The sequence below is a fragment of the Marmota flaviventris genome, chromosome 15 (genome assembly GCF_047511675.1).
Source record: "Marmota flaviventris isolate mMarFla1 chromosome 15, mMarFla1.hap1, whole genome shotgun sequence".
NCBI classification, from domain to species: Eukaryota; Metazoa; Chordata; class Mammalia; order Rodentia; family Sciuridae; genus Marmota; species Marmota flaviventris.
This window is the reverse complement of record NC_092512.1, coordinates 77,845,427-77,980,190: the sequence shown is the minus strand read 5'-3', so window position 1 is coordinate 77,980,190 and position 134,764 is coordinate 77,845,427. Positions and strand designations below refer to the sequence as shown.

At 36.5% G+C, this 134,764-nt stretch overlaps 1 protein-coding gene, 2 long non-coding RNA genes and 2 pseudogenes across 7 annotated transcripts in view; 3 read left to right on the top strand and 2 right to left on the bottom strand.

Moving 5' to 3' along the window:
- The first annotated feature begins 17,113 nt into the window (after positions 1–17,113).
- On the top strand, positions 17,114–18,532 carry LOC114090668 (26S proteasome regulatory subunit 4 pseudogene; annotated as a pseudogene).
- A 26,890-nt stretch (positions 18,533–45,422) lies between these two features.
- On the bottom strand, positions 45,423–118,759 carry Rb1cc1 (RB1 inducible coiled-coil 1). 5 transcript variants are annotated; one of them, XM_071602368.1, is made up of 24 exons: positions 118,616–118,759; positions 92,228–92,339; positions 90,905–91,026; positions 88,433–88,559; positions 88,104–88,274; positions 83,761–83,963; positions 81,737–82,163; positions 76,392–76,562; positions 73,151–73,335; positions 72,742–72,928; positions 72,580–72,661; positions 72,239–72,300; positions 70,321–70,424; positions 69,751–69,877; positions 67,767–69,667; positions 56,858–57,023; positions 55,320–55,428; positions 54,990–55,230; positions 53,532–53,586; positions 52,577–52,624; positions 52,169–52,227; positions 49,914–50,050; positions 47,263–47,333; positions 45,423–46,802 (listed from the first exon to the last, which is right to left on the bottom strand). In XM_071602368.1, exons 3-24 carry the CDS (start codon positions 90,973–90,975, stop codon positions 46,725–46,727), a joined length of 4,782 nt encoding a protein of 1,593 aa, XP_071458469.1. In that variant the 5' UTR covers positions 90,976–91,026; positions 92,228–92,339; positions 118,616–118,759; the 3' UTR covers positions 45,423–46,724. The 5 variants fall into 5 exon arrangements, with proteins under 5 accessions (XP_071458469.1, XP_027788581.2, XP_027788582.2 ...); XM_027932780.2 differs by lacking the exon at positions 118,616–118,759 and adding an exon at positions 117,821–118,155; XM_027932781.2 differs by lacking the exon at positions 118,616–118,759 and adding an exon at positions 117,821–118,155 and having other exon boundaries at positions 49,923–50,050.
- On the top strand, positions 118,281–123,866 carry LOC139702095 (uncharacterized). Its single transcript, XR_011704694.1, has 2 exons — positions 118,281–118,410; positions 123,571–123,866. It is a non-coding gene; the product is annotated as an uncharacterized lncRNA (long non-coding RNA).
- A 9,621-nt stretch (positions 123,867–133,487) lies between these two features.
- Positions 133,488–134,764, bottom strand: part of LOC139702096 (uncharacterized) — an 8,462-nt gene continuing 7,185 nt past the window's right edge. Inside the window, exon 2 of the long non-coding RNA XR_011704695.1 lies at positions 133,488–133,877. This is a non-coding gene — a long non-coding RNA (uncharacterized lncRNA). The remainder of the gene's footprint in view (positions 133,878–134,764) is intronic.
- The window catches only part of LOC114090554 (large ribosomal subunit protein eL34-like), a 1,299-nt pseudogene continuing 847 nt past the window's right edge, over positions 134,313–134,764 (top strand).

The following is a 134,764-nucleotide window of genomic DNA, read 5'->3' as shown; positions in this document are numbered from 1 at the left end:
CTGTCTGGCGAGAGTGAAGCTGAGAAACCAGATCTGAGACTCTGCTGGAAGGACCACAGAGGCTTAGTTCGCTTGGCCTCCCTGGGGTTCTTCCCCTGAGTCATCCGTTTAGCGCTTCTGCAGGTGAAATGGCCAAGATTGATCATGTAGCCCAACAATGCAGACGGCTGGGTTTTTTTTTTTTTTTGAGAATTTTTTTTAATATTTATTTTTTATTTTTCAGCGGACACAACATCTTTGTTTGTATGTGGTGCTGAGGATCAAACCCCGGCCGCACGCATGCCAGGCGAGCGCGCTACCGCTTGAGCCACATCCCCAGCCCCATTATTTTATTTTATTTTTATTTTTTGAAGTCATGGAACTCTTTTCCGAAAGTTTTGCTGGTGCTGACAATTTTTAAAAAATGAGATTAAGCCCATTCGTTCTGACCAAAGTGAGCATTTCTGATAGAACTGTGCTATGAAAACCATGTGGTCTACTCACTTCATGCTACTTTACTGCTTTAGGTTAAATATATTGGAATATGTTGAAATTGCTTGTCAATCAATTAGTGATCATATTGTTTTTTTATTTATTTTAATTTATTTTTTATTTATTTCTTACATACATGACAATAGTGGAGTGCATTACATTCATAATTATCCATTCACAGTTACATTTTTTGTAACTCTGTATATAGAGTATGTTCACGTCAAATTATGCCATACAAAATGGCAAATATGTGAACTATAGACAGAAGGAAATGTCCAAAGGTAGCCGAGGTTCCACCGTGCATCGCAACAACGTCATATTTATTTATTCCTTTCTTCTTATTTATTTATATATTTATTTATGGTACTGGAAATTGAACCCTGCACACTTTACCACTGAGTTAAACCCTGGGTTCGATCGATCGATCGATCTATCTATCGATGGATCTATCTATCTATCTATCCATCTATCTATCTATGTTTACTTTTTATTTTGAGACTAAGTTGCTCAGGCTGGCCTGGAATGCATAATCCTCCTGTCCCAGCCTCCAGAGTTGCTGGGATTACAGTTGTCACACTGTGTCCTATTCAACCTTAAATTTCTCCAATGTCAAATTTCTCTACAAAGTGATCTTGTCTTTCACGAACTGAAAAATAAGCCTAACTCATTCGTATAGTTTGTCTGCTTAGCATTTTCAGCAGGCTCAGGAAATTGGAGAAGCAAAGCAAGCTTTACCGGAGCCCTATCACATCATGCCTTTTAATGAAACTCCTGAGGACGCTGGCCTACAAGTGAAGATGTCCTCTTCCCACCACTTTACTATTATAGTAGCATAAGATTCTGGTATTTCCTAAGGGAACACAATGGCATATGAAAATGGATTCCACTTAGGAAACAAGGAAGAGCTTAGGAGCAAAAAAGATGAAGTAAGTCTGAAGGTCCTAGTTAGGTGGAATAAACTTTTCCTCCACCATGTGAAGTAAGAAAACATTAGAAGTTCATGGACACTGACAAAAATTCTAAAAGTTAGGTTTTTTTTTTTTTTTAATTAGAAATATAAGCTGGGGACTGCTCTGAAAACATGCCATCTGAAATGCTGCTGAGAGGAGCCATACAGAAATGGACCCCAAGCCACCCATCAGGGGAAACAACCTGGAAGCTGGATTGTTTTCCATACATTGAAAGCTAAAGAAAGTAAACAAACCAGTGAACTTTTCAGAGATTGGCAATTTAGACTCTACTTTTTGGTGTAATCCATGGGAACCTGAACAAGACATGTAGCCTGAATTTTCTCTCTGGCAAAGTGAAGAGACTTCAGGGGTCCTCTGACTTTAACAGAGAGGCTTATGACAGAGATGGTGTGCAAGGAATTCAAATTCCAGAACTGAGTATATTGGCACATGTCTAGTTCCAGCTAACAGCACAGGAGTTCAGGGCCAAAGACAACTTCCATGAAAAAAAAACAAAATCACAGTCTCCACATTCCTAGGGATCCTGTTCCATAGGAGGTGCCCATGAATCTGTAATCTAGGTAGTTCTGAAATTCAATTTTATTTAGTCAACAAAATTATTTAAAGGTAACTGGGCATGGTGGCATATGCCTGTAATCCCAGGCACTCAGAAGGCTGAGTCAGGAGGATTGCAAGAGGCCAGTACCAGACTTGCAAGTACCTGTCTTTTCTTTCTTTCTTTCCTTTTTCTTTCTTTTCTTTTCTTTCTTTCTTTCTTTTTTTTTTTTTTTTTTGTACCAGGGATTGGATCCACAGGTACTTTACCATTAAGTACATCCCCAGTCCTATTTATTTTAAGGCAGGGCCTTACTAAATTGATTAGGATTTTGCTAAATTGCTACATTTGGTCTTCAACTTGCTATCCTCCTGACTCAGTCTCCTGAGCCACTGGGATTACAGGCATGCATCACAGTGCCCTGCAAGACCCTGGCATAAAAATTAAATTAATTAATTAATTAAAAGGGCTGTGGATGTAGCTCAGTGGTAGAGCACCCCTGGGTTCAATCCCCAGTAATTAAAAAAAAAAAAATTTTTTTTTTTTGAAGGCAAATTACAAGCCAGACACAGAGGAAAACTACAAACCTACAGTAGTGGATAAAATAGACAAAATCCTTGCCTTTGTGAAGCATTGGCTTCAGGGATCTAGTTATCCAAAACAATGATTTTCTCATAAATAAACAGGTTGCCTATAGCTAAGTTACTCTTTGCTTCCGATCTGTGTTTTGTTCTTTGTCCTTCTTATCGTCTCCCCTTCATGCTACTTGCCTCAGCTCCTTCTAGCTAGTTCCAGGGAAACAATGTTTTTATGTTTGTGTAGATACCTACTCAGTAATACTTGCTGCTGGCTTATTATTTAATGTATAAACAAGGGATTAACTATATGGAAAAGGGTACTTAGTAACTAACATTTTAAATAATTCAATTTTTTTAAAAAAGTGTACAAGCTAAAAGCTATTTTTTAAGCCTTGATATTCAAGGTACTTTTTTTTTTCTTTATAAATTCTCTAATAAATTGAACAAATGAAGTGTCCCTAAATATTTACCACCCGTGCTCTCTGGACTCAGTCTTAGTTTGCACCAAAAAGATTGGAATCATCCATATAAGTATGGAAACCATTCTGGTGCCTCCCTCTGGAAAACGGTGATGAAAATTGAAATTGGCCAGCACACCAAGTCCACTTTCTCTTTCTATGGCAAAACCAAAATGAAGAGTCGAGCTGTAGAAGATTTGGCACCGTTGTTTCTAAATGAAAGCTGCAGCTAGTGGCACCTGGACCCATGACACACTTCCACATCAAGGTCAGGTCTACCATCAGAAGACTGATGGAATCTAAAGACCAGTAGGAACTGGCATTTAAGACACCTCTGCCCTATAGTAAATGGGGGAGTTTATGTAACCACCAATACTGATAATAATAGCAACAACAATAATGCAATGCAACCCATCCTATTGAACATTTCAAATTGCAAACACAAACTTAATGTAGTTGATTGTCAGATTGGATCTGGAATGTCCCCCAAAGGCTCATAGACTCAGGGCTTGGTCCACAGCTGGTGGCACTATTGGGAGGTGGTAGAAACTTTCAAAGGTAGGGCCTAGTTGGAAGAAGTAGATCCCTGGTGGTGTGACCCGGAAGGGGCTATCTTGTCCCCTTCTCTTCTCTTTCCCCCATCTGTCTCTTAACTTTTCCTCTCCTTCTCCCTCCCGGCCAACAGGAAGTGAGTAGCTTTGTTCTGCCATTATGTTCTGCCTCACCACAAGCCCACAGTGATGGGCCTTGTGACCCTAGACTGAAGCCTCTGAAACCATGAGCCCAAAGAAATCTTTCCTCCTTGTAAATTGTTTATGTCAGGAATTTTGTCAGGGAAACAGAAAGCTTATTAACACATTAATTCTCTTCAACATTTCAGAAAGCATACAGAGTTTGAAAAGGCACAATTATTTTGAAAATTCCATTGTTACTTCTACCCCAATTAAAAAAAAAAAAGTTTAGATTCTCATTTATAGTTTGCAGTGCTCAGGAAAAAACCAGGACTTCTTGTATAAGCATTTTACTACTGAGCCACAGCCCTCAGTCCCACCTTAAATTGTTAATAATATTAACTTAATTTTTTAAAACATCATTATATATGTCTATGCATACTTTGCACATTCTTGAATAGCAAGGTTAACTTTCTAAAAAAAAAAGACTAGAAGTATTATTATTTCAGGTCAGTCTACATTATTAATTTAGGTCTATTGGTTATAAATGCTGGACCATGATTCCGTTATGAATGTGAAAAACAGAACAATAACACAAAAACCTGGGAGACCTTCCAAGATTATTGAGCCATGTTGTGGAGTCTATGGAACCAGGCCCCATCTTATGGTAATAAAAACCATATACCTGAATCTTTCCTAGGACTTACTGTTACATTATGCTCTGACTTTTTTTAAAATTGTTGTTGTTAACTACAATCTCTTTATTTATTACTTTATTTTTTATTGTGGTACTGGGGATGGAACCCAGGGGTGCTTAACTAATGAACCACATCGTGCCATTTTTATTTTTTTTATTTTGAGACAAGGTCTCCCTAAGTTGCTGAGGCTGGCTCTGAACCTGTGATCCTGCCTAAGCTGCTGGGGTTACAAGTGTGCACCACCACGCCCAGCTTTTACAACTTTTAAAGTAATTTCTTTCACAGCTCTTTTACTGTCTGTATTCATGGAGTTCTGCACATGCACGCGCACACACACGATTGTTACTTATTATTTTATGTTCCGATTTGTCCTAAACCTCATACTATAGACCAAATAGAGTGAATTGAGCAATCTATGGCATTTCCAATAAATAGGATTTTGAAATCACATATATTTTCCTTTATTGTATCACATAATTTCCTCCTCTTGAGAATCATTAAGAATTCATAGTAATCTTCACAAAACTGTTTATTCCTTTTTGTTGTTCAAACACATTTTGACCATTCAGAATCCTACAGGGGTCTCCCTTTCTCTTTGGCAGTCCACAACATGGGTGAGGACAGGCTCCCCTCTGCACAGTATCAAAGGTGTGCAGGCACATCTAGACTGAACTGGCCACTCTCCAGGAGATTTTAGTGGAGGTGAACATCAGATTGTTCCACAAGAAGAAACATGAAAGAGTATCAAAGGTCTAAGTTTTAAAAGTAACAAAGCCATATGGTTTTATTAAGTCCTTTCTTAAAATTATTTTTTCAAACATATTTTGAATTTTCTCTTCTTTTAAAATATTCTTTTTTAGCTATCAGCTCCTCAGATAAATGTATTATATATTTGATATATTGCAATTTGTCTAGTAGAATAAAGAAAGGAAAAGAGAATTTGAGTAAGATCATATGGAATTAAATAAGCATACTTACGAACTCACTTGTTTACTATAACAAATTAGTGTTGTTATAGCATGCAATTTTTTACAGGTAACTTGAAACTTTGTGTTTAGTATGCTAAGTGATGATTATTCTGCATTATTTTTATAATTTTAGAAAACATCTATAGTGCAGCACCCAACTGAAGAAAGTATGTTTAGGTCCAGAGAGATTAGTAGATTGCTTTCTCTCTATATAATACTCCTTGTCCATATTTCACTTTTAATCAAGTCCAAGCGAGAAGAGATTTTACAGTATATTAATTCTACATGTGTCTCTTTAGGTGATTCCCTGCTGATAATCTCTGCCAAAAGAAGCAGTAGAATGGACTTCATAGAAAAGTTGCTTTGGATATTACTGTATCATGGATAATTGCTCCCACCCTACCCCTCTACCTCCCACCCCTGCCAAAAAGTCTATATGTAAAAATGTGATCCCAAGAGTGCCAATATTGGGAGGTGCCGTGGACTTTTAAGGGAAGAGGCCTAGTGTGAGATCCTTAGGCCACTGTGGGTGTAATCTTGGAAGGGACTGTGGGACCCCACCACCCTCTATCTCTATATCATCTATCTCTATCTCTCTGCTTCCTGGCTCTAGAAGTGAGCACTTGGTCCAACGTGTGCTCCTGCCATGATGTGCCATCTTTATCAGAAGCCCAAACTATGGGGCCACCTGATCTTGGACTGGATCCTCCAGAAGCATGTACTGAAATAAACCTCTATTGATCTCATACATAATCCATCTAGGGTATGTCACTGTGGTAACATAAAGCTGACTAACACTGTTACATATACACACAGATGATAGCACCATAAAAAGTGGCTGCTCTGGATGCTTGGGAGGATTTTCAAGATGCTATTAAATTATGTCAGAATTATAAAAAGCTCAATTTATAAATGTTTGTGCACTTCCTCTCTTACATGTTCAGACTCAGATGCCTTTACATCACTTCTGATTCTGAATTGGCTAAGAGGCATACTTCCCTGAAGTGGGAAGAAAAAGATAATATTTATAATTCTACAGCAAGTACATCACAGTGCATTCTATTCATATTTTTGAGCTGAGGTATTCATATACAAAGTCTAAAAAGACGCAAATAGCTTTAGTCTTAGACAAATGTTGGAATCATCACAAACTTTAAAGAGTTTTTGCTACACTGAGTACAACATAAACCTTCAAGTGATAGGAAATAATTTTTTTAAAAAGCACAAGGTTGGAATTCAATTAAAAATATGATAAACTTTTATATGTAAAATGCTATTCAGGACAAAATTAAATTATAAGATATCACCCTAATAAGGAAGGGGAGACATGACAGCATATGATGAATGATCAAAAGGTGACACAATGACAATAAAAACTTAAGAGATAATAGAAAAGAGAATAAGGGGACTATTTCAATAATTCATGTCTTCAAGTGACAGAGATATTGAATAGTACATTATTAAAGTGATGAATAAGATAATATTTATGCTTTTAATATGTCTGATTACCTTAAAATAGATCATTGACAATACTCTTGAATGTTTTAACAATTGCTGGGCTGTGCTTAAAATAATACGAATTAATCATAATACATGGCACCAGGAACTTAGTGATGTTATATATTTTTCAGCTGCTGTTAGACCACGTTAGAATAAAACACAAGAAGCAGAAGAATGTGGAAGTTCTGAAAACAGGCCCTGAAATGAGTCTACTGGATTCAAATCCCTTCTCTACCAACACAGCAGCTGTGTGATCATAAGGGAATCTTCAACTCATCTCCAAGTCTCCATTTCCTCCATAGTAATCCACCCTTTTTGGGTGATTTTCACTCTCCATGTTAGAGGTCATTCAAAGTTCATTTAAAATAAACCCCAAGGCAGAAGTTTCAGGGAAACCAGAGAGCAGCTGCCATTTGACTCCTACTGCATTGTGGCTTGCACAAATAACTCCTCAGGGTTGGCAGTCCTCTGCTAGTTGTGAGAATAACATTTTCATTTTTTGGATAGATCTGGATCTTCCACTTGGAATAGGTGGCCAAGAAGGGCTGTTGCCTGCAGAAAGTATTTGCTTTCAAAGAGGAAAAAAAAAATTTTTTTTATCACCTCCATGATATCTCTTACATCTCAACAAAGTACAGCTAGCCTAAAGTTGACATCAGTTTTTTGTTTTGTAATTTTGGTTTTGTTTTGTTTTAACCACTACAGGCAGAGGTCTAAAGTTCTCTTAGCTATATTGGACCTGTGGACTTCCTTTTTAGACACAGTCAAAACTTGCCTCTGGAGTCCTCTTTCTGGATGGGTCACACACACCACTACAGTTTCAGCCAGTGACAAGTAAAATTAATCCCTTCAAAATCTAGTGTGAGGTCAGCCTGGGCAACTTAGAGAAACTCCATCTCAAAATAAAAATAAAAAACAAAAGGAGTGGGGATATAGTTCAATGGTAAAGAGCCATGGGTTCAATTCTTAGTACCAGAAAAAAAAAGAATTTCTCCTTGTAACCTCACATTGCATTTAAACAGAGATATCAGGTAACATATGCTACCTCTCAAACCATACCTTAAGCTTTCCTTGCCTGCAGACCAGGCACTGAACTTTTCTTTCCCTCTTTATGTTGAACAGACCTCAATATGTATTTCGAGACAGGCTGGGTAAGAGACAGCAACACCATTCTTTCCAACACACCGCTGTCCCCGTTATCTATGATTTTGCTCTTACTGGTTCATGTTAGCTATGGTCAATAGCAGTCTGAAAATATTAAGTGGAATAAATCCAAAAATAAACAATTCCTGGGTTTTTTGTTTTGTTTTGTTTTGTTTTGTTTTTGGTACTTGGAATTGAACCCAGAGGTGCTTAACCATTGTGACACATTCCCAGCACTTTCATTTTTAATTTTGAGACAGCTCTCACTAAGTTGCATAAGACCTCACTAGGTCACTTAGGCTGACCTCAAACTTGAAATCTTTCTGTCTCAGTCTCCAGAGCCACTGAGATTACCAGTGCATACCACCTCACCCTGCCCACAATTTGCATTTTAAATTAAGTACCATTCTGAATAGCATGATGAAATCTCAAGTCATTCTGATTGGTCCTGCCCGGGATGTAAACTGTCTCTTGGCCCAATACATCCACTCCTTATACACAAGTGATCTTAGTAGCCATCGAAATGCTCAGACTGATATTTGCAACATCTTAGTGCTTATATTCAAATACCCCTATTTAACTTTATAAAAAAAAAAAAGATCACAAAGTGCAAGAACAGTGAACTTGGCAATTTGTGTATGGCAAAGAGAAGCCATAAAGTGCTTCCTATAAGTGGAAAGGTGAAAACTCAATAAAGGGGAAAAATCATATACTGACGTTGCTAAGATCCACAGTGAGAATGAATCTTCTATCAATGAAATTGTGAAGAAGAAAGAAGAAATCCATGCTAGTTTTGCTGTCCTAATTAAGACTGCAACAGTTACAGCCACTGTGTGTGAAAAATGCATAGTTAGGATGAAAAACACATTAAATTCGTAGGAGGAAGACATGAATATCTTAATCAAAGCATTGAGTCTCGCTTCATCTCATTGTTCAGGAATTTTATCATCTCACATCACAAGAAGAAGGGTGAGTATAGTACAATAAGATATTTTGAGAGAGATATCACATCCACATAAATTTTGTTGCAGTATATTGTGATTGAAAAACCAGCCCCTACCTCAGAGCAAAGCCTGTCCAAGGAAGGGGGCGTGACCTTGCCCTTGGAAAGACCCACTCCTAGGCAAATACCCACCCTGCTGAGTTGTTTATCTACAAATAACAGGAGAGATCTATGGAGCCAGGTGTTCCTGACTCAGTCAGGCTAGGTGGGGACCCATAGCAACCCCCTAGCAGCCACCAATCAGCATGAGACAGGGAAATACCTGGGATGCCAGATGACCCTCCCAGTAGTTTATGGTGGTTGATAACATGTTGGGAAACCATGTAGCTCAGCAGTACTCCCCTCATGGCTTAAACCAATTAGTTCAAATGAATACCCCTTTTGTACTGACCAATCACCCTTACCCAGCTTGTTCCCGCCAGAGAATGTGCTAATCATGTTTTAGAGTTGTTGTTTGATTTTCCCGCGGTGTGTGATGATTTGCTAGGAGATGCTATGATGTATGTGGGGGTCCCTGCCTTCTCCAAAGAGTGTATAAAACTGCTGCAAACCCTGCAAACCCCCAGCATCACCAGTTGCTGTGTGTGTGCACAGAGCACAGAGCTAGCTCGCAATAAACACCTCTTTGCTGCTTACATCGATCTTGGTCTCTGGTGGTCTTTTGGGGGTCCTGAATTTGAGCATAACATTATAATTGTTCTATTATATTATCATTGTTACTCTCTTATTGTGTCAAATTTATAGACTAAACTTTATCATAGGTATGTATGTAAAGGAAAAAGCATAGTATAAGTAGGATTCAGTATTATTTGTGGTTTCAGGCTTCCATTGGGAGTTTTGGAATGTATCTCCATAGATAAGTTGGGATGTGTCTCCTGTAAAATGTTCTCTTCCCTTGTGAGGCTGTATTAAATTGGGAAACTAATTTACCAATAGGTGGCAGCAGTGACTTAATTTCTGGACAGATATTTTAGAACCAAAAAGTACTAAATTAAATGCCTTATTTCATTTTGTATTCCTGTAATACGTTTTCTATCCACCTCCAATTCCCTTGCCACCTCCGCCCAGTTATGTCCTTCTCTTAGAGAGGAGGACCGCCCAACCTTTGCCCTCCAGTTTTATTGGGGGTCCCAGAGAGGTTTCCAGAGAGTCTGCCCAGGTCCACCTCTTGACTTTTGACTGACAGCTGGATTGCATCTTTGAAGACCTCACAGCACATGGTTGTACCCCATGGAGGGGAGATTTGACATGTTAAAGATCCGAAGCAACTCTGGGTCGTTTTGGCCACAATGGCTGGCTCTAATGATCATATCTCCCTGAATTCTGGAAACTAGTCTGTGTAAAGGAAAGTCCCCCGCCCTCTTCAGGTAACTTGTGCTCTTCCAAGGGGAGGGAGGAGCCTTTAGGGCCTACATTTCCCTGTTTGCTTAGGAATGTAGCATATGCTGTTGACTTACACCAGACAGGCTGCAGGTAAATTGCTTTTTAAAAGAAAGCATGTGAGGTCAGCACAATGGGCATGGTTTTTAGAATTATCCCCCTAAAAGCATGTTTCCACTGCTCATATCTGTTTGTTACCTATCATTAGACCTAAATATAAAATGTAAAACTGTAACTTGTAGACAAAAACGTGGGTTTTGTGATGAAATTTTAGACGCATCAACAAAGGTATAATCCATGAAAACACAATGATAAATTGGACTTTATTAAAATGTAAAACTATGGCTTTCTGATAATTACGAGAATGAAGAGAAAGAAAAGAGTGCAATATTGGTACACTAGGAGATAATATTCATAAAGCATATATATATTTGGTGTACAAAATATAAAAAGAACACTTCAAACTCAACATAAGAAAACAACCCAATTTAAATTAAAAATAGACAAAAGATCCAAATAGATATCTCACTGAAGGAAATTATCAAATGGCAAGTAACCATAAGAAAAGTGGCGAAACAGCTGGGCATAGTGGCACAGGCATGTAATCCCAGTGACATGAGAGGCTAAGGCAGGAGGATCATAGTTCAAGGCCAGCCTCAACAACTAAGCGAGGCCCTAAGCAACTTAGGGAGGCCCTGTCTCAAAATAAAAAAGGTCTGGGTGGTAAAGCACCCCTGGGTTCAATCCCTGATACCAGAAAAGCTTCAAAACATTATTTGTAACGAGAAAATTACAAATTAAAACAACAATGAACACTAACACAAACCTATTCAAACAATTAAAATCCAAAAGGTTGACTTACCAATTGCTACAGCAACAGGAATTCTCATTCTCTGCTGGTTGGAATACAAAATGATCCAGCCACTTTGAAGGACAGTTTGGTAGTTTCTTACAAAACTAAACATAGTCTTAACATGCAGTTCAGCAATCGTAACACCTGATCATTTATCCGAAACTGATTTGAAAGATTGTGCCACCACATTTGCATGTAAATGCTTACAGGAGCTTTATTCATAATTGTCCCAAACTGGAAGCAGTTTAAGATGCCCTTCAGTGGGTCAATAAATAAGTAAAATGCGGTCACCCAAACTATGGAGTATTATTAAGTGATAAAAATCAAATGAGCTATTAAGATGCAGAAAGACTGGAGGGAAAGGAAATGCATGTTACCTACCTACTGGATGATTTCAATTATACGACAGTATGAAAACTGTCGTGATAATAAAAAGATCAAAGATTTCCAGTGGTTAGTGATGTGTGGGGAGGTGTCACATAGGTGAAGCACAGGGGGTCTTTTAGGACAGTGTATTCAAACTTTCAAAAATCACTTTGAAGGTTGTGACTCCAGATGGAAATCTAGAATGTAAACAATCTAATTGTCTCACAAATGTATGACACAACATTTCCCAAGGCAGAGGTGGAGTGGGGGCTGGGTGGATGTGCCAACCCAAGTATCTCTGGAAATGACTGAAGTCTGTAAGACTAAAAGCAAAAGAAACTGTCCATAAACACTCTAATTGAGAACGTTGCTTCTCATGAGGTTATGGGTAGGAATTTGACTTGACTTCATTCCAAGGAGTACAGTAGGGAGATAGAGGAAATGACTCATTTCACAGGGGAGAAACATATGAAAATGACCTTAGCTGAAAATGACCTTAGCCGGTGATCAAGGTCAACATCAACCGTGATGTCATGTTGATAAAATGTGCCCTTGATATGATATAATCAAATTTAAATCTGTGGTCTTCCTCCCTAAAATCTGTGATCTCAGTCTAAAACAGAAGAAAAACACCAGACATCCCAATTGAGAGATATACTACAAAATACCCCAGCAAAACTGCTGAAGTCATCACAAACAAGGAACGTTTGAGAAACTCTCACAACCAAGGGGTGCCTAAGGAGACACGATGACTAAATCTGGAATTCTGGATGGGATACTGGAGCAGAAAAGGGACATTCGATAAAGACCAAGGAAATGTGAATAAAGTATGCTTCCACAAATAACAGTTTTTCAATATTGGTGTATTTATTGCAACAAATTGCCATACTAGTGTATGATGTTAAAAATATACATATACACTGGATGCAGGGTATATGAGTACTCTTTCTACCACCTTCACAGTTTTTGTGTAAATCTAAGGTTTTTTAAAAATCAAAATTTTAATTTTTGAAAGGCCTGGATTATATATAATTCGAATTATTTCTGTAGGGGATGTACTCCCTGGATAAGAAATGGGTAAGAATCTGAAGCATTATTCTTGACTTTATAATTGTGTTCCCCAAAACTCACAATAACTGCTAATGTTGTCTGCCATAGCATTTTTTATTGGTTCTTCTCAGTTATGCATGACCTAGAATTCATTTTGATACAAGCATGAAATATGTCTTATTCTAATTAGAACCCCATTCTTGTGGGTGAACACAATGGTGGAATTCACTTAGGCATTTTCATATGTGTACATAGGAAAATTATGTTAGATTTATTCTACTGTCTTTCCTATTCCTATACCCCCTCCCTTTCCTTCATTCCCCTTTGTCTAATCCACTGAACTTGTCTTCCTCCCCTCCCCTCCTTTATTGTGGTTTAGCTTCCACATATCAGTGAAAACATTTGACCTCTGGGTTTGGGGATTGGTTTATTTCACATAGCATCATAGTGTCCAGATCCATCCATTTACTGGAAAATGTCATAAAGTCATTCTTCATTATGGTTGAGTAATATTCCATTGTGTATATATACCACAATTTCTTTATCTAGTAATCTGTTGATGGGCATCTAGGTTTGTTCCATAGCTTAGCTATTGGGAATTGAACTACTTTAAACATTGATGTGGCTCATCACTGTAGCATGCTGATTTTGAATCCTTGGGTATATGCTGAGGAGTGGGACAACTGGGTCAAATGGTGGTTCCATTCCTAGATTTTTGAGGAATCTCCAAACTGCTTTCCAAAGTGGTTGTACCAATCTTCAGCCCCTCCAATAATGTATGACCATTCCCTTTCCCCCACATCCTTACCAACATTTGTTATTATTTGAATTCTTTTTTTAAAAAATTGATTCTTCTTAGTTATAAATGACAGTAAAATCCATTTTTATTCTTGATAGTTGCCATTCTGACGGGAGTGAGATGAAATCTCAGTGTAGTTTTAATTTGCATTTCTCTAATTGCTAGAGATTTTGAACATTTTAAAATATATTTGTTGACCATTCATATTTCTTCTTCTGTGAAGTGTCTGTTCAGTTTCTTTGCCCATTTATTGATTGGATTATTTGTTTTTCTGGTGTTGAGTTTTTTGAGTTCTTTATATATCCTGGAGATTAATGCTCTATTTGAGGTGCAGGTGGCAAAGAATTTCTCCAATTCTGTAGAATCTCTTTTCATACTCTTGATTATTTCCTTTGCTGGGAAGAAGCTTTTTGGTTTTATGCCATCCGTTTGTTGATTTTTTAATTTTATTTCTTGTTGCTTTAGGAGTCTTTTTAAAGAAGTCAGTTCCTGAGCCAATATGTTCAAATGTTGGTCCTACATTTCCTTTGAGTAAGTACAGGGTTTCTGGTATAATTCCTAGGTCTTTGATTCACTTTGAGTTGAGTTTTGAGCAGGGTGAGAGATAGGGATTAAATTTCATTCTGTTGCCTGTGGATTCTCAGTTTTCCCAGCATCATTTGTAGAAGAGGCTACCCCTTCTCCAGTGTGTGTTTTTGGTGCCTTTGTTGACTATCAGGTCACTGTATTTACTTGTCTGTCTCTGTGTCTTCTATTATGCTCCATTGGTCTTCTTGCTTATTTTGGTGGTGATACTATGTTGTTTTTGTCACTATATTTAAAGCCTGGTGTTGTGATGTCTTCTGCTTCATTTTTCTTGCTAAAGATTACTTTAGCTATTCTGGGCCTCTTATTTTTCCAAATGCATTTCATGACATATTTTTCTATTTCTATGAAGAACATCATTGAAATTTTGATGCGAATTGTACTAAATCTGTATAGTGCTTTTTGTAGGACAGTATGGATATTTTGACAATGTTGATTCTGCCTATCTAAGAACATGGGAGGCCTTTCCATTTTCTAAGTCCTCCCTCAATTTCTTTCTTTAGTGTTCCATAGTTTTCATTGTTGAGCTCATTCACCTTTTTAGTTAGATGTATTCCTAAGTATTTTTTTTAGGCTACTATGAATAGGGTGGTTTTCCTAATTTCTCTTTCAGCTAATACATTGTTATATGGGTGTTAATTTCATATCCTGCTACATTGCTGAATTTATTTATGAGGTCCAGAAGTTTTCTGGTGGAGTTTTTTGGGGGGTGGTCTTCTAAATATAAAAATCATGTCATCCACAAATAGGGATGTTTGAGCTCTCTTTTCCTATTCGTATCCCTTTAATTTTTTTCTTTTGCTTAATTGCTCTGGCTAAAGTTTCAAGAACCATGTTGAATAAGTGGTGAAAGTAAAAGTGGGATTCCTTGTCTTGTTCCTATTTTTAGATGGAATAATTTCAGTTTTTCTCTATTTAGAAAGATGTTGGCCTTGGGTTTGTCAAATATATCTTTTACAGTGTTGAGGTATGTTCCTTCTATCCCTAGTTTTTCCAATGTTCTAAAGAAGAATAGATACTGTGTTTTGTCAAATGCTTTTTCTGCATCTTATTGAGATAATCCTGTGGTTCTTGACTTTAAGTCTATTATGTGATATATTACATTTATTGATTTTTTGTATGTTGAAGAGAATCCCTGAGGTGAAACCCATTTGATCATGGTGTACTATCTATCTTTTTAATGTGTTTTTATATGCAATTTGCCAGTAGCATTTTGATATACTTTTGGTAGTTCTCAAATGAGGGTCATACTCTCCCGGTCCCCAGGGGACACTAGAACTGTTTGAGAGTGAGTTGGATTGACATGTTGCACAGGAATTATTACTGACATTTAATGGATATTAAAAACTCTGCAAATCAAAAGTCAGTCTCATGGTATAAATAATTTTCCCACCTCAAATGCCAATAGACATTTCATTAAGAAACACTTGAGTTGGGATTGTACTATTCTCATTTTCCAGGTACATGAATAATCATATCATGGACTAAATTTTACTCTTACATATTTCTACCATCTTGGTTTGGTTCTGCTTTTTGCATATTTTTTAATAACTTTTTACATTTTTTTAATAACATATTTTTTAAAAACTTTAATTTTTTATGTGGTGCTGAGGGTTGAATCCATTGCTTCACACGTGCTAGGCAAGTGCTCTACCACTGAGCCACAACCCCAGCCTGCTTTTTACATATTGTGATTACTCTAATATTATCCTTTTCTTCAATTAAGTTCTATGAAGAAGCTTCAAATCACCTCCATGTTACAAATTGGTAACTAGAAAAACACAGAAGTTTGTGTCACCTCATGAGTCAAAAGACAATTCTAGGGGTTGGGGCTGTAGCTTAGTGGTAGAGCACTTGCCTAGCATGCGTAAGGCACTGGTTCGATTCTCAGCACCATATGTAAATGAATAAACAAAATAAAGTTTCATGGACAGCTAAAAGACAATTCTATCCCAACCTTCTGTTTGTCTTTTGTATGTGTGAATACAAATGAATCTATGTTTCTTCATTTAGAGAATGATCTGCAGTAAGAAACTGGGTCTCCAGCTATCCCTCTTCTCAGACTATACCCAAAGGACTTAAAAACAGCATACTACAGGGACACAGCCACATCAATGTTTATAGCAGCACAATTCACAAGAGCTAAACTGTGGAGCAAACCTAGATGCCCTTCAGTGGATGAATGGATAAAAAAAAATGTGGCATATATACACAATGGAATTTTACTCAGCCATAAAAGAGAATAAAATCATGGCATTTGCAGGTAAATGGATGGCGTTGGAGAAGATAATGCTAAGTGAAGTTAGCCAATCCCCAAAAAACAAATACCGAAATGTCTTCTCTGAGATAGGGAGGCTGGCTCATAGTGGGGTAAGGAGGGGGAGCATGGGAGGAATAGATGAATTCTAGATGGGGAAGAGGGGTGGGAGGGAAAGAGAGGGGGCAGGGGATTAGCAAGGGCGGTGGAATGTGATGGACATCATTATCCAAAGTACATGTATGAAGACTCAAATTGGGTGTCAATCTATTTTATATACAAACAGAGATATGAAGAATTGTGGTATATATGTGTAATAAGTATTGTAATGCAAAAAAAAACATACATGTGTTTAAAAAAAAAGAAACTGGATCTCACAATGATGACTCCTTCTAGTCCGCACTCAAATGGAAAAGAAGCTTCACACTCGTCATTTATATAAATTATCTCATTCTTCCTCTTGCTTACTGAAAAGAATATGCAGATTTGTTGTCAAAAAAGCAGATTTGCATTTATTTAAAGTTAACCAAGGGGATTCCATCTCTTGGGTCCCCTTCTTCCTCCGGAGAAGTCTTTTCTGCTGTCCTTTAATAAAGCCTCTACTTTCCACTCTGACCTTGCCTCGGCGTGCTTCTCTGGTGTTATACTTCAACACTGGGGAAGCAAGGACTCCTCACCGGTACACAGCAGTAACAAACACGTGTGCGAGGTACTTCGTTAGCATAACCCACCAGCACTTGCTCTTTGGGCGCAACTTTATTCGCAGGATGTTTGGCCTCCATCGGCTTCCGTAAATTCTCCCAGCAACTTCTGCTCCTGAGTGGTGAATGCACTTCCGGCAGCAGCAGCCGGAGCAGCCCAGGCAAGATGGGTCAAAGTCAGAGTGGTGGTCATGGTCCTGGAGGTGGCAAGAAGGATGACAATGATAAGAAAAAAAAAATATGAACCTCCTGTACCAACCAGAGTGGGGAAAAAGAAGAAGAAAACAAAGGGACCAGATGCTGCCAGCAAACTCCCACTGGTGACACCTCACACTCAGTGCCGCTTGAAATTACTGAAGTTAGAAAGCATTAAAGAGTATCTTCTCATGGAAGAAGAATTCATTAGAAATCAAGAACAAATGAAACCATTAGAAGAAAAGCAAGAGGAGGAAAGATCAAAGGTGGATGATCTGAGGGGGACCCCAATGTCAGTAGGAACCTTGGAAGAGATCGTTGATGACAATCACGCCATCATGTCCACTATGTCAGCATCCTTTCATTTGTGGACAAGGATCTGTTGGAACCAGGCTGCTCAGTTCTACTCAACCACAAAGTGCATGCCGTGATAGGAGTGCTGATGGATGACACAGACCCCTTGGTCACAGTGATGAAGGTGGAAAAGGCCCCCCAGGAGACCTATGCAGATATTGGGGGGTTGGACAACCAAATCCAGGGAATTAAGGAATCTGTGGAGCTTCCTCTCACCCACCCTGAATATTATGAAGAGATGGGTATAAAGCCCCCAAAGGGGGTCATTCTCTGTGCTCCACCTGGCACAGGTAAAACCTTGTTAGCCAAAGCCATAGCAAACCAAACCTCGGCCACTTTCTTAAGAGTAGTTGGCTCTGAACTTATTCAGAAGTACCTAGGTGACGGTCCCAAACTCATGTGGGAATTGTTTCGAGTTGCTGAAGAACATGCACCATCCATTGTGTTCATTGATGAAATTGATGCCATTGGGACCAAAAGATACGATTCAAATTCTGGAGGCGAAAGAGAGATTCAGCGGACAGTGTTGGAATTGTTGAACCAGTTGGATGGATTTGATTCAAGAGGAGACGTGAAAGTTATCATGGTCACAAACCGAATACAAACTCTGGATCCAGCACTTAATCAGACCAGGTCGCATCGACAGAAAGATTGAGTTCCCCCTGCCTGATGAAAAGACTAAGAAGCGCATCTTTCAGATTCACACAAGCCGGACAACACTGGCCGATGACATAACCCTGGACGATTTAATTATGGCAAAGGACGACCTCTCTGGTGCTGACATCAAGGCAATCTGTACAGAATCTGGTCAGATGGCCTTGAGGGAACGTAGAATGAAAGTAACAAATGAAGACTTCAAAAAAATCTAAAGAAAATGTTCTTTATAAAAAACAAGAAGGCACCCCTGAGGGCCTCTATCTCTAGTGAACCATAGTTGCCTTCAGGAGTTATCTTGACCCCTGAGAGGGTTGAGTTTGGAGAAGTTGCCCAGAAGAATCCATGTTCCTGTTGGTTTTTATTAGCAAAACATCCTGTGTATCTTCTGGAATACGACGTATAGGATGCCCATTGGGCACCTTCTGTTGGTCACTGTGCTGCTCTCTGCTTCCGAATAAAGCGTGCTCTTTCACAGAAAAAAATAAATAAATAAAATAAAGTTAACCAAGGGCTGGAGATGTGGCTCAGAGAAATAGTTACTTGCCTAGCACGTTGGAGGCTTTGGGTTCAATTCCCCAGCATAGTAAGGAAGGAAGAAAGTTAGTTAATCACATTCTGAGGGAAGATGTAATTATGTAGTTCATCTTCCTTTGTCATTAATTCTTACATCCTATAGTATATTCTTTCTCCATTAGTTGCAGTCTTTTGTGGACTATCCCTCCGGTTGGGTATTCTGATTCCTCTTTGTGATTATATTTTGTTCGTGAATTTTGGCAAGAACACCACAAAAGTGCAAGTGCATCCATCTCAGAGCATCTTATAGGGAAGCATAATAGGTACTTCCTTACGGCTGTTATATTCTATCACTTGGTTAAAGTGGCTTCGGCCAAGTACCTCCTCATTCAAGTTATTGATTCTTTCTTTGTAACTTGTAGGTGTTCTTTGGGAAGAGACTTCTTGACCAGTTATTTTGTTTCTTCTTATTATTACTATTCTTCAACCCACTAATTTTAGCATCCATAGATGATCGATGATTACTGTGTGCCTACTAACTTGTGAGTTTCCATCATTATCAATATTTTTACATTTATTAATTGGAACTTTGCTATAAGGCAGAACCACACCTTCTTCCTCATTTATGTATTTATTCACTTATTTATGTTTACTCAAATCCTTGTTTATATTTGAGAAGCTCTGTTCTCCTCTCGTTGACCAATTACTCTTTGCTGCAGCTCTTGGACAGTTGAGTAAAAAAATTCTTTGCTCTCAAGAGCATTCTAGTTTGTTATTCAGACTCAGGTGAGTCAGATTAACAGAATTTATTTTCCTGAAGGCTGCTTTATCAGGTTGAGTTGATCATAAAACTTCTGATGTTGTTGATTAGGAGCTCTCAAATTCTAGCAAACATACAAATCACTCAGGAAGCTTGAGAAACATGCAGAGACTGGCCCAGCAGAACCGGAGGGTGCCGCAGTCTGGCTGGGCACAAAATCACGAGCCACTCACAGCCTTGTAGGTTCAAACAGCAATTCTTTATTCCCGAACTCACACTGGCACTCTACACACGTTCTGGCAAATCCACGTTCTGGGCAAAATCCAACACTCCACTGGGCTCTGAATCCCGTGAGAACTCAACGGGAACTCAAGGAGCAGGTGCGCCTGAGGCAACAGGATACGCCCTATTCCCAGCAGGGTACACCTTAAACCTGGAACCGCCCTAAACCCGGATTGTCCTAAACCGGGAACGCCCTAAACCCCAATCCGCCCTGGTCCTTGAGCAAGGTCACCTTACATGCAATGTCACTGCAAATGACCTGGGTCATGCCATGCGTCATTCTTACTTAGCAATGGTCCTCAGCAAGAGGGAGACTTGGGCAGCTGCATTTATTCATTTATTGTTGTGGCTCCTCAATGATGAAGATCCAAGTGGTCAAGAACCACACTTGAGAAACTTTACTCTGGATGTGGAAGCTCTGATTGAAACTTTATTTTTTTTTCTTTTTTCTTTTTGGTAGTGGGGATTGATCCCAGGGGTCTTCAACCACTGAGCAACATCTCCAGCCCTTTTTTATTTTGAGACAGAGTCTCAATAAGTTGCTCAGGCTGGCTTTGAACTTGCCTCAGCCTCCTCAGGTAGCTGGGATTGCAGGGGTGCTCTCGTGCACCCAGCTGAAAAATCTTATTCTGGCTGACAGTTTTGGAGATCTGTCTCTGTCGATGGGCCTGTGGCAGCACAGTCCATCATGGCAAAAATGTGAGGTAGAAGAGGACCTCGTGGCAGCCAGTCACTTAATGTCCTTCCACTAGGTCCCACCATCTTCGAGGAGTGCCACTCTGAGGACCAAGCCTTTAACACATAGGCCTTTGATGGAGACACCCCAGATCCAAACCATGGTATGTACATATGTACAATTTTGACTTTTTTTCTAAGAAGGAGCTGAAATTCAGTGGAATCAGAAAAGGAGTCTGTTGGACGTCTTGTAATCACAGAGACCAGGATTTTGAAGCAACTTCTCTAGTACCGAGCATGTGAATTGGGGCAAATCACTTAACAAGTTCTGTCTTAGCTTCCTCTTCAGTAAAACAGGGTAGTGCTCAAGCTCACGAGGCATAGATGAGGTTCAGCGAGATCATGACTCAGAAAGCTTTTGTTATTTCAACTAGAATAACTCACATCAATGTTTTTGTTATCGTGAGGCATGAATGGACTTAGTTGATTGCCATTCTTAGAAATAGAGAATCCCCCTCCTTGCTTAGGGTTCTCTGAAGAAAATAGCCCATTCTACTTAGATTATAAAAATATTCAAATATGACTCGAATCATGGCAGAAACATCTTTTCCCCACATCCATGGATTATCAACTGACCTGCTATTTCTTGTTTTTATTTTATCTGTTCAACAACAAAAGGAATGTTCATGTATAATAGGCTTTGAGAAGCATAACTTGAGCTTTATAGATAGGACTGTTATTTATTGCTTTAAATAAACCATTGATGTGATGGTTCGTTTCTCATGAATGGACCCTGTGCCACAAGTTAAATTAATGAATTTGTTCTGAGTGAGATCAATGGTGCGGCTGCAAAAAAAAATCGTCAGGGAGAAAGGTCTCCAGCTCTCCTGGTTCTGCAGAGCGTGTTAAGCCTACGGTGAAGTTTGTTTAAATTTCTCTCTTCTGTCTTCTTAAACAGTCTTAAATATAAAACCAATTCACACCCTTTAAGGGAAAAAGGTACCTTATGCATCTGCTGAGCTCCTTGTAAATCTGCCGAGAGTAATTAATATGATTACTTAAACCCAACTGTCCAGAGGGGATTTCTGGCAGTTTTATGAGGGAATTAGTTATTTTCTATTTTATGGCTGGTCTTTTTCCTCTGTGCTATTGAGCACTGGTCCAGGGCTTCTCCCAGCTGTCCTTGGCAGACCCAGGCCAGGCCAGAGCTGGTGGGTGCCTCCACATCTGCTGCCCTGTCTCAGCCTTACCTCTTCCACAGTGAAATCCCCAAGTCAAGTCAGCTCACCCGCGGTGGCTTTCTTCCACACTCCCCTTTTTCACCTGAAATTTCTCCTCAAGGTGATTGAAAGTAGATATAGTGATTGTGAAAGTATATAGAGAGAACGTGTTCTGTTTCTTTAGCAAATTATAGCTAAATAGACCTCCTCATTCATTACACTCAACAAGTGTTTCTGTGCCACCCATTACCTGCCAATACTTCCTTGTGAGAGCCAAAGTTTTTAGTTTGAGACCTCTGTTTCTTTGATCTGCTTAGACAGTACTTTTACTGTAAAGATTTGTATTATTCGCAACTCTTGACTTTTTGCCCATTTGTTCAGATGTGTTTGTTTTTAATTTTTTATTCCCCCTAACTCTGTGCCCTGTATTATAGCCTTCTTTTAAGAGTCAGGAAAGCTGGTTGCAGTGGTGCAGGCCTGTAATGCCAGCAACTGGGGAGGCTGAGGTAGGAGGATTGCAAGTTTGAGGCCAGCCTACGGCAATTTAGGGAGACACTATCCCAAAATACTGGAGATGTAGCTCACTGGTAAAAATCACGATTGTAAATACCTGTCATTTTATATGTATTGGATTCTCCCACCAATTTGCCTTCAATGGCTTACTTTTTAGTCCTCAGTTGATTCTGAAATTGTATCCAGAGTTTCAATTACATTCAGTGGGAGACCTAGGCAACAAAGATTTACTCCCTCCTGGTTACCACCAGAAATCAGTTTGGAGTAACCTTTAATTTATTAATTAAATTAACTTGCAGATTTCACTGGGCGTTGAAAAGGAGTACATAGAAGTCCCACATACCATTAACCCCCTCTGTCCAGTGGTTATATAACTATACTTTACATACTTATACCTAATTTTATATAGATAAAGTACTCTATTGAAACTGACATGGGTACTAGGTATGTGGATTTAGTTTTATGGCATTTTATTCATGTGTAGGATCATGGAACACCACAGGATCAAGATGCAAAACTATCCATAACTACAAAGGTCTTCATGATACTCCTTTATTGCCATACCCAACCCCTCCTTAACTCCACCTCTGGAAGCCATTCATGTGTTATCCATCATTAAAAATTTTTTTTTTTCAGAAATGTTACATAAATGTAATAATCAAAAAAGAGATCAGTAGAGGAAAAGAAGGACCAAGAGGGTGGGAGATGGGGAAGTAGGGGGAAATGCTGGGGACTGATATTGGCCAAATTCTATTGTTATATTGTGTATTGTGTGTATGTATAAGTAACAGCAAATCTCATCAGTATGTACTGATAAAAAATGTAGGAAAATGTTATGTAAATGGAATCATACAGTAGGTGATCTTGAGTGTTTGTCTTCTCAATCAGCATAAATCCTTAGGATCTATCCAGATTATGTTCTTTTTTATTGTTGAATATGAATGTACCAGTTTCTTTAACCATCATCTTATTAAAGACATTTGCAAAACTTTTTATTTTTCCCAGTACTGGAAATTGAAGCCACTGAACTTCACTCCCAGTTCTTTTTTATTTTTTGAGACAGGGTCTTGTGAAGCTGCCCAGGCTGGCCTGGAACTTGCAATCTTCCTGCCTCAGCCTCCGGAGTCACTGGGATTAACAGGTAGGCCCCACTTACAAAAGAATCTTCTGTGAACATTCATGTGCAGATTTTTGTTTGAATTTAAACTTTCATTTCTCTGGGATAAATGCCCAGGAGTGTGATGGCTGGGGCATATGGGTAAGTACGTGTTGCTTTATAAGAAACTGTCAAACTGTTTTCAGAGTGCCATTTTACATGTTTATCAGCAATGCATAAGTGATCCAGTTTCTCTGTACTCTTCCCAGCATTTGGGTTTTGTCACTTTTTTTTTTTTTTTTTTTTTTGGTTTTGTCACTTTTACAAAAAAAAATTTTAACCATCTTGGTAGGTGTATAATGATATCACATCATAGTCTTAATTCCATTTCCCCAATGGCCAACAGTATTGAACCGTTTTTCCATGTGTTTATTTGCCATCTGCATATCCTCTTTGATGAAATGTCTGCTTATGTTCTCAGCCCATTTTATAATTGGATTGTTTACTGGTTCATTGCTGAGATTTCAGAGTTCCGTATGTAATCTAGAGATAAGTCTTTTGTTCGCTATGTGGTTGAATATATTTTCTAGAATAGTTAATGTAATTTTAGAAAATATTTGATATTAAATATTCTAGAAAATAGTTAATCACATTAACTAGTTTATTTACCTTTCTGTATAAATTCTAGAATAGAATAATTCATAGATAAATCCTAGAATAGAATTCAGTTGTAGAACAGAATTTCTTTTCATCCTCCTAAACAGTTTTTCACACTAAAAATGTTTTTAATTTTGATAAATTCACATTTGTCTTTTTATTCCATATGGATGATGCCTCTGGTATTATAGCTGAGAACTCTTCATAAGCATTGTCTCAAAGATTTTGTTTTCCTATGAAAGTTTTATATTTTTATATTTGTACTTAAATTTACGTCCAAGTTTGCATAAACTGTGAAGCTTGGTAAAGATTCTTCCTCTCCTTCTTCTTCTTTTTTCCTTCAGTGTGTGGATATCCAGTTATTCCAGCACTGTTTAACAGACTGTTTTTCTACCATGGAGTTATAATTACAATTACAATTTTATAATTGTACATGACAACGCATTTTTGTACCTTTAACAAAATCAATTGATTATACTTGTGTGAGGTCCTTTCTGAAATCTTTGTTTCATTCCATGAATCTATGAATCTGCCCTGCAGCCAGAACATCACAGTTTTACTAGCTACCTAGGAAGTCTTAAAACTAGGTAGACTGAGACCTAACTTTTTTTTTCTTTTTCAAAATTGCATTAACTATTCTAGCTTATTTACCTTTCTGTATAAATTCTAGAATAGAATCCTACTGTAGAATTTATATCTCCAGAATTTTGTAGTTTTCAGCTTTCAAGTTTTGTACTTTTCTTTTTTGAAGCTTTACCTCTAAGAATTTATTTATTTTGTAATTGTAAATGGCAATGTATTTTTAATTTTGCTTTCAGATGTTGTTAATCTGTAAAAATATAGTTGGATTTTTAAAAAATTATTTTATTTTATTTATTCTAATTTATTATATATGATAGCAGAATGCAATTCAATTTATATTATACTAATGGAGAATAATTTTTCATTTCTCTGGTTGTACACAAAGTAGAGTCACACCATTCATGTTTTCATACATGTACTTAATGTAAAGATGTCCATCTCATTCCACCATTTTCCTACCCCCATCTCCTTCCCTTCCCTTCGCTCCCCTTTGCCCTATGTAAAGTTCCTCCATTCCTCCCATCTCCATTATGAATCAGCATCCTTATATCAGAGAAGACATTCTGCATTTGGTTTTTTGGGATTGGCTTACTTAGCATTGTATTCTCCAATTCCGTCCATTTACCTGCAAATGCCATGATTTTATTCTCTTTTAATGCTGAGTAATATTCTATTGTGTAATGTTCCATTATACTACATTTTCTTTATCCATTCATCTACTGAAGGGTTGGTTCCACAGTTTAGCTATTGTGAATTGTGCTGCTATAGACATTGATGTGGCTGTGTCCCTGTAGTATGATGTTTTTAAGTTCTTTGGGTATAAACCAAGGAGTGGAATAGCTGGGTCAAATGGTGGTTCCATTCCAAGCTTTCCAAGGAATCTCCATACTGCTTTCCAGATTGGTTGCACCAATTTGCAGTCCCACCAGCAATGTATGAGTGTACCTTTTTCCCCACATCCTCTCCAGCACTTATTGTTGTTTGTCTTCCTAATAGCTGCCATTCTGACTAGAGTGAGATGAAATTTTAAAGAGTAGTTTTGATTTGCATTTCTCTAATTGCTAGAGATGATGAACATTTTTTCATATATTTGTTGATTGATTATCATCTTCTGAGAAGTGTCTTTTCAGGTCCTTGGCCCATTTATTGATTGGATTATTTGTCTTTTTGGTATTAAGATTTTGAATTCATTATATATCCTAGAGATTAGTGCTCTGTCTGATGTTCGTGTGGTAAAAATTTGCTCCCATTCTTTAGGCTCTCTATTTACTTCACTGATTGTTTCTTTTGCTGAGGAGAAGCTTTTTGAGTTTGAATCCATCTCATTTATTGATTCTTGATTTGCATTCTTGCACCATAGGAGTCTTATTAAGGAAGTTGGGGCCTAATCTGATATGATGGAAATTTGGGCCTATTTTTTCTTCTATTAGGTGCAGGGATAATTGGATTTTATATGTATATATTGTACATTAACTTTATTTTTTTTTTTATTCCTTAGGATTTTTACATATAGACAGTTGTGTCATCTGCAGGTAGAAATGGTTGGATTTTTTTTTTCTTTTGACCTGTATGCTTTGTATGTCTTTTTCTTATTTTAGTAGTGTTCTAATTTCCTGGCTGTTTTATCATGAATGGGTGTTGAGTTTTATCAAATGCCTTTTCTGAATTGATTGGAAATATTATGTGATTGATTGGGAAGATTATGTGATTGTTCTTATTTAGGCTGTTGATATGATGAATTACATTGATAGTTTCTGAGAATCAATCAGCCTTGCATCCTGCAATAAGCCCCACTTGGTGGTGGTACTGAGTTCTTTATATGCATTACTGAATTCTGTTTGCTAATAATTTGCTATGAATTTTGGTGTCTCTGGTTTTGGTAGATAAAGGTGTGTAGTTTTCCTTTCTTTCCTTCTTCTTCTTGTTTTTACCATCTTTGCCTGGTTGTAGATTCAAAAGAAGATTGGCCTTCTGAATTAGAAAGTGTTTCCTATTCTTTTATTTCTGAAAGAAATTGTATGGAATTTATGTAAATTCTTCTTAACTATTTTTTTTTTCTTTCAGAGCTTGAGATCAAACCCAAGGGCTTGTGCCTTGTAAGTGGTAGGCAGCACTCACTGAGCTACATCTCCAGCTAGTGAGAGTTCTTTAAATATTTGGTAGGATTTTGTAGTTGAAACCACCAGGGCTTAGAGATTTCCTTTTTGGGAGTTTTTATATTGTGTACTCAATTGCTTTTGTAAAGTTATATGGTTATTTCATATTAGTAATTTTGTGGTAGTTTATGTTTTTAAATGAATTATTCTATTTCATCTTAGTTGTTAAATTTTATGTGTGCAGATTTGTTCATAGTATGCCTTATCATTCTTTTGATGCCTGAGGGATCTCTAGTGATATTCCTGAGTTCTTTTTATTGATATTAGAATTTCTGTCTCTCTCTCTCTCCTCTGACATGATGTTCTGCCTCACCTCAAGCCCTGAGCAATGGAGCCTTCTGTCTATGGACTGAGGCCTCTGGAACTGTGAGTCCCCCAAATCAACTTTTCCTTTCTAAAATTGTTCTGGTCAGGTCTTTTAGTCACAGAAGTGAAAAAGCTGACTAAAATAGAGACCCTTGGTAATTTAGCTAGAATCTATCTTTAAATTTAAAAATATAAGTGTTGGGGATGTAACTCAGTGGTAAAGTACCCATGGATTCAATTCCTAGCACACACACACACACACACACACACAAATCTGCTTTCTTTCTGTTGTTCAGTTTCATTATTTTTGACTGTTCTATTTTTTAGCTTTCAAGTTCACTGATTTGCTTTTATTTTGTATCTATTCTTTCTTTATTTTTTTTAGTTATCTTTATTTTACATTTATGTGGTGCTGTGGATTGAACTCAGTGCCTCAAGCATGCTAGGTGAGCACTCTACCTCTGAGCCATAATCCCAGCCCTATTATTTTGTATCTATTCTGACATTGATCCCATCTAGTAAGCTTCCAATTTTGATTATTATATTCTTCATGATTTTTAAATTTCTCTTTAGCTGTTTTTGACACCTGTTTCTTGGCCGAGACTACTTGCTCATTTGTTTCAAGCATGATTGTAATTACTTGTTGAGCATTTTCATATTTAAAGTCTTTGATAATTCTAATATCTGCATCATTTTTGTATTGGTGTCTGCTGACTTTCCTTTGTTGTCCCAGTGGTTATTTGCCTTGTGTTTTTTATGAGTTATTTTCATATGTTTCCTGGGCATTTGGGCTATTGTGTTAGGATAATCTGAATCATATTTAAATTTTCTGCTTTAACAGATCTCATCTGATACCATTCTAGCGCAGAAAGTAGGCCTTACCTGAGCACTGTGAGCTGGGGTGGAAAGAAACATTTTCCTCTCAAATTCTGCTGACATCCTAAGGGATACCGCACCTTATTCCTCCTAAGTGGAGTTTAGTCTCCCCACAGATCCTCTGAAGACTATACCCTGACTAAATGGGAGAGGAGTAGTTGGTAGTGACATCCTGTGTCCTCCCCTCATACTGCTAGGTACCTCTTCCTGTTGTACGAGAATGGACAGCCTGGCTCCCCACTCTATGTTCCAGTCCTGGAAAGGGATGCCCCATGACGTGCAGGCAGGAGTGGGCATGTAGGCTAACTACTTCACTGTTACTGATGGGGATGTGGTTTTTTCCATTGTGTTTGATTTAGGGGTATTAATTATTGTCTGTCTTCTTAGGCTTCCCCTTTTTGGTTTCCTCACTCAACAGAGCAAATTTTGAGCACCCGGGCTGAGAAGTATGAGGCAAAAAGAAAACTCAGGGAACTTAACCGTGTTCTGTGGCACCTACCTGGTCTGCTTCGCTCCACTCTGCACAGGCTTCTTATACATAATGTTCAGGCTTTCTAGCCGTACTTCAGGTGGGAAAGAAATGTGTCTACTCCATGTTATTCTAGAGCTGTACGTATATGTGGTACAAGTTCAATCCTCCTCCTGTCTCAAGTATTTTTTCATAGGGTTTCTCATCAAAAGATGCAATTTCATAATTAAATATCAAACAAGACAAAACTCTTTTGTTCCAAATTTCTGAAAATTTTTCCACTTTTGATGTTAATTAACAATACACAGTCATTCATTGTGTCATCTTCTCCTGATGTAATTCTGGTAAATTTCATTCAGAGCCCAGGCATCCTGGGAATCCATATTTTTTTCCAGGTATTTCTTAAATTTAATTTAAAAAATGCACAAAGATTAGTTTTTTTTTTTTTTTTTTTTTTTGGCACCAGGGACTGAACACAGGGTGCTTAACCACCGACCTACATTCCCAGCCCTTTTTATATTTTATTATGAGACATGTTCTCTCTAAGCTGCTTAAGGCCTCAATAAATCGCTGAGGCTGGCTTTGAACTTTCAATTCTCCTGTCTCAGCCTCCAAAGCCACTGGGATTACAGGCATGTGCCATGGCTCCTGGCCAAAGATTAGTTTTTAAATATATGTTTCCAAAACACCTCACATGTAATTTTTGTGTTGTATTTTAATGATTTCAGAATGACTAATATGCATTTTTTTCTAATTTTCTTCAATCTAGGAATTTAAGTCTTAGAAGTTATTTATCCAAAATAATGATAGAGTGCTGAAGCCTAAGATAATTGCTGCCCATATTTAAGAGCTCTCTCTATGGAAGATGAATCAGAATTGTCCTGTGTGCCTTCAAAAAGACCAGAGAGTTGGTGATACAGGGAGAATATTTTAAGAATCAGAGAATTTGCAAAGATGAAATGAATTGTCCTGGGTGGTTAATATTTTTCATCTTTAGAGGAATTTAAACATAAATTAGATATATTGAAGATAAAATTTAAGCATCCTTTTGGTTATTGATAATGATGCTTAAATTAACAAGGTTAATTTAATTATAGTCTCTGATATTTTATGATTTTATATAATGGTGTGAATGACTTATAATACATTTGAACTTTAGAATACTTGGGCTGAAGCTATGTAGAGTGGTACATACCTGTAATTCCAGCAATTCAGGAGGCTGTGGCAGGAGGATCACAAGTTCAAAGCCAGCTTGGGCAAATTAGTGAGATCCTGTCTTAGAAAATAAAGAGGGCTGGGGAGGGAGCTCAGTGGTAGAGCACCCCTGGGTCAGCCCCTAGCACCAAACAGGACAAAACAAAGCAAAACAACAACAGAATAGAATACTGGGACTGAGGCAAACGTCTGAATTCATGCTTTGTATAAAGGTTACAATTAAAAAGACCATTTACCATTCAAATCATCTCTTAAACTGTTTTTTTTTTCCTGATAAATTGTCTCCTAATTAAGAGAATACATTTCAAGTCACTAATTGCAAGAATCCATCAAATATTTATTGTATGAATAAAATATATATAGTTGAAAAAATCATAAGTTCATATTAAATTATGTGTGGGGAAGTGAGGTGGTTCAAACCAGGGCCTCTCATACATAAGGCAAGTGCTGTATCTCTGAGCTACACCTCCACCCTCTCAAAATTAGATTTTGTTTCATTATTCCTCAATTCAAAGAGAGAGTCGAGGTAGGTATATGATAAAGAGGTTTGCCAAACTGTACATGAATATTAGCCAATTCCAAGACACGAGGTTAATTTCGTAAGCTCTTTTGGTGCCCTAATTATTAAAGCAATTGTTGCTTTTATAACCAGTTTTCATAAACATCAAATTGAAGAGAGAAAATAAGAGTATCATAAACTTGATTACCAATAATTGAAACACACCACACTTACTTTAGCAAGATGATTATTGTGGTCTTCAGCGGGACCATACTCTGACAATTGTGAGATGTTGCCTAGACTCACCTTCTGCTACTAGGAAACACATCCAGGCATATTTGAGAGGAGCAGATGGGCAGTAATGAAGCATGTTTCCTAAGTGTATCACCCCAAATCTAAATGCTCTTTCACTTATATATATTTTCTTATTATCCTATTAGAGGAGCAGACAACATAAGATATCCATATCTATACAGATTCCCTACATTTGAGGTCTCTCTCATCACAGGGCATTTCAGATGCTACAACCTCAACCATTTTTATTGATACTGTGAGCAAATTGGCATGGAGGCCTTTGTTAAGGTCCTCTGCAACATACTTTGGGATGTGTATTTAAGGCCTTTTTGTAAATTGGTTCTCCAGACTTTCATGAGAAATTAGAATGAAGCCTTTTTGTTTCCTTGACAGTTCTGGGGATTGAACCCAGGGGCACTCTACCACTGAGCTACATTGCCAGCCTCAGTGTGTGTGTGTGTGTGTGTGTGTGTGTGTATACACACATATACATATTTATTATTTTTGTACTGGGAATTGAACCCAAGGGTGCTATGTACTGAGCTATACCACACCCCATTTTATTCTGAGACAGGGTCACACTAAATTCCTCAGGCTTTTGATCCTCAAGCCTCAGCCTCTCTAGTAGCTGGGATTAGAAATGTGTACCATCATACCTAGATGAATGAAAACCTCTTAGAACTAAATGTTGCCTTATTGTATGAAAATAGCTTTCATGTGTGATTTATATCTTTAAAAATATATTGTGTCTTTACTATTGATGAAATAATTTTAAGTATCATCTCTAAATTAAAGGAACACTGTAATAAGCCATGTGAGACTATGTCTAATTATGTCACTGGCTTATGACTTGTGTTTTAGAGCATTTTTAACATCATCAAGTGTAAAATTTTAATAAGTAAATGGTTTTGTTTAGATAATTCTTAATACAAATGAAAAGAATGTTGTCAATATTGAGTTTGATGAGACAAAACTAATAGTATCTAGGCCTTTTTTGGTGCTGGGGATTGAACCCAGGGGTACTGCACCACAGGGCTATATCCCCAGCCCTTTCTATATTTTATCTAGAGACAGAATCTTGCTAAATTGCCTAGGCTGGCCTCAGACTTGCAATCCTTCTATCTCAGCCTCCAAGTAGCTGGGAGTACAGGTGTGCACCATTGTGCCTGACTCTAAACCTAATTTTGATTGGTTCTGAGTCATACTTTCCTATGCTCTTAAAATAACTTAATATTTACCAGTAAAAAATAATTTTAACAAATTATTCTGAGGATTGTCACCAATGCTATGTAAGCATACAGAATAATTTTTCTGAACTATATCTTAATTTAATCCTTCTGTTAGTATGAATGGATTTGGGGTAACATGTCAATTATAAGAAAGTGTGCTGAAATGTGTACCCTGTGCTTACATGAAGGGCAACACCCTGGCAACAGCTCTCCAGCCAACACAGAGACCCAGCCAGCATCATTCCAAACACTTTACATATGAACCACTCACATCCTCACAGCTGCCCTCTGAGATACGAATATTGTTGTTGCCATTTTCACTCCACAATTGAAGAAACTGAATCAGGGAGCAGGTCACTGGTTCAAGGTCAGAGCTGGTAAGGGTCCAGAGTCAGAATTTTCTCCTGATAGTCTGTTCTAGAGTTCATGTTCTTAACTCCTAACTGGTAACTTGTTAGCTTCCTTGCTCTGCTTTGATCGATTCACCAAATCAACAAAACCCACTTTCACCAGTTTTGCATGTCAGGTGGCTCTATTTATTTTTCTGACCTATCGAAGGTGCATACTTAAGAGGTTTTTATTAATTTTGGCTTTCCTTGTTCACAGACAGTACATTTGCATCTCTGCAAAATTAGCAATTAGTTCCATGGCTTGATTGCAAACATTTGCACATAACTGCTAAGATAATAAACAACTCCTACTTTTCAGCAAGCAGAGTTATCTTTTAGAACCACAGAAGGGCCTACATTTCAAATGGTCAGTGATCGTCTAAGAAGCAGTACTTTACAATACCACTCCACACATTCTCATGGACACTCTGGGTCATTGTGGTCTGGTCCTCTGTGCCAACCAGGGGACACTCGAGTCCCTTTTATTCAGTCACATATTTGCCAGGTTGGTTGGTGATAATAAGCACACTAGACTCTAAATCGCTTAGTGTGTAGCTTCCATTACATTTGTACCTACCTGCCCTGAGATATGTACAAGGTCACATGTATTTAGGAAATGATTTATAAACATAAGGCAATTAAAAATTGTGTCCTAAATATAGGCTAATTTTATAATTGTCCACAAACTATATAGGACACATATAAAACAAACATTTCTTCTGATATTTTCATTATTTCCAATTTCACAGGCATTGGCTTTACTGGCATTGAATCTGAAGCCTCCCTTGGGCTTTTTTAGACACATTTCTGGGTCATGGCCAATGGCCACAGCAAGCTGGAATGAGCAAGTGATGGATAGCAGACCAACTTTATTTTCCAGATCTTCTGGGAGGTGGCAGTGAGTTTAGAATGTGAATTCAATATGGCAAGCTGGGAGGAGGGTTAGGGTGAAATTTCCATAGATAGAAAGTGAAGGACACTGACTCGGGAGAGCCTCCCTCACTCATGCTTCTCTGCCCACTGCCTGACACAGGAATGTAAATCACTTGAGTTGGGTGGAAAGGCCAGTAAGTGCAGGTACTCGAAAGTTTTGAAGAACTTGGGGCTTGTTAAGAGGTAGTTCTCCAAACTCTTCAATGGTATGAACTAGCAATTTGTACAGCCAAGTTTGATGAGATGGTCAAAATATTCTTAAATTTATTATGATGTTTAATGTTATTTTTTTGTTATCCAAATGAATGTTTGGAATGATGTGATTTTCCACAAGTGGTAGCACATAATGTAACTGTGGTGTTTGTTTACCAGGTAACTCAAAAACAGTATAAGGCTGGGCACAACTGTGCGTTATTCCCAGTGACTTGGGAGAATGAGGCAGGAGGATCCCAAGTTCAAGGCCAGGCTGGACAATTTAATGAAACCCTGTCCCAAAATAAAAATTAAAAAGGGCTGGGCCATTCCTGGGTTCAATCCCCACTATTGCAAAAACAAAAACCCACTACCACCAACAAAAACTCCAACCTGAATCCTCCAAAACACTATAAGCACAAAGCAGAGATGCAAAGATTGTAGGGAGAAAATAAGATATTAAATAATGAAGGTGAAGGGCAAGCTTGAATCTGTACGTAGTAATGATTATCAAACATTTCAAAATCACAAGCAGAATGAAGATGAAACATTGTAATGTAACAGTTTTAATACTATTTAAAGTTGAAGTTTCTACCTGAAGAAAAATGCAAATCCATCAAGATGTAGGTAGGATGAAATTATTAAACCTTTAATAATTTAGATCATCGAACACGAAAATTTTGGTTTCAACTTTTAATACCTTCTCTTCTATTAAATAAAATACATTTTGATTTGTTTGGAGACTTTCTTGGCATCTTTTATTTTATATATTTAGGTACTGGGGATTGAACTACCACAGGCACTTTATTACTGACCTATATCCCCAGCATTTTAATTTTTTTAAATTTTGAGACAGGGCCTCATTAAGTTGCCCATCCTGGCCTCCAGCTTGCAATTCTCCTGCCTCAGTCTTCTGAGTCCCTAACATTACAGGTATGCACCACCACACCTATTTCTTAGGACCTTTTAAAATAATTTGACCTCCTTGTCCACTGATCTTAGTGATTTTCCTGTTCATTTGAATTTAACTGTATTAGTAGTAAACCTCTGTCATCTTTGTAGGTAATATTTTGTGTATTACTGGCCATTTCATTTCCAATATTTAGTGAAGACTATCTTTCATGTGCATGTATACAAATCCACCTGTTTTTAAGTGTTTAATTCTATGAATTCTATAACTGTTCTTTTTTTTTTTTTTTTAATAATGCCTACAAATCCTATTTTTAGTTCATCTGGATGTTTTTTGGGGGTATGGATGGGCCAAGGAGCTAAGTTGATTTTTTTTGTTTGTTTTTAGAAACAGTACAACTGTCTTCCCTAAACTGATAAACTGGGTTGATTTGGCTAAACTCATCTCTTTCCTCTGGTGCTTTGTGAAAGGGACTCAGTGGAGTCAGGTTCCTCCCTTTGATATTGCTGCAGGCTTAATAGATGGTCCTAGCCCCAGGGGAGAGAGAACTAACTTCTGGGGTTCCTGTAGCCAAGAGCTGGGAGGATGCCGGAGTTGGAGTTGATTGCCTAAGTGGTGTTTCAAGAGTGCTACCAAGAAGATAGAACAGGAGCTAGTTTTTAAAAACACAGAATAAATCATCCTATTTATCACACTTTGACCAATAAAGACACGAAACTGCCCTTTTCTGTTTCATGCAAATATCTCACATGCTGCAAGTGTCATCATTTAACTTGAACTTTTAAAAATAGTACATGAGGCAGGAGGATCCCAAGAGCATTGCCACTCTTCTAGGGGTGTGGTTGACCATCACAGCAATGCACACCTTTAAAAGTGCCACCCTCCTGGGTCCCCTTTCCCCCATTTTCTTTTTCTGAATTCCCCTTTTCTATCATACTTATCCAGTGAGCAGACATGGACAAAGGATTCTATTGTCTGCAGCTTATCAGGATGAATTTAGACTAGACATAAAGAACTTCAGAATAAAATAAATGTGGTTTGAGAGTCTCTGCCAGCCCTGGTTCCTGTCTGTGCAACTCTAAGCCTAACGAGACAGGCAGAAAGGATAATAAATGCCAGATAAACATATGCAAATGCTAATGATAAATAAAAAGTATAAGACAGTTTGGGGTTTATTGAGTACTTGAAAATAGTGGTCCAATTTAATGCTTATAAAGTTTGAATTTGGAGACTATATATGAGAAGGCAGCAGGCACATTAGAATTAAGAGTCAGACTCCTCTGAGGATAGACTACTGCAACCACACTCTCCCAACTACAGACCCTCCACCCTGATGTGCACATAGTAGGGGATGGATGGAGCTGAAGAATGGATGGGGCTTAAGAAAACAGATTTCAAGTCGAGGTCACAGGGAATATTATACAGTCTGCAGTAGAAAATGGGAAGAGCGAGCTAGGATGAGATGAGGGCATTTGTATTTGCCTCTATTAGAATTGCTGAATAATGAATAGAATTCTTGGTTCTTATCCTGGGCTAGGGTATTTATCTGTTTACATTTCACTGTCCTTACAAGTAAAAACACAGGGATTTTGTTTCCAGGTTGAAAAAAATGATGAACCTGAATCTTTATTCAGCTTAGACCTTGAAATTTTAGAAAAGAGATAGGTGGTTGAGATAATTTGGAATTAATGCTCTGAAAGCTAGGTATGGTGGCACACGCCTATGGTCTCAGAGGTTCAGGAGGGTGAGGCAGGAGGATCCAAGTTTGAGGCCAGCTTCAGCAACTGAGTGAGGCCCTAAGCAACTTACAAGACCCTGTCTCAAAATAAAAAATAAATGGGCTGGGGATGTGGCTCAGTGGTTAAGCAACCCTGGGTTGAATCCTGGGTACCAAAACATACAACCATCGAACAAAAACAAAACAAAGCAAAATAAAACAAAAGAATTCTGAAAAATATTAATATGAACAATGTCATAAGAAACCAAAGGGATGTGTAAGCTTAAGACTTTAGGGGCAAGTATGGATAGAAATAAATACAGCCAGACATTTATGGGGAAATGAACTATATAAATGATATAAATGGGTCTCAATAAACTAGACATAGCTACTAGAAGACTATATATATATATATATATTATATATATATATATATAATTTTTTTGGGGGGGGTACTGAGAATTGAACCCAGGACTGCTTAACCACTGAGCCACATCCCCATCCCTTTTTCTTATTTTGAGACAGGGTCTCACTAAGTTGCTTAAAACCTTGTTAAATTGCTGAGTCTGGCTTTGAACCTGTAATTCTCCTGTCTCTAACTCCCATGTCACTGGGAAGAAAGATTTTTTAATAGTATATAACATTTTTTTCCCCCGTATTGCTTTACCAATGAGCAAAATCAGCCCCAACTGCATCCTTATTATTATTATTATTATTATTTATTTTTTTTTAGAGAGAGAGAGAATTTTAATATTTATTTATTTTTTTCTTAGTTTTCGGCGGACACAACATCTTTGTATGTGGTGCTGAGGATCGAACCCGGGCTGTACGCATGCCAGGCAAGCGCGCTACCGCTTGAGCCACATCCCCAGCCCATTATTATTATTTTTAATTTCAAGACAGGGTCTTGCTAAGTTTCTGAGGCTGGCCTTAAAATTGTGGTCCTCTTTCCTCAATCTCCCAAGTTGCTGGAATTACAGGTGCCCAGCTAAAGTATACAACTTTTATATAAATAGAAATAAACCAGTGATTCAGGAGGCTGAGGAAGGAGGATTGCGAGTAAAAAGTGAGGCACTAAGCAACTCAGTGAGATCCTGTCTCTAAATAAAATACAAAATAGGTCTGGGGATATGGCTCAGTGGTCGAGTGCCCCTAAATTCAATCCCTGGTGTACCACCCCCCCACACACACACAAGAGGAAGCAGGATAAAATTTTGCCAATATCAGGTGAGAGGATTAAGGCAAAATAACAATATTTATAGTAAATTCTTTAGAAGCATTCATCAATATAATTTCTACAAAGACAGTTAAAAGTCAGAGAAGGTAAAAATGGAGAAATCAAAAAAGCTATGCCAGGCAAATATAAACTGAAAGAAAGCAAGTATAGCAATTAAATATTAAATAATATATTTAAACACTTAAAGCAAAATATATTTTTAAACTCAAAAATATCTTACAAAGTGGAATGTTGAATAGATTAAAGGGCAAATGTATCAAGAATATGTACAAATCATGAACACGGATTCATCTAATAATGTCTAAAAATACATAGAGCAATGTTAGGCAGAATTGTAACGAGATATGTGTAAATCATTTTCATGAACTTAGGTGCATCAATCTTCTATATTAATTGACTTTTTACTGTCTAGCTTTAAGAATCTTTGCTTTTTCCAGGAAAAAAAAAATGTTTTCTTCTAAAAGTTTTCTTTTGCCTTTCATTTTTAGTCCTATGGTCCATTTCATATACATTTGTATGTTATTCAAATAAATTTTGTGGATATTTAAAGTGCCTAGGTTCTTTTATTTTCTATCCAATACCTTCTTATTAAAAAGAACATCCTTTTCCTACTGAACTGCAGTTTCTTTTGCAGTAAATCAGGTGACCATACATACATGGATCTATTTGTAGACTGTTTTCCATTTTACCTTGTAAGCACAAACCAGGATTGGATTTGAAAGTCCAGAGACGGTAATTTCCTAAGATGCTATTTTTAGGTTGCCACAAGAATTGTTTTGTCTTAATAGAGTTCTTTTGATTCTTTTCCCTGACTTAACTTTCCATCTCTTTATTAGGACAAAGATGGCCATGAGCTTGAGGACAGGCACTGGCAGTGGCATGGGGAATGACTACTGATGTTTCCTTTTTGTGTGACAAAAATGTTCAGGAATTGTGCTGATGGTTGTGCACCTCGGTGAACATACTAAGAACTATTGGATTATGTGCTTTTATAAATGGGTGAATCATGTGATATGTAATCTCAATAAAGCTATTTAAAAATATTCAAAGTTACCATTTAATTAGGAAAGTACATTTTTAACTCTTGCTTGTGAAGGAAAACAGCTACAAGAAGAAATATTTACGTACACTTAGTGCGGTTCTCTTGAACCAAACGAATTGAGAAAAAAAATAAATTTCATTTAAATATTAAGTCCCAGCTTCTCTGAAGCATTCAGTGGAACTATTACATCTAATTCAATTCTCTACAAGTAGCTGGTCACTGAACATTTAATACCTTCTGAAAATTCCAAGGCCCATCTCAGAATACACCTGGTTCACATAAAGACAAACACATCAAGCAGTGTATGCAGCCACAGAAGTGAACTTAGGGTTTGCTCTTCACTTCTTCCAGGATTCACTCTTGTATTCTCAAAATGTCAGGACCCCTTCTAATTTAACAAACATGATGAATGATAGCTGATAAAATGACAACTGTTTGATTCAGGTAAGAAAGTTTCTGTTAAGAAAACAGAGTAAGTGAACATTGTTCTACAGAAGCCAATTTGGGCTAATTATAACTCTGGAAAAATCTATGATTTGTTTACATTGATTATATATGCAAGGTAAAGACCAAAAAGTCTTTAAAGTGCCCCTGGTTGGGTTCAATCCTCAGTACTGAAGGAGGCAAGGGGAAAGACTGGAAATTGAAATGTTTTATTTGTAAATACTTATCTTTGAAAAATGAACACAATCTTAATCCCAAGGAAAAACACAGGGAAGAGAGTGGAGATGCTTTTGAGTGCCTCTTTGTATCCTTAAGTACATGCATGTCATCTGTCACACATATCTGAAGGTGCTATGATTCAACTTTTGTAGAGTTAGGTGGTGGGGTAAGGTATACTGTTCCTGAAACTATTTTTAAACTGAATAAGAACAATATTGATCAGGAAGCCTAGGAAGAATACCCTGTAACTTCAATTAGTGTTTTAGAAGCATATAGAAACTTTTAGGAATCTTTTCAGAGATATGTAAAGATTCCACCCCCTCGCCCCCCCGGCAATACTGGGGATCTAACCCAAGGCCTCATGAATACTAGACAAGCACTTTACCACTGGCTACTTCCCCAGCTTCACTTTTTAATATGCATACCATTTTTACTTACTTTTTCTCACTGTGATCATCAAGGATTATTTCTGGAAGAAAGAAAACTCAGGCTAAAAAAGCTACATAGGTTAACCAGTCATTCCCTTTGTAGTCCATATTTCAACCTAGTTCTAGAAACTAAATATTCTGTTCTCTGTCAGAATGTTACATTTATCATACCTACATTTGTAGGTAGCAAGAGCTACATAAAACCTTGAGATTTTCCAGAGGAAATAAGTTCTGAATATACCTAAACTTTTAAAAAGAGAATTACCAAACAAGTTATGATAGCTATGTTCAACTCAAGTATTTTTAAGATTTATTATGGATATTGATGATGTGAGGCTATTGATAAACTTGGATGAGGAGATCTACTGAAATCCTCTCAAGGACAGAAAAACTGCAAGTGTGGGCCACAGACAGCTCCAATGCTGTCCTCAGAGTGCACAGCCAACTGATTTTCTAAGCTTCAAGTAATGCTGTGGCTTACTTCTGGTTAACTGGTTACTTTTGGTTCCCTTGTTTCCTCAAGTGCAAGTATTTCCTTAGAGTAAAAGGTTTATTTCTTACAAGTACACAGACTAGATTCAGATACAATGACAAAGATCATCAATGCAAACTCAGTTTCTTGGGTATTATCTTTAAAAATGTAGAGTATTTTTCATAGAAGTGACCTAGAAAGCAGAACAGAGGAGGTAGGATGTGATAGTGCATGAGCAGCACCGAGAAGTGTCAACACATCAGGTGATATACTGCAGTTGGACCACTACCTAATTCTTGCTCTGATTGCCAGCTAAGGCAACTTTTTGGTAATTCTGCTTTCCAACAAAAAGAATTCACTTATATCTCTTGGCAACTATATTATTTGCCACAAATGAATATCTCAGGGGCTTGTTCCAGAAACATACCCTCTGTGATGTGGTCTGCATTTATGCAACACCATGGGAAAGTGAGTGATTCTAATTCATTAAACATATTTTAGGGAACAGTTGAAGATATTTAGAAACCATAGTAGCACTGATATAAAAAAGGGAAGTGAACAGTATTTTCAAATAATGAAAATTTACATGTGCTCAGAAAGCAGAGACATTTTTCCTTTTGGCATGCCAATAATATCCACAAGCCTCTATGATTTCAAGTAGGAATTGTTAGTTCATGGTGTGAGATTTCTGCTACTTCAATTTGTAACAGTAAATGGTCAGGTTGGTAATAAAACTTCAAATTCTACTGTTTGAAAAGCTCCTCTGTGGGTTTTTTTTTTTTTTTTTTGGTGCTAGAAATCAAACCCAGGGCCTTGTACATGCAAGATAAGCACTCTACCAACTGACCTATATCCCCAGCCCACCTTCCCCATAAGTTTTAAGCATAAGTGCTCTTGGTCACCAATTAATGTGGAAGCCCACTGAGAAATATGAGATTCCAAAGTTATAAAGTTATTGCTGTCTGCTAGACCCTCCCCACAGGATTATCGAGGCAGGGATGATACTCCTATAGAGTACCTTTTCTTTTCTTTTGGGGACTGAACTCAGAAGTGTTCTACCATCTCCAGGCCCTTGTTAAATTTATTTTGAATGCACATTTCATACACCAATTTTTAGAAATGGGGAAAATATATCAAAAAAACATGGTCTTGCTAATTTGCAGAGGATATTCTTAACTTGTGATATTCCTGCTTCAGGCTCCCAATTAAATGGAATCACAGGCATGAACCAGTGTTCCTAGTATCATTTTTGACTGCTCTTATTATTTAACAGATGATATTATTTGTAAGGCATCTCATATTTTAAATTATGCACAATTGCTTTTAGTGCTGATTATTTAGTAAGAGCTTTCTGTGAGGATTCTTTGACATTGTCGGTTGCTTGCCAAGGCTTCCTTGTATACTTTGACCTTACAGGCTAAATTTAAAGAATATTTATGAAAATGTATTGCTTTTACAAAGGATCTAATTATGTGGATGGTGACATGAAGACAGAAAGAAAAATGTAATAGGTTTCTGTGAGCAAATGAACAGCCTGCTTTAAAGGTTATGACACCTCCAGATGCCATACTTCTCAAACAGGTTGGGTGCAGACATAACTTCTAATATATGATGGCAGAAACTGCTGAGAATGTAGACATGGCTTATGCCTATAAGACTTTACACTTTTGGGGGAGTGAAGTTTAAGAACCCCTTTAAGAAACTAAGCATTCATGTTAGAAGCCTGAACTGGTTAAGGAAACACTGGCAGAACAGAATTCCAGAGAGATTACAAGTGACACCTACATTAACTTCTCACTGAGTAATATTGCTACTATGAATGTTCAAGGAATTAAAAATTATGACATTTCTAAAGCAGTGTAAAGGGAATTACAACATCAAGTTGGAATTACACTATCAGAATTATCTTTGCCACTAGGTTCCACAAACCTAAACAAATAATTCTAAAACTGAACGTTTGTAAAAATAGCTAAAAGTGTTGGGAATTCCTAAAACTATCAACACTAAATGTTAGTTTAATAAAGTTGGAAGGATTCCTGTTTCTGACAGGCCTAGCACCCAACCCTGAACGAAAAGAAAAGGTCGACATCCATTAAAATGGTTTAAGAGCCGGGTGTGGTGGTGCACATCTGTAATCCCAGTGGCTCGGAGGCTGAGGCAGGATGATTCCAAGTTCAAAGCCAGTTTTAGCAACTTAATGAGACCTCTCTGAATATAAAAAATAAAAAGGGCTAGGGCTGGGATGTGCTCCATAGTTAAGCACCTCTCGGTTTAATCCCTGGTTTTTTTTTTTAAAAATAGTAGTATTTCATCATCCTAGGCAGACCTAGGGTGTATTCCTTTAAACAAACAAACAAACAAACAAACAGAATACTAGGTTTCATTGTGGCATACTAGTACATGCAAGTAACATATTTAGATCATACTGAATCTCATTTCTCCCCCTTATGTTCCCCTCCCTCTTCTCCAATAGTCTTCCTAGTATTCTTACACGTCTATTATTGCTTCTATTAAAGGAGTACATGGAACACTAAACTTGCATTTTATCTTGAGGGTTGCTAATCTTTCCTTCTAACATTAGAACTGGTATTGCCTCTAAGCTTTATTTTAAATTGGGAATGAAACAAACAGGTAGAGCTTACTCAAATGGTTTCCAAGTCTGAGACACCTAAAAAGTATGTAAACCAAATAGCTTAAAGCTTACCATTCAGTCTCATTACCACTGTTAGGATTGTTTGAAAAAATTTCCATCTTACCCATAAAGATTATAAATTATACACATTTTTTTAAAAAATTTTGACTAAGGGCAACTTGTTTATGTCCTAAGAGTATGACACAAGAGCTATCAATTAGTGGACTGAAGCAATTTTAACTGCTTCCTAGTAATCACTAATAACTATCAAGATAAATTTGTGAAAATTTGATTTTCATTACCAACTTTGGTTGACATTAGACATCCTTACACCAAATACTTTTTTCTTTTAATCCCTGAGAACATCTATAAACCTGTATTTAAATCTTAAAGGATAATAGTTATTTTAGACCTTCATAAAGAAATGTGATGAATTTGAATCTGGCTTTTCTCTGTGATTTATTTTCACCAAAGCAAGGTAGAAGTGCTATGATTCCCAACCCCCTGATTTCTGTTGTCACTTTTTAGAATGCCCTTGCCATTGCATAAGAATTTTTTGGTGGCACTAGAGATTAAGCCCAGGGGTGTTTTACCACTGAGCCACAATTTAGCAAAAATATGGGAGTCGAGACTGGTTGGTTGGATTGGGTCTCTCCATCAAACATATGGAATTGAATCGGGGCCCCTAAAACAAAAACAACCTTGGAAAAGAACAAAGATGGAGGACTGTTACTCCCAGATTGATCATTATGAACAGATTTTAAAATTTATTACTAAACTCTAGTAATTAGGCACTGTAGTACTGTCTTCAGGTGGCACTGGAATTACTGAATATTTGCATGCAAAAGAATATGGACCTGTACCTCAAACCATATTAAAAAGAATTTACTCAAAAGGAACAAGCTGAATGTGTGCATATCACCCTGGTACATTCCTGTAATCACAGCTACTTGGAGGGCAAGGGAGAAAGATCACAAGCTCAGTGCTAGACTACCTAGTATGACCCCATCTCTCAAAACAAAAGTTTGCAGAAACTCCCAGAAAGACTGCAATACCAATTAAATAAAAAATAGGAGATAACACAAGAAATGAAATTCTAAAAGCCTGCACTTTTAACAGAATTCTGAGTTTAAGAACAACAACAAAAGAAAACATGAAATAAAAATAAATTCCCTTTGTTTTACAGGGTATGCATCCCTGGATAAAAAGGTTTCACTGATCACCTAGAAGGTATGATTAGGGTTGGGAACTACAGTGCGCTATCATGCACTTTCCTAGTACAGGGACTAAAAAGAAACTCCTAAAAATTGCTGGGGAGAAAAGAGGAGGGGTAGAAAACAGTATGTCAAAGCATACAAATGGAATGGCATCAGATTTCTCAATAACCTGGATGACAGAAGACAATGGAGTGACAACGGAGAAATGCCTGCAAAAAAACTGTCCTGCTAATCAACCAATCAAATAAAAGCCTATTGTAATTACAGATTCAGAAAATTCTTTTTACTGATTCTTTCCTAAGAGAAGAGAGAGACCCCATGAAATTGTGTCTAACAAAAAATTTTAAGAAGGTCCTAAAATATAGGAAGCTACAGTGTTGGAAGTAGAACTAGTATTTTTCTAAAATGAAGTTCTTAAGAGAAAAATGTGAGTTGATAAAATATGAGAAAGCATTTGAAAGTATTAAAGTTACAATAATTATAACAGCACAAGAAGGAAAAAGCAGAAAAACTTCAAATAAAATTCATAAGCTGTACAAGAAAGGAAATGTATTCATAGTTTGGTATTTTGCAGAGAATATTCATCATAATGTCATTCTTAGTAAACTAACTAGAAAAATAACACACCATATAGGAAAGATAAAAGTGCAGAGGATTGAGGCTATGAAAGAATTAAATTCTCATTATCATGTAAGAGAGTAAATTAAAATATAAACTGTCTTATAGTAGTATAGCCATGTAATTTAGCATACCACATAAAAGTGGTCCCCCCAAGTAAAATTACACTTTGGAAGCAAAACCAAGAAATAGAGGTTTTTTTCTGGTATATACATATGTAATATGTATGTTTATATGTATACATATATATGTATATAGTTATATATGCATGTTTTTACATGTAGATTTTATACCTTGACAATTTTTTCACATCAATAATATAAGTCTATATGCTTTTTGTCCACTATATTTAGAATCCAATCTATATAATATACATACGCTTGAAAGTTTATTTGAAGTCAATGTGATTTAACATCAGTCATTTAATAAAGCTACACTTGGTGTATTAAGAATTATAATGCAAAAAAATAAATTAAAAAAATATATAACCTCCCCCCAAAAAAACACACACAAAAAATAAAGCTACACTTGTATTTGAGACCAATTAGTGACTGTATTGTATAAATAGCCTACATGTACTGAGTGCTTAGTATATGCCTGAAACTGATAAAATTATTTAACATTTATAATTCTCATTGAATATGCAAAATGAACTCATGAAGTAGGTCCAATTATTACCTCCTTTTAAACATGAGACAAATGAGATTACAAAATTTATGCAACTCAGATTACACTACAATGCCTGTAATCCTAGTGACTTGAGAGGCTGAGGCAGGAGGATAGGAAGTTCAAGGCCAACACAGGTGACTCAGTGGGATGAATAAATAAAATTACATTTGAAACTCAAAGCCAGGCATTTGGATGTCAAAGCTCAAGGGGTTGCTTTTAATTTCCCAAAACTAACAACTCAATTCATGAATTAGATTCCTGTCTTACTCTTTTTAAACTAGTAAAATCATTTCAGCTTTTTTTTTTTTTTTTTTTTGCAGGGGGGTATATATAAACATTGATATTATGTAAAACAGGACATTAGAAAAACAAGTAACAACATCCAACATTAATGGTACTGGAGGTTGAACCCAGAGGAGCTTAACAACTGAACCACATCTCCAGTCCTTTTTCAGGATCTAGATGAGGTGCTTAGGGCCTCACTAAGTTGCTGAGACTGGCTTTGAACTCATGATCCTCCTGCCTCAACCTCCCAAGCTGCTGGGATAACAGCTATGCACCATGGCACCTGGCAAGAGTATTGCAATGACCTATTTTTACAGCATACCACAATGCTGCAGCACAATGGCGCACGTAAAAGAGGCCTACCTAGCAGATTCATTTAGATCCAACCAAACCTGCTTAACAAAAACCACTGTATACAAAGTAAATTTATTGCTTTAGTATTCTTTGCATAAAGATGTCATGGAAGGACTGAATAGAAACATATGAAATCATTTGTTCATTTATTCATTAATATGTTGTCAAATTCAGTTTTCTATACACTATGATGTTTATTCCATTTTTTGTACTATTAGATATACATACTTAAAAAAATATTTAACTTAAAAATTAAATATTTTCTGAAAAAGAATCATTTTGTTACTGTTCTCTAGCAACAAACCTGAAACAACTCTCATTCAACTCAACTAACTCATTTAAATACCTTTACTCAATGGCAACTCCTCTGAAGGTCTAGTTTACACAGTTCTAGTCTACATAACACTGTTTTACCCTGTTACACAGTAAAGAACATTTTCATAATAAACATGTTTCTCTTTGATATAATACATAACAATTTTTCACACTTCCCAACAATCACTCAAATATATTAAAAATGTATCCTTCTTTAAAAGGCACACACATTTACAGGTTCAAATCTTTATTGTTTTAAAATTGTACAGGTCTTTTACAATATGATATTTTGTTATTTAAATGACCTCTAAATGGTTAATGTACAATGAATATCTTTTTCTGAAACTCAACCATGAATTACGATTTCATCAATATGATTATTCCAAACAGTCCAAGACGTTGGGAAGGTTTGAGTGCTGCATTCAAAAATGTCAACGGCGCAGACCCCTCCCTTTAGAACCCAGATGACCTATCTGTTGAAAGTGCTTTTGAAGATTGCTGATTATTTACGGCTGATCTTAAAATCAGTCGAAATACAAAGTTCCTTTTTTGTTTTTGAAACATCAAAGGGCATTTAAAAAAATAAATGAAAGAATTTGCTTTAGTAATCTACTGAGGCAAACTCAAAATTATGATTATCTGCATGCAATAACACCCCTCTTTAAATAGTTTTTTAGAATTTATACATTTTATAAAGAATGTGTTAAAGAGTGCAAGTATTCTGATATTGATTTCACAAAAGGACAAATGCTGGTAATAATAACTAACATTTAACATCTAAGTTCAAGCTAATGTATATTTAACAGGCAATTAATATGGCTAATCATAAGCCACAATGCACAGGGTATGCCCTTTGAGAAAATGAACAGTTTGGTCCGCATTTCTAGAGTTATCCGGGTAAAAAACAAAAACCAAAACCATTTTAATTCAGCCAAGGGTTTTGATGAATTTATTGTTCCTAAAATGTAGCCAGTTAAAAAGTAAATGATGCACACCAATGAAGTATACTGTCATTATGACTTTTGTATCAAAAGATGACCTGCTGTTTCTGGAGTGATTAATGAGCACTGTAGGACAAATTAGAAATGACACAGAACGAAGTATTTCTTCCATAAGCTATACTTTCTTATTCCATGACACAGCTTTCACTCTGTAAAATTTTGTCCCCAAAGGAACTTTAAATCTGTTTTGTGCCTGAAAAGAAAAAAGGAAATCACTTGAATAATTAAACCAAATTACACAAGTACCCCAACATGCCTAGCCATAGATCTATTTTTAAGCCACCAAATACTTTACACTAGCTTTCCTCAATGGGAGTAGGGCATGAAAATAACTGAACATCAACTCCTATGTACAAACATAATTCATGGTTGTCAACAGTTATACAATGTGTAGAAGTAATATAGTGTAGAAGTAACATTAGTAATTTAATAGACACTATAGTAGTTTTCCTTTATAGGTTGGTAAGATTGTTGGTGGATCTACCTTTACCTAAAGACCAATAATATAAATACTTCTAAAATTGTTGTCTTAAGCTAAATCTAATTAAATTCAAGCTCTACTTGAAGTAAGTTAAAAGGTCAAGAACAGCACCATCAATAAATTTCTATATAAATAAAATTCCTAGTTTTATATTATAGAATATAGTTTTTACCTTTTTGGCTTGACAGTATTCCTTTTCCATTACTTTTCCAAGTACCCAGGGTCTTCTAGATGCACCTGAAGCTAATGAATCAAATTGTTATTCTCTTTTTGAAAGTACAGTTATAAGTATTCATGAAAACAGAAATGCCAGAAACAAAAGCCTAATGAAGTTTGCATGACTAAAAGAATATGTAAGGTTTGAAAAGTACTGAAATCACTAAATGGTTAATAATTGATAAAACTGAATTCATGTTTCTTTTCAACCAATGACACATAGCTTTTTAAACTCATTTCCTAAATGAACATTCATGGCACATCAAATCACATAACTCACATAGTTTAGGGAACTGATAAATCTTAAGTATGAATAACGAACAAATAAATCTAAAAACTCTAGGCTAACTCAACACTGCCACCTATCAAAAGAACAAAGATGATCTGGATCTTTGATCTTCCTAAGATCAAAGCAAAGAACTGCTTTTGAGGAGTACTAATTTTAATAGCATTGGCAGAAAGGGCAGAATCTACACCTTTCTCACACCTATAGTCACAATGTCTGACACAGCAGTGTGACTATAGTTTTTGCTCAATAAATAACTGTTAAAAAACAAACTGAGTCTAGAAGGATAGTTCTTGTATAAGGGGATAAGTCTAGAAGGGTAGTTCTCATGTAAGGGGAGACTGAAAATGGTGACGGGATGAGAAAGGTATTCCTCATTTAGATAAAGCCAGAGAATCTAATTAATTTAATTCATTTCAAAAGTAGCTGTCACAGTAAAGTTGACATTAAAGGTATTCAGACAATAAAATATTTTATTTATGTTAAAGTCCTGTAATCCCCATCAGAGGACATAACTGTTACTTATTCCACGAAAATAATTTGGCAAGATATGCCTGAAAGATATCCTAAATAAATCATGAGAAATTGAACTATAAAAGGGTTCTATCACATGATAAGATGATAAAGTATCTGGAGAGCTGAATATGGAAAATATTTTGAAGAGTAAAATAGTGCTTCACATCTAATTCATAGTGTCATAGAAAAGAATCATCTAAAACTAAATCCCTTTGTGCCAGAAGAGTAATGAGTGCCACTACCACAGACGCAAAAATACTCTGGTAATCCATGCTCCCCTTCCACTCTTTTGCCAACCACACAGAGATAGTATGACACCAATTGGCATTCTCTGTCATGTATTTCTCAAAGGAAAAAGGTAGGGGGGCTGGGAATATAGTTTAGTTGGTAGAGGGCTTGCCTTCCAGCACAAGGCCCTGGGTTCAATCCCCAGTACCACAAAAGAATGTGGGAGGGGTGGGCTCATTATGACTTAATGTTGTTAAATTGTTTTCTGAAAGCCTTGTGAGAGTCTTTATAATATGGTAGTGTAAATTTTAAAAAAATGTAGTGTTTCCTAAATTTAAACACAGAAATGTTTAATGGCAAAGAACCATCATGTAGCAATGTATGGTTCTGGGAATGAAACAAATGCATGTACACATTTTTGTGTATTTGCTTATTTGTATATTTAGAAATACATACATACAATGCAAATGGAGCAAAAATGTTAATATGTGAAATCTGGACAAATGCATACATGTTTGGCTATAACAAATTTTAGCAAATTTAAAATCACTTTCAAATACGAAGTTTAAACAAATGAAAAACAAAAGAATAACAACCAAAAAAACCACACACACATAAAGAAAAATCAACAAAATCATTATTTCAAAGTGAAAAAATAGAAAAATTGTAAGGTTATCTTCTCATTTTTCACGGTACATGACTATTTTAAGAGTGTACTATCAATAGCCATGATGGAGATGTCGATATTGGCTTAGTCCAGTGACTCAATTCACAGGTCTCTCCAAAGAGAAATACCAATTTACATGGGTACATTTTTGTTTTCTTTTCTAAATAATGCTTCTTTGACTAAGTGTACCAAGTTATCTATTTTCTTCTTTTTGAGTTCTTTTTTTTTTTTTTTGAGAGAGAGAGAGAGAGAAATTTTTAATATTTATATTTTTAGTTTTTGGCAGACACAACATCATTGTGTGTGGTGCTGAGGATCGAACCCGGGCCGCACGCATGCCAGGCGAGCGCGCTACCGCTTGAGCCACATCCCCAGCCCCTTTTTGAGTTCTTTAAAGATCAAATAGATGATGGACATTGTTGTTTAGAATATCTTAACAAAGCTTAATGCCCTCTCCCCTTTCAAAAGTATTAACTAGTATAATAAAAAACAAGATAGGAAAAAATCAAATGTAGCAAAAATGTTAATATGTGAAATCTGGACAAATATATATATATATATATTGACTATAACAAATTTTTACAAAAAATTCAAGACAGAAAAGATAACTTATAAATTTAAGTAATATTTTTTTTGCCAAAAATTGGTAATGTCTTTGTAAACAAATGAACATGCATCAGCAATATAATTCTGCAATCACTAGGCTATGAAATGTGTGAATCCTCATATATTCTGATACTCCACAAGCTATATTGTAAAAATCTGGATACAGCAATTTTATAAAAAAACAAATGAGGTAGAGGTTCCTCTAAGTGACAATTTTTATATGATTATACAATAGGGGAAAAATCTTTTAAAATTTATTTCCTCTACTATATACTATTATTTCAGTCATGGATGTGACACTTACCACCCTCACCTGGTTTGAGATCCAGGGCAGGCAAAGACTCTGAATGCAGAAAATATAAAGTAGGACTAACAGTAAATAATACATAATTGTCATGACGTTCATCTAGGATGATGAGTACCAAATCTCCCACCTGAAAACTAAATAAAGGAAAGTAATTTTACTGTCCCAAAGAGAGAGTTACCATCAAGCCTCTTATTTTGAATATTTCAGTATATACAATTAGACCTCTGCAATTGGGGGATTTTACATCCTCTGCAAATTCAACCAACCATGAACCAAAAATATTTGGTGAAAAAACTGCACATCTATTCAACATATAGACTTTTTTCCTTTTCATTATTCCATAAACATTACAGTACATTTTTTTTTTACAAAGTATTTACATTGTATTAAGTATCATAAGCAATCTACAGATGACATTTACACATTCTTTTGTATTTTGCTCAGCTCCAAAAGGGAGGGTTGGTCATATACAGATGTTCAAACCATGATGCCAGCAACTATCAAAGACAAAAAATTTCCTTAATAAGATTTCTGTGATATGTTTATAGAAAGGAAAAACAACAACAACAACAACGCTCGGACAGGAGTACAAAAACACCCTCACAGTTTATCCACTCATAGAAGGATTTTCCCCCTAATTATTTATTATATACCAAAAAACAAATTCAAAGAGAGAGATCTGTTATAGTCAGTGTCAAAGAACTGATCCAATTTCCAAGTGTAGTAGTCTCAATTTCAAAAAAAAAGAAATTGAGCTAAGCCCAGGTACTGCTTACTTCAGTCAAAATAAGTCAAGGGATATTACTGGCTTGAGATATAGTCTGAAGAAATGGAACAAGGTAACAACAAAAAAGTAAGTACAACTGCCTATGTGCTTATTATGTGTCTGTCCCTTTAAAGCTTTTATAGATTTGCTGTTCAAAAACATCAATGTATTTTTTTTTCTTAATTATTTTTGGAACCAGGGAATGAATCCAGGGGTGCTTAATCACTGAGCAATATTGCCAGACCTTTTTTTATTTAGTTTTACTTTTTGGGTACCGGGAATTGAACTTAGGGGCACTCCACCACTGAGCCTCATCTCCATCCCTATTTTGTATTTTATTTAGAGACAGGGTCTCATTGAGTTGCTTAGCACCTCGCTTTTGCTGAGGCTGGCTTTCAACTCGCAATCCTCCTGCACCGGCCTCCTGAGCAGCTGGGATTACAGTTTTACACCAGCACACCGGGCTTAGTTCTTTTTATTTTTATAACTAAGGCTTCACTAAATTCCTTAGGGTCTCCCTAAGTTGTTGAGGCTGACCTCAAACTTGCTATCCTTCTGTCTCAGCCTCCCAAACCACTGGGATTATAGGTATATACTACCACATCCGGTATAACAGGTTTTTTGTACAGCTCATCTCTCTAATCTTCAAAAGACCATAAATAAACAATCCATTGATTTGATAAATAGTGAATAAAGTCAGTTACCATTCTGCTGTTTCAAATCACATGAAAAAAAACAAAAAACCTCAAATGAGACATGAAATGTCAGAAACACAAATATCTGACAACCAAAAATTTAGTAAACAGTTTAAATAAAGGGTCTTTAAAAATATTTAATTAAGTAATTTCTGCATTTATCCCATCAGCTATAAAAGACAGATCATTATACATGTGTTGCTACCAATGCACAGCTCCTTTCATATAGCTCAAGTAAAAGAACAATTATTGGGCTGGGCTCAGTGGCAGAGTGCTTGCCTAGCATGTGTGAGGCACTGGGTTCAATCCTCAGCATCATATAAAAATGAATAAATCAAATAAAGGTGCTGTGTCCATAAACTATTTCTCTGACTTATCTAGGAAAATTGTTACATTATTCAACTGAAATATTTTATAGTGTATTATGAATTTGTGGCATATCAATAAAAATAAAAATGAGGAAAATCAAGTCTTTCCAATATAAAATTAAAAGGACATATAGGAGATTTAAGAAGTGTAACCAGCTGAACTGCTAACTATAGCCAAACAGGCTTCAAGAATATCTGTGTGATTGAGGATACCATAATAGCAATAATTTGGGAAGTAATTCTAATGGTTCCAGGATAACAATTTAGAAAAACCTCGCTTTCTAATTTTCTTTTACTACCTTCAAGTACAAAGCATTTGGCTCAAAGAGCATGGACTGGAGTGACCATTAGGACTAAAATAAAATATAATTTTTTTTCACAGAAAAAAAAAAAAAAACCATGAAATAAAAATAAAATACTTACTCTCTAATTGCTATCTTTTCAGAGTGCCGTGAAGATACTGAAGACATGCTCTGCGACATCTAAAAAAAAAATAGTTTATGAACCCTTTATATTTACAGCATCAAATGTGTTCATTGCAAAAATGTTTTCAACATTAATCATATTTAAGTCTGTATCCCAGTTCACTTGGTCAGTTCTAATCTTAATTTTCACCAATACATATTTGTCTTTACGCCATGAAAAAGTATGAATCCACAGTTACAACTCTGACCTGACTTTATTACTCTAATCAATAGTAATCACTGACCAACATGGTTCATCAAATACTAATAGTAAAGTATATATTCTTCACATGGTATGTTTTTTTAATGAAATATAATGGAAATAATTTTAAAATGTTAAGATCAAATCTTCTAAGAAAAAACTTACCAATCTTTGATTTAATCGCTTATTTTCTTCTTCCTTCAACTGCAGTGTCTACAGGTGGAAAAAAAAGAGACCTGTGGTTTACCCTTATACCTATTTAAATATAAACAGAATGACTGTCAAAAATCTCTTATATTCAAACAAATGTATGGTCCTGGTACAAAAAGTTAATGGGGATGTTATTTTTCATGAACTCTTTCCAACTGTTTTAATTTTATTTAGCACTTTAATGCAAATGAGAACAATTTTAGATACATTTACATAAGCCAAACACTATTCAACTTTATATATATTAGGCATGGAGTCTGGAAATAGGTAGTAATTGAGACCTATTCTCCAAAGAACTTGCTTAAGGTCTCATGTAAGTGGAGGATCTTGCATTTATATTACGTCTTTAATAACAAAAGCATAAAAGCTGTATTTGAACAAAGTTGTACGATTTTGACAATGGATTTTTACCAAACAAGCTTGTTGTAAGCAAAAGATATTGTTGAAGATCTTAAAGGATTGGCCAAATGTGTTCAATTTTGTATACAACTGGAGGAAACCCCTATTGCCAATTTTCTCCTGTTCACTTCAATTAATCTTTATTGAAAACATATTTCATTATCTTTCTTTATATTTTTGCAGATTTACAAACATTATTTTTGAAATAAATGTGTATAACTCATATTTATGTTATTTTGCTGAATTCTGCACTGATGAGTAAAACCGTTATTTCATATATTTATTTTATTAAAACTACCTACCTTTTTCTTTTATACAGAAAAAATTCTTTGGAAAACTATGACAATGAAAGGCCTGAAATACTGACAATTTTTAGCCAGTAGGATCACAAATGACAAGACTTCTAAAAAAGAGGTAGTCTATAACCTATATTTCAAAATAAAGTTATTTAAATGCTTTCCCAAAGTGGACACATTCAACATGGTATTTCATGAAGAGAATTTTTACTTACTCGTTCTAAGAGCATTATCCTCTGTTTTTCTTCAGACAGCATAGGGACATTTTCTCTGTAAGTAAAAGAATAATTTGTTATTAGTTGTAGCCTTCTGAAATTTTGAACTTCACATTCTTCAATAAGGTTTTGGAAATGTAAATATAAATGCAGACCACATTTCAATATTGTCTATTCAGTATATTAGACCTAGATCTATAAATTTTTTGAAATTATAAGCAAAACTTGTTATATATATTTAGGGGCAATGTCTTCAAATTTCTATTTTCCCCAGATAATAAGAACTGCTCTTTCTCCTACAAGAGTGAATTCATTTTTGAAATAAATGTACTTGAGGCTATATATTTTTCCCACACCATCACTTGTCACATTTATGTTTTTGACACTTTAGTTTGGAATAATTCAATACTAAAAAGAAATATCCATGTCTAGCCATTAGGTATTCAAATTTCCAAACATAAAGACTTTTACCTTATTGTTTCTTGTGAGAGAAGTACCCTAAACTGTCAATTTTGAAAGTTCACATTCTATTTTTAAAGTATTTTTGGCTTGTAGAAGTTTATCAAAGACACATTTAATGGCAGGTGTGGTGGAGCACACCTATAACCCAGCGGCTTGGGAGGCTGAGACAGGAGAGTTCAAAGCCAGTCTCAGCAACAGCGAGGCGCTAAGCAACTCAGTGAGACCCTGTCTCTAAATAAAATACAAAATAGGGCTGGGGATGTGGCTCAGTGGTTGAGTGACCCAAGTTCAATCCCTGGTACTGAAAAGGAAAAAAAAAAAAAAACAACTTTTAATTAACAACTAACCACATTTTAGTGAAACCTAGTCTTTAAAATCTCGTCCTTAGTTGCATGGGGGCAGGAAAAATGGTGGGATGAGATGGACATCATGTATGACTGCACATATGGTATGACGCTACATTGTGTACAACCATAGAAATGTAAAGTTGTGCTGCAGTTGTGTACAATCAATCAAAATAATTCTGCTGTTATATATACCTAATTAAAATAAGTAAATTTTTAAAAAAGTATAGTAGTAATCAGCTACCCAGTTATTCAACAGGAAATAATAAAATCTCTTCCTTAGCTTTTTAAAGCTTTGTTTTTAAATTCTAAAATTTGTTTCGTTATCACTTTTTTCGATATTTTTCTATCACAATATACTCACCTTCTTTGCATCATTTTGCTTTAGCTGCCTCTCTTACACACAGAATGTAGCTATCTTATATTTTTGCCCTGAGAGGTTTTTTTAATACGATTTATTTCTGTCATTCATATAGTCTATTACAAGTTCTCCCGACATGTTTATGCTTTGCATTTTTGAATTACACTTTATATGGATTGTGAGCCATCAGTAAAGTTAAAAATACTCCCTTTCCAAGTTTTATAACTTACAAAATGGCACTACAAACTTAAAAAGCCTTAAAATAATACTGTATAAGACTGACATACTTACTGAACAGACATCATGCTTGTCTCCATTGCTGAATCCACTCTTCCTTCATCTGTTGTTTCCATGGCTGACCTTTCAGTTTCACCTGGGAGTTCAGGGGCACAAGCTCCATAAAGTTCTGGGGCTGTTGTTACATACGCTGAAGGAACAAAACTGCTACTACGCAACTTACTGACTTCTTCTTCAAGCTTTTTCTTTTCCTCAAGCAAACGAGCTCGATCTTCAGAAAGTGACTCTATCAAATCTGAAAGACCCCCAAATTGAAATAAGCATTGAGAAAATACTTCACGTGAATTTTCATTAAAAAAACTCATATTACAAAACAGTACTGACCTTTATCCCGTTCTTGTTGCTGCATTGTAGTTTTTAACTTATCACTAAGATCATTTATTATGTTTTCTTTTCTCAATTTTTCTCTTGTTAAAACAGTATTAAAGTTGGTCTGAAATAATGAAATAATAGCTATTTAAATTATCTGAATACACTTAGCAACTACAGCTAAGAAACTAAACTTGCAAATATTTTTTCTATAACATCTGTGTATGAAAAAGATCACGTGATTCACTAATGTATATTTAAAAATAAAAATACAATGTAATCTGGTAAAAAAATATATTTTCTTGGCCACAATTTAATAACTTGAAAGTGAATTCAATTTTTTCATTATTGTCCATATATTTACAATTAGAGGAAAAGCACTAGCAAATTATTTTTATATTTTGGAGAAAGAAGTAAAATGATCTATAATAAGAGTGTTGTTACACACAATTTTTTTTTTTGCTTTGAGTAATCTTCCTGCCTCTGAATCTTCCTTTTGTTTTTAGCTAAGTCTTGATTATTATACAAACCTTTGAGAGCTAACTTTATTCGGTTTTTCTTAGTTGGATATTTGTAATAAGCATGGGATCTGTTTATTGGCTAGATTAATCACTACCCAACACTTTCACACTTTCTTACTACAACATTCATATATCCAAGTACTTTGGTGGATCACATAGGTGGCAATTTAAACTGCAGAATTTCTTCTAAAAGGACTGAATTTATTAAGAATTTCATCTAAAAAATTTCAAATGTTCTTGAAGCACAACAGAAATAGATGACTGATGAAATGATCTAAAATAATTCTTTTCATCTGCCTAGCCTTTCCAGTTTCAAAAATCTAAGAGCTTTTTGTTTCTTGAATCAACAAATAATGACAATAATGTTGGCAGCAATAGGAAAACTTAACAGGAAAATAACTTGGTATTTTTAGATGAAGACCTAGTATAAACTCATTAATTAATTTATAATCAGTAAGCACACATGAGCTGTCAGAAAGGAATACTTATAAAACAGCTTTGTATGAAACCATTTATGTTTTTATTATTTACATATAGAAAAGTAGTATACATTTATAAAAGCAGTTAAATGATTTTATTTTATGCACTTTCAAAAGAATATCATTAGGTACCTTAGAAGTCATCTCTCAATGCTATTTCATAAATATTTAAAGAAGTTTTAAAATATGAAGAAGTCAATTAGATGGCTGTCAATTTTATACTTCTGATTTTAATCAGTTAATTCATTTAATTCATTTTAGAAGTCCAAAATTGTATATGTACTCACAAAACAACTTGGAGAATGCAAGAGAAAGCTCAATTGCATTTACAATGAATCATAAAAGAATCTATAAAGAATAAATTCTTAAAAACAGGAGTTGTCACTCAAGTAATAATTCTTACATAGAACTACTGGTTACTCATCTCCCTGAATACTTACTTTCCTTGGCTTGTCATGGGACATATTACTGTTTAAAATTATTAAATACAAGCCCTTTTCATAACATTTATCTTTATATTTCATATAAATGTAATGAAGACAGGGGCACATACTTGTTGTTCAGCAATCAAAGATGTTCGAACATTTTGCATTTCTTCATTTTTTCTTTTTTCTTGCTCTTCAAGTTGTTCTAGAAACTTAGCTTTTTCAACCTGAAGCTTTTCTTGAAGTTCAGCAACTAAGCTTGAAGAATCCTCTCTGGTAGAATCAATAGCAGGACTTAAAAATTGAATACAGTATTAATTTTAAAAAACTATGCAATCATAAATATAACAAATATCATATTGAGGCTATTATTGACCATAAATGAATATAGCAAGAAAGATATCTGTATGAACTCTCTGCCTTTATGACTAAAAAGTTAATAGAAACTAGCAAGAGTTTAATACTGTCTGCCAGTAACATGGCTGATTATATCAGATAAATTCAGCATGCTCTATAGCTTTTATTGGAATATGAGAAATTCTATGAATTTCAAGGTCATCTTCAAATTTTAGTAGTCCTACAACTCTAATTTATGTGACAACTGAAGAAAAATTAAACACACACCTCAAGATTTCTTTTGTTGAAAAGCTCTAATATCTATTATGTAGATTTTAGTTAATTTTTCTAGGTGATGAATACTACAAAAATAAAATGGAACTTATGTGTTTTCACAAAGCAAGCCTACACATTATTGAACTCATTCATGTTTGTCAGAATCTCTTAGCAGTTGCCAAGATTCAGAGAAAAGGGAAAAAAAACACATTTTAATGATTATTTTCTGGTATATGTTAATTATTATTATTTACTTTTAACCTAATAATCCTTTTCATAAAAAAAAAATCTGTCTAAGAAATAACAAATCAAAAGTGTTAAAATATGCTATATCAAAACAAAGGTGCTGCTGTGTTGTTAATTCCCTAGCTACTTTCATTACTAGTAACTTATTGTTTTCAATGTGCATTCACTTGGTTTTAAATGGTATTTTAATATTTTCAGAATCATGGTACATTTTATGATCAATGTATTTAAAATGTTTGTTTTTCCCCATGTAATCTCCTATCTAGTTACACAACAGAAATGTACAATCAGTAATGTTAACAACTGATAATCACATTGAAAATGGAGATTCTTTTATCCGTAGTTCCAAATTTTCTGACCAAATCTACTAACTTGAATAAACTTGATACTCAAATTTTGATCCTGAGGGACAGATTTAAATGGCCAAAGACAGAATATGTAATTTGAAATGATACCCATTTTCAAAGTATGAGACTTCTGAATGACAAACAGGCTGGAACAGAAAATCCCAATTCCATAACACAATTAAAAGGACAAGGTAAAAGATTTGTTTTCAAAGTTTCTCCTTTGGGGTATAGGAGAGGGAAATATCCAAGTTAAAAATCTATGGCAGGGGGAGGGGAGGGGGGATAGTAGAGGATAGGAAAGGCAGCAGAACACAACAGACACTAGTATGGCAATATGTAAATCAATGGATGTGTAACTGATGTGATTCTGCAATCTGTATATGGGGTAAAAATGGGAGCTCATAACCCACTTGAATCAAAGTATGAAATATGATATATCAAGAACTATGTAATGTTTTGAACAGCCAACAATAAAAAATTTAAAAAAAAAATCTATGGCAGGGCTAAAACATTGGCACGCTACATAAATGGAAATGTTAATGAGAAATTAGAATTTCAAAAAGGACTAGTACTACTAATACTTAAGTGTTCCAGGTTAGAGTAGGCTTAAAAAATCCTGTTCAGCTAATGTCTTCCTTGAAGAATTATCCCTACAGGTAGAAAGTAAACTGGAAGTGTTGTAAGCACAAGGCAATAACAAAAGCTGAGCACTGTAAGAAATCAGACTGCAGAATTAGCAGGAAGACAGACCACAGTAAACGTTTGGAATTTTATTGTAAATGCAATGTAAAGGCATTAAATATTTTCATCTAGAAAGAATGAGTGTGAATTTAAATTTTTATTTGGGAGAGGGAGCAGGGATTGAATCCGGAGGTGTTTAACCATTGAGCCGCAGCCTCAGCCTTTTTTTTTCCTTTTCTTTTTAAAATATATTATTTAGAGACAGGACCTCGATAAGTTGCTGAAGCTGGCTCTGAACTCAAGATCCATTAGGCTCCCAAGCTGCCGAGAGGACAGGCGTGCATCACTGTGCCCAGTGAATTAGGTTTTGAAAAGATTATACTATAAAGATGGATACTGGTAAGAAATCAGAGCAAAGCAAACAAGGCTGAAGGAGAGAAGGATGATATTAGGTTTATATTACAATGAAATGGTTTCGTTCAAATTGTGGGGGTATATGAATGGGGAGATGTAACAAGATGAGCACTCTATAATTTCTAGGAGTCTTGCATCTTTGAATTGCCTAGTGCATGCACGCACTCTATTCCAGGGTCAATGCTGTGCTGGGATGACATAGGTAGAAGAAACGGCTCCATGCACAGAAACAATTGTCTTCTTTGAAGACACCATATCAATCCTACTCCAACAAGAATAAGCCACACTAAATGATTAACATAAGGTATATTATATGATTATTGGTAAGACAGCAAACTTTTGATTGTAAGAAATGCAAAGAAGGAGGGCTTAACGTGGAAAATCAGTAATCATCCACTGCTGGGGCCTGGAATTTCTTATTGGTTCTTCAGTCTGGCAAAAAGTATATCTCAGGGAATACTGCTTCAAGCCCTCATTAGAAAATGTTCAAAATGACTGTCAGCTAAGAATTCTTCCTTATTTTACATTACGCTAGGACCTAAAATGGCCTGGCTTCAGGAAGAATTAACTCTAGCAATGAACAGCTAAAAATTGTGGTCTTTACTAGCACCATGGCCTAGCTGTCTTTGGGGATCTAAGGAGGTGTATTTTGGGGCCAAGAAAGGCATGAAGAAAAGATTATATTACAATTTAGTTGTAAAAATATTTTGATTCAAATACCACAGAAATCTAAGAAATTTATCTTAAAAGTTGCACCACCATCCTATCAATATTCACATAATTCTTTTTTAATACATATATCCCCTAAACAAACCTTGAAATTAAAATCAAGGAAGAATAAACATTTGTTATCAGTTAGTAAGTGTAATACCGTTACACAGAACTTGACAGTGGGTTAGATAGTCCCGCCCACTATCACTAATTAAATTCTAGCAAAAACTTCTGTTGTTGTATGCAAATATTTCTAGTAAGCAGAAAATGTGCATTGAATATGAAGTAGTCTAGATGTTTGAACACTCTCTCAACATGGATTACTGATTATATTAAATTCGGGCCTAATAAATTTATGTAATATTATTTACTGGGTTTCTAAAAACCTTTGAGATTAAACAATGAAATTAAGACAAATTAAAATGCTCCCACCCATACTCACTGATATCCACATCACTATTTCCTGGAAGCAAGATAAGCTTCCAGACATAGCAAATTAACCTCACATGCATACTGCACTAATTTCTTTTTCCATAGGTATGTGAAAGCCCTTTCTCTTATAGTCTCAAAAACAATGTAAACTATTGATTTAATATTGCCCAATCTGATTTTAACTTTATACTTCCTCAATCCCAAGTAGACTGGACAGCTACTCCCTTACTGATCATTTGATATTTCCTCTTCAGACTACCTATTTATGTCCTCTGGCCATTTTTCTCATGAACTATATGTACCCTTTTCTTATTGACTTGTAGAAGATCTTTGACATAACAGGTAAAAAATACCCTTATTTATTTCTTGCAAATGTTTCTCCATGGAGGTTAGTTACTCTGTGTTGTTTCTGGCATATCTAGTAATCAAGTAGCAGAAGGCTTGGGAGAGGCGCTGGATCATGTGTCTTCACATTAGCATCATTCTACTTTTCAAAGGATATTAATGTAAAGGTTATGAAAAATAAATCCAAAATGCAAAAAAAAAAAAATCCACTGAGAGTTTCATATTCCACAAAAACTAACGCTTAAGGAATTACCACTTATAGAATTTTAATTTAGTAATAAAGAATATCCACAATTTTATGAAACAGCTATTTAAATATTCATCTTTTCTCAATTATACATCACTGTAAAGTTGGATTATTTTTTCCCTTATATTTCAATCAAAGAATGCTGTAATGGAGCAGATGCGGAGGCAAACAGGAAAACCCATAAGTCAAACACCAAAGTGATTTGCAAATATGTAAAATGTCACTCTTCTCACTAACTTTCATTTTAGAAAATAGTTCAAAAATCTTAATTTATGTTAACATGCTACTATACTACCTTTTAAATTTGTTTCGACTTTTAGTACAGAAAATACTGACAGATACAACCCATATAAATAAGATCACTTTTGAGTTCTCAATTCTATGACAGTAAAAGGACTCTAAGACCAAAGTTAAGAGAACTAATGCTTTTGGTTTTCGAATATTCGGTTGAGGCAGGATGATTACCAAGTTCCAGGTCACCCGGGGAAACTTATTAAAACCTTGTATCAAAAACAAAATGGGGGGGTGGAGGTATATATTCAAACAAAAGTAACACACAGAATATAACTGAGAGTGCATATGTCCTGCAAATTGTAAAATACCACCAGGTCCTTAAGAAAACAAGTTTTCCAACCCCTGATCAAAAGGCAGGCATCTAAAGGCTGGAATGGTGGAAAGGATATATCATATGCACCTTGAAAGTCCAGAATATATTCCTTCACCAATATTTTGAGAAAAACAAGTATAAATGGCTCTACAATGGTGCTCTACAGGACAGGGATAAAATCTGACATTCAATGAATGTAATGGGAATGACAGGATTGTACTATGGCAGAGGCCAATGGGTGACATAAAACCATCATAAACATGATGAAGCTCCACCATTGTAGGCAGGAGAGCCAGAGCAGTAAGCAGAAAATCTGTCCCATAAAAATCTTCCCAAGTGGTTTTGTCCCTTAGGCTTTAATAAAATGGGCTGTTTAAAGGCTCATTAAGATCGTAAAAAAAAAAAAAACAAAAACAAAAACAACAACAACAACAAAAAAAACCCACAACTGACTCTAGTATTCAAAAAATGCTAACATAAGAGAATCTTCTAGCTCACTCTCCAAGGTCTGTGCCAGTAATCAACTATCTGTGAGAGGGATCTGTGGCCTTTTCCAGATGACTACTTTGGCTCATCCTAAAGCCACTCAGACCACCAGGAGAAGGACAATATTAATACTCAGGTATGAAGAGTCTGGGCCCTGTGGGTCTCTACAGGTATACCATTATGTCTGGAATCTGTAGTGCAATAAAAATAAAAGCAATCTGGCATAATCCCTACATTGGGAACATAAAGAAACCCTTTACTGAAGGAACCTCAAGTAATGAGGACTACTACTGGTATAAAAGTTCAAGTAAAATCTCTAAATTTCATAAGAGAAAGGGGAGATTTCTATCAAATTCTCACTTAACCTACACAGGTCCTAGCCAGAAGATAAATGGAGACTAGTAATGGATCATCATAAATTTAATCAGGGACTGACTCCAATTAGACTATTGTTTCAAATATGATCTCTTTGCTTGATCCAAACAAGGCCCCCACTACCTGAGACACCTAGCTATTAACTTGGTAACCTACACCTCTACTGTAGGTCAAAATCCTATCATTATAGGAACAGGTGTCAACATTTTGTTTTAATGAGGCAGACAATGAAAATAGTACCCGAATGATCTCTAGTATAATTACTCAAGTATCAACAAAGGCAAACACAGGCAGCAGATAATCAATAGACATGGCTTATAGTCTAATAAAACTGTGCCACATTCCTCCCCCCTTATCTGTGGGAAATTTCAAAACTTCTTGGTATATGCCTGAAACCAATACATACATACTCACCCATGACAAAGTTAAATGTATAAATTAGGCACAGTAAAGGGAACAATAAGATAATTAAAACAATAAAAAGGGATGTGAGTGGGGTCTCAAAATATCCTACTGTAGTATACTCACCCTTCTTGTGATGAGCGATGATAATGTCTACGTGATGAGATGATGTGAGGTAAATGTAGTAGCCACTGTAATATAGCACCAAGCTACTAGTGACTTTGTGATGAAACATCAGAAGGTGAATCACAGAGCCTTAACAATGCTGGCTGACTACAGGTTAACAGGTTAAGTAAAGTCATGGATAAGGGGAGGGAATGGGACTACTACATTTACAAATTGTCTTTACATATTAAGGATGGCCTTGTAAGGTAGTTAGCAGTTTAGACATAAGTCTGATTGACATGAACAAATTCAATGCTTATACCTATTTATCTTGGAATATCACTAAAATGAATGTGAGAAAGATATTCATATTTATTAAAATATAATTCTTCTGGGGGAAAAAACTGATGTTGTGAATCCTCAGGTCATCATATTGACCTAACACATTTGATAGTGATGTGCTGCTCAGAACTAGTACAAAGGAACTAGTGAATACCTGAACTATGGGGCTACACGCATGCCAAGTGGGCAATGAAGCCCATGAAAATTCAGTCAGGAAACACATTAAAATTTCTAAGTGTCCAGTGGTCCAGAGCATGTGATATAACCTCTAACATGAAGGAACAAGACACTGCTGGGTGATACTCTCTGAATCAGCATACAGCACATTTGTGCATGCTATTCTAAGCCACTTACCAATAACTTATAATACTGCCTATCTGTGTAGGACCCAGAATCAAGATGCCCTGAAACAGGCCCAGATAAACATGTTAGCTTCTCTAATATCACAATTCCTAGTAGATGTTTAATGTGTTTGTAGCAGAAATGGATGGTATATAGATTCTTTTAACAGTTATAGGACAAATCACAATTTAAGACCCCTAGGATTTTGGCGCAGATAACTATTTTTCTTTCATAAAATAGCTTTAGGCTTGCTACTGGGTCCTTGTAGATACTGGAAAACAATGGGCTAAGTTACCATGAGACATTAGCTGCCCAATACAAAGTACTGTATCTACCCTATCAAGCCATGAAGATAGATATGCATAGCAGCACTGCTTTAGTAAGTAGATATGACATATATAAAACCTAGGTCAAACAAGTTGTGAAAGCTATAAGGAAGGTACAGGAGCTTCAGTGTCCTGCTACATTGCCTCTTTTATATATAACTATGGCACTCACTCTGAAGGGGAAAAAATGGCAGGCATAACTCCTGATGATTCTGCACAATGCTGAAATTCGTCAAAAGTGCAGGACAAGCCTTGGTGCCACACTGATGGGTACGCCCTGAAGAACAGGACCGAAGGGAAATCTTCCCAGGAGAACAGTGATAATATATATATGAAATTGCCATAAAGAGAAATGGCCAGGGGTACAGATCTACAATGATTCACAGAGACTAGGTAAAAGGCTTACTTGGGCACTGCAGAAATGAAAAGAAAGTGAACTGAACTATTTAGTGAAGAAATTTGTGGAAAAGGAATATGGATGGACCTCTTAAAATGGGAATAAAATGTGAAGATCTTTGAGTCCTCTGATAACATCATATCCACTACAAGAAACCCATGTTACTAATCACATGATGAGGACGAATGTTTCAGTGGCTACCAATTAACTTCTTCCTCTACTCACATCTCTTGCACAGACCAATGAAAAATGTCCACAGAAGCAAACATGAGTTTATGCATGGACTCAGTACCATGGGATTGCCCACATCAAACAACAAAACAAACTCCTCGTATGCCAATATTCCCTAGGGAGACAGTCAGCCAGCCACTTGACAGCAGGCTGATTATATAGGACCGCAGGCTGTTTTCAAAAGATTAGTTTCTCTCTATGGAATGAAATGCCATGCTTCTAATATTTATGTCAAAACTATAATTCCAGAACTTAATGATTCAGTTACTAGAATTGCTTCTGAATAAGGTAGTTTACCATAAAAGATATAGAGCCATGATCTCATGCTCACAGAAGTCATCAGTTTTGCCACACATGCCACTGTCTATAGCAATTTGACCTGTTAAAGCTTTAGACCAATCTACTCAAGATACACAGTACCAGCTGTGACATTTCACACTCCAAAGTTAATGTCCGATGTAGTACACACTCTGTAACACATCTGATAGTGATGTGCTAGTCAGAACTAGTACAAACTCTGAACCAGAGACTACTATGCAATATCAATTTTCCCACCGTCAGAAAGAAGTGGTTAGAGAAACAGAAAGGAAAATTGTAACAATCTAGTGACAGATAAGGGAAAATTTATGATTCTGGGTCATGCTGACTTAGAAAGATAATTTAAAGAAATTAACTAGGAGATAAAACCAGGGTCCCAATGAACTGGAAGAAGCTTACACTATTACTTGTCCACCTAGGGCTCCTCATGATATTGAACATGCAAAAAACAAACAAAAAAAGGCTGTCATTTTGATGACTGATCTTCATTATCAATGGAAATAAGTTATTCCTATACAATGAAGGCAGAGAAGAATATTAATGGAATCCTGGGGCATTTTCTTTGGGTGTTTCTTGGCACTACCATGCAATGAAAAGAAAAATAATGGAAAAACTACAGCAACTTTGTTATACAAGTATCATTAATGGCAGTATCTTCAGAAACAAAGATTAGAATCATACTATTAGGTAAAGAACTAAGATCAGAGGAGGCAATAGCTAAGGTAATAAGTGAAGTATTAATGGAAGGAAATAGCAAATACCTACTAAAGTTGCAAAACTGTTTAAAAATTTATAGCCTACACATATTAATCCAATTTTAATCTTTAACCCTTCTCCCACTTACTAATTTGTGAAATCAGGTTTGATGATGGTAGTTAATTTTATATGTCAGCATTTAACTGACAAAATACCAGACCTATGACAAAGCAGAAAAGGAAATAAACATTAAGTCTTCATCCTAAAAGGGCTAGAGTGACATCAGTTGGAATCTTACCTTTTCAAGAGAAGGTAATGATATGTTACAAGGACATATGGTACATCATGTCAAACAAACAAGTTACTGAAGTGTCTTTATTTGGAAGTTCAATACCGGGCAAAAGAGATATATGCCTAAAAGGGTATACAGTGCTGGATTGTGGTGTCCCCTCAGCACTGCCCTTATCCCTTCTGTAATCTTTTAACATGCTACAAAGCACAGATTGTACATTTCCCAGAATCCCCTGTACAGTTCAAGTTTGCCATGGGAAAAAACACCCGCATGGTTTGGAAGGTGGAAGAAAAGCCCAGACTCATTTTCCAGAGGTGGTTGTAGTCATACTTTCATAGAAGGTTCCTGGCAAGTAACTGAAATGCCCAATTTATGCTGCAAATCGAACTGGACACCTGTGCTTTGAAGAGATTCTTGAACATTGCATCAGACTGTCAATGAGGCAGAAGAACCAACCATCAGTTTTGCTGAGTGCTTCAGTTTTTGTTTTCCTGATACTTCCCTTAGAGCTTGATAAAAAGACTCTCAAGAGTAAACTTCAGCCAGGCTCTTCTAGGCCCTCTAGGGTTCAACTTTGGTTGGCAACTGTTCTTGTCTGGTCTGTGTTGTCCAGTCGTAGCAAGAAGCTTGGTAGTCAGTTTAGACAGAACTCCTCACCCTTAATATCTATTTTTCCTCAATATCTAATCAAATTCCTCATTCCCTCAGCATCCTAGGCTGCCTTCAGTAAGAATCCTGTTAGGTCAGTTTGGCCAGAATCCCCAACTCCTGATTTCTTCTTTATGAAACTGTGGATTGAACAAGAAGCCTTGCACATACAAGGTAAGCACTTTACCACTGTATCACACCCCCAAACTTTTAAAATTTTATTTTAAGAGAGCATCTCACTAAGTTGTTGGCCTCAAAACTTCTAATTCTCCTGCCTTAGCTTTCCAAGTAGCTGGGATTACAGGGTGACACCACTGAGCCTTGACCTGATGTTTTCTCTTAGTAATTGTGTATTCACTAATTCCCACCCTACTCCTTGGCTGTAAGCTTCAACTTGTTCATGTTGTATTCAGAATTGTATCCAGTTCTATTCTGAGATCTCTTTTCCCCTACTGCAATAGGTCTGAAATATAATCTGTTCTTACCACTTTAATTACTGTCTAGCTCTGGTTCTTTGACAAGATTTCCCATTGGCTTTTTTGCCCCCAGCTCTGTTAACATTCATGCAAGCCCTAATTCTTTTGTTAATCCTTCTGATCTCCCTAGACTACATGAAGAGGTCCATTTTCAAACCAGAGAGGAGATTTAATTGTACAACACTAAAGAAGTATTACAAAGAAGTCAAATGGAGGTTGTTCAAAAAGTGCTAAGGCAAGAAACAGAGGTTAAAATATAAAATATATATCAATATATTTACCTTGAGAATCAATGATGGAACTAATTGTTACATTGATTATATTCTAGAAACTCTTTATTGGGCCACAAAATTCCATCACAAATTCTCAAAAGTACCAAAAACCATCCTCTGTGATTACAGGGCAGTAACAATAAGAAGAATGTAAAAACAAAAAACCAACCCACAACTATGGCATCAAATCTGAAATTTCAAAACATTATCTTTCCAACCAAAGAGAAAATAACATTGTAATATATCAAGAAATAACAACAAAAACATATTCAGTCTATGATTTAGCCTTTACTAGACAATTCTCAGATAAAATTAATACTCTCATACTAAACAGAAAGCCAAAATAAATGAAATGAAGAATTTAGTAAAAACCGAAAATAAAAATAAATAAAAAATGGTAAGAGAAGGGAAGCTCCTCAAAACATTTCAAATTTTCAAGAAAGCATCTCTGAAAAATCTGAAATACTAGGTTATTTTTTTAAAGCCACTAATGGAGTTATATAGTCTGTTATGTATAATATTTGGAAGAAACCTATTTTTAAAGTATAAAATTTTACTTCATAAAAATATCCCAATTGCTACATTTTACCTATGGTAACAGGTAAATCAAGGTTCTATGATTACATGCACAATATCCGAATCACTGGTACTTTAATTTTATAATTACAGACTAAACTTAATTCTTACCTTTGTGCTATTTGATTCTCAAGATGTTTAACTTTTTCTAATAACTCTTTCTCAACAACTTCTCTCTCCAATTTAAATTCTTTCAGGGCAGCCTGAATAGCTTCATCTTTTTCACAATTAAGCTTCTGAATTAACTGTTCTCTGTCTTGATCGTGGCTCATGACCAATCTCTCTTTGTCTTTCTCAAGGTTCTGGATAATAGCTTCATATTTCTCTTCTTGTTGGGTGATTTTTTCTTCTTTTTGTTTTTCAAGAGCACTCAATTCTGAGTCCAATTTACTCTGTAGTTCAACTATTTGTTCTTTTAAGTTTTTTTCTATTTCGAATGCTTGGTGATGCAAAGATGTTACTTTGGCTAATTCGGCTTTCAGAATATCAGATTCTTCTTCGTGTCTACTAATTAACTCTGAAATGCACTGATCTTTTTCAATTGTCATTAAAGTTCTTAGCTCAGCTAAGCCCACCTGATAATTTTCATTATTATCTTGAATCTTTCGGTTTAATTTACTTATTTCTGTTCTCAAATTTTCTGTCTCTTGTTCAAGGAGAGATTTCAAGGTCTCCTTCTGCTGCGTTCTGCTTTCTTCCAGCAAAATTTTTATCTCATCAGTTTCTGCTTCCTTCAATGCAAGTTCAACCTCTAACTTGCATCTCATGTCTGACAAATCAGAAACCTTGACTTTTAATTCCTGCAGTTGCTGTTCTTTTTCCTGGATAATCATGGCATGAGACTCTTGTATCTGAACAATTCTTTGTTGATTTTCTTCTTTCAATTTCTCCAAAGAAACTCGGTGGTCTGTCACAACTTTCTCAAACTCTTGTGTATGCCTGACATGCAGTGTGTCCTCTAATTCTTTCAGATGACTTTGTTCTAAGCACTGAAGTTCTGTCCTCAATAACTGTATCTTCTCATCATTTTCAACATGGAGCTTTTTCAAGTCTTCTAAAACTACCTCTCGTGATTGTTTCAGCTCTCTGATTTCACAATTTTGTGTGTGCATTATATTTTCCATCTCCAACAACTTCTGATCCTTTTCATTCTGTAGGCAAATAACAGATTCTTTTTCATGTTTAACCAAAGCAAATTCATTGTCTTTATTTTGTAAAACTTCCTCAAGGCATACTAGGTCTCCTTTCAATTTTTTTATTTTGTTTTCATTTTCTTCACTTTCCTTTATTAGTGCATTGAGCTTACCTTCATATTCACTTTTTAAAGACTGTAGTTCTTTTTGATGTTTTTCTTTTAGTGTTATTTCCAGGGAACATTTTACTTTTTCAATAATGTTTCTTATTTCCAAAGCTGTACATTTTAAAGAATTTGAGAAGTCACACTGTTCTTTTTGTACAAATGTTCGGAAGTGGCAAAGGTCTTCCTTGATGGTTTGTATACTGCAGTGAGAGTCCTGGGCAACAACTCTACATTTTTCCAGTTGAACATTCAGAGAAGCATGATCTCCAAAATCCTCTTTACCACATGTGTTTGTACCCTGCATACGTCTACTATCTATTGCATTGATAACTGATGAATAAAGTGATTCCACCATCATCTCTGGACTCTGAGGATCACTTATAGGATTAGGAGAAGATAAATTTTCTTCTATCACAAACTCATTCACCGCAGACATAAAATCTGATTCAGGACTCTCTGCCAATGAATCCAAGTCTAAAGAAACTTGGTGTATAGTCTGTTCTATGTTTGGATGGGGGATAGTTTCAAAATCAAATGTATGTGCATCAATGCTATCCGGAGATAATTCTTCCAAGGGACATACTGCAGGACATAAGGGGTCCTGAACAGCAAGTGGAGGAGGAGTTCTCGGTGAGGTAGTAGTTGCAATTCCTGTTGCACTTTCTATCCGTGGGGAAGAAGTAGACTGTGGGGATGCCTGACTCACAGATGCCTGGAAGACAAAGAGAAAGGCTTAAAGAGCTATAGCAACACAAACATTTACACTAAGAGAAGTATTTGAAAGAACTTCTTTGCCTTTTGTTCATTCAGTAGATCTGTAATGGTCTGTGACATTTCATCCAAACTTTGTGCTGCCTTTACCAAATTATGTAGGGCAAGTACATGCTGGTGTAGAGGTTCAAAGTCACAAAGTAAAGGGACCCTGAAACAGAATGCAAGCAAATTAGAGTTCTGATTTCTTAACCAAATGATGGGTGACTGCATACAATTTATTTCATGTCAAAAAAAAAAACCTATAACCTAATCATTCCTTTTTAATCAATACCAGGAGAATTGGCAGAACCCTGAGTTATTATCAGTAAAATGGTAAGTTACAAACCTCCTAACGTTATGACAAGTCAGAGTAACAGCAAGAAAGAAATAAACTGCATGTAAGAGGTAAAACTTTCATCTATTTTATCTTCATTTTCTGAATGTTTATTTTTTTCTCCCAGAAATTTCCTAAGGAGTCATAGGAGAACCAAACTATCATAAAACATCTATTCTGGCACCTTCTTAAGAATACTGGTGCTATTTTCAACATTTCTAAATCAATGAAAACATGTTAAGGTTATAATTGAATTTAAAAATAGTAATGACATTTACCTGAGGAATGGCTGAACTTCTGAGGGACAAAATGATTGAAGAAACTGTAAATCTTTTAATGAAATATCTGGAAGTTCACAGTCAAACTTTCGAGGCTTCTGAGTCTGCATAAAAAAAAAAAATTATTTTTATCAAAAGTGGTTTCTTAGTGTATTTGAACTCAATAACAAACTGACCAAAAAAAAAAAAAAAAAAAGTATACTCATATCCACAATGAAGAGGATAAAATAAAAATAAAAGACTAAAGAAGACATGGCACACTACTTTTAGGAATCTTTAATAGACTTGGCATACATATTAGCAATCAACTGATAAGGCCTATTCTTCCCATTTGCCTTAAACGGCAGTTTACAAGAATGCTAATACTCAAACCAATATTTATTTTTTTAGGTGTAGATGGACACAACACAATATTTTTACGTGGTGCTGAGGATCGAACCCGGGTCCCACCCGTGCTAGGTGAGCGCTCTACAGCTGAGCCACAATCCCAGCCCTCCAGTCAATATTAAAGGAAACCACTCATGGTCCTAGTCATAGGCTATTCTCTACGTTTTACTATAGCTCTAGTATGATCATGAAAGACCAACCTAGCCCTCTATCTATTCTTATATCCTGTTATAATGCCTTTCTGCTATAATATAGTTTAAAAGTATTCTGTGTAATACCGCCTTGCTATTCCCTTGACCTTTCCATCACAATCTCTTTATAAACTCGTGGTCAATTTCAACTTAAAATCAAAACAAAACTGGAAAACCTACCATTTCTTTCTTTACAATATAGGTAAGAATGGAGTGTTTTAAAATAATTAGAATTGTTTTTCTGTCACTATTCAAACAAACTTAGGGATTTTAAGATGTTCTTTATTAAAAAGTATTTTGGGATAAGTGAGTATGGCAATGCCTTCCTATTATTTCATCTATTTGTAGATATTTAAAAATATATACATTTTTAAGCTGAGTGGGGTGGTGCATGCCTATACTCTCAGCTACTTGAGAGGCTGACCCAGAAGGACTTCAAGTTTCAAGGTCAAAACAGTGAGACCCCGTCACAAAATAAAAGGGGCTGAGGATATATAGCCCAGTGGTAAAGCACCCTTGGGTTCATTCCCCAGTACCACAAGAAAGTTTTAAAGCCACAGGTATGTGCACTATAGAAACATGCTTAAAGCGAAGGGGTTAACATGGGAGTGGTGGGACCTAGCATCTTACAAATTTCATTGTTCAATCCAAATGTTCTTTTGTTTCTTATTAAAAAAAAAAGACCTATGCGGGGCTGGGGTGGTGGCTCAGTGGTAGAGTGCTTCCCTAGCATATGTGAGGCACTGGGTTCTGTTCTCAGCACCGCATATAAATAAAGGTCTATTAACAACTAAAAAAAGTACATTTTAAAAAAAAAAAAAGACCTTGGAACATGGGCTTGCTTAGTAATATACCAAACTAATTTTTCATGGGTTATTTTTCAGGAATTACTGAAGAGACAGTCCCTGTCCCCCATTCTGATTTGTCAAGGCACTAAAAGGGAGGAACTACAGGGGGAGAAAGGAGGAAGTAGATATCAGAAAAGGCAAAAAAAAAAGTTGGGGGAGGGAAAGAGGAGGGGAATGGAAGGGCAGAAGAAAGAAGGAAGACAAGGGGAGGGAAGAAAAGAAAGGAAAGAAAAAGTAACAATAATAAACAAGATTATTCTATTCCTACTAATTCTAACAGTATAATATGAGGTATCCTCCTATGTGATGAAGACTCTTAATCAAAATTATAAATATATTCTAAAGCTTTATGCTGACTTTCAAAGCCAAATACAATTTTACATTGATTATAAAAAATTGTAACAATTTCTGTTTCTGATAAGTGCTGCTACTTCTAGGAAAAAAGATTTTAGAATGTACAACTGTACTCATGGTTAGAAAATAAATACATACACAAAAGGAAGGAGGCCAGGAGTCTAGTCCCCGAAACAGACGGTTTCTTAAAAAAGACTTCCCTGTAATAAAGAAATTATACAATATGGTTATTCTGGAGCATTAACTTAAGGTTTAAAAAAATCTAGTTTTTAAAATGGTAAATTAAAACTAGGTAATACTTCAGATTTAAAACTTTACAACGGATTCAACTCTACAAATAAAGGAGAATATTTCTCTAGATTTCAATAATATCACCTACATACAGGTCAATGCTACAGATAATTTATATCTATGAAATAAATTAAGACTTCCTTTTTCCTTTAAAAAAGTAAATAAAGTTGTGAATGAAGAACACTTACTAAATAATTTCCCAAAGGATTCCCTTTTAGACTTCTCAGCTTCATACAATCGCTTTCCATCTTTGACTAAAGCACCAGCCCACTGCAAGAGGAAAGCTAATGTCAATAACATAAATGCTTAAATAATATTAAATACAATTAAAAAGAAATCAAATTGCATACCTCCCTGTAGTGTTTAATGAACATTTTTCTCCTCACAACCTCAACAACAGCTAAGCAGTACATCTGAGGAACTGTACTAAGAGCTTCAACAATTTTGACTCTTTCTAACAGCTCTATTACAAGACGGAGCAAAGCTTGCAATTTCTCTCCATCTTGATCAGCATGTAGCATCACAAAGCAACACCACCTAGAGAATAAAATCCATTATTGTCAACAGCCACAAAAGTTTGCTAAAAATAATGTCTTTTTGGATGGGCTAAGGAAATCATGACAATGTGCTATAAAAATAGACTACCCCAAGACTAACCAATATTCAAAAACAGTGGTAGGGAAATAACTACTTTTATCTCTGGGGAGAAATACATTTCAACTCAAAAGATCCTAAATTAGTTATGACAGAATCACTTACTTTAGTCTGACATGCAGATTATTTGCTAGTTCTTGTTTGGCAGTGGTACACTTCTGTTTAATATCCAACAGTTTTCTATGATTTTGCAACATAATCATCAACTGATTTGCATGACTCAGGCACAAATCAGGTAATACAGATGCATCCTTCAAGTTTTCAGCTCTCATCTGATTAGCTAAAAATCCCTTTGAGAAAAGATATTTTAAAGGGCATTTTAATTTTGTTTCAAGAATGGTGTGAACATTCAGTTAAGAGAAAAATCTCTATTAAATATGAATTGCTCTAACTTCAAACAAAGTATTTGTTTTGGTGGTGCTAGGAATTGAACCCAGGACCTCACGAATGCCAGCAAATGCTTTACCACTAAGCTCTATTCAGTCCTCAAACAGGATTTTAAAAATCTGGCATTTTTCTGAATGTAATAAATGCATTCATAACAATACTTAGAATTAAGAAATTTTTGCCCAGTTAAGTTTGTTGCATTTTTCAAATCAGAAGAAAACAAGAAGATCCAGAAGATGTAACTTATCTAAGACATACTTAACAGCTGAATTGAAATACAACCGGGGGGCTGGGGATGTGACTCAAGCAGTAACACGCTCGCCTGGCATGCATGGGGTGCTGGGTTCGATCCTCAGCACCACATACAAATAAAAAAATAAAAATGTTGTGTCCACCGAAAACTAAATAATAAGTATTAAAAAATTCTCTCTCTCTCTCTTTAAAAAAAAAAAAAAAGAAAAGAAGGAAAGAAATACAACCAATACAATAGACAAAGGATTATCCAGATATGACAAAATTCATTTTTTTCCTTTTGTTTAAACTGAGAATTGAATTCAAGGGCATTCTATCCCAGAGCTATATCCCAGCCTGTTTTTAACTTTTCTTTTAAGAAAGGATCCATCCAGGCACCATGGCACATGCCTGTAATCACAGCACCTTGAGAAGCTGAGACAGGAGGATAGTGAGTTCAAAGCAAATCTCGGTAATTTAGTGAGGCCCTAAGCAACTCCGTGAGACCCTGTCCCTAAACAAAAATATTAAAAAGGGTTGGAGATGTGGCTCAGTGGGTAAGCATCTCTGGGAGGGAGGGAGGAAAGGAGGAAAGGAGGGAAGGAGGGAGGGAGGAAGGGAGGAAGGAAGGAAGGAAGGATGGATGGATGGATGGATGGATGGATCTCACTAAGTTGCCCAGGCTGGTATTGAACTTGCAAGCCTCCTGAGTAGTTGGGATTATAGATAGGTGTGCACCACCATGCCTGGCTCAGTTATGATAAAGTCTTATAAAAGTATTAACATAAAACAAAGTTTGCAAATGGCAATTCAAAGAAAATACATTGATAAAGGAAAATTACTTTTATTATTTACTGAATATGCTAACTGATTTTGGTTTTGCCTCTTTGCAAGGCATTACACATCATGAATATTTAAAAGGCACAAACACCTTAGTCTAGCCATTTTGAGACTGTGACTGAAAAAAATATTAGAATATGGACATAAAAATATATATTGGAATATTTAAACAATATTTGTAATAAGAAAAATTTACATAGCCCAAATGATCAAAGGAAGAATGGTTAAATAATGACTGATTCTAGGCAGGGTTAAAAATGAATGATCCAGGAGAAACAGTAAAAGATCAGGAATGTAAAGTTTTCTGTCCAGTAACAGTAGGCTATGACTATATGTATACAAGATCTAGGAGAACAAAAGATCATAATATTCTTTGGTTTTTCTTTAAAAAATAATCAAGAACATGAAAAGGCAAGACTCAGCAATCAAAACTAATAAACAAAAAATATAAACAGACACAGGTAATGAAGTTAACAGATAAAAAATTTTTTTAAATACTGTGTGCTAAAATGTGATCATAGAGATAATGGATAAGACAGATTATTTTCAAAGAAAATTTGAACAATATACACCTTTAGAACTGGAAAATGAACAACAAAAATAAGACATTAACAAATGGTTAACCAAAGCTAGTCATCATTCCAACAAAAACTTATAACTGGAATCACCGAAGGAAAAGGCAAAGTGAGTAAGGCAAAAAGCAAGAGAAACTGACTAGGAAATTTCCTAAATGACATAAGTCATTAAACCAAAGGCAGATTAAAGAAGCTCTGCAAGCCCAATGCAGGATCAATAAGAAAAAAGCCACACCTTATTACATCATTGCAAAACTGCTAAAAACCAAACCAAATGCTGAGAAAGTCCCTATAACAAATAGTTAAACATCCTAGAATTCCATACCAAGTGAAACTATCCTTCAGAAATTAAGGTGACTTAGCCATATGTGGTGGCATATCCCTATAATCCCAGCTGCACAGGAAGCTAAGACAGATCCCAAGTTCCAGGCTGGCGTTGGCAGCTTAGTGAGATCCTGTCTCCAAAACAACAAACAAGTAAGCAAACAAACTGGGGTTGTAGCTCTGAGGCACTATGCTTCTGGTCTCAGTTCCAAATAACCCCATGACCCCAGTCCTGGCCTATCAGCAAAAGGTAATTTAAAGAGATTTGAAAAGGACAAAATTAAATCTGACACTAAAAACTAGTAAAGGACAATCTAATTTCTGTCATACTGTACTACATCAGTATGTAGTACAAGTTTTACTTTGGGGGAAAAAAAAGGAAAAAGCTAATATGGGGGATATGATTGTTTATATTTTTTAATCAAAGAGAATATCCAGAAAATACTAGCAGAGGAAAGTTAAGGTAGAAAAGAGCAAGCATTAGAATCTGATTACAAAATGCAACTATTTGGCTTGGGGCTGTGCTTGCCATAGTACTTGCTGTATTGGAGGACAGGCGGCCAAAAATGAAATATTAACCAATTCTTCAAGATTTCTTACTTTTCTTCTGTTCTTTTAAGAATTTCATTTCTTGCCCTTTTATTTATTTTTTTGTTTCTTTTTTTGGGGGGTGGGGGAGCCAGAGATACTCAAATGTTTATAATACAATGACTACTTTTATCATATTAAAAAATGTTGAACTTCTCCCTTTCCTCCAGCTGTGATAAGTACATTCATGGTTTATATTTCAACTTTCAACTAAAGTACACTAAAGTCAATTTATTTAATCAAAGATAGCCATTAGAAATATGCCTTGTTGTTTATTACATTGAAACAACAATAATACATTACCAATACTCAACGAAAGTGAAAATACGGTGCTCACCAAATTGATTCTACACAGAAACTAACTACAAAATCTTTTTTCCTAAGAAGTCAGAAATAGGTACCTGAGCGAGCTCTTTCTGTTCATTAACCAGCCGGCCACAGCTAGCAATCATCTGGTCCAGAGCATATAGCCGATCTTCAAGCCCTTTAATGGCTTTCATATTCTGATTATCAAGTTTGGCAATTGTTTGATGGCATTCAACTATAAATGGGCGAATAATCTTTGGATCAAGCTAAAAGACAAGGAAACATATGAATAAAAATTTTCAGCAAAAAACTTTAAATACATTTCTATTTTGATGTATAACCTCAGAGAAATAAAAGCGATACAGAAAGATAAAAGAAGAACAAAGCACTGGAAATCTAAGTTATTTATTCACAGAAATTCAACAGAATGCATATAATCCAAAACAAGTGATAAGGAATATACTATCATACTTAACTAAGAAAATACAGTTCTAAAAGTCACATATTTCAATTCAGTGCCATAGGTTCAATCAATTCTTAATATCCATAAGAAAATTTATTATTAAGCTTTTACAAGTATGGCAGGATTCAGGTCTCAAAAACTCATTGCTTGGTCAATAATAACCCATTCCAACTTCTCTCCAATATTTATTAATTTATTTAGTTAGTGTTACCTCTCCATCTTAGAAACAAAGTAAAACTTTATTCTTCTCTATCTCCTCAAGGATTTGGTTTGATATACTATACTTTTTTACTTTTTAATTTCTCCTGTTTTCTAGCTTAATTCTATAAATTTGATGGAATTCATGGAACCTTAAAAAAAAAATCTTCCCTGTTCCCTTTCCCCTGAAAGATTATTTTACTCTGGTTACCTTTTTGTCTGGATTTTCCATTAAAACTGCTTGGTTGAAGATCATCAAAAGACACTGCTTCTTTTGAGGCTCTTAAACATTCAGCATAGCAGGCAAACTTTTTTAAACTCTTCAAGTTTGGGAACATTTCCTCTGGTGGCTCCTTAATAGCATTTTTCATTAGTTACTTTTTCTCTGTCTAATCATTATATACGGGAGATCCATCTGGACACGGTCTTTACTCATTCTAACCCTTCTATGATTTTAACAATAAGCATAACTACTAATGAAGGTAACTCCTACAGCTATTTTAATCCCAATCTGGTCCATAAATTCTCAGATGACTTCTGAATGCCTACTAATATCTACATGTGGATATTAACCATGTTAATTATATTACTGACTTACCCTCTTCCAATATAAACCACAATAAGCCTTTTTCTGCCCATAAATAACATGCAATAAATGTAGTATATAGTTAATGCTTCAGTGATCTGATAGTAGTAAATCTTCCTAGGCCTGTCACCATTTCAAACTAAATTACCTATTACTTCAAAAACAAAACAAACAAAAAGCCTAGGCTTTTCTACCTCTGACCTTTCTTAATATCACTTATATTAGCTCACTGTTTTACCCTATCTCTCCCTGTGGAAAGATCCTAGTCAAATATCAGCATCTCCTTCATGCTGTCTTTTGAGCTCTACAGTCAAAAGAACTGACTTCACAAGGCTCTGGTTCAATTCCCAGCACAACCAAAAAAAAAAGACTATGAACTTTATTTTATGTATAGCATGCCCTATATACAAAGAGCAGACAAAAGTAGTTAAACCGAACAATTATTTCATTATTATCATTATCAGTAATGCAGCATATTAATAAGGGACTGCACTGTCGATGGTGGTACTAGGGTACTAGGGATTGAACCCATGGACAATCTACCACTGAGCTATGTCCCCACCCCTTTTTATTTATTTATTTTTGGTTTTGAGACAAGTTATCAAGATTAGTCTGGAGCTTGTAATACATCTGTCCTAGTCACCAAGACACCAAGATTATTTGTGTTTGCTATTGTAGCCAGCAAAGAGATATATTTCTAATAACACTAAAAAGTTAACAGAACCATTGTTAATTAATACTGCACACTCACTTCACAATACTAGTATTTGTCCATGTTTTCTCAAACTTGTGATAATAACATCTTTCATTAGTACATATATTTCCATGCTGTGATATTAAGAAGACCAAAGACTAGCTATAGATTATTAGGGAGAGAAAAGAACTGAATATGATTAAATAAAAAATGATTAAATTTGGTTCAAATTTCAATTTGGACCAAATTATAGCTACAGGTAAATTATAACAGCAAAAACTTCAGGAAGATAAAGTAACTCAAAACCCAAGGTTACTCATGTTTCTATACTTCATAATTCACCTGAAAGTACAATATAACTACATTCAGAAATATGTAAGAGATTGATAGTTTATATAAAATAATTTTATTCCACTTGTTCATAGGTAATGATAATGAAAATAGTCTTTGATGTACATTTAAACCACAGAATCATATTAATAATTAGCTAGCAAACTTTTAATACTTAACACTACTGCTACATTACATTGATTTTTACTCTTGGATTCTTTCTTGACATCTACATCATACACACTCAACATCACTGCCTTAAAAAAACTGTAAAAAATGAAAGTTACTCTACCCTCCCGATCCTCCCCTGTACTAGGATTTGAACACTGAACTATGCCTCAGCACCCACCTTTATATTTTTTTAAAATTTGTCCTATTTAGTTATACATGACAGTAGAATGTATTGGCAATTGATACATACATAGAGTATGACTTATAATTAGGATCTTATGCTTGGGGTCATATATGATGCAAAGTTACCCTAGTTGTGTATTTAAATACAAGGCTAGGAAAATGTCTGATTAATTCTACTGTCCTTCCTATTCCTCCTCCCCTAATTCCCTTCACTTCCTTTTGTCTAATGCAATGAATTTCTATTCTGGCCCCCCCCGCCCCGTCCCTTGTTGTGGTTTGCCATCCATATATCAGAAAGAACATTCAGACTTTGTTTTTTTAGAATTGCCTTTTTTTTACTTAGCGTGATATTCTCCAGTTCCACTTACTGTCAAATTTATTTATTTTGAGAGAAGGTCCCGCTTGATGAGCAGGTCTTGAATTTGTGGTCAGACCTTCCTGCCTCAGCTTCAAGTATTATAGGTGTGTACCACAGAATCTAGCCAAATAAGACAGTTTCCTACCCACTCTTATTCTTAACTATTCTGCCTTCAAATCTGCCTCCTCCATGAGGGCAAATAAACATATTCCCGAAGAGCTGGGCATGGTGGCGAAAGCCTACAATCCCAGAAACTCAGGATTCTGAGGCAGGAGGATCGCAAGTTCAAAGCCAGCCTCAGCAATTTAGTGATATGCTGTCTCAAAATAAAAAAAGTTGGGCGGGGGTGAGGTGGGGATGTGGCTCAGTGGTTAAGTGCAAGCATAAGATCACAAGTTTGCAGAAAGAAAGAAGAGACATTAATGTGGGCTGCTTACAAACAAGTTATGTGCACAATACTCCCAGGGATTACTTTTCCTGTTATGATATAATATGAAACAAAACATCTAACAGTCATTCTACTGACAACACAGTCTAAGATAACATGGATCTACAAAATAAAGGAACAATTATAAAATATTACTGATAGATGAAAATTGTGGGACAAATTAATAATTCACAAAACTTGCATCCATCAATACACATAAATATAAAACTGGAAATGCAAATTGCCAAGTGACTTACAATGGACGACAGGAGTAATAAATGAGTGCCAGAGCTGGGATGTGAGCCTCTGTGAATTCAAATTCTAAATTCCAAAACATCTATGTCTCAACTAATTTTCTAGGAAAGGTATACGAATTTGACAACTGAAAGTATACATCGAAAATACAGTTACAAACACTGTTGCAAATGGGATTGGTCTCTGAAACCGAAGGCAGAATTCGCTTTTAGAGGAAGAACTTTTTTTCTAAAATTACTTCAGTAGCACAGTACTAGTGCTGCCATATATATCAAGTTAGTTAGTTTTTTTGAACAACTACTTTAAAAATGTGTATAAAATGGAAGCATCTCCAGTGAAGTGAAATCCTATATTCAGATCCATCTTATAGAAAAACGTCATTGATGATATCATTAAATTACTAAGAGAAAAATATTAAGTAAATAAAAACATCATGGCAAAATGCCTTCTTTATGCAATATAGATCAGATGTTGTATAAAATACAAGAGATTATCATACAAAATGGGTTTTCACTGCTTGAGAACAAAAATTATTTTTATCCTAAAATGCATATTCGATTGAAGAGTGGTGCACTATAGCAAACTCATGTTAAATAATTTTACAGAAAACAAGTATAATTAAATGAAAATTTACTTTTGCTTTCACAGTAGTAAACTTTCATTTAATTATAATTATAATTATAAAATATCACAAAGACTTCAGTTTACAAGTAAGCACTAACCTGAGAAGTCAATAAGGTTAATATTTTTTGTTAATAACAGTATAGCTAATTTCCCATTTTCTGTAGATATCAGTGGATGTGACATTAAGAAAGAAGACTATCATTCCTTTTCTCATATAAAGTAAATAAAATCTATGACTACTAGATTTTGCACTGAAACTTGGAAACTCAAAAGCCATTTTCAGGTTTTTCTCAGAGTCTATAGCATTGTTTTGACTTCTGGCACAGTTTTCTGTTTTTGTTTTTTTTAAATATATATTTCTTAGTTGTAGGTGGACACAATACCTTATTTTATTTTTATGTAGTGCTCAGGTTTGAGCCAGAGCCTCACACGTGCTAGGTGAGTGCTTTACTACTGAGCCACAACCCAGCCCCCTGGCACAGTTTTAATTATTAAAGAAAGGAAGAAAAAAAGACTTCAATTATCCAGATCACAATCATATGGTTGAGTGGTGGGGATGTAGCTCAGTGACAGAGTGCTTGCCCAGCATCCCCAGCACCATAGAACCAACCAAACAAAACCACAAAACAAAGAAAAACAATCAAAGGTTGATTATCCATAATCATAAATAGAATAATTAGTTTACTAAGATGTCAAGAGTTCAAGCAGGAACTATTTTTAGTTGTAGATAAACACAATGCCTTTATTTATTTTATGTGGTGCTGAGGATCGAACCCAGTGCCTCATACATGTGAGGCAAGTACTCCATCACTGAACCAAAACCCTAGCCCTCATCTAACATCTTAATTGACTGAAATACCTACCCTACTGCATGTCATCAAGGAAACAGATACTGAAAAGAATTAGGAAACCTAGATGTTTAAGTCTTCCATTGTACTATGTCTTATAATTTCAATAAAAAATGCACGTGCTATTTTCTAGGCAACCTAGTCAATATAATAAAATTACAAGTGAAATAATTTTTTATTCAACCTAGGAAAATCCAATCTAAGGCACACTGTTTTCACTACAAGATAATACCCATTCTTCCATTACATAATAAGTAATATAAAGTTAATTGATATACAAAGTGTCAAGCTAACATTACTTACCCTGCTCATAGAATCAAAGCACTTCCTGACCAAAGATTCCACATCGTTAGGTCTATCTTGAACATTAATCCAGTCTAACAAAGAAACATTAAAAAAAGGCAGATCACCGTCTTTAGTATCTACTGAAGTTTCATCTTGCTGGACAGTACTTTGACAAGATTCCCTAATTTCTTTGCCACTTTCATCGTCTGTGGTATCTGGAGCTACATGCTCCACTGACTTGTGAAATGAGGTTAACAAGGATGTGTTAGTTGTTCTAGGCATATCAGGAGAAAGCACCAGTTCAGTGGATCTTTTCATCTCAGCCTTTTCTGAGCCTTCATTTTCATTTAAAGAATCCAGTCTTCCCAAACATTCCCTGTAACTATGTCTGGTTAGGCACTCCAACAGTGGAATCTTGGCCATTACTGAAACCGCAGTTCCTAAACTTAAAATACAAAAGATCTGTCAGTAAAACAATTAGATTGCTCTGATTAGCATATTTGAACAAAATCACATTTATTATCACACACAAATCTCAGTAACCCTTACATTATACATAAACTAGTTATAAGCTATCTGTCCACAATAAGAAGCCTAGCAGAGAGGTTATTATTAATGCTAATATTCCAATCTAAAGTAAAACAAGACGGAGTATACTACAAGTAGACATTTGGCTTTTATCAAACCTGAGGCCTACAAATTCAAATTTAGAGCTTTACCAGAGCAGTCCCTCAGAGTACAATAGTTTGTCTTTAAGTAAATCAGAAATATTTAAAATACTGAAAGCACAAACAAAAATTAACAAATTTAATCTCAAAATAACTCTTGTATCACACCCCCAAAAGACAGAGAGATTAATGCTATCGAAAGGAATGGGGAAAATGAAATCGTGATAACTTCACGAAACCATGTGTAAAATAGTGCTGGTTCCTACACTAAATTAACAGTTAATACAACTTTCCAAAAATATAATTACTTGAAAAGGTTATTATATAAGCTTTTAAAAGATCTTCTAGTATTAATTTATTCATTCTCCTTCCACGATTTTCTTTCAAGTTAAGGCTGAAACCTGTCTAAAAACATTCATACCACAAAATAGAGACACCTAAGAGAAGATAAGGTGAGAGGTAGAAAGCAAGTAAGAGGAACATGCATGCTACTTGCCTCTAATTCAAGGTCAAGGCAATAAAAAAACTACCAGACCAACATGAACACAAAATCTTGAAAATGTACATATATGCCCCTGAACACAAGTGTTATGTTTCATTATTGTTCTAGTTTTACATTAATTATAGACCTTTTTTTAAAATAAAAAAAAATCATATTGTATGTGCTTCTATGCAAAGAACAAGAAGGCTATCTAAATAAGAGTGAAAACAATGGCTTCTGTCTTAACTCTACACCAAGATGTCAATACTTAAAAAGGAACTTAACTTTTTCCTGGCTCCTTCATTTTCTACTAACTTTTGCATTTCTATTAGATGAACTACATCTTGACTTTTTTTTTTTTATTGGAAAGAAATGAGCAAAGATTCTCAGCTTCATAAATGATTTCAAAAGTATTTTAAGCTTTTTAATAATTAAAATAACTCAAGAAAAATATGGGAGACTCTATATAGAGTAAAAGAAAATAAACCATAAATTTAAAATTATAAATTTATAAACCTATAAATCTATAAAAACTATAATGTATAAAGCATTATCCAAAAAGATTCAAAACAGGCAGGCACAGTGGCACATGCCTGTAATTACAGAAGCTCAGGAGGGTTGAGGCAGGAGGATCATAAGTTCAAGGCCAGCCTCAGCAACTTAGTGAGGTTCTAAGCAATTTGGTGAGACCCTGTCACTAAATAAAATATAAAAAGGGTTCAGGATGTGGCTCAGTGGTTAAGTGCCCCCTGGGTTCAATCCCAGGTACAAAAAAACCCTCAAAACAATGAACTTCAAATATATGGCATACAGAAAACATACAGTAATTAAATCTACTGATAAATTCTCAAAGCATTTTACATATTTTATTATCCATTTAATGGTAAACATACTGAGTAAGTTTTAACTTGATGTCTTCTATGGATTGCAGATAATTTGAATAAATACTTTCAAATTTGAAAAGTAGCTTTTGGTATGAATTTGAACAGTCCTCCAGATTGGCCATGATTGCAGCCCAGCCTTGGTGTTGAAGATGTTCATCATGGACAAGACCTTCGCAAAAAGAACAAAGTTTCTTGGCAACTTCATACATTTCCTATAATGAAGAAGAAAAAGAACACAATAAAAAAAGGTAATGGTTCACATGCACATATTTGCATGTCTATGAACATAGTTTCATGAATACATAAGCACATTTTAAAGAATTGTTTTAAAAAGCTGTTTTATTGTGTTTCTGAGCAGATATCCTAAGAAAAGGATTCCAGAAGATGTTGCTTCTGGAAAATAAAACACTGGGGGTCCCCAATAATTTGATAACTAATGTGTATCATCTCTAACCTTACTGTCATCTTTAAAGATGCATACTTCTTAAAAATACATTATCAACTTCTAGAATAATGTAACATATTGCATAATTTAATGGGATTCCTAAAACTATTTTATGTAAATAGTACAATTAAAGAAGTCCTCTGTCCCTGAAGATTTTAGCTTACTAGGAAACAAAAGTGGTGTTTTTTCTAAGAAGACTGGTGACTTTCGTAAGAAGATATTGAAAAGTCAAGAGACACAGACAAATGAAAACATTCTGAAGATGAAAGCATTTTACGTAAGAATTGAGGTATGAAAAGAATATGAACAAAAGCAAGGAAAGAAGAATTTCAAAACTGGAAGAGAACATAGGGGCTAAGTAAAGAAAATAAACCCTCGTGGACAGGAACAAATAGTGTGGAGGAAAAGAAAATGGAGAGACCAAAAGGTGAAACATTTGGAAATACTAAGGGAAGAACAGAGTTGGACTTTCCTGAGAAAACAATGACCTTCTGAAGAGTTCTTTAACAGGGAAAAGCATAAATAAAGACTCAAACCTGGTATGGTATACAGCTATGATCCTAATCATTCTGGAGGTTGAGGGAGAAGGATCACTAATTCAAGTCTAGCCTCACTTAGAGAGGCACTAAGCAACTTCAAGAGGTGCTTTCTCAAAAGAAAAAAGGGGGGGGGGAGGGGCTGGGGATGCTGCTCAGTTGTAAAGTGCCCCTGGGTTCAATTCCCAGTACTCCACCCCCCCAAAAGACTGACAACTTGGGAAAAGCTTAAAAAGTAGAATGGGAAACAGATAAAGAATGGATATAAAATGATAACTTCAAATTGTCACAGGCAACTTGCTATAAATGTAGCCACAGTTCACTTGTATCAAAATAGACCAAAAAAATAACAATAATCTCTTAGACAGTTTAGGATGTCAATAAAATGCTTTTGTGTCATGTCAGATGCCTGGCATAGTTTATAGAGAAATGCAAATAAATGTGCACTTAACAATGTACAAAGCATATTCACAGCAAATTTAGTCACATAAGTCCCAAATTCAAAACAATCTCACTATTCAACAGTAGTTAAATAAACTGTGAGGTGTCATTATTTGTATAATGGAATACCAGACAGCAATAAATATGTACTTAATAGTATGAATGAATCTCAGGAAGATAATGTTGAATAAAAGAAATCAGACATTAAAAAATGAAAAATGTATAGGATTCCAGCATGTTGCATTGGTGACACCTCTAATCTCAGCTACTTGAGAAGCTTCGGCAGGAGGATCACAAGTTTGAGGCCAGCCTGGACTACTTAGAGAAACCCAATCTCAAAAACTAGAAAGGGCCAACGATGTAACTCAGTTGCAAAGCATCCTGGGTTCAATCTGCAGTACTGCATTACCTCCCCAAAATAAATTATTCCATTTGCATAAAGTCCAATAAGAAGCAACAAATAGTTTAAAAGGAGAGATTTGTTAAATATTTTATATTTTATGTTTAATATTTAATTTATTGTTTCTATTATTTTATTTTAAATTTTGCTAGATTAATGAAATTGTTATTCCTAGTTCTTCTATCTTCTTTTACAAGCCTCAAGAGAATTAGGTCTTCCTACCACTCTGATCTTTTACTCTTCCTACATCCATGCCCAGATGAAATCCTTTTTTAATTTTGGTACTGGATTGAACTCAGCGGCGCTTAACCACTTAGCCATATCCTTAGGCTTTTTATTTTTCATTTTGAGACAGGGTCTTGCTAAGTTACTTCAAGGCTCATTAAATTGCTGTATTCAGCTTTGAACTTTCTGTCCTCCCGCCTCAGCCTCCCGAGTCACTGGGATTACAGGCATGAACCACTGTGCCTGGGACAAATGAAATCTTTAGAATGCTTCTTTACATGCAACTCTGTACCAACAAATGTTGTCAGGAGATAGTTTATGTCTGTGTTTTGTACTGCCACAACTCTTCCATTTCAATAATTCTTTTTATGAAGTATCTTACTATTCCCATTATTGTGTGTCCTGTGGAAAGGCTTTCATTAGACACTGATTTTTGGTACAAGATATCTCAGGTTTATCTTGTATTTTCCCTGCCCCAGATGTGCAATCAACTTCTTGAAGGAGTGATCTATTGTAATTAGGAAATGGTATTTAGAATATGTGGCACTTGTATGTATCTGTACCACATGAATCTCAGATAGATAAGAAAGTATTTTAGTAGCAATGCCCCTCTTACTTGTCTTTTCTGTTTAAGTTTTTCAGTTTAAAAATATCATGAATTGAGAAATCATGTCAGTTCCTATTTAAGGACTTCTGGATACATGAATATATTTCTGCCATTTTATCTTTTCTTTGTGTAATATTTTCTGGCTATTTCATGCCCTTGTTGACTTAAATTTTATTTGCTTTTTTCTCTAATCATTTGACAATTATATATCCACCCATATTTCATACTACATATTTTCTAGCAGAATGCTGTATCCATATTTTTCAACCAAATAAGTCTAACGAATGCTACTGTCTAGCTAGGTGTGGTGGTGCATGCCTGTAATCCCAGCACCTTGGGAGGCTGAGACAAGAGGATTCAGTTCAAAGCTAACCCCAGCAATTTAGCAAAGCCCTGAGAAACTCAGTGAGACCCAGTCTCTAAATAAAATACAAAAAAGGGCTGGGGATGTGGTTCAGTGGTTCAGAGCTTAAATGCCCCTGAGTTCAATCCCCAATACCAAAGGGGGGCGGGTAACAGGATTCTAATGTATAAATTCAGCTTAGAGAATAGTTTTTTTTTTTTTTTAAACATACTCCCCAAAGTACTTTTGGACTCTTGTTTATTTGAACATATTTGAGAAAGATGAGATTATTTCCCTTTTTTATTGTACACTGTGTGGAAATGAGGTCATTTCACAAATGCATATACTACATTACCACAAGTTTCTATCAGTTTTACTAACTAAAGCAAACATCTAGTAAATGTTACCAGTTTATTTTTACAAAAGGTAGTACTGTTATTTCATTAGTTTTAAAGCATTTTTTTCATATCTGAAAGCAAAATATGACTAACAGTTTGGAATAAATAACTTCACTGAAGGTAAATATCAAATTAAAAAGGAAAATCAATGTCTGGTAAATACTCTCTAGAAACTTGCAAGTAGCAGTATAAAAGGTATATAATGGAAAGAATATCGTTTCTCTGGACACTAAACATGAAAAGTGAAAAAAGAATTATAATTTTATCAGACTATGGTGACACATGCCTGTAATCCAGCAACTTGGGAGGCCGAGGCAAATGGATCACAAGTCCAAGGCTAGCCTCAGCAACTCAGTGAGACCCTGTCTCAAAATAAAATAAAAGGGCTGGGGATGTAGCTCAGCAATAATGTATCCCTGGCTTTAATCCCCAGTACATACCCCAACACCCGAAAAAAGGAACAAAAATCATTGCATTTTTAGAATTATTTGATGAGTTCTATCTATGTCTATTTTAACATAGGTACTTCATCAATTAAAGAATGTTCAAAAGAGGAGCTGAGAATGTGGCCCAGTAGTAAAGTGCTTGCCTAACATGAACAAGGCCCTAGGTTCAATCCTTAGTGCTCACTATCATCAAAAACAAAACAAACAAAATTAAACAAAGATAAATATTCAATAACAATTATCTGTATATCATTATTACCCAGGAGAGAAGTTGGCCAAATCAATTTCAGACAGCTTATACACTCATTCTCATGTACATTAACTAGTGACTGACTAGGGGCCTGAAAATTAACAAATAGATTAACCACAAAATACGTTTTCATAAAACTTTGGTATTTTGCATGCTTGCCATCTAATTTAGAAACTCTGTTCCTAAAAGCCTTCAGTCTAAATAGCCATCAGTTAAATCTTCGTACTTGTTTAAAAATCTTTGTACTTGTTTATATCTTACCACTGCAAGTTGTGTCCTTGAAGCAACAGTATGAAAAACTGCAGGCATCATAAGAGACTCTTCAACTTTTATTTCCATGTCATTTTCTGTTGAAAAGGTCGTTTTAGGAATAGCAGGTGCACGGTCACATAAGATCATTTCTTTGTTAAAAAGAAAAATTGGATTTGTGTCCTATGTTTAAAAAAATGCATAAAATGTTACATATAGGGAACTTGCACACCACCCTCAATAAATGAAGCAAATAAACCTTACTTTTCAATAATGCGTCCCAGCTTCCTTTCTGATGTGAAGGTGGACTATCCTGGTACAAAAGGGCCTTGGATACCTACCGTCCCAGCGCTGTAGGTGCATACTCTTCGATCTGCAGCCATGCATTCTCCTCCATTGACCACAAGTACCTGATGCTGAATAGCAATCTTGTATTTGCTTTGAATGGCATGTTTAAGGTCTGCCACACTTCCATGAAAAAAAAAAAAATTATATTTACTGAATGATTTTATCATTTAAGTATGACTTCATAGTGTGTATACACACACACACACACACACTAGATTAATGAATTTCATTTAAAAACTTTCCCCAAAAAACAGTAGTTAAAATTCATGTTTACCAATTTCTTGAACTGGACTCCAAAATCAATTGGTTGATGTTAAGTGAATAAATCATCCATTTTGTCTTAACAAAAAGTAAGTCTAAGAACTACAAGTAGTAACCACATTATTTCCTATAACAGGGAGCTGTATAAACATAGGAATATGCTCAAATTGGCATCAGTTCTATTAAATTCCTCTAAACCCAAGAGTTGTGTTAAAATCTTCATATCACATTACATAAACTAAATGAAGCCTAAACCATAAAAAAAATTCCTTTCTTTTTTCAAATAATTATTTTCTTTCAATTTCCTTTCTTTCTTTCAAATAATTATTTTCTTTCAAATAATAATTAATAATTATTAAATACGGTACAGCTGCATTTAATAAAAAGTCTTATCTATTTGAAAATAACATAAACCCATTAAAACTACTATAAGATACCATCTCACTCCAGTAAGAATGGCAGCCATTATGAAGTCAAACAACAATAAGTGCTGGCATCCTCGCCAGCGGGGAAAAAGGTACACTCATACATTGCTGGTGGGACTGCAAATTGGTGCAGCCAATTTGGAAAGCAGTATGGAGATTCCTTGGAAAGCTGAGAATGGAACCACCATTTGACCCAGCTATTCCCCTTCTCGGACTATACCCAAAAGACCTAAAAAGAGCATACTACAGGGACACAGCCACATAAATGTTTATAGCAGCACAATTCACAATAGCTAGAATGTGGAACCAACCTAGATGCCCTTCAATAGATGAATGGATTAAAAAATGTGGCATTTACACACAATGGAATATTACTCAGCACTAAAAAATAACAAGATCATGGCATTTGCAGGGAAATGGATGGCATTAGAGCAGATTATGCTAAGTGAAGTTAGCCAATCCATAAAAAACAAATGCCGAATGTCTTCTCTGATATAAGGGGGGTGACTCAAAATGGGATAGGGAGGAAGAGCATGAGAAGAAGACTACCACTAAATAGGGAAGAGAGGTGGGAGGGAAAAAGAGGGAGAAGGGGAGTTGCACGGAAGATGGAAGCAGAACCTCATTGTTATACAGAATATATATATATGATGTTGTGGAAAAAAAGAAGTGTGTCACATTAGATTGGATAGAGAGAAATGATGGGAGAGGAGGGAAGGAGTAGGGGGGATAGGAAGGGCAGCAGAATAGAATAGACATTATGATTGATGTATGTACATTCCATGTATGTATTATATGTCAAAATACATTCTGTCACGTATGACTAAAAAAAATAAAAATAAATCATATGGCAAAAAGAAAAAGAAAGAAAATAACATAAACCCTATATATAACCCTATATAAAGCAAAGATTATTATTGATCAAACAACTTATAATGATTTCTGTATCAGTCATGTATGGGGAGTTTGTAGTCTCAGCAACTTGGTAGGCTGGGACTAGAAGACTGCATATGCCCAGGAGTTCAAGGCCAGCTTGGACAGCACACTGAGTGTGACCCCGGCTCAAAAGAAAGAAAGAAAAACAAGCAACTTCAGTAGCAGATTCATTTATTCTTCATTGCAATCAAGTCTTTGCTATTATGGCCCTTACAGAAATATAAGCAGGTTTGGAAATCTTTACTACTTCTGTTTCCTTCCTGATTTGGCCTCAGAATATATTCTTCCTGCTCCGAAAACTCTCCCCATTTTTTGGTAAGCATTGGAGGGCATTCAGTCAAATATCTGAAACCGCTGCAAAGTTGGAAAATGATTACACAGGAACCACACTGATTTGACAACAAATTTTAAAACTTACTTTATTCTCTCTAAAACAGACCTATCAACTTTATTCACAGGGGAATAAAAACCAATGACCTTTTTGTTCTTTCAACACTGACACAAAATCCTTTACAAAGCTAACAATAATTCTCTTAATGTCCTGTGAAACTGGTTAAAAGTACTTATAAAGATAGCATCAGTTTGAAATCAGATTGGTTGTGGTCAAGTTTGTTTATTGTGAATATTATATTCATGTAAATAGAACAAAATGTGATTTTAAAGAATTTAGCATTTCAGAGAATGACAATTATATATATATAATATGTTCAGGTGAAAGATTTCATAAGACTTACTATCTTGCTACTTATTTAAAAAAATGGATTTCTCAAAATGAAAAGTTTTTAACTATTTGCATACAAACCAAAATGCAAAACTGAAAAGAATAAATGAAATAGAACTCACGTTTGTACTGTGAGTTCAGTATCAAATGTTAGAGTAGTTCCAGTATTAACCAGAAACACATATAACTTCATGATGATTTCTCCGGATTCTGTGAGCTTGCACCTCACCCTCTGATATGGTTTCTAAAAGAAACAAAGAACAGTGATCCATTTTACAAACACAAGTACAAATACTTTAATCATTAAGACACAGCATAGTCTTACTATTTAAATAAAAATCAAAATATGTTTTCACGTCTACAATGATTACTTGGACAATTCAGTAAATTCTATGCTTAAAAATAAACAATGTGAGATTAGTGAAAAGGAAAGCATAACTGTTCTACCTTGAAAAAGCTTGTTTTTGGGAAAAAAATAGGGTAAAAGTTAGAAAAACGTTGACATATACATTTTACACTGTTTTCTACATTAAGAATAAGATATTCACCCAAGCAGGGTGGTGCACACTTATAATTCCAGCCACTCCAGGGGCTTACGGCTGGCGTATCTCAAGTTACAGGCTAGCCTGGGCAAATTAAGCCAAGACCCTGTATCAAAATAAAAACAGATGGGGCTAGGGATGCTAGAACACTTGCCTACCATGTATGAGGACCTGAGTTAAATTGCCAGGAAGGAAAGGAGAAAAGGAGGGGAGGGGAGAGAAGGAGAAGGGAGAAGACAAAGAAAATATCTAGACAAACATCCCCAAAAGTCCTTCTCCCACTAGTACTTCTCCCTTAAAACAATTAAAAATAGATTAGACTTTAGGTTAAAGTTAATAATGAATAGGAATAGCCATTACTAGCAGGTTAGGGAAAATAAGTCCCTATTCTGTCCACCAGCTGCCTCTTAATCTGTGTTCCACCTTCACACTGAGCTGAAAATACTCCAAGAAATTCTGGACCCCAAAAACTAAAAATGAAAAACCAAAACCAAACCAAACAAAAAACCTTCTGGCCTTAACCATTATGTCATTTTCTGCAACAGTACAAAGAGCACAGGTCTGGAAACCACAATACTTAAAAAACTCTGACATTAACTTGTCCAAGTTACCTCATTTATAAAATAAAGCTTCCCCATGTATAAAAGAAACAGATTTCAAGATCTAGTAGTTTTATCAAATGGGAGGGAATAATACTATAGAATAATTAAGATGTTTAAATACAACTATAAATAATTTCTCAGAAATATGTAGGCACTCCCCCGTCCCAAACAGGCTCTTTCTGCAAGAACCTTAGAGTAAAATTATCAGCAGAAAAAAGCAAATAAAGCTTAAACTAGGGTTTCCAAAATCATTGTTTTAAATATATTATATAAAAAACTGAAGGTAAGAACAGTGACTTACCAACAGGCACTGGGAAAAGTACTACCACTCTTCTTAAGCAGATTAAAACTGGCTTATGTTTCCTTTGCTTGATATTGGCAACTGAATGGCATTACTGGTTAAACTCAGAGAACTGGAAAATAAAAAATTGAGTTAATATAGAAACAAGTCAATATATAACAACATATGGTCCTTTTCTCTTTTTCCCTTTAAAAATTATCTTTTGTTAAAAGTATTCTCTACTTAGTCCTTTTTCCTACCTGCATATTCACTGAAACCACAACCATGACCATGATGCACATCACTCCATTCAAAGACAAACAAGTCAGCAATGAATTCTTCCAAATTGTTGTTGCTACAGTAATTTCTCAGTCATAAAAGTATAATGGTAGAGTGTCCAGGCTGTGGAGTCAGACAGCTTGAGTTTGGGCCTGGATCTGCAACCAGGTCAAGTTACTTAACTGTTTTCAGTTTCCTCTTTTATAAAAAGGAATCAAAATACCTATCATAGACAACCTTTCAAGACAGCACCAATTATCTGTGCCACTTACACTTACTTCCTGGTATCTACTAGAGTAAAATTTTTTCCTGACCAAGTGTAGGCTGCACCTCTAATCTAGTTCTATTCAATAAAAACAGCAAAAGTGATAGGATGTCATGTCTGTCTGTGACTGTTACTTAAGATTATAACTTCCATTTTATCAGTTGGCTCTCTCCTTGCCAGCTTCGTTAAGTAAGTGGCCATATGGACAGTTACACTTGGTAAGAAACTCAAGGTGACCTCTGCTCAACAGCCAGCAAGAAGCTAAGAACCTCAGTCTGACAATCCTCAAGGAACCGATCTTGACAAAACTACAAGAGCCTGTAAGCAGATCCTTTCCAGGTTCAACCTCACAGGACAGCAGACCTGGATAGAACCTTGATGATAGTTTTGTGAGAGACCTTGAAGCAGATGATCCAACCACACCATGCCCAGAATCTGTGCAATAACACATTCATGTTGTTTTAAAGAGCCAGAGTATGATAATTTCTTACTTAGATAATTAATATAGTTCACCATCATTAGAGGGCTATTACAAGGATATGAAAGAAAAATTTTCATGAGAGAATGGTGTTTGGCCAACTAAGCCAACTCAATGATGTTTGAATAAGATCTCAGACCTTTTTAAAGCTCACTTACTCACAGCTATAGATACCACCATGGTTGACTGCTGACTGAGCCTACTTCTCTCCATTTTACAATTATCCATCTAACCCCTCTAAACTCAACAAATCTAAATTAGTTTTCTATATACATTTCTTCAATATTGTTACTTCTAAAACTGTACTCCTTATTTTCTCTGTTCCCTGTACTCTGGCTTTTCATTTCTCTCTGTTGATCAAATCTACAATTATCATCACGTCACCCTAACTCTGACATAGAAACATCAGCAAATCTGTCTAGTCAAATCTAATATTTTCCAACAGCTTCTCAACCTGCTCCATATCTCAATCCCTAGTCTACCATCTTCCACATGGCCTTCAAAGAGATCATACTAAATGCTAGGCAAAATCAAGTTTTTCTGCTATTTAAATCTCAAAATTATATTGATTTGTATGGTACCAGGTATCATTTTGTTAATGTTTACTACTGCCTAGTAGACTATATGATTTCTTAAAGGAAATGTTTTCACTTGATCCTCACAATAAAAAAAGTCCTGTAATATAGATAAGCATCATCATTTTATGCTAAGGAAACTAAGAATTAAGGAGTTAGTGACACTGGTTATGACTCTTGTTATTATTCAAATCTGGGCAAACTGCTGTTTCTTGCCTTTAACCATTAGGATAACATCCAAGCCAACAAACAATATGGCTTCTTACTCTCCCCCCCCCAATTTCCCACCCTCTTCCTTCCATCAGTTCCCAACTTTTTCAATCCTAAATACCAGACTGCTTAAAACCCCATAATAAAACAGTTGCTAAAAGTCTCAGCCTTTTTGAGGGCACTACTACTTCCTGCTTAGAATTCTCCCTCCCCTATTATCATCCTTTCTTCCCATCCTACCCTCACTCACATTTTCTTTCATATGGAACTAATCACTTCATTAGCTGTGCTAGGTACTCTATATGTGCTTGCATACACATCAAAAAACTATGCATTCCTTGGTACTGGCTCTTATACTTTATAATAAAATAAATGAATAATCCAACACTAGCAAAGACTTATTCTACATCCCTAGTAAGCATGTGTGTGACATCTACTCCAGGATTTCTTCAGTTTGTTCTTTAAGGAAAATCTTTAGATTTCAGAATATCATCATCTCTATGACAACAGTAAGGCTCTACCTCATCCATCACCATCACATGTTGTCTGCCATTACTATTTATGGGTAATGTAGGGACTCTACAAATACAGCCCCCAGGGTTTGGGCTGACATAAACACATAATACAGTTCTACCTAAGAGAGACTAAAATTTATTTTCTATCATAATATAGAGTCGTACCAAATCTTTTAATAAAAGAAAGAATGTAACTAGGAAGCCAAGAAATTAAATTGACAAGTGGTTGGCAGAGCTTTCAAGTACAGAGCTGGGTTCCTGAGTTTAAGATGAACACGGTTCCCCAGTAATTCCTATAGACCATTAAGTGTGTGAAAGAAAAACACTTTAAATTGCTAAAATTCCAGGCACAGTGGCAGATTCCTGTAATCCAAATTACTTGGGAGGCAGAAGGAAGATTCCAAGTCAGCCTAAGCAATTTAGCAAGACCTGTCTCAAAAAAGAAAACAAAACAAAACAAAACAGGGCTGGGCATTAGCTCAGAGGTTTGCTTGGCATGTGCAAGGTTTGATCCCTGTACAACAACCATAACAAAAATCTTAAAAATTTTCAGGACTTCACACCGCAGTATTATTATGTTTATTCTGGCTCATGTAATTACTTTTTCTTCATTTAATCGTGTTTTGCATTATTACAAATGCTTCATAATCATCAACATTAATAAAGGCTGAAAAAGCATTTCGACTTGTGAATTCACCATAGCTTATTTTCTCACTTGCTCCCTGGTTTTAGTCTGGTTGTATACAAAAATCATTCTAATATTTCAAAAATCATTCCAATATTTCAATTTTGTATGCTACTAAAGTGTATCTCTTTAACAATTTGTACTCCTCACCCAATATACCAGTAAACCAGAAACACGGCCACTATATCCTTGCTAGTGCTGTATTATTATTATTAGTAGTAGTAGTAATATGTAGTACCAGTGCTAATTCTAGTACTGGTGATTGAGCCCAGGAGTGCTTAATCATTGAGCCACATCCCCAGCCCTTTTTATTTTTGATTTTGAGAAGGGGTCCTGCTAAGTTTCTGAGGCTGGCATTGAATGTATGATCCTTCTGCCTCAGCCTACCAAGTTATGGGATTACAGGCATATAGCCACCATACCCAGCCCAGCGCTGTATTTTTAAATGCTTGCCAAGAATACTTCACAATTTTATAGCTGCATGATATCTTTGACTAGTAATGAATTTGTTGTTCATTTACAGATCATTATGTGCCAGACACTAGCTAGACATGAAATGTAGCAGTGAACAAGATAACACAGTCCCTAAACTACTATAAACCTCAATCACTAGAATAACTCATCTTATAGGACCAGCTTAAAGATTAGGCAAGATTATGCATGCATAAACACATGTAAGACACATAATGCCTAAGAAAAACTCAACTAATGTACTCAGATTTTATATACACAAGTGCCAGGCATTTGTCCTTCAGCTCATTTCTTACAGATCCTAAGAGATTTTAACAATAGTATCACTGCAACTCCTGACCTACTCTGATACAACATCCCATGTATTTATCCATTGTTTACAGCCTATAAAATCTGGCAGCTTTAATCAGAAGCTCCCATGTAAATCTTCACTTTTACATACTCATTAACTGCTAGCTACTATCAAAGACCTCACAAGAAAAGCACAAGAAAAACAGAAGTGCATGGTAAGATCAGGTACCACTTCTCCAAGGGTCTACCTGCACTGTAATTCTGTCAGTCAATGTAAGATTCATGATTTTCACATCCACAAATGCTCTTTATTTATTCCACATACCTAAGTACATAGCATATAAAATTAATAATCATTGTTAACACTTGTTATTCATTATATACCAGTCACTACAATGAATAGTTTTATATGCATTACCTCATATACACAAGGCATTATTTCTGTTTCCATTTGCAGATGAGGAAAAAGATTCAGAAGTTATTCAACCCGCCTAAGGGCAGAAACTTAGTAAATAAAAAATCTAGGGGCTTGGGCTGGGGATGTGGCTCAAGCGGTAGCGCGCTCGCCTGGCATGTGTGCGGCCCGGGTTCGATCCTCAGCACCACATACAAAAAACAAAGATGTTGTGTCTGCCGAAAACTAAAAAATAAATATTAAAAAAAAAAATTTCTCTCTCTCTCTCTCACTAAAAAAAAAAAAAATCTAGGGGCTTGAACTCAGGAGAGTTTGCTATATTCGTTCAATAAAACAACACTTGAGAACCTAGTATGCAGTAGGCATTTTTTAGTTTTGTAAACATTAGTAAAACTTCCTACTTTTGTAAAGTCTAATAGTTAGAAACACAAAAATTTTCCGTGTATACACATATAAACATCTACTCTCAGGAAACGTTATTTAAAGACATTTATTTTTAAGTACAAAAAAAAATAAAGTCCAAAATATGTACCTTCTACTTTACTGTCTTTTTTTCTTTAGACATAATGATATTGCTGGCATAGCAATAGCGACCACAAATTAGAATCGTGAAGGAAAGACTACATGGAGTATATGGCTGCTTCACAACTATTGCTGTGAGAACGATTAGTCTTATTCATTATTCAAAAGACAAAATTGCAGCTCAAAGAAATTCAGTTATTTCCCCAAAGTCACATAGTAAGAACTATGGGCCAAAATCCATTGGCTAAATCAAGATGAAGAAAACAACATAAATGTACTATATTATAATTCCTTACACGAGATATATTACATTCTATGCCTTAGCAATTTTCTGTTCCTTTAGAAATCCTTTTTGTCCCCAATTTTATCCCTCAATCATTTTTAAATACCAATTTTTCTAAAGCAAAATTAAAAAACCTTCTAACATTAAGTAGGAGTGGGATGGCATGACACTTGGAAATATGACAAGGTACAGTCTGACTGTAAGTCATCATCAAGAAATGAAATGGACCCGAGTTCTGAAAAAATAAGATTTCCATGGGTCCATAATCAAGAAGTGATTCTTGGCATGAGAGACTAAAATTATTATTAATTGGTCGTCCTGAAAATGTGAAATTCTGGGAGATTCTCTAGAATGTATACACTAAGCCATCATTATCAAAAGAAATAACAGAGGGATTGGAATACAGCTCAGTGATAGAGTACTTTATCTGGCATGCATAAGACCCTGGGTTTGATGCCCAGTGTCACACAAAAAAATTTTTTTTAAAAAAAGGAAGAAAAGAAAAAGAAGAAAGAAATATACAAGGACTGGGATGTGGCTCAGAGGTAGAATGATTGTCTACCATGTAATGGACACCCTAGGTTCAATCCCTAGTACTTCAATAATAATGATGATGATGATGATAACAATAATAAGGAACCCTAGAGAATGGGGTTGAGGGTGAAACTGACCAAGGTCTCCCCTTTGCATCCTACTCCCAGTGCTACCTACTGCTCTCCAGGGCATACACTGACACCACCTACACATAAGTGACTCCACTGCTACTGTCAGCAACTGAAAGGTAGCAAAGACTAGAATTTGAGCCCCCAAGTGGAAGACCCAATAGGCCACCTGGCCTCACACCAGGCTTTTCGGAAGAAGAGAAGGGTGATTCCGTATCTGGAAGCCTCTGGGCAAAAAGTAAAACAGTAGTCCATTTTCTGTTACTATAAAGAAATACTTGAGGCTGGTTACTTTATAAAGAAGAGGGCATGACACTGGCATCAGCTTGGCTCTGCTAAAGGCCTCATGGTGGCTGGCACACAATGTGACCGGAGAGATTAAATAGAAGGACAGGAAGCCAGAGCAAGAGGAGGAGTCACATTTATTATATCTCAAGACGATACTAAGAACTATCTTAATCTTTCCCAGGGGTAGCATCCCCAATTGCCTACCGCTAGTCCACAACTTAAAGGTTCCATCTCCTTAAACACACCATACTGAGGACCAAGCCTCCAACAGTTGAGCTTTTGGGAGATACACTCAAAATCATATCCAAACTGCAGAATCCTAGAATCACAGATTGCCAGGTCCATCCTCCTCAGGGAAAAGTCTCCAACTACTGACAACTGAGCAAAAAGCATGGACCATCCCAAACAAATGGGACAGAGCAGGTTTTTTCCCCTCATTATTCAGCCTCAGTTTTGCCTGTTGGCCAGCGAAGCCTAAAATACTTATCTGGTCCTTCACAGAGAAAGTATGCAAACTCCTGCTCTAAAACTTGAGCACCAGCAGCCATTCACAAGAGCTTCACAAGTATCAGTTACTACCAGGCATCTCACAGTCAAGAACTGAAGGTCCCGTAAACCCAACACATCTGCAACAATAATGGCAAATGCAAGTGACAGCAACAATAGCAACAGGACCAATTTCCTGGTTTTTGTTTTTTGGTTTTTTTTTTAAACAGATGGTAGATTCAAGAGTGATCACAGAAATAACTGGTTCTTACTTGTATGGAAAGGGGAAAGGAAAGAGAACAAACAATAAAGGGTAGTTGTTTCTATTGGCCATTCCTATCTCCTCAAAACTGATAATCATTTATGATAACATTGTCATATCTCATTAAGTATTGTAAGTCCCCCCAGCCTTTATTTGGTGCTGAGGATTGAACAGGGATGGTTAACACTGAGCTACATACCCAGTCATTTATTTTGTAGTTGGACACAATATCTTTATTTATTTATTTTTATGTAGTGCTGAGGATTGAACCCAGGGCCTCATATGTGCTAGGCGAGGGCTCTACCGCTGAGCCACAACCTCAGCCCCCCAGTCTTTTATTATTTATTATTTTAAAACAGTGTCTTCCTAAGTTGCTTATAGTCTTGTTAATTGCTGAAGCTGGCCTTGAACTTGTGAATCTTCTTGCTTTAACTTCCTGAGATGCTGGGATTACAGGCATGTGCTATCATGCCCAGTTCTAATGAATTAATAAGACTGTCACGAAGCACCAAAAGAGTGGCTTGGGTGGCCTTGTATGGTCATGGAGTTGTGTGCTGCCTGGCAACAAGGGTGTCATTCCATAGACTATGGAGTGAGTGCCATTCTTTAGAACTGGACAGTGCACAGTCCACATGGCACATGTGACAGGCTCAAGAGTAGCATTGTTCCAGTTTTGGTACACCCACACATTGACCCGATTTATTTATATATATATATATATACACTATGATAAAGATTAAAAACTGTAAAATATTTTGGAAATATTAGTATAAGCAAAGAATTTCTCCTTTCATAATATATATTTTCCATTTGTCCACTTGGAGGGGGGACAACCATTGAGCTAAAAATATCCACAGAATTTAGTATAAGTAAGATTTAACCTTACCCTAAACAGAATATATCCTTTGCCTTTGGTAACAGTGAGGTAATCTCTAGGTCCTTGGGATGTCCTGTCTGATAGGATTCCTTGTTTGCCTGGAGGCTTCAAGCTACCCAACAGTACAACAGCTTTCTGACTACCATAGGAACTGGAGACTGAAGACATTAGTTGGAAGTCCAGATGGGGCTAAGTTCAGGCAAGTATACATTATATAACTAAGCCTGAATAAAAACTCTGGACAAAGACTCAGGTGAAATTTTTGTAATTAGCACAGTGTCACACACTAGGGCAAGGAGGTTACACTATTTGTGACTCCAATAGAAAAGATAACCAGAAGGTCTCAGTTTGGACTCCTTCCAGATTCTGCCCTCTGCATATCTTACTTCACCTGTCTTTAACTTCTACTCTTTTGTTATAATAATTTGGGGGGGGGAAGGTTATTGGGGATTGAATCACTGGTTACTGGGTGCTTAATCACTGAGTCACATCCCCACCCCTTTTTATGTTTGATTTTGTGACAGGGTCTTGCTAAATTGCTTAGGACCTTGCTAAATTGCTGAGGCTGGCCTTGAACCTGCAATCCTCCTGCCTTAGCCTCCTGAGCTATTGGGATTATAGGTGTGTGCCATCACACCTGGCAAAACTTTTAATTTTAAGTAGTGTTTTCCTAAATTCTGTGAGCTGTTTCATATTAACTGTAATTCTCCAACCTGAGGAATTCTCCAACATGAGGTTGATCATGAGGACCTAGCTGGTCTAAATGAGGGTAGTCTTGTGGAGACTATCAAATCACTGAATACCCATATTGTGGTTTCTAAAAGGAACATTTGGAACAATTACAAATAACTGAATAGCGTCCTAGCTTCCAGTCTTAAAAATTCATGTGTTCATAATAGTACTCAAAAAAAATAAAATAAAATAAAAAGCCTCAGTGAGCTAGGTTTAGAATCTATTATAAAACGTGGGAAAAAGGTAAGAAACTAAGCACTTATTTTGTCTTCCTTACATGAAATGTACTTCAGGATAACCAAATCATTGAGGAAAAGTACATTTATATTTGAAAAATTCCAGCTAACAGTTTAGATGAAATACAGAAGATGATCATTTGCAATGAAATAATGGATCTAGGCATTAGTAGATGTTAAAAGATTTAGGAGAAATATACCAGATACATTTATAACAAATAAATTAGGCTAACATGTGCACAAACTGATCACTTGTGTCTCCACTCTAAGTAAGGCACTCTGACAATTATCTCCTTAAGTGATTCAAATGGACATAGTCCATCTGCTCCCCTCCACCCCAATTATTCAAACCTCTAAATTTATCCAAAGTTTCCAGTTTACAGAAAATTTACAGCACAGAGAAAAACTTATCAATATTATAAGAAAAAAATTAGTGCCAGATGTGGTGGCAGACGCCTATAATTCCAGCAACTCCAGAGGCTGAGGCAAAAGAATCACCAAATTCAAGGCCACCTCAGCTACTTAGCTAGGCTCTAAGCAACTTAGTAAGACCTTATCCCAAAACAGGCTGGAGATGTGGCTCAGTATATAAGCACTCCTGGGTTTACTCCTTAGTACAAAAAAAAAAAAAAAAAAGGCAAAATAGGGAATTATGAGCAGTGGACAGAATAATAACCTGGTTTATTAAACAAATATATGTCTTCAAAACTACTACAAAAGACACCGAAATAAATGTGATAATCCTAATATGAACTAAATTTTAAGTTATAACAAATTATTATTTTTGTTTCGATCTAATATGTAAAATGATGCCTGATACTTGTTTTAAATTAGCCCAAGAAAAACAACTAAAAAAGGAAGACTGGAGGGAAGAATAAAATAAATCGGGTGGTAGACAATATAATCAACAGGATCCATGCAATGGTGCAAACTTGCAATCCCAGTGCCTCACCTGTAATCCCAGTGGTTCATGAGGCTGAAGCAGGAGGACTGCAAGTTTGACGCCATCCTCAAGTTTGAGATACTGAGACCCTATCTCAAAACAAGAAATTAAAAGTGCCTGGGATGTAGTTCAGTGGTAGAGAGCCCCCTGGGCTCAATCCCTGAAATGGAGAGGGGGCAGGACCTACAAAATGTTGAACTATACTCCATGGCAAGTGAAGATGGGTTTATTAGTTTGTTTTAATATTCCCTCTATTTTATGTCTATAAATTTCCATAACAGAAAAATATAAAAATCATCATATTATTTTAATAATATTCAACATACTTCTTTTAGGTGAGAATGTGCTATAAATAATAAAGACTTTTCTATAAAGCAGAGTATTCATGGTGATAGGTAAGCAAAGGTTTTACAAATTTATATCTCCAGTAATCCAAGAACTATACCATAAAAACCCACCATAATAATTTTTGAAACACAGTTAAAATATACAGAAGATACTTCATTACATGTTTTTATATATATTTATATATTGGGGGGATCTGGGGATTGAATCCAGGGGTGTTTACCCACTGAGCTATATATCTCCAGCCCCTTTCATTTTCACCTAGGGCCACCCCTTAAGTTGCTGAGGCTGGCCTCAAACTTGTAATGCTCTTGACTTAACCTCCAGAGTCACTGGGATTACAGGCATGGGTCACTGAGTCCAATTTACTAATTAATTTTTGACTATTCATTCTTTTATTCATATTGAAAAACTGGATTTTAAACATTATGGAAGGGCATGGGAAGAATGGAGGAACTTTGGATTGGGCAAAAGGAAGGGTAGGGAGGGTTATGAGGGTAGGAAAGAAGGTGGAATGAGATGGACATCATTACCCTAGGTACACGTACGACTGCATGGATGGTATCTCTCTACACCATGTAAACTAGAGAATTGAAATGTTGCACTTCATTTGTGTACAATGAATGGAAATGTATTTCTGCTGTCATGTACAACTAAGTAAAACACATAATAAAAACCCACTATGGAACCATTTTTAATAAGGACTACAACGCTAAGTAAGAATAATACATACAATATGATCACAAATGTGTAAAAAGAATGTGGAGAAAAATGATTAGAGGAAAAATATGCAGAAATGTTCATAAGTACCGCCAGGTATTGGGTTAGTAATAATTTAGGAAAACATTGAGCCACTGCCAGAATACACCACTTCCTTGGGTTATAATCTGTCTTAAACAGAAGAAAAAACAACTGACTTTAAATTAAAAACAATTTACTTTAAATTAAGCTTAAAATATCTGGTTCACTTTGAATTCCAAGGAAACCCAGGCAGTATTCTTAGCCTGGGTACTTGACCATGCCTTTGCCTGCAAAAAAGTAACATGAGGGCAATTTCTAAGCACAGGGAAAACTGCATAATGTTTAACTCCACACCGACTCCATCTCTAGCCCAGCCCCCAGCATTGTCTCTCTATAAATATTAACACCACACACCAAGGTGTGGTTCTCTCCCCCTGGCAGGGGGAGCTATATTCTCCCTTGAGGTACATTCCTAGCTTTACCCCCTCACTCAAGATAGCAGGCATTCTCCCTTGAATGTGTGTTTCTGACTTTGCCCCAAGAGACTTTTTTCCCTTGAGATAGCCCAAATTTTCTCTAGAAAGTATTCTCTCCCTGAATGCTTTACTAAATAAATCTGTCTCTGGGAAGGGGAGGAAAAAAAAAAAAAAGATCTGGTTGAAGTCCTTATTCTGCCTCTTAGCAGCTGGTGATTTGAGAAAAGAAACATTCTTAAAATCAACCTTCTTCTCAAAAGTAGAAATAACATTTTCTTTACAAAGCTATTGTAGGGGTATCTAGCCTCAAAATTTACACGACAAGTCAGGCAAAGTAGTCCATGCCTGTAATCCCAGTGACTGGGGGGCTAAGACAGAAGGATTGCAAATTCAAGGCCAGTCTCAGCAAATTAGCTAGACTCTGTCTCAAAAAATAAAAAGAACTGGGTGGGGTCAGGTATGGTGGGTGCATGTCTATAATTCCCGCAACTCAGGAGGATGAGGCAAGAGGATCACAAGTTTGAGTCCAGCCTCAGCAATTTAGTGATAACCTAAGCAACTTATGGAGATCCTGCCTCAAAAAATAAAAAGGGCTGGAGATGTAGCTCAATGGGAAAGTGCCTGCCTGGAATGGGCAAGGCACTGTTTTCAATCCCCATTACCAGTACTAACAACAAAACATTATAGAACCAAAATAATAAAAGAAAGGGAGGTGGTTGGAAGTACAGTTAAAAGAAGACTGAATCTAGCATGCTACATACCTGTTATCCTAGCTACTTGGAAGGTTGAGACAGGAGAATCTTGCTTAAGGCCAGCTTTGGCAACTTAGCAAGAACTTGTCTTAAATAAAAAATAAAAAGGGTTGGAGATGTAGTAGATGTAGATGAAGAGCACCCCTGAGTTAAACCTCCACTAAAGTAAAACAAATGAATGAAGGAATGAATTAACAAATAAGACTGCCATGAGGTAACTACTAAAACAAAATCATAGGTTCTGACTCATTTTTCTCTTGCCCATTTCTGGTTTCTATAGGAAGAAATAATTATAAAAACATAAAAACAAAACATAAAGAACAATTCCAGAGGTTCCCCACACTTAGGGGACAAAGTCATATCAAGGTTTGATCAATAAACTGACTTTTCAGATTGCTTGACAATGCCAAAGAAGCTATTTCACAAAAGGGAGTCCATTTTATAAAAGACTGTTATAGAAAAGTGCATCTACTGATACCTACCCTACTAGCACTGTATCTATAGAAGAACAAAAACATAAATAATGTATAGCCCCCTTCCATTATTCATACTGGACACAAATCAAATTTCCCCCCAAACCTATAGATTATCCTTTCTCATGTTAATGGATAGAATACTCTAAAAGTAGTCTTTCATGTCTGTAAGACCAGGTTATAAAATTCTTTGCCATAATATCTCAAAAACAATCATTAACATGCACTAAGCATATCATATCATTTCTCACCATGCTATTTGCCCCCAAATCATGAATGAGAATATGCAAAAAATGATAATACTGCATGATGTACATGACCACCCTGTTTTCATTGCAAGGCATAAATACTAAATATACTTTACTAAATAAAGATGAATAAATGAACATCAATATTTGAAGATATAATATAGTAAGGCACAGTGGTACACACTTGTCATCCCTCAGGAAGCTGAGGCAGAAGAATCACAAATTTGAGACCAACCTCAGCAACTTATCAAGACCCTCATCAAATCAGTGAGACCCTAACTGAAAATAAATAGACAAGTAAATAGGCTAGGGATGGAGATCAGTTGGTATAGTATCTTCAATCTCCAGTATCAAAAAAAAAAAAGGAAAGAAAACTACTGAAAACATATATTTTAAAAAATCACAGCTTTCTAAAAGTAAGCATATACAGAAATATATAGATCACAACTTCCATTGTATTCCAATACCTAACCAATATAAAGGATATTCAAGATTCTCATTTTCAGACTAACCATTCAGCCTTATGGTTCAATAAAAACTCTAAAATTAATGAAATATTTACCTAAGTTTCCCTGGACCAATCCTTGCATTAAGAGGATAGCTGACTGAGATGACACCCAATGGGCCTACATACTTTAGATTCTATAAGGTAAACTGTATATATGAGGCACTCCAGCCACATATTTACAGAAACACACAAAACTCATTCTCTGTCTTGAAGATCTGTATTTTATTTTTTAACAGTACTAAGGATTGAACCCACTAGATTATACATACTTAGTTCCCTGTACAATCTTATTTGGCCCACCTTCTGCTCCCATAGACACCACTTTTCCATCACCTGAATGTCTTCATAAAGCTGCCTAACTGCAATGCAAGTACTCTCTTTACCTTAGCTCTCAGACTCCTACAGTCTTCTTTACAAAAACTATTTCTGGGCTGGGATGTAGTTCAGTGGTAGAGAGCTTTGTTATCATGTGCAAGGCCCTGGGTTCAACCCCCAACACCAAAAAACATAAAACAAGACAAAACAAAAACTATCTCAACCTGTTATTTCACTCCAGAACACTAATTTTTAGGTGGTCACACCATAGCTTAGAAGCAAGGTTTTATGAGTTGTTTTTTCATATTTCACAGATTAGATACAATAAAGGAATGGGAATGGAAATATAAATTTTGTGTATGTAAAATAAAAACCTACAGGTTTTACTGAATACATTTATTCATGCTGATTTAAATTCTCCTACTAAAAGAAATGTTGGGTTGGGGATGTGGCCCAATGGCAGAGTGCTTGCTGAACATGAGCAAGACCTTGGATTCCATCCTTATAACCAAACACACACACACAAAAAAAATCATAAGACCTTCATAAAGGCCAATTCTGTATAATCTTAAGTCACAGCTATAAAATTTATTGATCTTCACCTTCCTCAGCTAGTCCATAACTTGCTTGGCTTTATTATTTGGAGAAAGGGGATGACAACCTTCCTCATTAGTACACACTGATTTAAATTTCTATTCCTTAATCTATAAACAGGAATGCTATAAAACCTACCTCATATAAGTAATGTAGAAAACAAGTACTTCATGTAATAGAGATTATTTAGCACAAACCAAACTTTTCAGTAAATAATCCAAAAATGTTATTTAGGGACAGGAAGTTAACTGTCACATAATACCAAGTGCTCAAAAGCATCTGTTGAATGAAGAGACAACTGCACTCTTGGATAGTATTAGCAAACTCTACATAAAGAAAAAAGCTGAGTTAAAAAAAAAAAAAAAAAGGTAAGTGGGGTACAACACTTATTTGCCTACCATATGGGAGGCCATGGGTTCAATGCCAAGCACTGCAAAAAAATAACTGAGAAAGATCCATTTAATTAGCTGATCTCTGGCAGTTTATTTATTAGACAATGTGGTCCCAGGATCTTACATTTAAAAAAAAAAAAAGTAACCTACTTGGCTTAATATCATTATGTGAATAAATACTGCTTGGTTCCACCGCTAACAATCCTGAATTTTATGTACCCTCTATTATACTTTATTACCATGAAGTTATCAAGTCATTGCTTAGTACTACATACCTGGGAGTTCTGACAATTACCTGAGCTGCTTCTACTTGCAGACCCCATTTGAAATCCATCCTAGAGGACAACACCAACAAAACAAACTTAGGTCCTATTTGGATGCCCCTTCACTTCTCCCCAAACTAAAGTGCTTCAGAACATCTATTCAAACACTCTTTAGACTGACATTCCACCATTACCTTTCTATGGCTCATTACATGGAGCACCACACCATTTAAAATGATCTCTTGACATGAGATGAATAAACCTTGATTTTCCATGCCTTTACTCATGTCATTCCACATCTTTCACACAGTCTCCTGGCTGTGAATGGTCTGTTCCTTAGGCACTTAAAGCCCAGCTTCAAATTCTAACATAAATGATGGCCCTGCAACACCTTTTGTGCTACTTGCCTAATACCTTACAATGTCCAAGCTGATTGTAAATGGTTGCAGGAAACACGGTCATACCTTACACCTTTCTTTAAACATTACAGTATATAATATAATACCTAGAAATGGTGGAAAATAAATGTTTGAGGCAAACACCATGGATAAGAACTACAACAAGAACCCAAACAGAAATTAGAAAGCCAGTGGATCAAAGAGAATCCACAGTAGTTATTAAAAGATGATCCAACAAAGCTGAACTCCCTCCTTTTTAGAGGGAATTTAACTGTTAATGGCTCAGCAAAAAGGGATATATATAACCAAGCACATATCTGGTTACCCTAAAATAAAAGATACTCAGGCAGAAGGGTTTGAGTCCTGGTTTCAGAGCTTTACTCCCATGACCCTGACGGCAAATAACTTGATTTCTCCATATCTGTTTCTTCATCCAAAAAAGGCATGAGGTAAACTAGACGATTCCTCCAATGTTCCAAAAATGCCATACAATAAGATTATACTCTAAACCAGTACTAATGTATGGTCATTGAAAAAAAATACTAAATTAAAAAAAAAATGTCTTCCAGTCAGAGATAAAAAGTACATCCTATCTACCTTCCAAAACTTCATTGCAGGAAATGAACAGCATAACATAGTGTAATATTAAATATTATGAAGGACAGTATACCAAAGTTTTATTAAGAAGGAATGGCCAGGCCCGGTGGTGCACACCTGTCATCCCAGCAGCTTGGGAGGGTGAGTCAGGAGGACTGCAAGTTCAAAGCCAGCCTCAGAAAAAAAGTGAGGTGCTAAGCAACTCAGTAAGACTCTCTCTCTAAATAAAATAGAAAATAGGGCTGGAGATGTAGCTCAGTGGTCAAGTGCCCCTGAGTTCAATCCCTGGTACCTACTCACCCCCCAAAAAGAAGGAATGGACAAAAATTTAAATAAAGAAGGTAACATTAAAAAAAAGGGGGGATTTGTGAAATCAAGATCCAATTAGAAAAACAATTTTCCCTCACTAATCATCACACATCACTAAAACTTAAGAGGATAAGTTTAAACCACTGGCTTCTTGACACCCCCCCCACCCCAACTGGCTTCTTTTTAAGAAAACACTCATTAAAAAGTTAATCCTCTTGTAAACTTGTAACTTTGGGATTGTTCATTATGCACATTTTCATTAAGTAAAATCCATTAAATTCCATAAGTGGGTTAAATCTACATGATCTAGAAGTAATTTACTGTACATAATTATCAGGTATTAGCATAAAATCAACTTCAGATGAAGGAATAAAAAATTAAAACTCAAAATATACAAGACTAGTAGTTAAGTATTATATATTCAGTCATCCGATATTCCACAGGGTCTAGTCTCAGGATTCTCCAGATACCAAAATCTGCAGAAAGTCTCTTACAAAAAAAAAAGGGGGGGGGGGTAAGTATCATATCTCTAGAGTATGATACTTACCACAGTGTAAATAGCTGTTACACTGAATTGTTGATGGCTAGAAAAGTTTGTGCGTTTAGTACAAACAATATTTTTTAAGTATTTTCAATACAAGGTTAGTTAAATCTGTCGATTTCGAACCCATGGGTATGGAGGGTCAGCTGAATTACTTTTCACCAACACTTTCCAAAATCTGAAATCATGCTGATTTTATATAAAAATTCTTTCTAATTTTTATAAAATTAAATCACATAATACTTGGCCTTCTGCCCACTGTCCTTAGTGTCTGTTCATTTAGGAACAATTATATTAAGTGTCTACTATATAAACTGTACTGAGACATCACAAGAGAGAACTGTCAAAATACATCTATTATATTCTTAAACTCACAACAATTAACTTTGTGAGATTGTGATAGATAACATACCAAACAGAACAGATCCAGTTAAATGTTTAGATACACACACAGAAATATACAATAAAGGTAAAATTTTCAAAAGGGTAAAAGAGTGAATTTTTCAAGCAATAGTATTATGACCAGTGGCTACTCATAACATAGGGAAAAATATACTATCTAAATGTACATGCTCACTTAAAAATGAGAATAAAGTTACACAGTATACCATTTTTTATCCTTTGTAATATCAATAATGATTAAAATGCTACTAAGTGTTGATAAGATAACAGTGAGAGCACACGTGCACATCTCTGACAAGAATATAAATCTGTGTAACTTCTGAGGAAATCTAATCAGCAATGTGTATCAAAAATGTACAAACTGGAAATTCTGTGTAAATATACTGGAAGTAAATAAGACAAATGTACAAAGGTATATAAACCCATCGGTTTTCTTACACCATTATTATCAACAATAAAAAATTAGGAAACGGACTACCATTAAAGTGTGGTTTACATAAATTATGACTCATATCACATGATTTCAGATTGTGGATTTTATTTTTATTTTATAACTAATGCAAAGGAGTGTGTGTGTGTTTGTATACAAGCATCAAAAAAGTCTGCAACTAGCCTGGTGCAGTGGTACATGCCTGTAGTCCCATAGGAAGCTGAGATGGAAAGATCACAGTTCAAAGCCAGATTCGGCCTCAGTGAGGCACTAAACAAGTCAGTGAGCCCCTGTCTCTAAATAAAATACGAAATAGGGCTGGGAATGTGGATCGTGGTTGAGTGTCCCTGAGTTCAATCCCTGGTACCAACCTCCCACACCAAAAAGTCTGCAACTATTTAGCCAGGAGTGGTAGCACACACCAGTAATCCCAACTCGGGAGGCTGAGGCAGAAGGATTGTGAGTTCAAAGTCTCAGCAATTTAGGGAGGCCCTAAGCAACTCACTGAGACTCTGTCTCTAAATAAAATGCAGAAAAGGGTTGGGGGTGTGGCTCAGTGATTGGGTGTCCCTTGGTTCATTCCCCAGTACCAAAAAAAAAAACAGAGGCAGGGTGCTGGGGATGTGGCTCAGTGTTTAAGTGCCCTGCACCCTGGGTTCAATTCCTGGACACACACATCAAAAACAAAAACAACAACAACAAAAAACTGGAACTATTTACCACAAATCTTTTCAACACTGGCTATATCTCTAGGCCTTTCACTTTCTCTGATTTCTTTCTTTTTATGAAAAAAAAATCACATTTATAATCAATAGAATAAAACTTATTTCTGTTTTTAGAAAGAAAAAGAATACTCTATGCATTACACAGTAACCTTCACTTTTTGTCCTAGAACTAAGAGTGCAAGACAAAGTTCCCAGTTTTCCTCATTTCAGCATTCAATGTGAGATCCCAGTGGAGTTCTGCCCCACACCATTCTAAATTCCTGATCATTCCACCAATTATATAAAAAGAGAGAGACTAGAATTGTGAAAAGAATTGAGATGTGGAATCACAAGACCTACATTGAAGTAGTACTCCTACTAATTATGTACCTTTGATTGAATCCATCTTACAAGTTTTTATTTAATTACAAAAAGAAAGAAATGACTTTAGAGGGCATGGTGCACAAACCTATAATTCCAGGGACTGGAAAGGCTGAGGCAGGATGATCAGGTTCAAGGCCAGAAACTTAGTGAGGCCCTAAGCAACTTGGCAAGACTATTTCCAAAGGGGCTGGAGATGTGGCTCAATGATTAAATGGCCATGGGTTCAATCCCTGAGGACATGCTTCCCTCCCCCGCAAAAAAAAAAAAAAAAAAAAATTACTTAGGATGATTTTTGAGGCTTTAAGGAATAATGTTCACATATATGAGTTGTGCAAACTATAACGTACAATACAAGCATCAGCTAATGTCATTAATGAATCCAGAATTCTTATCACGAGGTCAGGACTAGCACTACCTGATGTGAAATATTTCCAATTATAAATCCTATAATTAACTCTAACAATGTATCTAAACTTATGCCACACCTTGATGCTGAACTGAACACAGCATGCTAAGTAGAAGCTATACTCCCAACCCAACATGCCTAGATTTCAATTCAGTGCTTTTTGTTTAAAATTATTCCCAAACTTCATTGTACACAAAACTATCATTCTGCTACCCTCAACTTTTTCTGTCTAAATCCTATGTATTTTTTTCCTTTATAACTAAACCCTTGTTTTCCCATGTCATACCCTTAACTAAAGTAGTAAGCCTGCAAATTCTCTCTGCCTTTTAAATCCCTATCCTCAGGGCTGGGGATGTAGCTCAGTAGTAAGAGCATCCCTGGATTCAATTTTCAGCACTTAAGGAGAAAAATGATAATGTTGAAAGTAAAACTGAAATCAAGCCAGGGACAAACCAGTGATCCCAATGTCTTGGGAGGTGTCTCTGGAAGCTCAGGCATTTTGATTGCAAGTTCAAGGCCAACCTGGGCAACTTAGAAGATCTTGAACATAGCTCAGTGGTAGAGCACCACTGGGGGTTCAATCCACAGTAGTACAATCAATCATAATAAATCTATTATAGTCAGGCTGCTTCCCTCCTCAGCTGTCTTCCCTAGAGAGCCTTCCAACTGCCTACAGAAAGGTACAAATGGCCCAACATGCTGTGGTTTATTTGCAGCTACCTTTCCTGTGACCTCTGGCTCAGTACCCAGATGATTTCATTTAATTTCATTATCTGCCAACCCCTTTAAGTATGTGAAAATATCAACTCTGATATAGGCTTAAGTAACTTTCAAATGGTAGTAGTCTTTGGAATAAGATTTATCTGTATTTAAATCCATCCATCCAGTGTCTGCATATCAATATGATCTATAAACTAAAAGCATACCTTTTATATTTTTTATATATATATTTTTTAATTTTTAATATTTATTTTTCAGTTTTCGGCGGACACAACATCTTTGTTTGTATGTGGTGCTGAGGATCGAACCCAGGCCGCACGCATGCCAGGTGAGCGCGCTACCGCTTGAGCCACATCCCCAGCCCAAAGCATACCTTTTATAAAGTAGGTGAGATAGGAATAATGTATTTCAGACTCAGTGCCAGGAAAATACTAAAAATTTCAAAAATAATGGCAATTATGGGTCTAGTTAAACTTCAACATTCAATAGCTTCATAATTACCCATCTCTCTACAAGTAGTCTGTACATGAAACCTATTTTCACTCTACATATTCCTGCCAGGTAAAATTCCCATATCTGTTTTTCTAAAATTTAAAGTCCTATTGCAATTTCTGGAAAGTGTTACCTGGCCACAAGTGACCCAAGGTGTTATTTTTCCCTCTTCTCAATTTATAGAGCTCCTAACTAAGTATACATAATGTAGTATGAATTATGTAGGTTTAAAAAAAAATCACATCATGAATGGACAATTTGTTCTTCTTAAATCCTTCCCCTTGGCTCTAAGTAAGAGGAAAAAGGGAAGGGATATTTAAAAAATTATGGACTCTACTACATTTATTTCCAGATGTGTCAGAGTAACAACTGAACTTATATGCCCATACATAAAAGAAGCAGAAGGCATCTCATAAAACACTGTCCATCCAATTTAACAACTGGAGATTAATATTGTGAGATTACAACCACAATGACTAGCCAATCATTCCAGCCCACTGCAAGTTTTAATGTAGTCAAAACTTAGAATTAGCACCTTTATATGAAGAGATGAAAAGGAGAAAATTGTGAAGATGAATTCTGAACTTCAATACTAAACATTCATTCATTATTCACCAAATAATTTGGGAGTTTCTAAGTATGCCAGATATTGTACCAGGGGCTAGGACTACAAATACTTTAAAGCTGCTTTCAAGCTGAATAGAACACATGAGATGTGGATGTTATCAGATAAGGCAAACTAAATGCTTTATAAAGAAAAGATAAATCAGAATAATTTTGCCAGTGTCCTAACTCTGCGAAATGCAATTCTTAGCAATTCGATGTAACTGAAGGTTTACCAGTTACAGAAGCAATGAAAATAATGCTTCTACAAATGGAGTGACCAGGTTGCCCAAGGACTGAAAACTGGGCACTAGCCTCTCCAAAAAAGATGTATTCCCTTTTCTCTGCCAAGAGGAAAAGAGGAGAAAAAAGGCAAGAAGAATAAATCATACATCTTCTTCACATTCTCCAAAAGAAAACTATCTTCATAAAGGTCTAGGGTCTCCCAAATGTATGTCTGCAACTAGCCAAGCTGCCTCATGTAAGGACAGCACCAAATTAGAAGGCAGCATTTGAAAGTTAGTGCCCAAAGACAGCAAACAGGAAAGCAAAAATTGCAGACCAAAAATGTATTTAACAACAAAAATGAAAAAGTTTAGAGTTTATATCCCAGACTTATTCCCTAAGTATATAGGAGACATAGAGATACATATTTATTTGGTTTTATAAAAATGAGATGGTGCTATACATGAATCTATGTACCTTGCTTGAATCATATAAATCTATCTGCATCAGTACAAACACATCATCCATTTGTGTCCTATCATTCATTAAAAAAAAAAAGATAAAGTGCATGACTTGAGTGAAAATAATCTGGTTGCATGTTTTTTAATACATATTTTAAAAGTAAAATATGTATTAAATTAAATTTAAATTCATTTTAAATTACCTATGACAAATATTAAAATTAGCTTGTATTAAACCGAGACTACCTGTAAACAGCAATATCAAAAAAGCATGTGCTACTGGGTGCAGTGGTGCACACCTGTAATCTCAGCAACTCAGGAAGCTGAGGCAGGAGGATTCCAAGTTCAAGACCAGCCTCAGCAACTTAGTGAGACCCTTAGAAACCTAGTGATATCCTGTTTTGAAACAAATAAAAAGGGCTGGAGATGTGGCTCAGGGGTTGAGTGCCCCTGGGTTAAATCCCCAGCATCACCCCCACTCTGCAAAAAAGAAGCATATGCAAATCTGTCATCTTCAGTAAAATAGTTACCAAAGGCCATGGAGATAAGTAGTATGGTACTGAATTAAAATTTCAACAGATGTGCTGGACAGTTACTGACCAACTGTTAGATGTAGATTATGAAGAGAAAGACTACCTGGATAATTGAGTCAGTAACAAAACAAATAGATCAATTATTTCCATATCAGCATAATTATAAACCAATAAAGCATAAAAATTTGAAAAACAAAATCATGGATGAAGGAAAAAATTGTTATTCCACAATCCTTAGGGCACTCACTGAGTAGCTGTGAAAGCAAAAACTAACCAATAAAAGAAAGGATGCCATTAACACTCAAGTACTGCATGTACTTGCAAAAACTAATTTATCAGAACCTTAATTTTACAGAGAGATGCAAAGAAAGGCCATGGTCTCAGGGCCATGGACAATGGAGGTTCAATTTATAGGCAAATCAGGTTTCCTAAGTCCAATATGAAGAATCAGAAAAATGTAATAACCTTTACATTCTTTTATCCGACAGTGAGTACACACTCTTCAACCTAGAACTCCACAATCTGCTAGTCTTCTATCCATCCTACCACCTCAAAGCAATCTACATTTGTCATTTTACACAAATTTCCAATGATTCACTATTTCCTATAAATATACATACACAACTAGTCCCTCTAGTCCACTGGCACATTACTGGAGCTGTGTGTTGCAGGAATTTTCGGGAAGGAATGAATTTGATTCCAACTGCTTTCCAAATCTTGCTGGGTTTCCTGGAACCCACCTCTGGGCCTTTATACATGCAGCCTGTAGAGTATATTACAGTTTCCTTACTGTGACTTAATTATTTGTACAATCCCATTTTTCTACTCTTCCCCCTCACTCATGCCAGTCCATCTTCAGAAACCTCTTCATTTTTCCTTATACATGCCTTGAATCTCCCGAGCCTTCACACTTACAATTCCTTGTGTCAAAAATATTCCTTTTCCCAGATGGACAAGCATCTAACCCCCACCCCCCTTAATTCTCTTGGGTCTTTAGTCAAAAGCCAGTCACCTAGGCCTTCACTGGCCATAGTATCTAAAGTTTCAAATCCATTCCTCAATCCTCCCATCCCTGCCTTTTCTCCTTAGCAATTATTGTACTATCCATTTTATTTTTAATGAAGACAGGGATTTGGGTTTGTTCACTGCTGCATCCCCATCTTCTGGAGCAGTACCTAGTAGGTACACAATAAGTGTAAGTCACAACTCTGAAATAGCTAGGAATTTTTAAATAGAGACAAAGAGACTTATCCATGTTACCTTATGCTTTTTCCTCCCCCAAATCTCCTCCTAAACCCTACAGAAGCTCAAATTCCTTGATGTTCCAATAATGCCCATAGTTGTTTTTATACATGACTCCAATTTTACTTTTCAAAGGAACAACTTCTTAAAAACTCTTCTTCTTGTTTCAGTGCTGCAGTTTCATAGCCCATAAAAAATTCTAACATTCCAGAGTTAATAATTGAGTCTCTTCACTGTGGTAAGTAAATAACAAAAAGGATCATGAGTGTTTGTGAAGATCATGAATACTGGTAGAAAGGAATTGCTAGATTTTCATTTATGCTTCCTCAGCCAGTATTTCTGACAAAACAGTGTAATTGGGGCAAGAGAATATTATTACCTGAATGAAAAAATTTTACTAGCCTTTCTTCTAGAAACTAAAATAATCCCAGCAACTCAGACAGCTGACAGGAGGATCACAAGTTTGAGACCAGCCTCTGTAATTCAGCAAGGCTCTTGGTGTATCCCTACCCCCCCACCTCTCACCATATATATATTAGTATTAAAAGGGTGGGGACACTGTGGATGTAGTAAATAAAGAGCCTCTGGGTTCAACCCCGAATACCAAAAAAATAATCAAGTGATATACATGTACAAGGTAAAGCATACAGTCCTCAAATACATGCTAAATGTAAATAAAATTTTAAAGAGAATTCCTAAATTAGAAGCCAAATAAAAAATCTTTCAAACTTACATAAAATTTAAGTTTAACACTATGGCATTCAAAAGAGGTCTTGGGGCTGGGATGTGGCTCAGTGGTAAAGTGCGTGCCTAGCATGTGAGAGGCCCTGGGTTGGATCCCCTTTGCTCAAAAAAAAAAAAGCAAAACAAAACATAACTCTGCCTTTTTGGCCTTCATGAATTTAATTTGTAAAGTCCATCTGCTATGCATTCTGACCTGCTGTTTGTCAGCAAGGCCCAGAAAAACTTTTAAAGCCAAGAGTACTGTTCACTGTCTTCACTGACATCCTGATCAGGCCCAAAAATACTATTCAATTTGATTAACATTAAAGATTTAAAACAAGACTAAATGATTTTAAAACACAGCCTGAAGCCAGGTGCAGTGCCTCAAGCCTAAGACCATCTTCAGCAACTTAATGAGACCTTGTTTCAAAATAAAAAGAAAAAGGGCTTGGGATGTAGCTCAGTGGTAAAGCACACGTGGATTTAATCCCCAGTACCTAAATAAATAAACAAAGACACAGCCTGAAAAAAAATAAAATAAAATAAAACATGCCCTAAGCCCATATCAAATATCCATCAGAGATTTATCAACAAACATACCTAAAGCATCCATTAAATAAAACTATCTAGTGTTTTGTAGACAATCATAAACGTTAAAAAAAGACAGGCATATTACTGAGAAAATATGTTTATTCAAGCCACGTTGTTAACAACACTAAATACAAAAAAGTATTTCACACTCGTAGTTATGGTCCTCTTACAGATCCAATAACCCAAATAATAAAATCAGCCAACTTCCTTCAGAATTCCCTTTCACTTCTCATCTGACCACAAGTGCAAGGACTATCTTTTTATCACTTACAATAAGTGATAACATTCTTGATTGAACACTCAAGCCTTTTTAAAAGTCTTTTTAAAACTGCTAACTTTCCAAGCCTTCACATAAATGACACAAACCCATCAATACAAAAACTTCTAAACTACACTTAAAAAAAAGGTTAGTAAAACGGGTGCTTTTTAATGTTCATAGCAGACGAGAACATTACCATGTCCCGTAGTGACTTTTTCAATGGTAAGCACATTAGTGTTCCTTGGCATCCAGGCCTACCTATACCACTTCATGATATGACCACACTTAGGAGTCACATCGGAGAAGCCTAGATTACGAAACCATAAACAGAAAACACAGCACATCCACGGGCCGGCGGAAGAAACTATTGCCACTCCACTCAGAAGCTGCCTCTTCTCTTGTTAGTAAATGTATTTTTGTTTCTACCAAAGTTGTGAAATCCGCACACACACCCCATCCCAAATCTATCAGTGAGGCGGGCGGAGGCTGAGTCATTCCTAGGAGTAACTTTACACCGATCCTCGCACTCCGGGGGGTCGGACAAAAACCTCATCTCTAGGTTCCTCCCATTCTGCGCCTCGACCCAATCCCACTCTCCGGTTTCTTTAGCCCAACACACCTCTAGAGCTGAGCACTGGCTATGGTGACCAGGGTGAGGCTGCATCCCGGTGGGTTCGGGCTTCTCTTGCCCTCGGCCACTCCCGTAATTTCACCAGGTGTTGAACAGCAGCGCTCTCAAGAAGTGGCCCTGGGGACCTTTGGTGAGGAAGCCACAGGCAGCCTCATACACCCCGCGGCCCCGTGGAGCATCGACTCGAACCGCTTTTGTCTCCGAGAGCTGACGCGGGGAAGGCGGCCTCTGTGCAACACCTGCGGGGGCCGGAATCCCGGCACCATGGCGAACACACCTGCGCGGCCGGGACCCAGCGCCCCCGACCCACACTGCCAAGGACCGCCGAGCGGCAGTGGTGTCCAGATGGGGGAAGGGGATGCGGGCGGCGGCGACACTTACCCGGCAGCGCCTTCTCCTCCGCCGGCGACAGCAGAGCCGGCGGCCCCCGGCACCATCTTCCGCCACCGCCTCGTCCTCAGCGGCGGCTACCAACCGCCCATTCGGCACTGCCAACCGACACAACCGCCGGTGTCCCGGGCGCCCGCCCGCCCGCCGCGGCCCCGAACTACTGGTAGAAGGGAGGGGTCAGGGCGTAAAAGGACGCAGTCAGGCCCCTCGGCTCTGGTTAGAGGACCGGGAATCAGCGGGACCGCGGCCAGTCAGAGCCGAGGGGCCCGGGCAACCCGAGGACCCCGAAACAGTGCCGAGGGCTTGGCAGGGCCGCGGACACGGCCGCGGCTGGGTTTGTTATTGTCGACTCCGACTCTTCCTCCGCGGAGCACGCCGGGAAACAGCCAGCTGCGGGGGAGGGGCGCACCGGGAGGCGTAGGTTATCGTTTGCGCAGGACCGGAAGTCCGTAGGCTGCCGGGAAAGGGGCGGCTCCGCCTCCGGTGGCGTTGGGCTTGCCTGGCAACTTAGCTGTCCTGCCCTGACCTGGGAAGATTTTGCTGGTGTGTGCTAGTCGCCGTCCTGGCGCGACTTCCCCAAGGTGAGTTTGACCTTCCTTTGGTACAGCGAGTAGGCCCGAGCTAGGGCAGACCCCCCCCGCTGAATTTTGGATCAGTCCCAGCTAAAAAAAGTTATTTCCCTCACCTATGGCGGGCGGGGAGCGAGACCACCCAGAGTTTGGGGGCCCCCATAGTCTTGTTTTCAGGATAGCCCAAGGGTGGGATAAAGGCGACAGCATGAGTTACCTGGAGGTCTGTGCCCTTGTGGAGTAATTCTGCCACCAGGGCCCCCAACCGCTGGAACTGTGCCTTAGTGTCTTCTCAAGGGTCCGGTGGCATCCTTTTGTTCAGACCTGATAAGGCAAAGAAAACATCCCAGAGGGAATTAATGCTAGGTCGATTGGAATGGAATTGTAAGCGCTACCACTACCGGTTTTCAGCTTTGTAAGTACTGAGTACTTCAGTAGGTTAATGGTTAACGAGAACACTCAAGGACGGGAGAGAGTTTCAGGGGAATCCTGGCTCTGTGAACATAATCAGTCCCAAGCAGTGACTGGAAGCCACCCACAGAGCTCGCGTTTTAAAATCTGAAGAGTGAATGTTAAGCGTAGAATAATTATATAATACTTTTAAAATTCCTGTAATATCCAGGAATATCTGGTTAATGTAAAAAAGTTCAGAGGTCAGACTTTTATGTTACCAGAACTTAAGAGTTGTCTAGCAGTAAAAGGACACCAAACTAAGCAGGGATTGCTGTCTTTTACATTTATGGTGGATAGTGAGAACCACTGACTGGTAAGCATTAGTGATTCCCAGTTCCCACCACACTGACCAGGTGTCTGAAAGTTAATAAAGCTAGGCTGTGTTTACCACTGTGTTTTTAAATTTGCAGTACTACATATAAAATGTCTGCAGAGAAATCTCTATGATCTTTGGCGTGTCATGTTGCTTGTTCAGTTTTTTAAAGCTGGAATTGTATCTCACCACTCCAGCAAAATAGAGCAGCAGTGAAAATTAAGCATTAAATTGCTATTATTCCTTAGGGAAAGGTGTAAACTGGCAAGTCTGAAGAAATCAGTCACAGCATAGTAATTAGCACATAGAAAATACTTCGTAAGGATGATTTGGGCCATATATCAACCATGGGAAACAACAATGTAAAACCTCTAAAGAACATATTGGTACTTGTTCTTCCTCTTAGTTTATCAGTGACATTCCTCATTACAAATACAATCCAACTTAAGATGTGAAAATTTTACTTACACCCATGACAATCTATTAAATAATAAAATGTTTACTTGGTCTGAGTTCTATGAAAAAAAGTTAATCTCAATTTTCTCTTAGTCATAGGATTGGCAAAAAAAAAAAAAAAAAAAAAAACCAGAAATGACTGATTCACACCTTATTTTACACCTCCATTGTAAATGTTTAGGTTGTATATCTTAAGGAAATGTTGTTTTATTTGTTTTGGTACTAGGGAGTGAATCCAGGGGCACTCAACCACTGAACCACATCCCAAGCCCTTTTTTGTATTTTATTTAGAGACAGGGTCTCTCTGAGTTACTTAGTGCCTCATTAAGTTGCTGAGGCTGGCTTTGAACTCACAATCCTTCTGCCTCAGCCTCCCTAGCTGCTGGGATTACAGACGTGTGCCTCCACACCAGGCTAGAAATATGTTATTAATAGTGAGTACATGTGTCCATAGTATAAATCCATGTTTATTTTCCTTCATACCAAGCATGCTGAATGCCCTCTGTCCTCTCCCTTAATAAACAAGGAAGGGAGCATCACATAACTAAATGAAGAGTGTTAAAACTGTTTTGAATTTTCTAAGTCATTTGCCATTATATCAGTTTCATATCTCTCCCTTCCCTTCGAAGCTGTATCTCCTTTTGTTCTATATCCCTTTTGGGTGCTCCTATGTCCTTGTCCATTTATTTGGTTCTCTTCCAAGTTCTTAGGTAATTGTAACACACTGTGAATAATGCAAAGATAAGGTGCTGGGTGAGATGAGAAAAAAGACACTTGGCATCTTTGCATAAGTATTCTTCCCAAAGTACTTCAAATCAATTCAAATCTTTAAAATCCTATTTTTTCTTCAGGCCTCAACTTCAGTGTTGAATTTTCTTTCCCTGACATGCCTGCAATCTCAAGAAACTCACATTTAATCTTTTGAGTGCCTGAACTGCTGACTATAAGCTATTTTTAAAAGATGAACTGTTTCTGCAATACCTGGTTCTACAGTGGTGTACATTCTATTAATAAGCATTTGTTGGCAGTGCCCCATGTCTTATTCAGGTCCTCAATTTGTACCTGTACTGACCCCCTGCTAGTCTCCATTATTTACTCCATCCAAGACTACTGTAACCCTGCCTCTTTCCTTCCTAACAGTCTTCACTTCCTTTTGGGTACTAGATACAATTTAAACCTCTTAGTGGCACAGAAAATGTCCATGATTAGGCCCTAGTCCATTTCTACAATTTTATCTCCTGGTATCTTTCTCCTTTATACATGCCTTATGTAAATTTGCCTGCCTGGAAATGTTCTTGCCCACTTACTTTCTAAGTCATCCTTTAAAACAGCTTGGGCATTGGCAGCTTCCAACTTCTAAACAGACTGGTAATCATTAATCCCACTGTTCCATATCACACAACTGTAAATTTTTTATCTCCCTTAAATTCATGAAAATTTAAGATTAGGAATTCCCCCACACCCAATATTGGTGATAGAACTCAGGCCCTCACATGTGCCAGGTAAGCACAATACCACTGAACTACATCACCAGCCCTTTTTGTTTTGATTTTGAGACAAGGTAAGTTCTTGCTAACTTGCCTACGCAGCCATGAAGTTGTGGTACTCCTGCTTCAGCCTCCCCAGGTAACTAGGATTACAGGCATGTGCCACCACACTGATGAAATGATTCATTATTAACTTAAATTCCTGGAACATTTTGGGGAGCTTGCTACAGTTGACAGAAGTATTTGTTGAGCCCAGCGTGATGCCACACGCTTATAATCCCAGTGGCTTGAGAGGCTGAGACAGGAGGATCACAGGTTCAAAGCCAGCTTCAGCAACATTGGGAGGCTCTAAACAACATGATGACACTCTTTCATAAAATAAAAAAAGAAAAAGGGCTGGGGATGTGTCAAGCACCCATGGCCTCAATCCCTGGTTACTGTCCCCCACAAAATTCTAGAATGTAATAAGTACTGCAAATATTTATATTGAAGGCCACTAAATAAGTTACTGTGGGAAATTCTTGCCTTCAAATACCGTAAAGGCTAGTACAGGGACCATTCAACAAAATTTAGAGGCAAGTTTATGTGGCATTAATCCTTTACCAAAATACATTTAGGATATTAGGAAGATCGTAATACACCTCTTAAATTTTGCCAACTGTTCGATTTTTTTTTAATTTCACTTAGCATGTGCGTTAGATATTTCTCTAACAACTTGGTGTCATTACACTCATTTTCTTTCAGGTTATATTCAAAGCAGCAATCACAAGTCATGTAATTTTGCTTTATTCAAAGTATGAATCATAATTATGCATTTTTAAAGGATTAACAAGATGTACTGTTTCAGACTTTGTTTTTAAAATCAGAACTAATTTGGTGTACATGATCATGTGCTATTTAGAGGCTGTGAGCTCTATGATTATTAAGTTAATATTTACAGTACCTTAAAGCTGCCCTACGCAGTTGGTCTGTTGGTACTCACACATATTAAGGATAATGATGATAGTTAATTTATGCATGACTGTTTTAAAAGCTAGTGAGCATCACTGTTTCAAATGCTACAAAACGTTTCAAAAAATTTAATGCAATAGGTTGAGACAAAACATTTACAAACATTTTACACGTTGAAAGAGATATCTCCTTAGCATCATTTTATTAGGTTCCTATTTTTCATTATTTAAGAGTTTAGCAAAGTGTCCCACAGTAAGCTGGACATGGTGTTGAAAACCTGTAATCCCAGCAACTCACTAGGCTGAGGCAGGAGAATGACAAGCTCCAAGGCCAGCCTGAGAATTATTAGTTGGCAAGACCCTCAGTAACTTAGTCACTGCACCACTGCACCCAGCTCTGACCTTAGTTCTTTATGACTTCTTTAAGGAAATACTTACTGATCATTCTTTGAATGTATTTTGCTTTTATTTTCCTTTTAACGTTTGTACAAGAGCAATATGATAAAAATGTATGAATGAGGGGCTGGAGTTGTGGCTCAGTGGTAGAGCACTTGCCCAGCATGTGTGAAGTCCTGGGTTTGATTCTCAGCACCCATATAAATAAATGAATAAAATAAAGATCCATCAACATCTAAAAAAATATTTTTAAAAAATGGATGAATGAAGCCTACCAATTTAGCAAGACCCTCAGTTACAGCTTGTCTCAAAAGTAAAAAAGGATTGGAGAGATGTAGCTCAGTGGGAGAAAGTCCCTGGGTTCAATCCCCAGATCCATCCCCCAAAACAATTTTTTTCCCAAAGTAGAGCTGACACTACTTTTGGAGTGTCTTAAGGAGAAATACAGATACAGATGTCGAACTGACATCCAGGTGCTTCCTGGACTACAAACTTCTTTGAAGTCTACATTACAAAATACTTTTAGTATTTAATCAAGTACACACAGACAGGCCTCTATAGTAATGAAACATTTCAGAAGAAAAATACTTGCTGCTTGCGGCTGATTTTTTTCCACTCTCCCCACCCCACCCCTGCCCCCTTACTAGTCTTGACCCACTGTTAATTTTACTGCCAACTAATAATTCAAAAGATATTTGATTTAACGACACAGGCCCCAGATCTTGAGATTCTTTGCTATTGTTTTTTCAAAATAATAACTTGTTATTTTGATTGCATCTCAATAGTGGAGGGCATAGTTATTAAAAACAAAAACAAACAAAAAACAACACTACCTTACTGAAGCTTATAAAACACTTTTCATGGTGTCTTACATGCCTGATGTGGGCTTTAGATTGATAAACCTGTTTTGCTATCCTAACAACCCTACTCAGTTTCTGTAAGCCTCTTCCAGTTTTACAGGTGAAGAAGTGAGGTATGGAGAGGTTATTACCGATTCATTGTATTTCCTTTAAGTTAATATTTTGTTGTTGTTTTTGGTACCAGGGATTGATTGAACCCATGGATGCTGAACCACTGAGCTACTCCTAACCCGTTTTATTTTATCTTTTTGAGACAGGGTCTCACTAAGTTGCTTAGGGCCTTGCAGAGTTGCTGAGCTGGCCTCAAACTTGGGATCCTCCTGCCTTGGCCTCGAAAGTCACTGAGATTATAAGCATGCACCACTGCACCCAGCTCTGACCGTGGTTCTTTATGACTTCTTTAAGGAAATACTTGCTGATCATTCTTTGAATGTATATTGCTTTTACTTTCCTTTTAATGTTTGTACAAGAGCAATATGATAAAAATGTATGAATGAAGCCTATCAAAGCTTTTTAAATACATACAAAATAAAAAGTTATGTGATTTTTTTTCCTTTGTGTGTACATTGTCGCATTTTTACCACTACATCTTTGAAAATGTATCATCATTTGTAACTTAAAATGGCTTCTGTTATTTATCATACACAATTAAAGATTCTTACCCAATTTGCTTGTCTGTTTATTTTAGTAGCATCAGTTTTTACTTTGCTTCCTCAGATGATCCCTTTGTTTTAGTCAATCCTACCTAATGTCCATGCGTGTGATATTCTTTTCCCAGTAGTCATTTTTCCTCCCAGTACTGGAGATTGGATCCACAGCCCTCTGCATGCTAGGCCAGTGCTCTACCACTGAGCTACATTCCTAGCCCTTTTTGATTTTTGAGACAGGGACTTGCTAAATTGCCCAGGCTACCCTCCAACTTGTGATTGTTCTATCTCAGCTTTCCAAGTAGCTAAGATTAAAGATGTGCACTGTGCCTGTGATTCATTGTTAATATGGTTTGTTTAAAGTGGCACTAACAGTGCTTGGTGGCTCACACTTGTAATCCCAGTGACCCAAAGATACAAGAGCAGGAAGATTGCAAGTTCAAGGCTAACCTCTGCAACTTAGGAAAATCTTGTGTAAAATTTTTTAAGGGCTGGAGAGGTAGCTCAGTATTAAAACATCCCTGAGTTCAATCCCCACTATTGCAAAAACCACAGATTTGAATGTCTGGAAACCTGGATTCTAATCCGACGTCAGCATTCTATGTTATGTTTCCTTAGTAGTCCATTCTTTCATCCTCTTTCCCATCAAATTGCACTATTCTCAAATCTCTACACTTCCCAATTCTCTCCTTGGTAAGTAATCTCATTTCCAACATCACTGAGAAAATAGAATTTATGAGAAGAACTCGCTTACTTTTCTGCTGTGCAATCTATAACTCAACCTAAATCTATTCTCCCACCAGTCCCTATTCTGTTCCTGTACTTAAGGTATTCGTGAGCTTTTGACACATTTTGCCATCTCATTTTGCCATTTTCTGGAACAATTTGTTAAGTGTAAGATTTAGTTCACATGTATGAAATGTGTTACAAAATGTAAATATCTTTAAAAGTGAAAGCTGCACATGCCCCATATCTGATTTTGGGGAGGTTGGGATTGCAGGATTCCCAACAGACCAGATTTGGCCACCTGCTACCTCAAGAAGCCAGAGGGATGAGTGGTGGTAAAGTAGGAAAGGAATTATTTCAGTGTGGCTGTTCCAGAGAGTATTGTATATTCTCTCATATGTGACAGCTAAAAAAAGAAAAAAAAAAGTAGACTGGAGGCCACGCACAGTAGCAAAGGCCTGTAATTCCAGCAATTTTGGAAACTAAGGCAGGAGGATTGCAAGTTCAAGACCATCCTTAGCAATTAGCAGAGCCCTGTCTGAAAACAAAAAGTAAAAAGTAGGAATGTGGCTTAGTGTCCTAAATCCTGTCTTTGAAGGTACTGACAAAAGCTCCAGGTTTATATAGAGGAAAGACACAGTAGTGTGGGAGAGGGGTAAGCAGTATGCATAGTCAGCAATCTTGGTCAGACTGACCTCTGGTTGATCATTACCTCAGGTCAGCTCTGGGGATATGCTGCCTGTGAAATTGTAACTGCTTGAGGGGATAGTTGGGGTCCCATCATGAGATGATCTGCCTGCAAGGCTCAGTGTTCCTGGAACTTGAGATAAACTGGAAAAATAACCCAGAACAAGGCAGAGGGGCAAAACAGAATCAGTCCTGGGTTCTCTTTTAAATCTCCCATTTTAAAGAGTCCATGTTACAATAGGACCACCCAAAGCACGGGAAACAAGCAAAAATGATAAGTGGGATTACATTCAACAAAAAGCTGCACACCATAAAAAAGCAATCACAGTGAAAAGACAATGTATAGAATGGGAGAAAATACTTGCCAACTACTTTGGGTTAATACCCAGAATATATGAAGACCTCAAAAAATCCAAGTAATCCCATTTAAAAAATGAGCAAATGATCTGAATAGGCACCTTTTAATTTTTTAGAGATAGGGTCTCACTGAGTTGCTTAGGGTCTTGCTGTTGCTGAGGCTGGCTTGGGATTACAGGTGTGTGCCACCACTCCTGGCTGAATAGGCACTTCTTAAGAAATCCAAATGGCCAACATATACTTGAAAATGGGAAATATTATTGCTACCAGGGAAATGTAAATCAACTTTAGTGAGATACAACCTCACGCCATTTAAAATGGCTATTATAAAAAATAAATGTTAGTGAGGATGTAGAGAAAAAGAACTCTTAAACACTCTAGGTGAGGGGCTGGGGATGTGGCTCAGGTGGTAGTAGCGAACTCACCTGGCATGCATGCGGCCCGGGTTCGATCCTCAGCACCACATACAAACAAAGATTTTGTGTCCGCCAAAAACTAAGAAAAAATAAATATTTTAAAAAAAACACTCTAGGTGAGATGTAAAAATCATTATGGAAAACAGTATGGAAGTTTTTCAAAAAGCTAACAATTGATCTGCCACATGATCTAGCTTTCCCACTTTGGGGAATATACCAAAGGAAATGGCATGGGTAAAACAGATACCTGCACACCCATGCTTATTTTATTATTCACAATAGTCCCTTATAGGCAGGTATATGGTAAAATAAAATGTGGTATGTATAAATAGTAGAGTAGTTATAAAGAATGATATGCTGTCATTTGCAACAAAATGGATAGAACTGGAGGACATGCCAAGTGAAGTAAACCAGACAGTCTCATATGGGGCAGCTAAAAAAAAGTGAACTTGAGACTAGTGCAGTAGCAAAGACCTGAAATCCCAGCAACTCAGGTGGCTAAGGCAGCTCAGCCAAAAGTTTAAGACCAGCCTCAGCAATTTAGCAAGCCCTCAGCAACTTAGCAGGACTGTGACTCAAAACAAATAAATAAAAAGAATTAGGGATGTAGTTCAGTGATAAAGAACCCCTGGATTTAATCATTAGTACACCACTTCCAAAAGTGCACCCAAATAGAATTGTGATTAATAGTGATTGGGGAAGTTGTGGGGAGGTAGAGAGGGTCGATAAAGGGATGTTGGATTTGATCAGTACACAGTTGTGTGTATGTGTGGAAACATCATACTGAACCCCATTTATATGTACAATTAACATGTCAATCAGAAATAATTCTTTAAGAAATTACTTACTAAAAGAAAAGTCTGCACCCAGTGTCCAATATGCTAGAACACCACTGATTCAGGAAAAGAAGATAAAATACACTAAGATGGAAAAGAAGAGAAATATAGGAGGTGGCATGATAGAAGCTCAGGAATTTGAAATGAGATAGGGAAATTACAGAGTGGGGCCAGAAGGGAAAACTGCCAACCTCTGGAACGAGATTAATTAGTTATATTTGTCACATTCTGCTTTTATTTCCTTGATGTGTGTTTTGCATTAGGCTAAGATTTGGAAATTTATTACTTGTTCTTACCACACATTTGAAAGTTGCCAAGTAATGACTATTCTTTATTTATTTGTCTATTGGTACTATGGATTGAACCGCAGGATACTTTACCATTAGAGCTACATCCTCAGTCCTTTTTATTCTTTATTATTAGATAGGGTCTCACTATGTTGTTGAGGTTGCCCTTAAACTTGTGATCCTCCTACCTGAGCCTCCCTAGTCACTGTGATCAGGGGCATGGTCCACCAGACAGGAATTTTAAATTCTTCAAATGCTCCATAGCTTCAGCTGTGCCTTGTTCTTATCCCCACGGACACAGAGGAACCTATTCTTCAGTGCCTTTTATACCTTATTTATCTATCACAACAAATTGCCATTTTCCATGAGAAAGCTGAAGCTCAGGCTTGTTTTGTTTCATTTTGTTTTTTGTTTGTTTGTTTGAGATATGGTTTTACTGGGTTTCCCAGGCTGGTTTTGAACTTGTGGGTTTGAGTTCTCCTCTTGTTTCAGTCTCTCCAATAGCTGGTTCTTTTCTTTGTTAAACTCTCAAATTTTAAAATTCTCAGTGGTACAATGAAAAAAGATAAGAACCTCTCCCATCAAAGTAAAATTCTCAGTAGCACAGATAATTTTTACTGCTCTCAAAACCCAAACCCCCAGTGTGATGGCACGCACCTGTAATGCCTGTAATCCCAGAAGAGGCTTAGGAGGCTGAGGCAGGAGGATCTCAAGTTCAAGGAAGCCTTAGCAATCTAGCAAAACCTTCAGCAACTTAGAAAGCCCCTGTCTCAAAATAAAAAAAGGGTCTGGGGAGGTAGATTAGTGGTAGGCAACACCCCCCCACTCACCCTGGGTTCAATCCCTAGTGGACTGCCTCTTTGTTATAATATATGAACTTGAAACTGAGCCTTAAATTATTGGTATTTTAACAAAACAGCCTGACCAAATTTATTCTCAACTCAGTGTAAATATTAGATGGGGTGTGGTGGCCTTTAACTAGATGAAGCATCTCTGCAATTGAAAAGATGACTGAGCAGGTACTGTTTACATTTCTAAGTAGAAACATCAGCCTTGATATATACTGTTCCTTCAACTAGTGATCAAGGCTCTAAATTATGAAAAAATAGCCAGAATTTAAAAGCAGTGAAAGACTATTCTTTCCAACCAATCCATTTACCTCTCAGTTCTTGAAATGACAGCCAAGATAGGGGTTGTATTTCTCCTTGTACAACAACTCCATCTTTCCCAAAACACTTCAGTTAGTAGTAAGCATATTAACTACAGTACACACCCAGATATTTGGCATGCCTTGCAATCAGTGTCCTACTCATTGATTTGCTAGTTTATTTACTCAGCAAACATCTACCATGAATCAGGCACTCTGACAAGGTTCTTTGTCTATTATCCCCTATTGTCCTCACAACTAATTATATTATATACATGTAGTATCCTTTCTCACATAGCCCATAATCCCTTTATGCTCGTCTCAAACATATCATAACTCTTGAATAGAGAACATACCTAGTTCATCTCTGTAAACCAGGGCCTGACCTCAAGCTTTTTTTTTTTTTAAGAGAGAGGGGGAGGGGGAGAGAGAGAGAGAGAGAGAGAATTTTTTAATATTTATTTTTTAGTTATTGGTGGACACAACATCTTTGTTTGTATGTGGTGCTGAGGATCGAACCCGGGCCGCACGCATGCCAGGCGAGCGCGCTACCCCTTGAGCCACATCCCCAGCCCCCTGACCTCAAGCTTTTAAAATAGTATTGCTGGGAACAGTGGCACACAAATATGATCTTGAGTGGCTCTGGAGACTGAGGCAGGAGGATTTTAAATTCAAGGCCAGTCTGGGCAATGTAGGGATACCCTATCTCAAAAAAATAAATAAAAAGCTGGGATGTAGCAAAGTGTTACCACAGCCCAGTGTTCAATTCCCAGTAACCACTCCCCCGAAAAAAGTGTCAGTGTCAAAGACAAGCTTTATTGTCCATCAGTAGGTGTGTAGATAAGTATGATAATTTACACAATTCAGTGGCATGCAGCAATTTTTAAAAGAAATCTCTGAACTAGAGCCACATGTGTTAACAGATATTTAAACAGCATAGTATTTTAAAAATCTAGACATTTCATGATATGCAGAATCAGAGTGTGAGAAAAGAGCCATGGAGCTGGGGATCAGCTCAGTTGGTAGAGTGCTTGCCTACCACCATGCACAAGGACCTGGGTTCAATCCCCAGCACCACCAAAAAAAAAAAGCAAGAGAGCCGTGTGTGTGTGTGTGTGTGTGTGTGTGTATAATTTACTTATTTAATTTTGGTACTGAGAATTGAAATTAGGGGCACTCTACCACTGAGATATATCCCCAGCCCTTTTTATTTTTTATTTTGAGACAAGGTCTCCCTAAATTGCCCAGGCTGTCCTTAATCTTGTGATTCTTCTGCCTCAGCCTCCTGGGTAGCTGGGATTATAGGCATGCACCACTACACTGGGCACATGCTCTCCATTCTGGCTGGTCCATGAGCTGTACTCATCTCCTTATCACTGCTGGGCTTATGTAAGGTTTATCCCAAGCTACCTACATGGTGGTGGTCTACTTTACAGTTATATACAACCTGACAGTTCCTCAGGCATGCTCTCAGTTCATATCAAATTAATGCAAAACCTGATTAAAGAAACTCCAGTTCAAAATGCTACCCCATCCACCTGATTCTTAACACATTGGTAAGGAAACAGACAAAAAAATAAAAAGCTCTGGGACTGTAGCTTAGTAGCAGAGCACCCTTTGAGTTTAATTTCGAGAGAGAGAGAGAGAGAGAGAGAGAGAGAGAGAGAGAGAGAAACAGAGATGAATTAGCATGCTGTATGTTTTTCAGAATAACACCAGGGGTCACTGTAAGCTAGAAACCTTCAAACACATTTTAAAATATTCAGTTTAAATATCAGTCACAAGATTTATTTCAATACTTGTTTAGTGGTAAGATTATTTTTAAAAACCGTAGTTTTCTAATAGCCATACTGCCTTTAATTGTTTATATTTTCCAATTTTAATTCAATTAAAAAATACAATTCTTCATTTAGCATTTTAAGCACTGTCTCAGACAAAGTGGTATACTTTCAGGTATCTTTGGGAATTCCTGTTTCCAGCAAAAATTAGACCATATTTCACATTTCAGTAGATGAAACCAGACTTGAAATCCTAGAAGATGAATTCTTGAGTTTGCTGCATGTAATTTGATCTTTCTGCCTGGGTACAATCCCCAGCACCACCAAAAAAAAAAAAAAAAAAAAAGACCAAGAGAGCCATTTTTGTTTAGAGATGGGCCTTGAGAGAAGCCTGAGCTAGACCTAGGACTATTAGAGATACAAATCTTGGGTTGCAAGACCACAGAGGATGAACCTAAGCTCTTTCCTTGAAAAAAGCCAAATCTAATAGCCTTGTCTAATGCATCTCTTAAGACAAACTGTAAGGGTAAAAGAAATTGAAGTTAAAGCGTAAAAGTTAAAGGGTAAAAGACCGGGTGTTGCAAAAGTTTCTAAGCTGCAAGGTCTGAGTTAAAATGTAAAGGAGGTATTGTTAGGTTTCTATGTTACCTGCAAAACCTGAAATTTCTGTAGCTGTTAAGACAATGCTTAGAACCGCCCAGTAAACATTTCCCCTGATTGTCTGGTTGTTTAATAACTGAAGGGCTCTGTGTGGTTGCACGTAGGCCTTGCAGGGACTGAACCAATCAGTTTGAATGTGTACCCCGTTTAGAAATGACCTATCACTCCAGCCTGACCTGTTCCCGCCAATGAATGAACTAATCATGTTTAGGAGTTGTTGTTCAATTTTCCCGCGCCTCATGATGATTTGTTCTGATGTATACAAAGCCCTCCGCCCTCCCCAAAAAGTGTACTTAAGCAGTGCTCAGCCCCTGCTCGGGGCTCTGGGCTGCTTTCCCTTCTTGAGTGGGCACGGAGCCCCAGCATGCTGGTTCAATAAATCCCCTTCTGCCAATTGCATGAGTGGTCACTTGGTGGTCTCTTTCTCCGACGTTTCGCGGGACCCTTACAAAACTTTGCACTGGTTCATCAGTGGCCACTTATTTCTATACTACATAACTCCTTCTCATAATGAGATCCTGCTTTCCCCTCCCCCCAAAGCTCCTTCAGACACACCCAAAGACAAACAACTGAACTCAATGAACCATTTCTCCCTTTCAGCCTTGTCCTCACACTCTTCCAACCTTAAATATTTGCTGAAGCCAGTCCCACTCCCCAGACTGCTCACCTTTTATACATTACTAAATTACATTTCATGTTAGAGTGTCGCCTCCTCAGGAAGCAGTGGTTCATCCCTCCACATCCTATTCCCAAGGCATTCCCGTGTCATGTGAAAACTCATAGTACTTACTGTAGCACCATTGAGTCAGTGCTGCTTATCTTCCCACTCATTCCTTGGAATGCAGCAGTAATATGCAAGATTATCTCTGTTCAGTAAATTTTTCCCCCCTTTTTTTGGCACAGGGGATCAAACTCAGTCGTGCTTAACCACTGAGCCACATCTCCAGCACTTTTTGATATTTTATTTAGAGACAGGGTTTTGCTGAGTTGCTTAGGGTCTTCCAAGTTGCTGATGCTGTCTTTGAACTTCCAGTCCTCCTGCCTCAGCCTCCAGAGCCACTGGGATTACAGAGGTACCTGCAGCTCTTGGCTCCAATAAATTCTTTAAACTTTCATGAAAGGGAATCAAATTGCATACTACAGTGGAGTCCCTCATTCAGTACCCTAGCCTAGAATTTTCAGTGGATCAGTAACTGACACTGGAAGACAGAATAGAATATTCTGTATTGATCTCATAGGATTCCTCTATAATCTTGTGGGTGGGTCACTGAATGTATCCATGTCAGCACTTCCTATATTTTTTTCACCACATCTGATAACCTCAGTGCAACTTATTCAAGCTGTTTACTTCTTTGGTGTTAATCTCATAAATCCAACAGTTCCCATTTTTACGGATGTTTAATGACCTTATTAAGTAAACAGAAAGTCTGTGCCTTGTCATACACTGGACTCTTACATACTCTTTATTTTATATATATTATATACTCTTAAAATATACTCTTTATTCATAGAGATCACTGTCAGTTTTCCAATGAAGATTTCTTCTTAGTTTAAAAAAAATGTACTGGGGGGGCTGGGGATGTGGCTCAAGCGGTAGCGCGCTCGCCTGGCATGCGTGCGGCCCGGGTTCGATCCTCAGCACCACATACAAACAAAGATGTTGTGTCTGCCGAAAACTAAAAAATAAATATTAAAATTCTCTCTCTCTCTCTCTCTCTCTCTCTCTCAAAAAAAAAAAAAAAAAAAAAACAATACTGGGGGCCCAGCATCATGGCACATGTCTATAATCCCAGAGTCTCAGGAAGCTGAGGAAGGAGGATCACAAGTTGAGGACAGCCTTAGCAACTTAAAAAGACCCAGTCTCAAAATGAAAAAAAAATTTTTTTAAATTATTTTTTAATATTTATTTTTTAGTTGTAGTTGGACACAATACCTTTATTTTTATTTATTTTTATGTGGTCCTGAAGATCGAACCCAGGGCCCTACACTTGCTAGGCGAGCGCTCTATGGCTGAGCTACAACCCCAGCCCTCAAAATGAAAACATTAAGAAAAAAAAAAAAAAAAGACTGGGAATGTGGCTCAGTTGTTAAAAGTTCTCTAATTGCTAATAAATAGAATTTTTTACATGATTTTATTACATGAAAGACGTAAAGAAACTACTGTTTGGCTGTTTAATGTTAAATATTTGTTTGTGCTGAAATAAGATCAGTTTTTCCTAAAGCCTTGTAGCCTATTGGCAAATTAGCTTGGAGACCACATTTATAAGCAAGTCAGTATAGAAGCTTATATACATGGGGAAAAAAAGTGTCTCTTTCTGAATCTATGTTAATTTTCATGCTTCACTGACTCATATTGTGACTTTGATAGGGAAAGCCATTTTACTTACTTTTCAATTTATACAAAGTAGCTGTGATACAATAGGACAGCAAAAAATAAATAAATAAAGAGAGGGAGAGAGAAGATATTGTTATGTAAAACTTACATGAGGACATTATTTTGGACTAACTTTCTGCACTTGGCCCCAAAAGACCCAACTAAAAACCAAAATGGAATCACTCATGTTAATGTTCCATGTCACCAGGTAAGACTAAATGAATATTTGACCCTAAGTGAAAGGAAAGTGATCATGACACTGGGAGCAACCAAGAGATCTTTATTGCGGTGGTGTCTGATTGACAGGGAAGGAAGAGAAAAAAGAGAAAGAAAGCAAGAGAGAGTGGGGAAAGAGAAGGAGAGAGCAAAGCAAGAGGGAGAGAGAGAGAGAAAGCGAAAGCGTGGAGGGCGAAGAAAGGCGGGAGGGAGAGCAAAGTGCAAGAGAGAGAGAAGAGAGTGTTCTGGCAGGAGAGAGTTTTTTTAGCCAAAATCTAATGGGGTCTCTGGGTCTGCAAGCTGCCTTGTTGGCGTACAGTGATTGGGTGAAACAGGAGTTGCTAAGGGTGTCATCTTCTGCCCTCAGGCAGACCAGGCAGGGGCCAGTTGCGGGTTTCCGTTGCACCAAATGGGTGGGGGTTGAGTATTCAGCCTTGAGGCAAACAAGAGATAAGGAACCAGAAGTTGGGGGTTCAGTGTTTAGCCCACCCTGCAGCTAACATTTATTCAGCCTGCCCTACAGCTAACACTAAGAAATCGGGAGAGAGAAATAGCCATATTTCCCAATCACAAAGTTTCATTGGCATGATAAATTTCCTCTCCTTTAATTCTTTTTTTTTTTCATTTTAAGTTGTGCTTTATTATTTTTTTTAAATTATTGGTTGTTCAAAACATTACAAAGCTCTTGACATATCATATTTCATACATTTGATTCAAGTGGGTTATGAACTCCCATTTTTACCCCGTATACAGATTGCAGAACCACATAGGTTACACATCCATGTTTTTACACATCCTTTAATTCTTCAACAAAATAACCTAAGGTTAGGGCTGGGGCTGTAGCTCAGTGGTAGAGTGCTTGGTTAGCATGGTGTGAGGCACTGGGTTCAATCCTCAGCACCACCTTAAAAAAATAAAGTTGTAAAAATTTATATATTTTAAAAAAAACTAAGGTTAAGCAACCAATTATTTTTCAATTCTGTCATCTTATTTCCACCTTTTTAGGAAAGTAAACTTAAAAGAACCATTCTGCTTTTTGTTGTTTGTTTCTGCTTTCTTTGGCCCTTCTGTCTATAAATCCAACCTCCTTTGCTCAGCCCATCAGAATATTTATTCTATCTTATGGGATGAGCTGTTACCTGATTCCAGAATTGCCAAAAAAAAGCTAATTAAGGTTTTCTTTATATTTTCTATCATGTCAAGGATTGAATTCAGGGCCGCTGTACCACTCAGCTACACCCCTCCCCCCTTTTATTTTATTTTGAGGCAGGTTCTCACTAACGTGCTCAAACTGACCTTGAGTTTGAGATCCTCTTGCCT

Coding starts and splice junctions, on each gene's coding strand:
- Rb1cc1 (XM_071602368.1), bottom strand. CDS start 90,975: ATGAAGTTATATGTGTTTCTGGTTAATACTGGAACTACTCTAACATTT. Junction 72,662..72,741: donor TCATTAAACACTACAGGGAG/GTATGCAATTTG, acceptor TTCCTCTTGCAG/TGGGCTGGTGCTTTAGTCAA. Junction 47,334..49,913: donor TCTCAAACCAGGTGAGGGTG/GTAAGTGTCACA, acceptor TTGATTCATTAG/CTTCAGGTGCATCTAGAAGA.